Source organism: Coffea eugenioides, chromosome 8 (genome assembly GCF_003713205.1).
Source record: "Coffea eugenioides isolate CCC68of chromosome 8, Ceug_1.0, whole genome shotgun sequence".
NCBI classification, from domain to species: Eukaryota; Viridiplantae; Streptophyta; class Magnoliopsida; order Gentianales; family Rubiaceae; genus Coffea; species Coffea eugenioides.
The window spans coordinates 42,162,096-42,293,092 of record NC_040042.1 but is presented as its reverse complement, the minus strand read 5'-3'; the positions used below and the strand labels follow the sequence as shown (position 1 = coordinate 42,293,092).

The 130,997-nt window shown below is 36.2% G+C and overlaps 22 protein-coding genes, 1 non-coding gene and 1 pseudogene across 30 annotated transcripts; 20 read left to right on the top strand and 4 right to left on the bottom strand.

Moving 5' to 3' along the window:
- Positions 1 to 6,142: 6,142 nt before the first annotated feature.
- Positions 6,143 to 11,984, top strand: LOC113779744 (calcineurin B-like protein 1). 4 transcript variants are annotated; one of them, XM_027325452.1, is made up of 9 exons: positions 6,143 to 6,295; positions 6,983 to 7,135; positions 7,770 to 7,852; positions 8,030 to 8,089; positions 9,066 to 9,174; positions 9,284 to 9,336; positions 9,463 to 9,543; positions 11,455 to 11,567; positions 11,652 to 11,984. In XM_027325452.1, the coding sequence occupies exons 2-9, from the start codon at positions 7,057 to 7,059 to the stop codon at positions 11,713 to 11,715; spliced, it is 642 nt and encodes a 213-aa protein (XP_027181253.1). In that variant the 5' UTR covers positions 6,143 to 6,295; positions 6,983 to 7,056; the 3' UTR covers positions 11,716 to 11,984. The 4 variants fall into 4 exon arrangements, with proteins under 4 accessions (XP_027181253.1, XP_027181252.1, XP_027181250.1 ...); XM_027325451.1 differs by having other exon boundaries at positions 6,978 to 7,135; XM_027325449.1 differs by having other exon boundaries at positions 6,955 to 7,135.
- Positions 11,985 to 13,913: 1,929 nt separating this feature from the next.
- On the top strand, positions 13,914 to 16,559 carry LOC113780818 (pentatricopeptide repeat-containing protein At4g17616). The gene has a single exon (XM_027326597.1). It carries the CDS (start codon positions 13,914 to 13,916, stop codon positions 16,065 to 16,067), a length of 2,154 nt encoding a protein of 717 aa, XP_027182398.1. The 3' UTR covers positions 16,068 to 16,559.
- Positions 16,560 to 18,254: 1,695 nt separating this feature from the next.
- Positions 18,255 to 25,212, top strand: LOC113779698 (decapping nuclease DXO homolog, chloroplastic). Its single transcript, XM_027325383.1, has 13 exons — positions 18,255 to 18,801; positions 20,082 to 20,317; positions 20,624 to 20,689; positions 20,801 to 20,879; positions 21,016 to 21,095; positions 21,188 to 21,211; positions 21,643 to 21,767; positions 22,767 to 22,983; positions 23,076 to 23,129; positions 23,598 to 23,644; positions 23,834 to 23,918; positions 24,557 to 24,620; positions 24,839 to 25,212. The coding sequence occupies exons 1-13, from the start codon at positions 18,339 to 18,341 to the stop codon at positions 24,940 to 24,942; spliced, it is 1,644 nt and encodes a 547-aa protein (XP_027181184.1). The 5' UTR covers positions 18,255 to 18,338; the 3' UTR covers positions 24,943 to 25,212.
- Positions 25,213 to 26,493: 1,281 nt separating this feature from the next.
- On the top strand, positions 26,494 to 29,754 carry LOC113781065 (coiled-coil domain-containing protein 97). The gene is made up of 3 exons (XM_027326906.1): positions 26,494 to 26,788; positions 27,912 to 28,477; positions 29,112 to 29,754. The coding sequence occupies exons 1-3, from the start codon at positions 26,596 to 26,598 to the stop codon at positions 29,367 to 29,369; spliced, it is 1,017 nt and encodes a 338-aa protein (XP_027182707.1). The 5' UTR covers positions 26,494 to 26,595; the 3' UTR covers positions 29,370 to 29,754.
- Positions 29,755 to 30,845: 1,091 nt separating this feature from the next.
- LOC113779745 (putative casein kinase II subunit beta-4) lies at positions 30,846 to 36,874 on the top strand. 3 transcript variants are annotated; one of them, XM_027325455.1, is made up of 6 exons: positions 30,846 to 30,943; positions 31,305 to 31,625; positions 32,514 to 32,735; positions 34,787 to 34,896; positions 34,973 to 35,138; positions 36,303 to 36,874. In XM_027325455.1, exons 2-6 carry the CDS (start codon positions 31,385 to 31,387, stop codon positions 36,431 to 36,433), a joined length of 870 nt encoding a protein of 289 aa, XP_027181256.1. In that variant the 5' UTR covers positions 30,846 to 30,943; positions 31,305 to 31,384; the 3' UTR covers positions 36,434 to 36,874. The 3 variants fall into 3 exon arrangements, with proteins under 3 accessions (XP_027181256.1, XP_027181255.1, XP_027181254.1); XM_027325454.1 differs by lacking the exon at positions 30,846 to 30,943 and adding an exon at positions 30,950 to 31,174 and having other exon boundaries at positions 34,802 to 34,896; XM_027325453.1 differs by lacking the exon at positions 30,846 to 30,943 and adding an exon at positions 30,950 to 31,174.
- Positions 36,875 to 41,049: 4,175 nt separating this feature from the next.
- Positions 41,050 to 42,043, top strand: LOC113779232 (17.1 kDa class II heat shock protein-like). The gene has a single exon (XM_027324761.1). It carries the CDS (start codon positions 41,152 to 41,154, stop codon positions 41,764 to 41,766), a length of 615 nt encoding a protein of 204 aa, XP_027180562.1. The 5' UTR covers positions 41,050 to 41,151; the 3' UTR covers positions 41,767 to 42,043.
- A 142-nt stretch (positions 42,044 to 42,185) lies between these two features.
- LOC113780817 (17.1 kDa class II heat shock protein-like) lies at positions 42,186 to 43,237 on the top strand. Its single transcript, XM_027326596.1, has 2 exons — positions 42,186 to 42,209; positions 42,695 to 43,237. The coding sequence occupies exons 1-2, from the start codon at positions 42,186 to 42,188 to the stop codon at positions 43,235 to 43,237; spliced, it is 567 nt and encodes a 188-aa protein (XP_027182397.1).
- A 5,149-nt stretch (positions 43,238 to 48,386) lies between these two features.
- On the top strand, positions 48,387 to 50,853 carry LOC113780816 (serine/threonine-protein phosphatase 6 regulatory ankyrin repeat subunit A-like). The gene is made up of 2 exons (XM_027326595.1): positions 48,387 to 49,097; positions 50,188 to 50,853. The coding sequence occupies exons 1-2, from the start codon at positions 48,387 to 48,389 to the stop codon at positions 50,851 to 50,853; spliced, it is 1,377 nt and encodes a 458-aa protein (XP_027182396.1).
- Positions 50,854 to 58,946: 8,093 nt separating this feature from the next.
- Positions 58,947 to 60,078, top strand: LOC113780815 (ankyrin repeat-containing protein BDA1-like). The gene is made up of 2 exons (XM_027326593.1): positions 58,947 to 59,537; positions 59,626 to 60,078. The coding sequence occupies exons 1-2, from the start codon at positions 58,947 to 58,949 to the stop codon at positions 60,076 to 60,078; spliced, it is 1,044 nt and encodes a 347-aa protein (XP_027182394.1).
- Positions 60,079 to 60,181: 103 nt separating this feature from the next.
- On the top strand, positions 60,182 to 61,288 carry LOC113780814 (annotated as a pseudogene).
- A 1,300-nt stretch (positions 61,289 to 62,588) lies between these two features.
- Positions 62,589 to 63,086, top strand: LOC113781636 (17.1 kDa class II heat shock protein-like). Its single transcript, XM_027327595.1, has one exon. It carries the CDS (start codon positions 62,589 to 62,591, stop codon positions 63,084 to 63,086), a length of 498 nt encoding a protein of 165 aa, XP_027183396.1.
- Positions 63,087 to 65,496: 2,410 nt separating this feature from the next.
- LOC113780813 (ankyrin repeat-containing protein BDA1-like) lies at positions 65,497 to 68,361 on the top strand. The gene is made up of 2 exons (XM_027326592.1): positions 65,497 to 66,087; positions 67,696 to 68,361. Exons 1-2 carry the CDS (start codon positions 65,497 to 65,499, stop codon positions 68,359 to 68,361), a joined length of 1,257 nt encoding a protein of 418 aa, XP_027182393.1.
- A 694-nt stretch (positions 68,362 to 69,055) lies between these two features.
- Positions 69,056 to 70,722, top strand: LOC113781465 (ankyrin repeat-containing protein BDA1-like). The gene is made up of 2 exons (XM_027327406.1): positions 69,056 to 69,791; positions 69,880 to 70,722. Exons 1-2 carry the CDS (start codon positions 69,201 to 69,203, stop codon positions 70,561 to 70,563), a joined length of 1,275 nt encoding a protein of 424 aa, XP_027183207.1. The 5' UTR covers positions 69,056 to 69,200; the 3' UTR covers positions 70,564 to 70,722.
- Positions 70,723 to 72,871: 2,149 nt separating this feature from the next.
- On the top strand, positions 72,872 to 75,295 carry LOC113781456 (ankyrin repeat-containing protein BDA1-like). The gene is made up of 2 exons (XM_027327393.1): positions 72,872 to 73,581; positions 74,391 to 75,295. Exons 1-2 carry the CDS (start codon positions 73,189 to 73,191, stop codon positions 74,727 to 74,729), a joined length of 732 nt encoding a protein of 243 aa, XP_027183194.1. The 5' UTR covers positions 72,872 to 73,188; the 3' UTR covers positions 74,730 to 75,295.
- A 2,814-nt stretch (positions 75,296 to 78,109) lies between these two features.
- On the top strand, positions 78,110 to 78,978 carry LOC113779561 (17.3 kDa class II heat shock protein-like). The gene has a single exon (XM_027325170.1). The coding sequence runs from the start codon at positions 78,247 to 78,249 to the stop codon at positions 78,715 to 78,717; it is 471 nt and encodes a 156-aa protein (XP_027180971.1). The 5' UTR covers positions 78,110 to 78,246; the 3' UTR covers positions 78,718 to 78,978.
- Positions 78,979 to 79,585: 607 nt separating this feature from the next.
- LOC113780812 (ubiquitin recognition factor in ER-associated degradation protein 1-like) lies at positions 79,586 to 80,933 on the bottom strand. Its single transcript, XM_027326591.1, has 2 exons — positions 80,178 to 80,933; positions 79,586 to 79,864 (listed from the first exon to the last, which is right to left on the bottom strand). Exons 1-2 carry the CDS (start codon positions 80,898 to 80,900, stop codon positions 79,586 to 79,588), a joined length of 1,002 nt encoding a protein of 333 aa, XP_027182392.1. The 5' UTR covers positions 80,901 to 80,933.
- A 1,331-nt stretch (positions 80,934 to 82,264) lies between these two features.
- Positions 82,265 to 83,211, top strand: LOC113779151 (17.3 kDa class II heat shock protein-like). Its single transcript, XM_027324625.1, has one exon. The coding sequence runs from the start codon at positions 82,441 to 82,443 to the stop codon at positions 82,909 to 82,911; it is 471 nt and encodes a 156-aa protein (XP_027180426.1). The 5' UTR covers positions 82,265 to 82,440; the 3' UTR covers positions 82,912 to 83,211.
- A 243-nt stretch (positions 83,212 to 83,454) lies between these two features.
- LOC113779105 (probable 28S rRNA (cytosine-C(5))-methyltransferase) lies at positions 83,455 to 88,778 on the bottom strand. Of its 3 annotated transcripts, none has more exons than XM_027324549.1 (13): positions 88,490 to 88,778; positions 87,351 to 87,409; positions 87,152 to 87,202; positions 86,833 to 86,968; positions 86,398 to 86,483; positions 85,971 to 86,069; positions 85,761 to 85,853; positions 85,526 to 85,670; positions 85,243 to 85,304; positions 84,917 to 85,004; positions 84,404 to 84,484; positions 84,004 to 84,165; positions 83,455 to 83,834 (listed from the first exon to the last, which is right to left on the bottom strand). In XM_027324549.1, exons 1-13 carry the CDS (start codon positions 88,737 to 88,739, stop codon positions 83,605 to 83,607), a joined length of 1,542 nt encoding a protein of 513 aa, XP_027180350.1. In that variant the 5' UTR covers positions 88,740 to 88,778; the 3' UTR covers positions 83,455 to 83,604. The 3 variants fall into 3 exon arrangements, with proteins under 3 accessions (XP_027180350.1, XP_027180351.1, XP_027180353.1); XM_027324550.1 differs by having other exon boundaries at positions 84,404 to 84,478; XM_027324552.1 differs by having other exon boundaries at positions 85,800 to 85,853.
- A 7,937-nt stretch (positions 88,779 to 96,715) lies between these two features.
- On the top strand, positions 96,716 to 99,534 carry LOC113781143 (probable WRKY transcription factor 50). Its single transcript, XM_027327006.1, has 3 exons — positions 96,716 to 97,212; positions 97,396 to 97,534; positions 99,099 to 99,534. Exons 1-3 carry the CDS (start codon positions 96,861 to 96,863, stop codon positions 99,226 to 99,228), a joined length of 621 nt encoding a protein of 206 aa, XP_027182807.1. The 5' UTR covers positions 96,716 to 96,860; the 3' UTR covers positions 99,229 to 99,534.
- A 682-nt stretch (positions 99,535 to 100,216) lies between these two features.
- Positions 100,217 to 105,166, bottom strand: LOC113779053 (protein PLASTID MOVEMENT IMPAIRED 1-RELATED 1-like). Its single transcript, XM_027324468.1, has 3 exons — positions 104,918 to 105,166; positions 101,728 to 103,967; positions 100,217 to 101,628 (listed from the first exon to the last, which is right to left on the bottom strand). Exons 2-3 carry the CDS (start codon positions 103,965 to 103,967, stop codon positions 100,494 to 100,496), a joined length of 3,375 nt encoding a protein of 1,124 aa, XP_027180269.1. The 5' UTR covers positions 104,918 to 105,166; the 3' UTR covers positions 100,217 to 100,493.
- A 3,752-nt stretch (positions 105,167 to 108,918) lies between these two features.
- Positions 108,919 to 112,715, top strand: LOC113781365 ((S)-coclaurine N-methyltransferase). Its single transcript, XM_027327284.1, has 8 exons — positions 108,919 to 109,258; positions 110,141 to 110,249; positions 110,523 to 110,747; positions 111,151 to 111,250; positions 111,358 to 111,468; positions 111,623 to 111,706; positions 112,018 to 112,076; positions 112,278 to 112,715. The coding sequence occupies exons 1-8, from the start codon at positions 109,072 to 109,074 to the stop codon at positions 112,480 to 112,482; spliced, it is 1,080 nt and encodes a 359-aa protein (XP_027183085.1). The 5' UTR covers positions 108,919 to 109,071; the 3' UTR covers positions 112,483 to 112,715.
- A 3,106-nt stretch (positions 112,716 to 115,821) lies between these two features.
- LOC113781142 (uncharacterized protein At4g33100-like) lies at positions 115,822 to 119,247 on the bottom strand. Its single transcript, XM_027327005.1, has 4 exons — positions 118,495 to 119,247; positions 118,224 to 118,308; positions 117,978 to 118,111; positions 115,822 to 116,237 (listed from the first exon to the last, which is right to left on the bottom strand). Exons 1-3 carry the CDS (start codon positions 118,581 to 118,583, stop codon positions 118,007 to 118,009), a joined length of 279 nt encoding a protein of 92 aa, XP_027182806.1. The 5' UTR covers positions 118,584 to 119,247; the 3' UTR covers positions 115,822 to 116,237; positions 117,978 to 118,006.
- Positions 119,145 to 119,247, top strand: LOC113781837. The gene has a single exon (XR_003469739.1). It is a non-coding gene; the product is annotated as a U6 spliceosomal RNA (small nuclear RNA).
- Positions 119,248 to 121,878: 2,631 nt separating this feature from the next.
- On the top strand, positions 121,879 to 129,717 carry LOC113781670 (aminopeptidase M1-like). Its single transcript, XM_027327642.1, has 19 exons — positions 121,879 to 122,172; positions 122,302 to 122,447; positions 123,846 to 123,948; positions 124,497 to 124,683; positions 124,776 to 124,869; positions 125,091 to 125,244; positions 125,347 to 125,451; positions 125,557 to 125,673; positions 125,752 to 125,865; positions 126,940 to 127,122; positions 127,275 to 127,557; positions 127,643 to 127,764; positions 127,858 to 127,955; positions 128,377 to 128,554; positions 128,642 to 128,756; positions 128,843 to 128,910; positions 129,029 to 129,103; positions 129,189 to 129,266; positions 129,367 to 129,717. The coding sequence occupies exons 1-19, from the start codon at positions 121,930 to 121,932 to the stop codon at positions 129,550 to 129,552; spliced, it is 2,649 nt and encodes an 882-aa protein (XP_027183443.1). The 5' UTR covers positions 121,879 to 121,929; the 3' UTR covers positions 129,553 to 129,717.
- The last annotated feature ends 1,280 nt before the right edge of the window (positions 129,718 to 130,997 follow it).

Genomic DNA, 130,997 nt, shown 5'->3' with positions numbered 1-130,997 from the left:
GATTTCTGAAGTGTGTAAATTTTTGAATATTTTGAAATATATAATTTAAAATTTTTGAGAAATTTTTTGAGGTTACTATAACTAAAGTTGTTAAAAAGCTTGTAGCAGACAAACTTGACAAAAAACTTGTTTACCAAACACGCCCGATCAATTGAGACAATAATTATGCCAATTCTGTATAAGAACAATTTTTTATTGGCCAAGTAGACAGAAACTATATATGGAGACAATTATGTAGTAGTTTGTAAGTATTTGTATATTTGCAGCTTCCTCTGTTGATATATATATATAGACAAAATCGACCTAACAATGTGGTTGGCAACTCATAAAATGCACACTTAAAGGAATGCCATTGGTACAAAAGGATGAAAAAAAACAAAACAAATCTCCTAGATATCAAGGGGAAACCTTGTCATGCATATTAGGACCTGATAATGGAATCAATAACTCAGTGATTATCAATACTGGAAAGCTATTCTTTATTTATCTTGTTTTCATAATCACGTCCATTTTCTTTAAAACTTGTTTAAGTACATATCCTGTTGTGGTGCTACGGGGAAATTGGAAGGATAAAGGAATCTTTGTTGATTCATATTTGCTGTTAATACATTTCGAACCTAAACAAGTATAGGGTGGTTCGATCCCTAAGGGTGGGGGACCTATATCTACTCGTCGGTTCTATTCGGAATTTAGTGTACCCTTGAGGGTCCTTCCTTTACTTTTGTACTACTAAAGAAAAGGGAGAAAAAATGATCAACTAAGGGCTTAATTTGGAGATAAAATTGTTTTACCAATGAGCTTGATGCTTGTCTACGTTTTTTTCTTAAAAAAATCGTAGATTTATGCATAAGGTAAGCACATTAGACTAATAGTCAATGAGATTTATGCATCAGATAAGCACATTAGACTAATCTTGAATGACTATTGTCAAACCTTGCAAAATATGTTGCCAACGTTTCAATGCAATGTGAATGAAAAAACAATCTACTCTTGGCTGACTGCACATATACGTGTACGCTTAGGTATATTTGACTATAGGTTTGTCTAATGGGTACCCTAAGATATATTCAAGTGTTATATTTTTAAAAATATAAAATTAATTAGAAAAAATAAATAGATATAAGGAAGGGTAGGCAAGATTAAATAAACAAAGTCTATAAATGCAAGAGAGGATAATAATTATTAATATGTATATATATAGTAGATTAGGTGAATACTAAGTGTGTTAACCAGTGTTTTAAGGGCACTCGTTAGAAAAATCCTTTAACTAATTGCTGTAAAAAAAAGTTAATGTTTACTAAAATTCAGCAACATATCATTCAACTTTTTGACAAGCACCAAACTGATAGTTTATTTTTGGTATGGATTAGTCCTTTATGACCCAAAAGGTGATTTTTTTTTTTTTTGGATCAAACATCATAATTTTATTAAAATTTGCACTAACAGTAAAGTTACATCATCAAATATACACAGATATCAAAGAAGAGATCTAAAGCATGGATATCCAAGATGTGAAATTGCAAAAGAAGAACTAAAGAACTGCCTTTGCTTTTCTGCATCCCAACCAATTAAATACCATCAAACTGCAATAATGGTGCGAAATCGATGAATTGCAGAAGCCGGAGGATTGACGATAGCAAGGAATTTTTGAAGAACTATAAAGTAACTGTCACATGTTTGGTGGCTTAGTTGAATGCATGCATGTCGGACTTTGCAGTTTCCACCCACATTGAGTGAGAAAAACCTTGTTATGTAGGAAGAATCTTAAGCAGAAAAATGGGAACTTGGTAGCGAAATGGAAGGTTTAGATCCACTGATGCAATAAAGTGGAATGAAGGAATCATACCGGACCCTACCGAATGGGAAAAGTTGCACACCATGTGCTGCCCTGTCTATATATATAGTGCTACAGCCTGCCTTTGTATGTTTTTTTTTTTTTTTGTTAGACACGATAGATTCAATATTAGATTTACGCATACTCCATATTACGGAAAGGGGGATCCAAAGGGGTCAAAGAAAAAATTCAGCAGAATTGAACCACTATCAATTTAGACGGGTGCCTACGCACTCGCTGGAGAAACTCCTACTCTATATTAGGAGGAGGGGGAGGGGGATCCAAAGGGATCAAAAGAAAATTCGGGAGGACTGAACCACTACCGGCTCAAACGGGTGCTTACACACCCGCTGGAGGAACATTTCAGAAAATTATGGATATTAGAATATAGGCGGAGAGATCTGATCCCTTGACCTACACCCAAATAGAGTTTTCAGACTTTCTTGGTGGCCAACTACTAAGTTCTATCTTTGTATACTTTATCAAAAATTTTTTGTTAAGTTTGGTGCCGAATCTTGGCAAATTGTGTATTTGAGAAAATAATTTGAAAAATTTTAACTATTAACATCACGTATGGAAGAAATGTAGTTTTGATTCTCAATATTTGATCTATGTATCAAACTAGTCCTCTTTAATATTCCAGACAAAATAATTTTGGTCCCCAAAATTAGTAATTATACACAAATTTAAGACAACTAAAAATCACAATAACTAATATGTACAATCAAATTGGATTTAGTTAAAAGTTTTGACTTCATATTTTTGGTCCCTAAATTTTGATGTTTCGATTGATATGGTTGCTAGGATTCAAATGCATGGTTAGGGTTTTCAAATAAAACAACATGTGAATTGAATTGAATATATGACAGATATGCTTCTAAATCGTACAAAATTGTCTAAAATTACTTCATAATAGCATAACACTATCCTTTAGTCTGAACAGCAATTGTATGTTAAATTAGTTACAATTGAACAACCATGCACAAATAATAAATAAGCATTATTATACCAATACACGAATATATGCAATATTTGTGGACGTGTGCTTCAAATTATTTTAATTACAAATTGTGATTACAATAGCTAATTAGAAATTCTTGTGGATGCGGGCTTCAAACGTTATTTTGATTGTTGCATGAAATTGGGTCGTCTCCACCTTAAATAGACAACCAAACCGATTAATGGTGCAATCTACTATCATCATTGCTATTGTAATTAATGTAAAAATACAGTGATTAGTGATATTTCTAATATTACTATAAGGATATTTAAGAAAAATATAATATTAAATTTATTTTTCAAACAAAGTTAACTAATTTTTTTATACTGTATTAAGAAAAAAGACTATTAAAGTGGGACACGGGAAGTAAAACATAGCATACAAGAAAGTCGCAAAAATTAAATTAAATATTACAAAAAAGAAAACAACACGCACACACATACGTCTTGTGCGTACCTGATCCGTAAGAGGGTCAGAGATTGTTGTTACACAGTACTTCTAAAAAGTCAAAAACACTAAATTATATAATAACAAATCTCTCATCCTTGTGCTCTAGCCAAGTATTAATTCTTGAGTCTATAATATATTAATATCACATCCTGACTTTAAGACCAGAATTATGGTGACTCAGGAATATGAAGGCCTTTTTAATTTAGCAAGTTGTAATGGAATATCTATTTTGATACTACATACCGGAGAATATTCCATGCATCTTTGATTAAAATGGAATAAATTGTCGATGGATAGATTATAATAAGATGCAGTCAACTATTCAATCATTTCAGCGTATCCACACAAATAAATGAGACCACGTTAGCTTCATAAACTGCTGTGTTTCCAGCAGCTTGAAGTCAACGATTGTTGACTATTTCATTTGCTTGAAACACCAAAATTCTTGGCAAAATGTCAAACTTCAACAGATAAACCAAACAAAAAGAATATTATCCGTTCAAGAAAGATATTGATTTGATGGTTCAATTATTTTGGACACCTTTGCCCGTTAATTTTTTTTTTTTGGTCAAAAAAAAGACCTGGTCCCATTTCAGGCCCCAACCCTTATTCGGGTTGTCGGGTTATTCCCCATTTTTATTACAAGGCTCGAATACTGGATTTCGGGTGTACAAACTCTTAGTGAGACCAGTTCGACTGCCTTGGAAGGGCCTTTGCCCGTTAGAGTAGTTGAGAAACTGAAAAAATTGTTTATATAGATACATCGAGAATCTTTCTCACAAAAATAAAGAATTTATCAACTTCAAAAGTTTCATTTGTTGGACCTAATTCATAAGTGATTCCACTTTAATTTCTTGAGCCATAAATATATTGTATCATCTTTTTTTCCTATCACCACAATATTAGAAAAATTATCTGTTTAGTCCTTCATCTTTGGGATATGGTCCAATTTAGTATCTTCCCTGTCATAATTAATCAACTTAATCTTTGTTTTAACAAAACATGGCTAATGTAGAACTTTTTAATGTCAAGTTAGAGGATGCTGATAGAACTAGTCACCTGACATTGTAAAGAAACAAGGGGTGAAAAAAGATCAAAGAAACAAAGCTCTAAATTATCTGAGTCTCGTAGTTTCTCATCCACATTTTTCTAGTTGGAGAACAAATAAATCCCAAGCTGCAATGTTTTCCAAAATCTTAAATCACAAGCCCTAGTCCGCAATCAAATTTCGACAAATTGAAGTCGTTAAACCCTTATCTAGAAGACTGGAGAATTTTCACATGCATGCAAGTGCCAAAGAATCCAAGAGTATAGAAGATAGAAGTCTACAAGTAATAGTCTTTAGAATCTTGATCTAGAATAATAATTTCTACAAGCTCCAAAGGGATAAAAGTATGGAGAAAACAAGAGCATAGCACATGGCAAGCCATTTAGCAAAGACAATTAATTAACTAATCCGTCCTGCCGACATAAGTGTATGATTTATGAATAGTTAAGCCTTTCCATTTCCTTGCTACAACAGACAATTTGGTGGTTTTTAAATGTGTTTTGGGTTTAAGATTCAAAAGAAAAAAAATGTTAGAAAGAAAAGTCTACAAGTCCCATTGGCTATGATATCATTCAATATGTCTGTTGGTACTTAATTGAAAGAAACTGCACTTTAAGCTTGCAAAATAATATAATAGTTTGAAAAATAAAATTGGTTTGTTCATCATTAGATGCACTTCAATAATGCAAGGAGAATAATCTAATATGAACAGTTGAGAGCCAAAAAAAAGTGAATAAACACAATTGATAACAATTAACAACCGAAAAAAGTATAAGCAAAGAGATCTAAATAGACCTCATTAGGGTGTAAAAAAAATAAATTGTTGATAGGAAACCGTATTACATATTTGATAGCTCTAAATAGATCTCATTAGGGCGTAAAAAATAAAATTAAAGATGAGCCGTGAAACAAAACATGCATGCAGCGAAAAAGAAAAGAAAAGGTAGAATTCATAAAAATCATATTTGATGGGATTTTTTTTTCAGATTTAAATATATAGGATAAACCCCATATTTTTTCCTTTGACAATCTTAGGGCGGGGGAGAGAGGAGAGGAGGGAGGAAGGAGGAGAGGGGGAAAGAGAAAGAGAGAGGAAAAAAATGATGGAGGGTGACCTGCGCCGGCATAAAGCTGCCGCGGCGGTAGGCTGAGTTACAATTGGTTAGGGACGATGGCAGTAGAAGAGGAATTAAATGTGTGTCGAATATTTTAAGATGTGTATTTTAAAAAATTAGTATATTTTTTGAGGGTTCGTGTAACAAAAGTGTTGTTAAAAAAACTTGTTTAATAAAACCAGAGGAAAAACAAAGGTGCCAAACAAGCACGATCCTCCAGAAAATTAAAAAAAAAAAATTACTCCACTCAAATGGCCACACGTGAACCAATCTGACAAATCCTAATTAGAATCAAACGTATTGAACTATGCAATTAATATAATGGTCACTAATCTAATCACCATCTTAATTAATTTACCACAAATGAAATACATTCCGTTCACTCCAAATTCCAAAAGGACAGTCCGCTTCATCCCCACTCTCCTAATCCACGCGTGACTTCACACTCCCCGAGTCGCCTCCTCCTTTTTGGCTTTTTATGGTAGACCTTTTACTCCTCTGTACTTCGCGTTTCCTCCTAATCGGCGGCTTTTTCCAAAAATCAAACTTTGCTTTTTCTTGGGCCTCAGGCTCAATCAATCTCAACCGTCCATCAAACCACACAAAATTCAAACGTAGAATCCTACCGACCAGCTCGGCCCGAACTATATATATAGCGGAGTATAACTTTGCCGACCAATTGGGTCGGACTCGGACCTTGGAGGGGCCTCTATAAACCTCTCCATTCAGCCGGCTCTTGTCTCCTTTTTTCAACTAACGAAAGCGCTTCTCTTCTTCCTCTTTCCTCTAAAAGAGAATTATTCATTGTCTTTGAGCCAGGCCTCTGCTTTTGGCCTGCTTTATTTCTGGTAGGTTGCTAATTTTCTTTTTTATTTCCTTTAATTCTGCATTTTTGTTTCAGATTTGGCCTAAAAATTTGTTCTTTTTTCCTTTGGGGTTTTTCTTTTTTTGATCTGGGTTTTGCATTTGGATTTCTGGGTTTTTTTTTTTTTTTTTTTTTTTTTTTTTGTGTGTGATGAAAGTTCAAGAAATGATCTTTTTGGGATATTGGTCAATAGTAGGATGGGAGGGCTGGAAAATGCATTCTTGACAATCCATGGAATTTAGGATTCGAATAGAAGGAATGAGTGATGGGGAAGAAATTTGAAAAAGAAGAAGAATATTCCATTGGAATTTAAAGTTGACTTTCCCAGCTTTGAGCTGTTTCTTCTTTTAATCTTGTACAAGGTTTTGGCCAGCCAAATTTCAAGTTCTGATCTTTCCTGGAATTGACAAAACAAAAGTATTCATAATTTCAGAAAGTTCATCTACATAACTCTTGAGGGGATTTAATGGTAGATGGAAAACTATGATCGCATTTGCATTAGTGATTCTTGTTAGTTTTTTTTATTATCAGGAAGTTGGTAAAGTTAAAATTGTTTTATTTTTGTTTGGGGCATGATTTGTGTACTAATGGTCTGGTGTGTTTGGTGCTTGGAAATGGGTTCTTGTTATTTGCAAGGTTAAGATGGTTTTGATGATATGTTGTAGTGAAGCCTAGGCGCTAGGCGATTGTCTAGTGGTGTGCTTCCTCTGCCTGCCGTGTTGTTCTGCTTCGAGTTTTAAGTAAATGGGCTGTTTTCAATCAACTGCGAGGAAACAGTTTCCTGGATATGAAGATCCGATAACTCTTGCTTCACAAACAGCTTGTAAGTTGATTCATGATTGATTTGTAATTGTAAGGTTAATTGGCTCTTTTTATGTTCTCCCTTTAGTTGATTGTTTCATTTGCTAGTAAGAAACGTTATAATCCTTGCATTGCTTTTCTTTTTTTATTTTTCTGGAGAAGATGAAGAGCAGTAGCCGGAGGATCTCAATTTTTAACTACAGCTCTATATTTGCTTATTTTACCTCTTTCAGAACATATTTAATATGACTGGATTTTGTTTTGCTTAAATATAGCTTCAGCTTCCTTTGAAGTTTTCTTTTTTATCTTTTTTGGGAGGGGGCGGGGGGAAGAGAGAGAGAGAGGTAATTGAGTGTATTACAAAGACTGTGTTGAAGTCAACATTGAAACATAGTTTAGGAGTGTATGCTGAATTAATCTGTAACTTTTTTTTTAATTGGTAAAGTTTGATCTAGCTTAGGAGCTCCTTATTCAGACGTGGATAGAAATGACAGCATTCCCTAAATCTCCTTTCTATGGGTATAATGTTTAACTAGTTATATCTTTGCTTCTTCGTTTACAGTCATTTTCTTTGGGCATGTTGGTGATTTTTTATTTTTTTTTTATTTTCGTTGAGTACAGAGATTAAGACGCAAGTCTTTTCATTGCTTTTTCAGTTACTGTTAGTGAAGTTGAAGCATTGTTTGAGCTATTCAAGAGCATTAGCAGTTCTGTGATTGATGATGGGCTGATAAATAAGGTAATTTTATAAAAATTTGAGAAGCACCTTATTCATACAGTTTAGGGGCTATTGTTAAGGCTATATGTAGTGGCTTCATTCTACCGGTACACTTCTGGTTCTTAAGTGCTTAAGAGTTATAAAGGAGTATGCGAAGGGGTTTCAGTCTAAAATGACATTGAAATTTTGGATATGCAGGAAGAATTTCAATTGGCATTGTTCAAGAACAGGAAGAAAGAAAATCTTTTTGCTAATAGGGTAAGAATTTTCAGAATGTTTTGATCAATTTGAAATCTGGTTCGACCTCTGACGGTTACTTTGGGTGATTTGAATCCATGTCTGTGTTATTGATCTTGTCAAATCATCCTGAAATATGCATGTATACTGAAACTGCTGTAATCCAAATTGGCAAACTAATTTAGCTGGGCTGTTATTCATCATGTTTTATGTTGTTTAACAAATTTATTCTATCATGTTTCTTTCGTTGTGATCTGGAATGTTTGGTGTACCATAGTCGCTTCATTTTCCGTGTGCAGATTGCATATGTGGGGGGTCTACAGGTTAATACACTTTAAATTCTTGGCAGCAAAAGATGCATTTTAATTGATTCTTCCCTCCCAAAGAAATGCTTTTTTCCTAGGCAAGCTTTGTGTACTGTTTTATGACTGGTTAATTCTGTGCAAATTATCTACCTGACTTCCATCAAAGCTGATTGCTCATTAAAATGAGGGAATTGCTTTGCTAACTTGCAACACTGCTCGGACCAGATACCCTTTCATGGAGAAGCTGTTTCTTTCTGTGCCTAGTCTACTTCTATTTCTACATGCAACATAGTTGCAATAAGAAGTAGAGTTCAAATGCCAGATTTGAGGTACTGGTTCATGGGCAGGAGTTAGATGTTTGGGAATTGGACCAAATTTAAACATGCAAAGCTGTATTGAGGAATGTATTTGTAGATTGTTCAAGTTTGAAAATCCTTTTTTATCCTCAAAATGCAGCAGTAATGTCTGCCTTGTTGCATCGGTATTTCCCAGAAGGTTCTTCTTTAGCAAGAAATTCTGGCTTTTGTGTGCAACCCATGTGCATGGATATGGTAAATGTGTGAAAGGACACTTGCAATTTAAATATAGCATGGATGTTGCAAGCTTTTGTGGCTTCCGTTTCCATGTGCCTGTTGTTGCCTACCCATCTCTGCAATTTTGCATGCTAATGGTGTGACAAATTTCAATTGCAGATTTTTGAGCTCTTTGATGTGAAGCATAAAGGTGTTATTGATTTTGGTGACTTTGTCAGATCACTCAATGTTTTCCACCCGAATGCTGCACAGGATGATAAAATTAATTGTAAGTTCAGCAATTCTGAAAACTATTTCATTCATTAGGTATTTATAAGATAAAGAAGAATTGCATTCTGTGAATATTTACCAAGGCATACTTTGTTGTGACATTGCAGTTTCATTTAAGCTTTATGATTTGGATGACACGGGATATATTGAACGACAAGAGGTATGTGTTTCTTAATTTTAAAGTCAAATCTGTCCATGAGATCTGAACAACTTGTGTCCATGTCGTGTATTTATTCTTTCAATGTAGTCTTTATGAAGGCTTCTTTATAGTCTGTGAATTTTGCAGGTTAAGCAAATGCTAATTGCTCTTTTGTGCGAGTCCGAGATGAAGTTGGCTGATGAAACTATTGAGATCATATTGGATAAGGTAAGTTTACAACATTTATGTACAACTTATTTGGTTGTGCTTTGTGTCAAGTGCTTTAGGGTGGGCAAGTGTTCTTGCCTGTGATGCTTGCCTCGGGTGCTTGGATGCGTCATAATGGGTTCTTATGTAAAAAATGTTATTCTTTCCTGTTTAGAGTATTTCTCTTCCTCTCAAAGATGTTCACGCAATTATCTATCCTGTCCCCTTAAATGTTCAGATCTCTGTTTTTGAAAGTCCCAAAATATGTATCCACTTGGAAAAAGTGAAATGCATGATTACTATCTTCTTCTGAGTCTCTTCATCTGTCTCCATCTATTAGTTACAACTTTTGCGACAAACTATTCAAAATTAGAATGTTGGGAAAAGTTAGATTTTTTAGGGCTAATTTGAATGTTCTCATACATTAATACCTTTGGCTGTTTTTACTGAAGTATTCTATATTTTAAACTGATAAATCCTTACTCCCTCCCCCACCAAAAAACCAACCCCAAAAACTCTCTTTTTACTTGTTGGAGTTTGAAGTAGGTAGCGTAGTTGTATATGGTCATTAAATACCATAGAAGCGTGTGGCTATTCATAGTAGCATAAGGTTCAGAGGAATGTGCCGTGTGTAAAAAATATCATCTCATTGTTGGATAAGGTCGAATATATTCTTTTGAATCACAATATTGCCTAACTTGTCCGATATTTATGGAAAGAATGATGGTATATGATTAGGGATGGCAATGGGGGCGGGTGCCCGCGGGTGCCCGCCCCGCGGGGGGCTCACGGGGCGGGGGTTGGGGCGGGGGGTGGGGCGGGGGGGGAATTTTTTCCCCCCGCTTAGAAACGGGGCGGGGGCGGGGGTATACTCCCCCGCCCCATCCCCCGCCCCGCCACCCGCAAAAAAAAATATATATATATATATAAATGACTATATATTATATGTAAGTTAATTAGTTATAAACTTATGATAATGATATTATTAGTTAGATGTATTATATAATGTATATTAGTTTATGTAATATAATTGATATTATCAATTATATGAATAATTATACATGTCTACTAATAGAATTTATTAATTAGTTATACTAAATTTACTAATACATTTATACTAAATTTCTAATTACACTTAATAGAATAACACTTTTTTCTCAAAAAAAAACACAAACACAATGATGAATTAGTGATTGCATTTGTACTAAAAGTGAAAATTTGACTATTTTAGTTATATTTATTTCATCATATTGGATTGTATTCAAATAACTTCTGTTTGATTGTTTTTATGAGTTTCAATTGTAAAATTACAATGAATAATAATTTGGTGATGTGTTGATATTTTAGTACTTGATTATTTATTAAAATTTAATTATAATAAAATTTTATTAACCCCGCGGGTGCCCCCGCGGGGGAAGCGGGGCAAGGCGGGGCGGGGGCGAGCGGGAGGCGGGGGACGGGGGGAACTAATAGGCAACGGGGCGGGGGACGGGGGAGGGGTCCCCCGCCCCAACCCCGCCCCGCGGGTCCCCCGCCCCAACCCCGCCCCGTTGCCATCCCTATATATGATAGAGGGGCTTGCTTTTGACGGCTTAAAAGTAAGTTATAATTAGATTATTTCAAGTTGAAACAGCAGGTAGTACTGAACATGTGTTGAAAAATTTGTGCATTTTTTGTTTATCATGATTTGAAAAGCTAAATTCACAAACAACCCAATGCCTGATTTTCAATATCTGTATTTTCCATTTTCGACAAAGCTGCTGATACTTAGAGAGAGAGAGAGAGAGAGAGAGAGACTTTTATAAGCTGTTGACAATAGGCCTAAATCTTATCTCCCAACTTTTACCTGATCTTTGTTTATGTTCTGGTTTTCCTCTGGTGAGGTTTACTGCAGAAATAATACTCAGCAGTTTGCTGATAATTTTTGAACAGACATTCAATGAAGCTGATCCAGACCGGGATGGTAAGATAGATAAATCTGAATGGCACAACTTCGTGACCAGAAACCCTTCCTTGCTCAAGATAATGACACTCCCTTACTTGAGGTAACTTGTGTTAACCTTCTTGTTTGCACCCAAATGCCTATGATTTCAGATGTTTGACTGTATTATTTATTTGACTAAATGCAGGGATATAACTACTACGTTCCCAAGTTTTGTGTTTCATTCTGAGGTTGACGAGATTGCTACGTAGTTAGGGCGCGATCCTTTTTAGCACTCTAGTGTTCCTTGTTCGCCAGTTATTTTAAGTTGCGACTCACTAGGAGCAGCCATTTGTATGATGGAGGAGGGTTCAGTCGATACCAGTGATGCCTTATTTGACTGAGATGGTTGTGCCATTGTTCAGCTATTCATTGTTCAGCTATTCACTGTATATTGTGTTCTGAATGGAATTTTGTAGCCTGATTTACTGTTAATGGAGTTCACTGATAAAAATATGCTTGTTGATTTTTTTCTTTTAAACAGTGAAGGACACATCTTTCTTTCTTACTTTTTTTTTTGTTTGTTTGTTTTACTTGATGCATTAATCAGCCAATTTCACTTTCAACTCCTTCCCATGCAACAAAATACAAATCCTTCACTAATGGAGAGCAAAATGTTTCCAAACCATGCATCATGGTCTACATAAAAAGTGAGTTTTATTTTTAGTGCATATGCATCTTGATGCATCGTAAGGAGAGTAATATGTTTTGTTTGCTAATGTAATTCTGTTTTACTTCTTCGAAATACAAGGGAGCTAAGATTTAATTCAGTTTTATTTCTTCCCCGAGGTTAGATCAAACGAATCTAATTGTTTGTTAGTTTAGCTCGTTTAGGCCTGTTCATGTTTGATAATAGCTCATTCAAAATTTTATATAAATCGAGTTCCAACAAATATTTTAACTCAATTAAGTAATTGAACGAACATAAACTCGTTTGTGAATTTAAACGATATGGGTCTAATTGTTATTTCACAAAATTTATGATTAATATGTATTCTTGATTTCTAATTTCAAGTTTAATTGTTCACGAACATAGACCTAATTGTTCGCAAACGGCTCATTTATATTAAACGAATTGAACTCGAACTCGAATTCAAAGTAGAATTTTGCTTAATAAGCCAAATATGAACATAGATTTGAAGCTGGAATATTATCTAACGAACACCGAACAACAAAACTCAAACATGAGACGCTCGACTCATTTACAGCTCTACCTATATATATACTCAATCCTATTCCACAAATTAACTTGTTGAATATAACAATATGGTTACACTTTGTCCCTATTTCATAAGTCAACCACTTGAATATATTAATATAGTTAGGGTAGAGAATTCACTTTCACATTTTAACATAGTAATATTAGTTAGGCTACAAAACACTTTTCCCTCCGTGGGCGTGGGTGCATTGCATGGAGACTATTACTATTACACTCTCTAATGGCAGGTTAGGTTTATGAATACACAATATATACCCATTTAACTCCGAAGTCATTCCAGTTGTACCATTGGCAGCACATTACAAACACAAAATACAACATTTGGGAGACAGATGTGCCATTAATTATTTGTTGTCTGTTTTCCGGAGTTCCCTCAACTATTACGGATAGATCATCACTCTGCATCGTGGCTACTCATAGCCCTTTTGACAAATCCACATCAACTGAAGACTCACCGCAGCTGCACAACTAGTTCTGATCGGTAAATGGACTCACTTTTTCTATCATTTACATTATACTGTAATGGGCAAAATAATCTGTCTTTCATGTCTTACTTAATGTCACTTCCCGTTTGTTTAAATGCTTCAGTGAAGAGCGACCCCCTGTTCTTCACTGTGTTTTGGAATTATGACATATTTCGAACTCTTACTTGATCTGGGTTGTTTTTATTCTTCACAATCTGCCAAAATATTGGCTTTCATATTGTATTGTGGTATTACAGTTTTAACCTTGGACCCTGAACTTTGATCAGTATGCAGCTTTGATTATCAAATATTTGGGTAGTGGTGAAACATTAAAAAGAGTTCTTCTCTTTATGGATTTAAAGAATTTTCAGCGCAAGGATTTTCAGTTAGTTTTCACCTTTATAAGGGGCTAACATTTCTGGACGAGATATTCATTTTGCTTTCTTTTAGAAAGCCTTTGAGCTGAAATATAGTTAAAATTTAATATATCCAGTAGAAGTCCTTTTTTTTTGTTTTGGGGGTGGGTGGGGGGGGGGGGACTTACTAATAAAAATCTGGCATCCTGGCTGAATTTTGTGGATAGGCTTTTTTGTTTTCTCGTGGAAAAGCAGGCCAAGTTGCCAGTCTTGCATAGTGGAGGCAGTTAATTATAGTTCATGGGTTTGAATTTGGCAGTTTCATTTCTGCAGGAACGTTCTGTTTTCAGATGATTTTTTTTTTTCTGTAAATGGCACAATGTCGCCAGAAGGCAATTCTGTTACGTCCCTTCTTGATCAAGAGCTATTGGTCCGTCATTGGCATTGCCTCAAACACTAGCTTAAAGTCCGTCTTTCACAGATATTATGCTTCAAGCAATAAAGTGGATGAGGATGGACTGTTAAATGCATGTGATAATCTTACCAAAAGCTTGGCTTTCAAAGATTCTTCTACTTGTATAAAGCCAGCGAAGTTAGGCTGGGAAGGATCTTCTCATGCAATCCTGTTAGAAAAGCTTGAAAATGTATTGAAGGATCATCAGGTGGATGAAGCTTGGGAAACTTACAAGGATTTCAAACGCCTGTATGGCTTTCCTGAAGACTCCATCATGAGGCAATTGATAACTGAATTCTCCTATTCTTTGGATTCCACATGGCTTTGTAGGGCATTTGATATAGTCTTGTCGATGTCAAAAGAGAAATCTGCATTACCTAGGCTGGATGTACTGACTAAGCTCTGCCTTTCGTTAGCAAGGGCTCAAATGCCTTCCCCGACTTCTGTGATTCTTAGACTGATGCTACAGAAAAATTGCTTCCCACCATTGGATATACTAGGGTCGGTGTTTCTCCATATGGTGAAGACAGAAATGGGAGCAATTCTGGCAGCAAATATCTTGACTGAGATTTGTGATCTTTATGAGCAATTAAATGAAAGCAAATCTAACTTTGCAAAGATGATAAAACCAGATACAATGCTATTTAACCTTATTCTGGATGCTTGTATTAGATATCAATCATCTCTCAAGGGTCAGCAGATCATAGAGTTGATGGCTGAAGTTGGAGTGGTGGCTGATGCTCACACTATTGTGATTATTGCTCAGATTTATGAGATGAATTGTATGAGGGATGAGTTGAAAAAATATAAGAGACATATCGATGTTGTTTCAGCTTCTTTGGTTTCCCATTATCGACAGTTCTATGATAGTATGCTGAGCTTGCATTTCATTTTCAATGACATTGATGCTGCTTCTGCACTCATAAAGGATATGTATCAGCACGGAGAATCTAATCCTGCTCGGGAAGCAAGGAAGGAATCTTGTACTATCCCAATTGGCTCTCCCAATCTTAAGATGGGTTTGAAACTACATATTCTACCAGAACTTCTTCAGAAGGATACCGTAATCAAAGTGGAAGGAAAGCCAAAGCTTGTTTTGAGTAAGAATGGAAAACTTGTCCTCAGCAGCAATGCGGTAACAAAACTGATGAGGGAATATAAGAGATGTGAGAGAATAAATGAACTTTCAACGCTTCTTAATTACATTCAAAGTAAACTGGGTTCCTCAGACTCTCATAACTTGTGTCATGATGTCATTGATGCTTGTATTCATTTGGGATGGCTGCAGACAGCTCATGACATTTTGGATGACTTGGAATCAGAAGGCAGTTCCCTGGGCCAAGGTTCATATGTGTCCTTGTTGACTGCATATTACAACAGAAAAATGTTTGAGGAAGGGGACGCACTAGTTAAACAAATTAGGAAAGCTGGTATGTTGACAAATCTATATAATGAGATGGCTATCCCCAGACATGGATTGGAGTGGGAGGATGAAAGCACCTTGAATTTTGAAAAAGTAAGAGTAGCAGGGAAATCAGACTTGGTTGAGGCTATCATCCATGACATTAAAAAAGAGGCCAAATCAATTCCGCCTTCTACTGTGATTCATGAGTTAAATTCATCTATCTATTTCTTTATGAAGGCCAAAATGATTGGGGATGCCATGAAGACATACCGAAGAATGCAAGAGATGAAGATTCAGCCTACTGTATTGACTTTTGCCTATCTAATAGGTGGGTATTCTTCTCTGGGAATGTATCGCGAAATCACCATTTTATGGGGTGATATCAAGAGGAACTTAGAGAAAAGTAATTCAATGGTTCACAGGGATCTATACGAGTCATTGTTGTTGAACTTTATACGTGGAGGTTATTTTGAGAGAGTACTGGAGGTCATTGCTTTTATGACACAGAACCGGATGTACCTGGACAAGTGGGTTTGCAAATGTGAATTCTTGAAGTTTCACAAGGATCTTTACAGGAGCTTAAAAGCATCAAATGCGAGAAATGAGGTTCAGATGAAGAGGCTTGAGCACGTGCGGGCATTCAGAAATTGGATTCGCATCAATTAGATTTATGTGGATGGTGTAAGAACTTGATATCTTTGAAAGCAGGCTTTTATTTCCACTTGTTTAAGCCATGAACTCAACATATAGAGCTTGAACCTAGTTGGTACCGTATAAGTTGGAAGTTCGTGGGGTAGCACAAATATGTCGTAGCAAATGGTAAAACGGGAAGCACAATCAAAACCATCGCTGCCTAAATGCTTGTAAAACTTTGGAAGGTCCTTGAATGATGGGGCAAATGGAGAGGAACATGCCCATGGTGGTTTGGTAGTTCAATATGCAAAGAAGACAGGACAGGAAGTATAGTAGTATTATCGGCTATGTCTCAATTGCTGCAGATTTTGGTGCATTAGACACACTGGAAGTGTAGTTGACTGAACCTTTCATAGTACATCAATGAAACTGATTGGGTCTTTTATGCCGTGCACTGTGACTCTCAAAATTCGTGTTGACATGTATGATCTGTGACTACATCAATGAAATAGATTCTGTCTTTCAATGGCAGAACGAGACTTCCAAATTCTTTCTGGCATATCCATAGATACATTTGCTTATCCACCTATTGGTTAATAAAAAGGCATGGTTATTACCAAAAAAAAAAAAAAAAGGTATAGTCAATGCAATAGCATTTGCTAGTGCATATTTTCACTAGAGACTTCAGAATAAGCTAACGAGGAAAAAGCGTTACTGATTCGAAGGTCTGATGGAAGCTTAGGACGCCATGCTTTAGGCATATTGACGTGCAGAGATGTTAATGAGTCGGGTTTGAATTGAAATTGAAAATTTCGAATTCATATACGTTTTTATTCAGATTTGACCCGTATATCCAATGGGTCTTGACCTTAGAGTCCCAGATCCAGGTTCGACAGATTCGGGTCGGATCCGGATTGTCCGGATCTAAAAGGTTCAAATTTAAATATTTCTAAATTAAATTCAAAACCAATCACAAATCCAATCTCCAAACTTAAACAAATCAAATTATAAAACTAAATCACAATAACTTACAATAGTCAATCCAAAACTAACCACAAATCAATCAACTAAGTCATTATTAAATTGTTAATTTGGTGAAAGAATGTATTTAGAAATATTTATATTTTATAATTATTCATATATATTGTTCAAATTCGGGTCTAATACAGGTCGGAATCCTATATTTCTTTTTTGACCCTTTTTTATTAGAGTAAACGGGTCCAAATCCGGATCCGGGTATCGAAATTATTTTTCAACCCAAATCAGAAAAAATTTATTGGATCCGAATCCAAACCCGACCTTTTAACACCCCTATTGACGTGCATATTCTGATTCATTCTTAGTTAGAGGGTTAATTGTCAGTTTATTCTGTTATTGGTCTAGTGAAGTGAATATTTGCATTTCTTTCTCAACGGTAGTTTTTTGACTGATCTATTCGATCCCTGAATTAAACTCATTTTGGTGATAGCTCCTTCTTTGGATAATTCATTCGAAATAAACATTCATGTTCATTAAGTTTATAAACTCACTTGGAAATCTGATGGATTTATCTACTATTCAAGTTTGGTAAGCTCATGTTAAAAACTATATGGTCTTACTAGGGCAAAAAAAAAAAAAAAAAAAATTAAACTCTTAGAAAAAAAAATTCACCTACATCTCTACCGGTCTATCCAATATACAAAGTCAGTGCTTTATCATTTTTTGAACTTTCGATTATATCCTTATAAAATCTAATTTTTAACTTAATTTTTAATCACATCCATAAAAAACCATCTTAAGTATTGTAACTAGCAAATTACTATATAGCCTTATAAATCAAAGCTCTTTAATTAATTTATATAATTGTATTTATGTGAAAAATAAAATTCATATAATATTAATCGATTTTAATTATTTTCAAATTACACACACATTGAGTGTGTCCTTAATGCTAATATTAGTAACTTAAGACCAACGTTAACAAGTAAACTTTTCAGCCAAAAAAAAAAAAGAAGGAAAAGAAAACCATTAAATTTGGTTCAATAAATGCTCAAGCTCATTTGCTTGAGCTCGAGATTTTAGTAAAATTAAGATTAAAAAAATTTAAAACTCGTCAAAAAATCCATCTAGAAATTGGTAACTCAAGAGCCATATTAACAAATAAAAGTTTTTTTTTAAAAAAAAAAAAACCAAAAAGAAAAGAAAACCATAACTTAAAGAAGAGGGATCTGGCAGCGGAAAAGTTGTTTCTACTGCTCACTGGTTTCATAGAATCTTTTCGGTCTCTCCTTTGCACTCAACTCAACAGTCACAGAACAACCTGTAATGGACTTTGCACAGCAGGCAATGAACTTATTCGGCGAGGAAGACGATGACGACGACCAAAACTGCCGAAACGACGACGTCGAGGAAGACGAAGAACACCAACAAAAACAAGCCCGCCAATCATCGTCTTCCTCCGGGGCCTCATCCTCCGGCGCCTCCTCCTCCGCCTCCTCCTCCGCCGGCGCCTCCTCATCGGCCGCCTCGTCTTCTCGGTCGTCGTCGTCTAATCACAGCAGAAGCAGCAGCGCAAGCGAAGAAGATAACGAGAACGATGGCGGAGAAGTGAGGTCGCGGGATAACAGTAATATTAATCATAATAGGAGTAGTGATACGAATTATAATAATGATGGTAAAGAAAATTATTATGAGAATTTGGATGAGGAGGAAGATGACAAGGATCTTTTTGGGTCGGATAACGAGGATTATGGAAAAACCCCTGTTAATAGTCCCTACCCAGTTCCTGGTAATTTTTCCTTTTTTATGTTAGTATTTTTTTACACCCTTTGCATCAGTAAATTTGTTTGGTTTATTGGTAGCTGATAAGTTGATCTTGGGCATCTTCTGCAAATTTTGTCTGGAGTGTGTGTGTGTGTGTGTGTGTGTGTGTGTGTTTGTGGTTTGATTGGTTTTTGGAAGATTTTGGTAGGGTTTTTGAGTGTTGGACCTTGTGATGGATTAAAGTTGAGATTTTGGACTGTTTCTGCTGTTGGGGTCTTCATTTTTGAGTGTTTACATCAGTTGGGTTGTACATTGAGCTGGGAAAGTGCATGCCTTTCTCTTTTCGCTTGGGTCTTTTTGGGATGCGATGGACGGGTCTGGCAGCATAATCTGGTGTACAAGTGAATGTTCCGCTAGATGAGTTTGGCTGCATATTCTGGTTTATTGGCTGGATAATATGACGTTTGGATAATATGACGTATGCAGCTTCTGCATTCAATACTGTTGGATTTTTTTTTTTCTTTTTTGGGTGGGACAGGGTGGCCAACTGAGAGCGCGATCCTAGTTGCAAGACTTCTTTTGTGAATTTGCTATCTAAAATACTGTATGATTGCGAGCTTTCTCTAGTTGTATGCATGCCAGCTATTATTATCAACTCCCTATTTGGTTATTTGATTGCTGTGATCTTTTTGATGATCGGCTAAAATATATTCAAGTTTGCGAGTTTGTGATCTTATTGGCGGGTTTTTTTTCGCGATGCAAAATACAGATTGCATCTCTTTAAGTTGTATTACTTTTGTTAGCTATCAAAGTTCTGCTGTTTTTATCAACTTCGTGTTTGGTTCTTTGACTGCTGTGGTTGGTTTGATGGTTGGCTAAAATATATCTGAAGTTGTATTGCTCAAGATCAAGTTAAGAGCTTTATCTGTGTTCTGGAAATTGGGGCTTTTAGCAGAACTCTTTATCATTCAATAATTGGATTTACAATGTATGATGAGCGGATTGGTGCATTGGCATCAAAATTGTTGCAATCCTAAGTATTTATAATGTATTCTGCTGATTTTAGGAATGCATTTAATCTGCTATCTTATGTGTGATTAGGAAAATCTGAATTTGTTTTGAGCCAGCATTATGGTTTTGACCTCTCCATCAGTCTCTCTCCTTCCTCTAATCCCCAAGGCCCCTATCATGCTGTCTTGTCAAAGTTGAAAAAGGCAAACATGGACATGCTTGGAAAATTCGAAAAGAAGAATAATAAGTTCAATGATGTTCTAGATGGTTATTACTCAATTTCCTAATGTGCAGTTTTGCCTGCAATACGTACTACTAACAACCATATGAGAGGGGGTTTTGGACGTGGCCGTTGGCAGCACAACAACCGAGGACCTGGTCTGCTTCCTCGACCTGGGCCTTATCCTCAAAGACCCAACTTTGGTGGCCCAAAGTTCTTTAATGCCCCTCGTGATGAACGCTTCGTTTCTGAGTTAAAATTTTCAAAGAGTGAACAAACATTAGCAAGAAAATGCATAGCATTTCAGGAGGTAATTTAACTTTCCTTCTTTAGTGTCTTCAAGTTTTCTTGGTTTGAAGTGCTCTGGTTCTGAGAATAGAAACATATAACTTCGATTTCTGTTAGTTGTTTTGTGGACATTAATATCTGGATTTGGCCATGTTAAGATGCTTGCCCTTCTAATCAATTTGTTTTATCCCTATTTGTCTGCCATTCCCAGCTTGAGATCCAGTGAAATAAATTGGGAGAAGAGTTGTATGCCCTTCTTTCGCGCGTTATATGAAACGAGATTATCTGATTGGTTTTGTTCTTTGTCTTATTTTGTGATTAAATATAGCCTTGCGAGCTGGCTTGCTATAGTCGCATAGAAGGTGGGGATGTCTTCTTTGATGACCGTAGTTTGGTAAACCTCTCTTTTGACAGTTTTAATTTTTTCTTAGCAGTAGGTCTGGTTTTGAATATTTGATGATGATGTTTAGCTGATGTAAATTGCTTCTTTCTTGACAATTTTCAGAGACTATTTAAGCGTGTCATTACTCAAGATATTGGGTTTGACCTGAATGAAGGTTTTGATACTTTCATTCCAAAGAAAGGTTAGCTTACAAGGAAATGTGTATAACATGGAAATTTTTTATCATAAGATTCAAACCGCTGGAGATATCTTTTAGGATTGGTAACATTTATGCGCTGCCAATAATTGATGCTTGATATGTGATGGTATTGTTCCAGATCTAGGCTCTGAGGGCTTTGGTGATCTTCTGGCTTGCATAAGAAGTAAAAACATACCACTTCAAAACATGCACTTTGTGGTGAGAAATCTGCACTTAGTCAAGCATTTTATTGCAAATATACTTCAAAGGCAGAAAACATAATGTGTTCCCTTCTCTTTTTCTTGTGGCAGACGTATCGCAACAACCTTAATAAGGTAAGTAGTTATTTTTAGTAGCTGATTAAAATACTATTCCTACTACTCAAAAAGATCTAAGCAAAATTTGTCATCGATTTGCATTTTAAAATGAAGTAAGGATGAGATGAAAGATGTTCTTCCCATTTTAGATAATATGGAATCAAAATTTGTCATTGATGCGCATTTTAGAATAATGTTACCATGATATGAAACAATTTGTTGTTCCAGTTTTGGATTAGATCTGGTCATTTCATTGTTGATTAATGTATGAAACATTCCTTAGACTATTTTTCATCAGTGTTGCTTTAAGGTTGTGTTAGAATATAGGTTTAATATTCTGATGAGTGTAACTGCATGGCTGTGATGTTGATCAAATGATACAAGTTACAAGCCATTTTATTCCATGGACCACTATTGGCTACTTGACAGATGATTTCATTAATTTGTAGATATTGGCTACTGCTTATATAAGGCATGAACCTTGGGAGATGGGGGTACATAAAAGGAATGGTGTCGTGTATCTTGACGTGCATAAATTGCCAGAAAGGCCACAAAGCGAGCTGGAGCGGCGAAGGTAAATTTTCTTTATCACTTTTAAATCATTCAAGGCTTTAACTTCTCTGTTTCTCATCAGAAAGTCTGGGGATGTCTAGAATTCACTTTTTTCTGGTGTGGGTGTCTATCTAAGATGGATGGGTGCCACCTCAATATTTGGACACTGTTACCTCTTGTTTTTCTTGTGCTGTTGTGATCCTGAATGTCAAAGTCATATTTTGAGTTCAATGCTGGCCAGATTTTTTTTTTTTTGGCTTTCTTTTAGGCAGGGTTTTGTGCAGAATGAAGTAGAACAGGAGTTAAATCACTGAGAATCAGCACACAGACATGGAAGTTAGTCTGCAAATTTAGTTTCTTGGCAAGACGTTGATGTGATGTTTTATTTGCAGATGGAAATACAATCGTGGAACTTGATACAGTGATGTACTGATTCATTATTTCATTTGGATTAATTTGGTTTGTTTGATGTAATTTACCTAAAGACAGAAAAAGAAGTTAATATAAAACTCCCTTAATTGATAAGATTACCATTCTTGTTGTCCTGTCAGAGCTGTCAGACTAAAATCATCAAGACTTCGTTCTCTCTCTGTGGTCTGTACATGAATATGTACAGGTGCCAATATGTGCAAAATCGGTTTTTAAACGTATCTCTAACACCATCACAGTGATCTTCCATGGGCAAAACATAAATAACAATACTAATATTTCTTGTAGTTGTAGATAGTTGCCTTTCATGGCACTCGTAATTGAGCGGCATATGTGGTAAGATAAGGGAGGATTGGCTAGATATAGGCTCTCCTATGCTTCTCGACTTTAGAGGTGACATTTTTGGACTTGTCTCGGACGTAAACCATTCTCTCTTCTTCTTCCTTTTTTTTTGGGGGGGGGAGGGGGGGGGGGTTGAATTTGCCTTACCAGCACTTCTGAATAACTTGATTACTATCAGAGCCTTGCCTTTCACCTCTTCATTCTTCTCCACTGTATATTTCTCAAGTCTTTCTGCCATTGCTTGAATTAGGTGTTACTGGGGCTACTGTTTTGAGAGCCTTGCTACAGAAGATCCAACTAGAGGCGATGGAGAAGGGATTCATCATGTTGATGCAAATGTTGAGTATTGCTCTGTACTTAAAACCAAGTTGGGAGCACATCGCATATTGATGGGCGCTGAAATGGATTGCTGTGATTCCACTGATGATGGAAGGAGGTTCTATGTAGAACTGAAGACAAGTCGTGAGGTGCTAAGTCTGATGGAATTGTGTTTTTGCTTTTCCTCTTTCATTTCCTTAGTATTTTTGATGTAATTTCATATCTCATCTGCTGTCTACAGCTGGATTATCATACTGAGGAAAGATTTGAGAGGGAAAAATTACTTAAGTTCTGGGTATGTATTCATTGGTATCGATTTTGTGTCCTGTTTCTAGTTGTCAGGTGTTGTCTGCTAATGTTTTTACTTTTTGTGGTTAACATGTACATAAGAATGCAAAATCTGCTTGTTTTGTTTATGATGGATTTCTTGTCTGGTGATGTTTATATACTTTGTGGAAGTTGTATGAGCTTACATTTTCTGTTTACAGCTAAGTTGCACTATTGAGACAGAGCGTTTATTGTAGTCATTTCGTAGGAGCGTTATCCTTTTTTTTCAGCATTGTCCTTTCATTTGTAGTTTCTCAATAGCTGATTCTTTTGTGCTTTTTTTTTTTCTTTTGTTTCTTTTGGCTTTTAAAGTAAAAGTGATCTCATTCCTGATAAATTTGTGATTCTTTTGTTTAAGATTTTGGGTATATGTTGTGATTAGTAGTCTTTCAACTTGTTTGACTTTATGTAAGCAATTTTATCTCTTATCTTGCAGATCCAGTCCTTTCTAGCTGGTGTACCTTATATCGTTATTGGATTTAGGTAATTCATGTGATACAATGGTCTTGTCCTTTCTTGTTGGATAACATCTTTTCTCCGTCTCTCTAAGCCTGCAAAAAGAGACAGCTTGCTGCATGCAGTTTCATTAGCTAGTAGTAGGTTCTGAAGGTAAATAAACCATGGTAGAACACAAGTGATATTGATTATTTTCATAATATTTTCTTGATTCAGAGATGATGGTGGCCGACTTGTCCGAACAGAAAGACTAAGAACCAAAGAGGTTACAGGAAGAGTAAAAATGAAGAATTACTGGCAGGTAGGGTATGCCAGTCTTTCATTCTCATCATTTGATTATTATTTTTCTGAGGTTGTAATTTAAGTGCACCCTCGTGGTATTTCATGACTTTTGTATCTCGTCCACTGGAAAATGAATTTAATGCCAAATTGGATAGCTTAGCTTAAGGGTGTTGTAGAAGTTATGAATTTGGCTTTTGCTAGCCATATGTCAAGGTATCACCATATCCTGTGACTTGAGCCAGTTAAGAAAAAGAGAAGAGAATTTGATTTTGCTCATTCACATTTCCTTCAAATTATATCTCCCATTTTCCCTTTCACTCTTTTTTATAGTTTTGGTTGGAGCTTCCCACCTGCTGTTGAGGGGGGGAGGAAATATTCTTTGTGATGAAAATATGATTGGGAGTTTTGTCACCACTCAATCTAGGTAACAGCAATGAGCTGGGAAAATGCTGCATTTCATGTAGAAAATAAAATCACAGTCATCATTAATTTGTGATATCACATCATCTTTACGACCCTTGTCATGAACTGTGTGGGCAGCCCTCCCCCCCTCTTTCCTATTTGGGCCCTTGTATTTTGCAAAGATGGCAATTAAAATGACAATGTTCATGGCTATATGTAATTGTTCATTCCTGACTGTAATAACGGGCTTGGCAGGGTGGAGTGTGCCTGGCATTTGCTGATGAGGTGTTATGCTGGCTTTATGGAACAGTCAAAGAGAGTAAGAACATCTTAATGCTTTTAATTCAATTCGAAGTTTTTATTTGGTTGCTGCGGTAATAGATGGAACTTGGAAGGAGGAAATGTTGAAGAAGCCTTGGAACATCCTTTTCTTTGGTGGTTTTGGTTTCAAGATTGTCTGCCTTTTTGTCTGTGATATCAGCAATAAAAAAATGCTTGTTCCAGACAGTTAATTGGTTTTCAATTATTTGGTTTCAGATGAAGACTACATTTTACAGTTTGCTCCGCCGTTCACACGCCTGGAGCTTTTGCAAGCAGACTCTTGTCCAGATGCAATCACTGACCATGTCGACCAATTATGACCACCCAATAACCTCATAGACTACAAAGTAGACTGCAAGATAATTATACAAATTGTGATGAAAACTTCTCTAGTACTATCATGTTAAAACGGAATGGATTGTAACAAAATTTTCTTTTTTTCTCGTTTTTACCACCTCCAGTTCCCAAACGAAGTGGTATAATGTAGTCTGTTGAATGCTTGAACTTCAACGACTCCAGATACTGCCAGTGTTACAGAGTTGATTGCTGGGAACTGAATGACATAACTGGAGAATTTTATTGTTCTTGCATCATAGTATCAACACACTCCTTTATCTTCCAATAATGATCCCTGCATAAAATGCACAAATGCATTAAAGATTCTTCTACATCACTGCCAAATAGGGGTGCGCTCGAGTCACTACTCGAGTTCGACTCGAAATAAAATAACTAAGCTCGAGATCAAGTTCGAGCTCGTCTCGTCGAGTTTTAGAAGTCAAGCTTGAGCTCGAACTTGATGTCAATTTACGTTACTCGAGCTTGAGTTTAATTAAATCTAATTAATTCAAATCAAGCTTAATCGAGCCTATTCGAGTTCAATCAAGTCTAATCAAGCTTATATAATAAAAATTAATATTTTACATATAATTTTAAATAAATGATATTATTGACATTTCACAATAGTAAAAATTAAAATATTTATTAGAAAAAAGCTCGATTAGGCTCGAGTGTAAAATATTGAAACTCGAACTCGACTCGCTGCTTCTACCAAGCAGTTCGAGCTCGAGATCGAGCTCGGCCAAACCGAGTTGACCGAGCTCAAGCAGAGCTGCTGACTGAGTAGCTTGCGAGCTCGAGTCAAGTTACTTGATACAGCATCAGCCCTACTGGCAAATTACCATTCTCATCCTTTCTGGCTAAAGGCTTGCATCTGGAAATGAGCCCCAAAAAGTAGTAGATTGCACAGAGATAGGAGGAGTACATCTGTTTCTGATCTACAAGCTGTCAAACAACACATTTTAGGAGATTTTCATTTGATAGCTTTTGAGCTTAGATTATTTTTCTTGAACTTTTGAATGGATGTCGTTTTGTTTATGATACTAATGATGTATCTATCATTCCATCATAACAGTTTGGTTAGATATGGGGTTTCACTTTGCTATTAAAATTTGTAGAGGAGGGGACAGTAATCTCATTTTAAGGTTTGTCTATTTCTAGGTATCATCATCTGAAAGAAAACTATTGAATGTTGATAGTGGGATTTATTATTCACAAAGTATATTTCTCAATCCTTTTTTTTTTTTCCTTTTTTAATACTACATACAACATATTAAAAAATTGCTATACTAAACACTACTACAAAAAAATATTTCCAAATAACCTTCAATCCAAACAAATCCACAGTAATTTGTTTCTCAACAAACTATCAGAATCACGTGATGAGCACGTGCCAAAGGAGGAGTTAAATTCCCAATTCCCCACCCCTTTTTTTTTTTTTTTTGAGGGGACCACCCCTTCCACTTCAATGGCGGTTAGCATAAATATATATATATGTATATAATATAAAGTTCGCTTTTTTTCTCCCTGTTTCACTGATATTCAGTTTCTCGTTTTGGCTACTTCAGCTAAAGAGCCTCTGAAGCTAAAGATTAACGAAGAATTAGGATTCTGTAATTTTCCATCTTCAACCAGAGATGGTGCAGCGGGAGGAGACGCCGACCTCGACTGGGCTGCTGAGCAGCGAATCCATGAATAACATGTCCGAGAGACTATCCAAGCTCGATAATTTGTACTTTCCTCGAGCAATCCAACCCTCAGCCACCACCGCCGCCCAACGCCAGTCCCTCCTCCTTGACCTCCTCTCTCGTGACGCCGCAGTTTTCTTAGGTATGCATGTTCACCCTAATCCTATAGTATTATTCGTAAATGGCGATCCAATTTGTCGTTTTTATATATACCTATTTCGTAATATATGAAAAATTCATGCTTTAGAAAGTTATCATGCAATTTGTCAATGGAATGATATCATTTAGTACTTGGTTAAGATGAAGTATGCTAATTTGATGCTCTGATATTATAGTCAAATGACCGATTTTCTTTTAGCTTTAGCAATTTAACAAATAAGGTGAAGTACTGGTGCATCGGATACGAGTGAATGGTAAAAGGTACTACTACTTTTGGTGGAAATACTAAAGTACATTCGATTGTGGTTTAATTAGCTTGTCGCCTATCATTTATTTGTGACTAGTACATTGTATACATTCTTAAGAGAAATTATAGAAGAGGGCATTCCACGAATTGAATCTAATCTAGGACTAAAAAATGTTGTTTAATTCAGACTTTGAACTGTGTTTTGTTTAATGTCTCCATTCTCCTCGCCTGGCTTCCTCTTTGTTGATCCTCTTGTTTCTTGTTTTCTGGTTCCTTCTCCCTAACCCTCTTCGTCCAAGATGAACATTATCATTTAGGAAGGATTTCAAGCTGTCATGCCCAAATAGCCACATCAAAATTTAGTTTGAGCTTACTTTTGCTGTTTTAGAAAGGCAGGGACTCTGATGTTCCTAAAGTCATCAAATTAGTCATAATAAAAGAGATTAAATGCTAAAAAAAGTTACTGCATTTAATAATGAACTTGATAAAATAATTTGTCAGCAATTTAAGGTGCAATGCTTAAAAAGAAGAATCACTAAGAGACACCTACTAATTTACTTGCAAGCCTATGTGAATTATACTCTCATTTAAGTAGTTTGCAGTGGCGGTCAGCTGCACTTAGATCTTTGAGGACCTCATACTTCTTAAGACTGCACTTAGATCTTTAAAGATCTCGTATTTCTTGGGTAAGAACACCCCTTCTCTAACTGCCCCCATTGCTCCTGGTGTTGCTCCACCTGTAACTACACGAGCTCTTGGATTTTAAAATGTCATGTGTGCTGAAAAATTACACTTATTTTTTGTGGCCTGGTGGTAATATTTTGGAGTTGCTCACATGATTCGTTATTTTTTGTTGCAGAGAGATATGGATCAGAATTAACACCAGATGAGCTTAAGGAATTTGATGTTTTAAAAGGTGATTATGAAATCAATTGGCATTTAAATCACTTACGAAGTGTGCTTAGTCCAACAGCGGAGGAGTTGAAGTCTAGGTCTACAAGAATTAAGAATAGAAGGCTGGCATATTTAGATAAATTAATTAGTGACGGGCAGTATTTCTCAGAGGATGAAATGAGGGAAAGAGAGCCTTACCTGCACCATGAGTTTGTAGGGAAGTTTCAGGATCCTAGTGGGAGGAGCATGGCTAGGCCTGGGGAGAGGTGGTCAGAAACTTTGATGAGGCGTTCTGAAGAGGCAATGCTAGTTCAGAAAATTAGGGGGGAGCAGCAGCGGCTAGGTGTTGCCGAGAGAGATTGGGTGGGTAATGAGGAAGCACAAGAAGAGGGAGAATCACAATCAGAATCAGAATCAGAAGAAGAAGAAGAAGAAGAAGAAGAAGAAGAAGAAGAGGAAGAAGATGGCAATAACGATGAGAGAGAATACATGAAGACTCATGTTGCTAATGGGACTTCACAAGTTCAGGAGGTAATTATGCTTCTCTTGAATATTTTTTGTTTTTACCCTTTGTTCTTTACCTTCTTTAAATCGAATATTATCAGAATTCAGATATTTCTAACCAAATTTCTTGATTACTGCTCAAATGGAGAAAGATGAGCACTTGATTAAATTGGTTTTTGTGCTACAACTTTTAATGTATTATGTTTTTAGCATTCTAAATGAAATGTTTTCCCTGTACAAGCTAGTCTTGGTATGTTTGGCTATGCGTCAATGAAATCGGGGCAATGACTTTTATGGTCTGCCAGCAACTTTGAAGCATTTTAAATTTTCCTTTTTTTGAATAATTTTACTTGAGCTTATCAAAAAATTCACCCTTCTTCCTACAGCCTCTGATAATTCGGAGTTTAGTCATCTAGGTCTTGTAGAGGAAGCAGCTATTCTGGTATATATGATGAGTACTTATGGCCATTATGTTGGATCTCATTCTGAAATTTGAGTTAAGAGGGACTATTAATAGATTGGTCACAACAATGGTGTACAACTCCTTATGCGACCCTATTTGTCTAATAAGTCATTAGATGACTGGAACCTTGTTCAATTTAAGTAGCAGATTCTTGATGTGATTCTTATCTAGTGGTTTTGTGTGTGTAAAAATATTCAGGTGCCCATAGATGATATTTCAGCTGGAAATAATGGACAACCCACAGCGAGTAAACCTGCTGAGGAGGAAAGTTTATCCTTGGAAGAGATGCAAGATCGCATGGACCAGTTTATCTACATCATGAAGCAAAAATTTTTATCAGGGGAAGATCATCAGCATATGGATTATTCGAAAATTGACGAGGATGAGAGTTTAGATGATCACTGGATGAAAGAAGCAAATGATGATGCAGAAGAGAAGTATTTCGATGACATTTGAATAAAATGCTATTCAGAGTAGGAAGTTGCCGTACGAGTTACCGCACCCTCAATACGTTCCTCTTCTCTCTCTCTCTCTCTCTCTAATATGTTCCTATTCTGTGACTTTGCTTATGTAATTATGTAATCCTTTGTTTGTTTACTTTTTTGGGTCAAGTCAAGTCAGCGATCCCGTCCATGTTAGTTCTGGTCTATCGCTTTAGTAATTTTAGCAAGTTGGAGAGAGCAATTTTGATCATGAAGTTTAAATACTAATTAACTAAAATGGCTGTGTATTGATTGTTGCAAGTCATGAGTCATGTGTGTTAGAAACTGTGCACACACACTACTATGGGCTTGTAAATGTAGCATAACCTCCTGCCAATATTTGTCAATTCTTGCCAGAACTCCATCAGTTAGAATTCACATGATGCAGGGCGGCACATTCTTGAGTTCTACTTGCCCCTCTGCCTGCAGCTGCTAGTGTTCGTTCAGTCATACTAACTAAGCATTCATGTTTCTAACAAAAGATACTTGCAAGTTCCGAGTCTTTGAAGCAACAAGTTTGAATTAGTCTTGGTTTTGTCCGAATAATCTTCGCTCATATCGTCCTTGATTTAAGCAGAAGAACTTTGCCCTGTACCTATTATTCTTTGGTACGTTACATACCCCAATCTTGAGCCATATGAGTTAGATGACACTACTATTGTTCGTCAAGGGGACAGACGACTTTTTGCCTACACAAAAAGTTCATTTTCTGCATTGGGTGAAAAGCTGAGCAGCAAAATCATCATCTTCCTCTCTCATACTCATACTACTATGTAAGCGTTTAAACATGAGTGCAATAGTGACTAATTAATGGCGTGTGAAATTAGGATGGAAATGTACAAATTTTACCTTTTCTCAAGCTTTTTTCGTTTACATTGTAGGAAATTATATGATACCAGGAATTCTATTCTGTTAGATGGTACTCCTATTTTTTTTTTTTCTCAATAATTGAAATTTGTATTTGGCAACTTTAATTAGTGAAACCACAGGAAGTTTTAAAAACTTGAATTAAATAATGAAATGAAATCTAATACCAGAACTTTTTCTGCCCATTTAATATTTGACCTTTATATATATATGCATATATTATTAAGTTTTTGTAATGTATGTCCAATTAAACACATTCGATTCACACCTATTATGTATATGCACTTCTAACACGCATAACCTTTTTTTATATTTATATATATGCCTTTTCTGATTAATAATTTACTTTTCTAAAAATTTCATACTTCAACTACATACCTTTTTTTTCATTAATTCGAAATTATAAACATTATTGATCTTTTGTGATTGGCAATTGGCAATCAAAACATTATTGATCTTTTTGTGACTGGTAATCAATTTACATCAAATGATTAAGCCTCGGCAGAAAATATTCCATTAGACCAGCCTTGAGCCTTCCCATCGGCCAACCACATTCCCACCACCAGGGGGGCAAAAAAAAAAAAAAAGGAAAAAAAAGACTGAGCAGAACCTAGCTTTGCCTGTTCCCGCCGGTATATTACAGGACATCCAGCTCTCCCACTGTCTTTCCACTCTCCCACGGTCTTTCTCTCTCTGTCTCTCTTCGCTCTGGCTTTCTCTCTCACACAGTCACACACTAGGGCACAATCAGAATATACATACAGTCACACGCATTTGTATATAAAAGGCACAGACAAAAACACGCACTAATACACAGAGTCGCTTTTGTACAATGTTAGATTAGATAAATCTGAAAAATCTGCCCAAAAATGAACGAATTCTAGAGTGAGAAACAAAAATAAAGGGGAATGGGTTAGCTGAGCTCCTTTTCTCTCTCTCTCTCTCTCTCTCATTTCTCTCTCCTCCCCTTTTTCCAAAACCCTAATTCTCTCTCTCTCTCTTCAGATTTTTTTTGTTTAATTCTATTGTTTCTGTTTATTAGTACGAGAAAACGACGGCGTAGAGAAGAAGAAGAGGAAGAGGAACAACGGCGGCGGAGAAGAAGGGGAGCAGGAGAAGAAGATGTATAGGGGAGGTGGAGGGTCGAAAGCAGTGCCGGCTGGATTTGTGTTGGAGGGTGATCGGAAGCGGATTAATGAAGCATTAGATAAACATCTCGAACGATCCTCGCCGTCTACGTCGGTGACCACCACTACCACAGCCACCGGCAGGGCTCTCAACGGGAAAGATCATCATCGCTCGTCGTCCATGTTTAAGACTAACAGTGACAATCACCATTTCAAGGACGCCAAAGCCTCTGACGGTCTGTCTCTCTTGTCTGCCATAATGTGCTTTTGTTACTGGCTAAATTTGTGGTTTTTAGTGTCTATGTGTGTGCATTGTGTACGAAATTTTGGATTTTTCTTCATTCTTTGTGAATTCGAGCTTCTGAAGAGTGAATTGACGATGCTGTGGGATTTTGTAATCCTAATTTATGGTTTCTTGTGGATTTAAGTAGTGTTAAGATGGTTTGCTCCTTCAAGAATAAGGCTTTATGTGCTTTGAACCGCTAATGTTTAGTTTGAAAGGCTTGTGCAGCTTGATAACAGAAATGGCTTAGCAGTGGAGTACTCTTGTTAAATACGAAATTGGTACAAATAGGGAAAATAACTGATAAGTGATTGTTTTTATTTTCTTTGTTTGGGGGCTGTGTTGTTTAGAAGGTGAGAAATGGGAGTTGTTAGGTATCACCAAGGGGACGGGAAAAAGAGATGGTAAGAATCTGACTGTCATTCTGAGTCAACGAAAACAACTAAATGGTTAAGAAAGCTTTTCCTCCCCTCTTCTCTATTTCATTTGCTTCTTTCCATTTTCTGTAGTCGTTTAATTGCATTTCTTTAATTCCATCTTGCATTGCTTAAAAATGTTCATCCGGGTGGCTGCCTCTCTTTTTTTCCTTCCTTAACTTGTTCTTGTTTTTGTAATTGTTAAGTTCATCTCTTGATTCTGAGGTGCTGGACCTCTTTGTCATTAACTGCACGTGTTTTGCTATTTTTGTTGTAATCTATTTATCATCCTATTAAATGCAATTTACTTTTGTTAACAACGAAAATGGGATGATACATAATTGGGTTGTAGTAATGTATTTGTTTGGGATTATATTCAGAGTGTTCATCTAGCTAATTCCAGTTCTGACGGCTTTGATTGACAGCTGAGGAATCAGAAACGGACAGTGAAGAGTCAGATGTTAGTGGTTCAGATGGGGAAGACACATCTTGGATATCATGGTTTTGCAATCTTCGTGGCAACGAGTTTTTCTGTGAAGTTGATGATGATTACATTCAAGATGATTTTAACCTTTGTGGTTTAAGCAGCCAAGTTCCCTATTATGACTATGCTCTTGATTTGATTCTGGATGTCGAGTCTTCTCATGGTAAGTTTGTCATGCCGTTCTGTCATGATTAAATTGATGGTGGTAATCGGCTGATTTCTGAAATATCAGCTACAACAACTGTGTAGACCATTCATTAAAGCAAAGTTTGAAAGAGGTTACTTACTGAAACGATAAGAGAATTGTGCTAGCAAACTGTATGTTCTTTTGATTTCATCAATTGACTGTGAATCTAAGTTTTGAATGTGTAATCATGGTTCGCCGTCACGATCGCGTCGCGGTCACAGTTGTTCCACATCCATCACGGTATATCGGTTGGATATCGGGTGATACGCACATTATGGCACATAAAAAATTCCAAAAAATCTGAAAAAATTACTAAAAATAGAAAACACCATAAAAGGCGCAATCTGAAAAAAATCCGAGTCGACTCCGAGTGGACTCGGATATTTTGGCCGATTCCATGCATCAGGGATTCGAATCGGCCAATATCAGCGGAGACAAAGAGAGTCGTTGTGGATATGGAATTATCCACGATTCCAGGACTGGCATTGTACCGGTCCCCTCCATTCTAGTTATGACTCGGCCGTACATTTTCAAGCTTAGGCAACAGAGAAGAAAGCATTTACATTTTAAAAGTGACATGATATTACTTGCGACCCAAAGATAGAGGAAAAAGAAAGAATTAGCAAGATTTCATCTGGAAACAAGAAACTATTTGGCTAGACTGACTATTGTAGTTGTCTGACAGTTTCACATGATATATTTGGTACATATTTTTTGTAGTCAAAGACCACAATAATCTTACTGCTGACACAAAGGCAGAAAAAGAGTTTACAGATATTGTGTCTGGAACTGTTAACGTGTAGTTTATATAGCAGTTTTCCATATATATTTGGAAGATGATTTTATGTTACTTCTTCCCACATCATTTGGATGCACGATTGTACACTCTCATGTGTATAAATGCATATATTAGCAGGCTTTGCTTTCAGTCCGCTCTGTCTAGTAATAAAATACAGTCTCCTGTCATTGTTTCCAGTTCTGTAATTGCTTTAAACATTCAATTTTTCAACATTTGGAAGTATGCTAATTGAAATTTGTGATTTCCTTGCCTTGCTGCCATTACTGTTTCTGCTTAGTTATGTTCATACTATAAAATTTTCAAACTGGATAATTATTCGGTTATGGGATTTTTCAGATGCTTTTGCTTATTGGGTCTGCCACTATTACTTAAAAGTTAACAGCAGCCAGGTCGTGGTCATAGGTGTTTCAACATTTGTTTACAGAATTTTCATGTTACTTAATTGAATTGTCTCCAATAAATGTTAGGAAAGATTTTCTCGAGTTACTTGTGACACTAGTGGCTAACAGAGATGTTATAGCACATAGGATGTAATTCCTATAATTGTTGACTGATTAAAATATTTTAGCATAAGGTTTGTGAAATATAACACACCCATAAGCACATATGGTATTGACCTGTTCAGCGATTGTTATATTGGTGTTTTATTTTGAAGTTGGATCAGGAATCAACAGGTTCTATATCTTTTCTCTTTGTTTTGTTAATTGATGTAAAAAAGTGTGTTGATACTGTGCGGGAAATAGTGTAGCATTTATTGGATGACATGTCTGTAACCTCCATTGTCGTAAAGGGTGTAATGTAATGAGAGACACAGGTTATAATACCAGCCTTTTTCTTGATCAACTTAATTTGGCTGTGTTTCACATCATATGAAACCAATCCAATTGAAAAAAAATTATGCCAGATAAGCTGAAGCAATTGTTGTGTTCTGGTTATCTGATCATGGTTAATGAAAGTAAAGATACTCACTGGTAGATTGTCTTTTTCTAGTTTTCAACTGCTTGTTTTTCATGATTTAACAGTGACATTTGACTCCTACACTAGACTTTTTTTATTCAAAATTGACACCATACTGAGGTTTTATATATATATATATATATATATGAAAATATATATATACGTGTGTGTATGTATTGTTTTTACTATGAATTGATGATGATGTTATCTTTCTCATGCTTTATAGACTTTTGGCATTCCAATGATAGGGTGGAATTAATCTAATCTGTAGGAGATATGTTTACAGAGGAACAGAATGAATTAGTTGAATCAGCAGCTGAGATGCTTTATGGCCTGATACATGTTCGCTACATACTGACAACAAAAGGATTGGCAGCTATGGTGAGAATTAGTTCCATCATTTAAAAGTTTGTCATTCCACTGCTGTAATAATGGGGCAGCATGTGGTCATTTTCAGCTAGAGAAATACAAGAATGCCGAATTTGGGAGATGCCCCAGAGTGTTTTGCTGTGGACAACCTTGCCTACCAGTTGGTCCATCTGATGTTCCTCGTCAAAGCACAGTGAAAATTTATTGTCCCAAGTGTGAAGATATCTACACACCAAGATCCAGGTTTCAGGAGAGTATCCTTTTTTTTTCTTTTTAATTTTTCTTTTGGTATTGCATTTGATGTGAAACATCTTGTGGTTGCTTCATTTGTGTCAATTAGTGTCTTTATGTTCCGCTTTTGTTTGCTTATTGTGTGAGCATTAGTTAGTTACATAAACTATGACTACCACATCATATTGGCCAAATAGTATCTGTGTGTTTCTGCTTTGGTTACTACTACTTCTACGGAAAATCTTGCTTCTTCAAATGCCTTATCTTCTATTTTTTAAATAAATTGAGTACGTGTTTTTGCAGGCAACTGTAGTTAAAAAATGAAACTGTAACTGTTTAGTGGGGCAATGTGCTGGGTGGAATTTTTACAAATTTCAGGGTTGAAATTTTTTGGAAAGAATTTGTGAGTTTTATAATCAAATTTCTTGAAGTTGGTCGGAGGGGCTATTTCATGCCCTCAACTGTATGGTTGATAAGATCGCATCCATACGGAGCCAATTCCAGTAGACTTGGAGGGTCTCATGGGTGTGCATCCCACCAGGAATTGAACCTAGGGATCTGCTGATCATAAGTTGGGGTCTTTAAGTTAGTCCATTCTTTGCGCATCCTCTACCATTCATTCAGTTGCTAGGTGTAAAGGGACAAAGGAATGGCAGGTGAAATATTAGTTCAACACACAAACCTAAATGAAGCGAACTCAGGATTCAGAAGTTGCTCCAGCTTAATGGTTTTGCACCTCTGGCCCCTCCTTTTCTGCCATTGCATGTTAACAGAAACATGATAAATAAATGGGAGAAGTCAATTTAAACGTTTCTTATTATATGTAAAGTCTTCGTCCCAGTTGCTTCAACTCATCACTCTTGGAAGAACCCTGAAAAGGAATAAAATCATTCTCACATGATTTTGTTCTCTGAGTGTTCTGAATTATTTATCCTCTTAACCAAAAGATTTTCTTTTAATCCCATTTTACCTACATAATTGCTGTTTGCCAGTGTAATATAAGCACTACGCATGGTTGTTGAGTCAGTGTGTTCCTCTTTGTTTTACTTTCCTGATAGTTCTAGAAAATTTGGTTCTGTTCTTGAACTCTCATTGTCGGCACTGATCACCAGTTTAGTGCATTTTATACTTGCATATTCTGCCACTTTGTATGCTCAGATTATTGTCGTTCTTTTGACTTCACCAAGACATCGATGGAGCCTATTTCGGAACAACATTTCCTCATTTGTTCCTGATGACTTACGGAAATCTGAAGCCACAGAAGCCAGGTCAGGGCTATGTACCTAGGGTTTTTGGTTTTAAGGTCCACAAGCCATGAAGCTGGAGCCAAATGCTGGAATTTCTTGTGGATTTTCAAGCTGCCGTATGGAGTTGGGAGTTTGTCGATGCCCTGTATTAGAGTTTAATCTTATCGTTTGATATATGTGCGAACTGATGCTTCAGATACTTATGCTTGAGTTCCAAGGTCCCCAGCATGCCAAAAATAGTTGTCATATGTACGGGCTGTGAAGAATATATCTGAAAAAGTGCTATTGAATCAGCATGTTAAGCTACTTTATAGCTTAGCACCTAGATTTCAAGCTCTGCTGTAAACAATTCATTTTGAATGATTTCCCCTTTTTGGCCTTTCTGTTTTTGTGTGTCTTATTTTCCTTGTAACAGTGTATCCTTTCAGATACCGTGTGTTAGTATAGGACCAGCTTGTATGGCAAACTGAAAAATCATAAGAACGGGAGAAACCATAAATCGTTAGATACAATTTCGGAGATACCAAAGTTCAATCTTGTTCCGATGTTGATGTTAAAGGGGAAACATGAAACAACTCAAATTAATCCACAACGAGGTGGTAAGAGTGTTTCTGGACCGGAAACTGACAACTGCTTTTGACCAAATTATTGGGTTTGGAATATGAAATTCAATTAAAAAAAAAATGAAACTGATAATGTGGTGGCAGATGCATTATCAAGGAGAGTTGAAAACGAAGAAGCTGAGCCTGCAATCATGAATTCTTGCATGGCCCTCTCAACAGTGAAACCATTGTGGATGGAGGAATTGCTAAAGAGTTGAGTCTGATGCTCGATGCCAAGACATTATAGCCAAACTGTCATTGGATTCTGTTGCACAACCTCCATACGAATTAGTGGAAGGAAGATTGAAATATCAAGGGAAGATGTATGTTGGTCCTGGTAATGGTCTTATAGTTACTATTACACCAACGGTTACAGCTCATGCAAACATTATATTCCTCAGCTATTGATTGCCATTTTGAACAAAAAAGGATGGTAGCAGAGAATCAAGTCACTTTTTTAATTAGCCTGGCCTTATACAAGATGTGATCAAATATGTGCAAACTTGTGATGTGTGTCAAAGAAATAAGTTCGAAAACATTCCTTATCCTGTTCTCTTGCAACCACTTCCTCTCCCATGGACTCACATTACTATGGACTTCATAGAGAAGGTATCTAAATCACAAGGTTTTGATACCATTTTAGTGGTAATCGATAGGTTGACTAAATAGGGTCAATTCATTGCTTTAGCTCATTCTTTTTTTTAGCAAGACAGGTGTCACAACTTTTCATTGACAACATATACAGATTACACCGCATTCCCGAGTCCATCATGTCTGACAGAGAGATAGGATATTCACCAGTAACTTTTGCAGGGAATTATTCAAATTAAGTGGAATTGATCCTCTCTACAACTCTGCCTACCAGACTCAAACTGATGGACAGAGTGAGAGATTAAATCAATGTGTTGTAGCCTATTTGAGGTGTATGATTGAAGAGCCGCCTACCAATTGGAGCAAATGGGTCTCTTTTTTTGTCTATACGATAATTTCCTACACTATAGGGAGGAGGAGGGCCTGAAGGGGTTCTGGAATAATTCGGAGGGGACTGAACCACACCCGTCTGGATTTTTTAAGTAAGGTCACATTTAATTGTAGTAAATTGGAGCAAATGGATGTCACTGGCAAAATAGTGGTACAATTCAACGTACCACTCCAACTTAACTCTCACTCCATTTGAGGCTTTATACGGGTATAAGTCAGTGCTACTACCTATGGGACCCCATTTGGACTCTGTGATTCCTGCGGCAGCACAGCTGTTGCAGGAAAGGATAAGAATATCTACAAGCATTAAGGAGCATTTTATGAAAGCTCAGCAAAGGATGGAACATTTTGCAGATTAGCACATTACAGAGAGAAGAACATTTAAACTTGGAGACTGGGTTTTCCTTAAATTGTAACCATATAAACAGCAATCTGTGGCAGTTAGATGAAGTCTTAAGTTGGCAGCCAAATTCTATGGACCTATTGAAATATAAGAGAAGGTTGGGGAGGTTGCATACAAGTTGAAATTACCACGAGGAGCTAAATTTGCATCCGGTGTTCCATGTATCCTTGCTGCAGAAAAGAATGGGAGCATCATTGCAGATTACACCTATACTACCAGAATTCAACTTGCAGGATCAGTGTCCACTTAAGCTAGAATTAATTTTGAAGAGAAGGTGATATTTAGAAATGGCAATCCAATAGTCCACTATCTGATCAAATGGGAGCAACTAGAGTTAGATAAAGCTTCATGAGAGGACACAGACTTCATTCAACACCAATTTATATGAGAGGGTCTTCATCATTTCGGCTGTGTGGCATTTTGAGTGAGCAAAAAGAAAAAAGTTCTACCGGAAAAGGTGGAAAATTGAAAGGAAAATTAAACAGATAATATGTAGAGGGAAAATTTGAGCCTGTTTGGATTACTATTTTTTGGAGTTTTGTAGAAAAATGTATTACAACGATTTGATATATGTGAGACAAAAAAATGATTAGAAAATGAGTTCATAAAAAAACATAAAAATTTTTAAGGAAAAATGGCAATCTAACAAGGCCCTTGCCTTTTGATCTAAAGAGCGACAAATCCAAAACAATCATTTAGTGCTATCATTTTAGGTCAAAAAAAAAAAAACAGTCATTGTGTTTTAGGTCTTGGAGATTGTTCGAATGCTTAAATTGGGCACATGTATAGCTGTCAAGTTCAAATGCTTAGAACTCATTTGGATTGCTATTTTTTGGAATTTTTGTATTTGAGATAAAAATTTACTATAGTGATTTGATATATCTGAGATAAAAAGATGATTAAGAAAATGTTCATGAAAAATGTAAAAATTTCTTGGGAGAAAATGGCAATCCAAACTAGGCATTAGATTGGCCACATGTATAGCTGTTAATGTCAACTCATTTAAGTCGTCCCATCCAAGTCGGTTACTAGTCTATAGATTTTGGTAATGTACTAGAATTTAAATAGGTCTAGATGGGTAATTAAATTATCCATTTAATTAGTAGATTTTCGGTGGATAGACTTGGATCACTTATTAGACTCATTTAAAATTAATTGCATTTTCAAACTCAAATACTATCTGCTAGGTGGGTAAAAATTTCAATTTTCCATCAATCTAATAACTATTTTGTAAAGTTTACCAAACATATTTGCTGTTTCTTTTATTATTATTATTATTATTTCGCTTCCCTTTCTTCATTCCATCTTCCAAAATTCAAGCAGACTCTTGAATTGTTGTGTTAATTAACTTTTTGTGTTAATACATAAGCAATTTCCAAGTTTGTGTAGTGTCATCATTTGACCAACTGGGGTTGGGCCAAGTGGTAAGCAGCTTGGTTCCGCTTAAGCAGGTCTCGGGTTCGAAACCTGGCGTATGCAGCTACCCTTGTTGGGAGACTCACCCACCACAGCCAGGTGTGCGACCCGGGTCGACCAACGGATTAGTCAGGGCAAAGCCCTGGATACCGTGGCAGGCAACCAAAAAAAAGTGTCATCATTTGAAACTCTCCATGTCACCATTGTTTTTTTTATTATTGGTTGTGTACAAATTTCATTGGTTTTTTCTTTTCTTTTTTTATTGCAATAAAAGATTATTTACTAACTTGATATGTCTTTTTTTACATTAAAATAAATTATTATTATTTCTTATTAAAAAACATATGAGAAAAAAAAAAGTAAAAATCTAAGCTGGTTTATTTAAAACTATGCCCATTTATGACTCGTCCTATTTTAAACCAATTATTTAATTGAATCTAATTATATTCATTGCCTAATTATAATCGTCCTATTCATTGCAGAGTGAATTACCTCCAAAATTGTATACCCTTTTGTTTTCCTTTCTTCCACTCTCTTCTTAGAAATTTGTTAATTACTAGCTCAATAACTCTTTCACTACACAAGTACTAACCCCCGCGCGTCGCGCAGGATCTTTCCCTAGTCTTTGTGTAAAAACCTCTCTGCCATGAGTAAGGATTTGAAAGGATTTCAAATTTCTCTAGTTGTTTAAATTATTTAGAAAGTATTTGAATTTATAAATCTCTCACGGGATTTCTTAGTGCAATAAACTTGCCTTTCATAATGAAGGAAATGACTAATTATTATAACATTTAAAATATATTTTAATAATTGATAAATTATAAATTCAAACGTATTTCAAATGATCTAAATAATTAGAACCATTTAGATAGATTTCAATTCCTTTCTCAAAATTTTCAATCCAAACGAAAATCAAAATTATTCAGTGGGGTTAAATCGAAATTTGGAGCAGAAGGATAAGTAAGAAAAGTGGGAAGCTGCCAAAGGCTCCCAGCAAGGACGAGGACTCGTCCATCTTCATCCCTCAACCTACGTGGAGACCAGCCATGAAGGTCCTGGATTACCTGGCAAACAATCCTGAATTTTGACATCTACGTGGCCACTTCACCGCCCAACCTCACCAAGTCCTCTTCAGTCTTTCACAAAATGACACCGTTTCACCGTTGTTTCATTCCACGTCCCACAATACTTGACTAGATCATGCATCAACATAGCTTTGTGGTAATCATCTGTACATATCTACTATCTATATATATCGACATATTTGAAGCTCTAGTCAGAGACGAAGCAGAATTGTTCGTGCTCTTAATTAACGCTTGAAAGTTTTCGAGTTCTTAACTGAATAGTGTGATTGCATAGTACTGGTTTCTTGCTTTTGCAGAAAACAATGGAGATGGCATTGAAGGATATGGGGCTCGACAGTTCAATGGTGGCAGCAATTTATGACATGCTAGACGTGATGGATGATACATCCGAGAGTAAGCCCCAGCACCCATCACGGGCCTATATTCGGGACACCAAAGCCATGAAAGCTACCCCCGCCGACATCATCGAGTATCCTAAAGCCTATCACTTCGTGCTAGATATGCCGGGGCTGAAATCCGACCAAATCAGGGTCCATTTGGAGGACGGCAACTTGCTGGTGGTAAGCGGGGAGCGAAGGAGGGAGAAAGAGAAGGAGAAGGAGAAGGAGAAGGAAGATGGTGTCAAGTATATAAGGATGGAGAGGAGATTTGGGAAGATGCTGAAGAAGTTCATCTTGCCTGAGAATGCCAACAAGGAGAAAATCTGTGCTACTTATCAGGACGGGGTGTTGAGTGTTGTGGTGGAAAAGTCACCCCCGCCGGAGCCCAAGAAGCCGAAGGTGATTGAGGTGAAAATAGGTCAACATGAAGGAGGAGGAGGAGGAGGAGGAGAAGCAAGTCAGGAAGTTAGAACTGAAGGCAGCCAGGGACCAGCAGATACCGAAAAAGACGGTCAGGAGGCAACTAAAACTCAGTGAGCTAGCTGGCTGGGGACCTTGTCCGGGGCTGGGGCGTTCTTCATCAGTATGTTGATGGTTCACTGCACTAGAAATAAAAGTAATTGCGTAGCAAGCCTTTCATTTCCTCGATTGTAATATAATGGTGTAAATACTAGTCATGTTTACTTTTCTTGTTTCTTTCATTGGCTTGTTTTCCCCTTTTGGCAAAACCAAAAATGTTGCAAGTGCACCTGTGGATGTATGATGGAAATTGGAAACTTATGACTCTACTGTTATTTTTATTATTATTTGGCAATATACATGCCTTCTGGTTCTTCTTAATTTGTAAGGTATCCTCCCAACTCCTCCGATGCATTAGCGCTGCTATGATCTTTCGTGTATTAGTGATGGATCCCGTGCATTAGTATTGGTATGGTTTCTCGTGCATTACTAATGGGATGATCTCTCGTGCATTACTGCTGGTACGACATCGTACTGTGTTGAGTATTCTAACCTCCAGGTGATTGTTTGTGTAGTGTACTGTTGCGTGGGGGGTTTAGACATGTAAGACCAGCTCACGATCAGCTGAGTTGACTAAAGAGAAAGGAAGAAAATGAAATTGGGCTGCCATCGCCTGTCGACACTTGTTCTACAGCCCAAAGAGGACAAGGAGACTGGATTGGATTGATATTGCATTTGGACAAACCCTACCAATTGCTCAATCATATTCCGAATTTCGGCTGTGTGGGCTATTAATAGGTAGAGGCTTCGCTAGAGTAGCTTTCTTGATTATTCCAGAAGAAGAAAGATCATGCCACGAGCCTAATTACGACATATAAGATTATGACTTACCATCGCCAACAGACTAGAAATCTCTAGCAGTATTACTTTTCAAAGGTTTCAATGGTTTATATATGTATATATTGGATCCGAGGTAACCTGATATAACGCACAAACAATATATTAGCATTTCACAGAAATTCAGCATCGCATAGAATCTACTGCTCATCCAGGTAGGAATGGATTTCAGAAACTTAGGAATGGATACATGGGCTTTGGAATTGACAATTTGATATTGTCAACCATCCAGGACATGCTAGAGTTGAGCGAGGAGCATGACAAGGGAAACCAAAACAATCCCTCCAGAGCCTATGTCCGAGATGCAAAGGCAATGGCAAGAACACCAGCTGATATCAAAGAATATCCCGACTCCTACGCGTTGGTGGTGGATATGCCAGGCATCAAAGCCAATGAGATCAAGGTGCAGGTTGAGGATGACAATGTGCTGGTGGTGAGCGGAGAAAGGAAGAGAGAGAAAGAGGAGGGAGTTAAGTATTTGAAGATGGAGAGGAGAGCTGGCAAGTCCATGAGGAAGTTTGTGCTGCCTGAAAATGCTAATCTTGATACCATTGCTGCTGTCTCCCAAGATGGGGTGCTGACTGTTACTGTTCAGAAATTTCCCCCTCCCCAGACCAAGAAGCACAAGACAATTCAGGTCAAAGCCGGTTGAGTTTAACTTGCCTGCCTTTGATTCCTTCAGGACCGCAGTTTCAGATGTTTTTCGTTTGTACTATACTGAATTTCCGTTTTCTTGAGTTGGATTTGGACCTCTTCTTCTTCATCTTCTTCTTTGTATGCATGTCTGCATGTGTGTGTTTTTCTTCCCTTGGTGCAAGACATATATCTATGGGAGTTTAACGAGCAATGAATAGAGTAACTTTGTGGCATGGGGGCGTTTGGTACATGGGAATGAGAGGCAGGAATGGGTAACAAAACCCATGCCTTATTGATGGGTATACCAATATAAGAATCAATTAGTGGGAATGAATGCAATAGATTTTGTCTCCTATTATTGCCACTTTTTACTGAGGTTTCAAATTAATTAACTTTTTTTAACAGAATGAACCAGTTCTACCTACTCAATCAATATTATGATTTTCCCACATCAATTTTTCTCTTAACTATTGTCTATTTTTCTTAGCCATAGTTGAAAATTATTGATGATTAAGCTGTCAGATTTGATTGGAGGGTGAAGTGCTCATAATTATGTCGTATTTACCTCCAAAAACCTTTATTAGTAACGACTATCACAAGTGATCGCTGTGAATTAGAGAAGGGCCAGGGGGCAATTGCGCAGCAGTAAATACTTTTCGATAGATGAGCTGAATTGCTTAAAGAAAAGTCCAACAATCCTTTGCAATCAGAGATGCAACAAACGGAAACTACAATTTGAGGCAACATCGATTATTTGAATTAGTATAATGGGCTATTTTTCTCCATTAATAACAGAAAGTATTTACATCTCTAATTCTTGCCAAGTGTGACAACAAAATTTGGTCTAATGCTAGTCCAATTCATTCGCTCACTATGCAACTTTTGGCCTATTAATTCGCAAAGGATCTTCTGTCCCACGTCCTGTGCCATTTTCTGTCCCACTTTTTATTATATTACTATTTCTCCTACATAAATATCATGTTTTAGTTCTTTTTTGTTTCCTTAAGATCCAATAACTATTAATTGGGTTATACACAAAATTTAACATACTAAACCGTACGTGTTTGATTCAAACGGATGTTGAAGGCCAGTTTCTTTACAGTGCCGCAAAAATAGGTTACATTAAACGTAGTCTAGTCACCTGCAATATGGTCCTTTGGATAACCAGAACTTGACCATTTCATGGAGGTTCAGTAATTGGCTACTGTCAACCTAATTACTTGAATTGTTAGTTAGAAATTTGAATTTTATAATTTTCTCCGGGAGTTAATTCATGGTTAGGAATTATTTAATGTCCTGACCTCCTCCCTGCCCTCAAAATCTTCCGCTCCTAAGTTCTCTGAAGCTGACCTTTGAGCAAATGACAACGTCAAACATGGACCTGTTCTCCTTTTGAGCACATGACACGGCAAACGAGGACCTGTTTCTGACGTGCGCGGAGTATACATATACAATTAAGCTCATCCTAATCAAGTTTTACATTTATAAACTCCTAAATACCCCACACGCGATTTATCGCAAGTATACGAATCGTGAGCGAGTATATGGTATTAAGGGTCGATCCCACAAGGAAGATTGCAATTACCGGTACTACTAAAGTTTCTCTATTATTTAGACTATCAATGAATTATAACAAATTAAAACCTACTGAAATTATACAAGAAAATAACAAATGAAAGCTCCTTAGGTTGTGGTATCCCTAACTACTCATGCAAGTGCTATATTTGGATCATTAATTACTACATCTAGGCTAGTTATAGTGTAATTTCCTTATGCATTTGAATCCTACTTTCGTAGTGAATCAATTATACTTATAACTAATCCATACCTATTCTCATGGTTATGAAATTAGCTACAAGTTCATTTCTTCAATGAAATTACATGAAATGAATCACTAAAAACCACATAGATGCACCTCTACTTTCGTGAGTGTACTCCCTATGTTTAGCACTTCTTGAACTAGTGTTAAATCTCAATTTTCATTGCAGAAACAACACCTTAGATAATCACAATTAATGGTACCAGATTAATCATGATTTAAAGAGTCAAAGTGCTAAATAACTTGCTCAAATCATAGCAATCAAATAACCAAATAATAAACACTAACAATCATAGAAAGTTCAACCAAACCCAAGGTATAAACTTTAAAGACACATATTAAACACAAAATCCAGAACTTGTATATTAACTAAACTTGGAATCAAATACAAAAGATAAAGAATTGGAAGGAATACAACCCTTGTCACATGAGCTTTCTTCCTTGCCTTCTTCATCCTTCATCTTCATCCTAATCTAGATAATAAACAAGAATGGAAAAGCTACACTACTCTATACTAAGCTAAACTAACACTAGGGAGATGAAAGAGCTACATTTCTGCAACTTCAAGCTTCTCCCGTATCTCTCTCTATTTTTCTGCTATGGACTCCCATCTCTCCTTTTTTCTCTTCCTTTGCAATGCATTTGGCTATTTAATGATGAAAGGTGGTCAAGAAATGAGGATTACATCTCCCTTTTACAGCTGGGAATGTTTCTCACATGTCTAGCAACGCATGTGAGTTGGTGGGGGTGAAATTGAGTTTTACGCGTACAGAGCAGCCTTTTCTGACCACAATCCGGCCAGGAATCCGGCCACAAATCCGGCCAAATTCAGGCCGGATTGCTACAGTAAATCTGGGCTGCTACAGTGATCCGAGCTGCTACAGTACCTCGGATCCACTAACCCAGAAACAACCGAAGGTTCGGATGAATAGTGGATCCGAGTGTGGATCACTTGCTCTGTTTTTGGCCCAACTTCAACCAATCTTTTCTTGATGTTAGAGGCTGAACCAGCTCATGTCTAAAACACGAAAGTTGTAGCCTTTTGAGTTATCTTTCTAATGCATCAAGAATCACCTCATTTGGATCTGTGTAGGCTGAGATATGACTGAAATACCCTTGCCTGCTCCATGCCTTGTTCCAGTTTCGACCAATAGCAATTGACTCTGTACTTCGGCCTTTTGACCTGGAAAACCTTCAAACTGGATTCAGATGTCTTCACCAAAGTTGTAGATCTATCTCTTATCTTCAAATGGGTTCAAGAATCATCCCAATCCGATCATTGTAGCTCAAGTTATAGCCGAAATACGAAAATGTGTCAAAACTGTCAAAATACACAAAATCCAAGTAAAAAGTGATAAAAAGCTCATTTAATTGAACAAAAGCATTTTATACCAATTATAGCCAAAATGAATCATTTTCTTCCAATAATATAACAAAAGTGACTAAAAATAATATAAAATATTAGACAATTATTACGTAAATTAGTCACTTATCAGTTTCCATTCCTCATGACACGTACAGCCATTCTTATACAGAACCTAGGTTGTGTCAAATCTCACAGGGTAAATTACCTTTTATTTCCAGTAGTGTAGTATTCTCTCATATAATTTAAAAATTTATATATAATTTGTTCATAATTTAAATTAAAGTGTCGTCATTAGTTAATTTAAAAATTTATATATAATTCGTTCATAATTTAAATTAAAGTGTCGTCATTAGTTAATTTAAAAATTTATATATAATTCGTTCATAATTTAAATTAAAGTGTCGTCATTAGATTTTTGGTTAAAACCAGTGAGAACTCAAAGTCAAACAAATAAAGTGACAATTTTACCATTTCATTACTTCCTTTTTTCCCTTCAAACATAAAAATGAAGAAATTAAAATAAAAAATAGGTAAATAAGAACAAGAAAATACCATTAAGGTTCTAATTTAAAAGCCTATAATGATAATTGTAGTAAAAAAAAAGAATTGGTATTTTTTATTTCTTATTATTTGTTTTATATTTTCCTTTCATCTTTTTTGTTTCTTATTTATTTATTTTTTATTTCCCATCCATCTCTTTTGTTTTCGGGAAAAATTAAGATTTTGTAGGTCAAAGTATAGATTTTCAAAATCATTACGTGGTGAAGTATCAAAGCACATGGGTAAAAGTAATTTATCGAATCCCAAATTTAAAAGAAAATCCCGTGGACTTCAAAGTCTTGAGATTATTATTAAGCCAACCAGGAGTCACCTTCTCCCCGAACAAATCCTTGTTGCGTTCTGAAAACCAAAAGTGATATACTTAAAGCCTTAAAACAGGGAAATGGAGAGGAGGCTTTATGATGCTGCAGTGGAAGGTGATGCCACCACTCTTTCTCAGTTGTTTGGAGGAAGCTCAAGAGGAAAAATCCTGTACAGCTTAATCATCTAGGAGAACCTCGGGATTCAGCTGCTGCTGCTGCTGCTCATGTGTAGTGCTTATTAGCTTTCTGGATTTAAGTAATTTTTGGTGCCATTCTTAATCGGGAGCTCCCCAAATGGCCATGGGGTGTGCTGCGTCACCCTTTCACATTTAAACAGTGTAATGCTGCCAATTAAACATTCAGGATATCTGCTAGAATCCATCTTATACTACCACATATTTCAAGTTTGAGCAGCGAATAAATAAAAAATGATGAATCCTATTCTCCATCATATGGTCATACGTCATAAATTGGTGTTGAAGAAATCTCCAGCCTCCTCGGAAAGTCAAAATAAGCAAGCTAGCGTTAGCATTGTACACTTCATCGTTCATGATGCGATGGCTAGACTTTTAATCTTGTCTTTGACACTAAAGTAAACAGGAAACTGTGTAGGCTAGAATAAAATCAATAAATGAGACGGATTCAAAACTCCGGTTGCCCAGTATTGCAGAAGAGCGGAGTCCCCTATTGACTCAGAATTATATGCAGCCGGTCAATTTTTCCTGAAAAGATGTTACTTGAAGTCTAGGCGCACTACTAACTCCGGTTGATTTATTTCATCCGAGACCCACTAGCAGTCAAGCTCCTCTTGTTGTTCTTCGTGGGCTTGATGAATTTATACTAGAGAATAATGTGGCAAACAACAGTTGTTCTGGGCTTACCCTTCCGTCTCATTTCCCATTCTATTTAACTAGTCTTGTAATCCATTTCACATACTGCAGTAACCTTTTCTCGGGTCATGGAATATTGATCGGCTCTTGGAATCTACGGGCTATCATAGTAGAACAAAAATATGTTGCCGGATTAAGTCTTGACGCCACTAGCCATGCACCCAAGTGTAATTCTTTTGCCAATTCTCTTTGCTTCCCAAATTGTGACCTGACCTTCCACTTCCACCATGGACAGAAGGCTTTGTGATGCAGCATTGGAAGGAGATGTTACCGCTCTTTGTCAGTTGCTTCAAGAAGATCCACTTGCTCTTGCTAAAGCTGCTTTGAAGTGCGAGGATAAGAATCCTCTTCACATAGCAGCAATATTGGGCCATGTAGATTTTGTAAAAGCAATCTTACAAGTTGATTTTGCTTATATTATGTGTTTGGCCCGTGATCAAGATGGCAGAAACCCTTTACATCTTGCTGCCGTGTATGGCAGATTGGAAGTCTTGCAAGAGCTACTTTATGCAGGATCTCAAGTTAATTCTGCTCATTCTATGTGTTTGGCCCGTGATCGAGATGGCAGAAACCCTTTGCATCTTGCTGCCATGTATGACAGATTGGAAGTCTTGCAAGCGCTACTTGATGCAGGATCTCAAGCTAATTCTGCTCATCCTATGTGTTTGGCTCGTGATCGAGATGGCAGAAACCCTTTACATCTTGCTGCCATGTATGGAAGAGTGGCAGTCTTGCAAGTGCTAATTCGCGTCGGATTTCAAGCAGCTCTGGAGAAGACAGATGGCGGAGGAACCATTTTGCACCTCTGCATCATATATAATCAGCTGGAAGCATTGAAGATGCTGGTCGACATATTAAAACATCCAGAGTTTGAGAATACAAAAAATGAGGATGGCATGACCATATTGCACCTGGCCATGTACTATAAGCAACATGAGGTAAATTTTTTTCTTTCTTTTTTCATTGATTTTATGGATAAGTTTTTTTTTTTTTTAATTTCTTTACTCTCTTTTTATCTTTTGTAACGCTTTTTATTTTTCTAGTTTTTGTTGAGAAGGATTTTTTTTTTTTGGAAAAAATGAACAATAACAAAGGTATGGCATTATTCTCTTCCCTTTTTCATTTTTTTTTGGGTCAAACATGGATATAGCATTATTGCCCGTCAAGCAAATTTAGAGTGTTTTGTTGTTTCTTTCACGTCATTTTGCCCTTTCCAAGTTTTTGCTCCATGTTTTTACTTATTATTTTCCTCATATTCTTTCTCTTTTGTTCTTTCAATTTTACCTATTTTTTCCGTTTGATCTCCAGCATCCCCTTCTCTAGAAATTGACACCTATAGCCAACAAAAAAAAAAAAAAATTTACATCTTCTTTTGGATTAAGCGTTACTCTGAAAGACAAATTCCAAGAAGCAATTTTCGGGTACTAAGCACCAAAGTTTCCAATCCTTTCAAAACATATTTTGAAACAAAAATCAGCATTAAATTTTTCCAAGAACTGTATAGCTTTGACAAGTAGCAAATCACGTTGGCTTAATTGAAATTGTGATACAGTCTTCTTATTTGGCACAAAAATTTTAACGTAGTGATCCCGCATGAAACTTTAAATCGCTAGCAATCTGTTCTTCCAAATCCAATCACATAAATATACAATTGGACTTCAAGAATTGGAAAAAAAAATGATGTTAACGGATAAAGTGCAAAACAAGCAATGTGTTAAGGGGACTTAATATAGTTAATTTTTAGGAGTATAAATGTCTTTTTGACATTAATATTATCACTACACACCGTTAGAGTTGATTAACTATTTAGGAAATAAAGTGAAAAAAAATAATGTTAGGGGATAAAGTGCAAAAATGACTATACCTTGGGGGGAGTTTCTGTGATTAACCCTATAATTAATTCCACTCTTGTACTCCAGCGAGTTTGCTAGTTCTGACTCTAACGTGATCGGCTTAGTTAGTCTATTTGGTTACGAGGCCTTGATTAGTCAGTCTAACAAACAAGCTGAAAAAAAAAATTGCGTGCAGACTGTGAAGTACATATTGCAGAAGAGCGGAGTTGACAATGTCAAGTCTGAATTGGCACGTCTTGGACATACGACTGGGGCCAAGACAAGCAACTTTTCGACTGGATTACAGCATTTAATAACCGAGAGTCGTAGTTGGATACAGGTGGCATGCTCAATTATTGCAACAATGGCTTTTCAGGCTGCAATGAGCCCTCCGGGAGGCGTTTGGCAAGACGATCTAACAGTAGATTCACATGGTACCCCGGTGCCAAATCCACACAGAGCAGGAGAAGCCATAATGGCATATACTCATCCCCGAAGATATGAACTTTTCGTTTTCACAAGCCAAATATCCTTTTGGGCAGCTCTGTCGACAATCATCATCACCATCTGTGATTTTACAGGAAGTTTAGCTCGGCTTCTGCTGTCGCTTTTGCTCTACATAGCAATTGTCACACTAACGACAACTCATTATATATCCATCATTTCGGTATACCCTAAATGCCTCACACAAAAGAGAAGTCAGCGCACAGCTCTGGCTGGATTGGTGCTGCTGTATGGTAGTGTTTGCCTTCTTGGTGGCATGCTGGTTATCGCAGTTGTTTGGAGGAAGCTCAAGAGGAAAGATCCTGTACAGCTTAATCATCTAGGAGAACCTCGGGATTCAGCTGCTGCTCATGTGTAGTGCTTATTAGCTTTCTGGATTTAAGTAATCTTTGGTGCCATTCTTAATCGGGAACTCCCCAAATGGCCATGGGGTGTGGTGCGTCACCCTTTCACATTTAAACAGTGTAATGCTGCTGATTAAACTTTCAGGATATCTGCTATAATCCATCTTATACTACCACATATTTCAAGTTTGAGCAGCGAATAAATCAAAAATGATGAATCCTATTCTCCATCATATGGCCGTACGTAATAAATTGGTGTTGAAGAAATCTCCAGCCTCTTCGGAAAGTCAAAATAAGCATGCTAGCGTTAGCATTGCATACTTCATCGTTCATGATACGATGGCTAGACTTCTAATCTTGTCTTCTTTGACAATAAGTGCGTGACGTACGTTAAGTCTCAAGACTCAACCAGTAGGGCACGTTCCCCTATTGACCCAATATTATATCCGAAAAAGTCTGAAGTAACGATAGTTATGGTAACGAAACTATTTTTACCTGATATAACAGGTAAAAATACTTTTAGCGACCATTTGATTACCTGTTGTACTGGTCATCTAAATAAAATAGTACCTAAAATTTTGGTTAGTAAGTTTTACATAAAAAATAGTAAGTTAACTCAATATATTAGTAACTTTTATGTCTCAAAAAGTAAACTTGAATAAATATGGAACTAACTTTTTTTTAAAGTAAATTACTATTCTATATCTGAAACTTAGTTTTTGGAGAGTAAGTTTAGTTCAAGTAACAGTAAGTTTTTATAGATTAATAGTAAATATTGTTGATAGAATAGTAAATTTGGTTAATCATCAAAACTTACTAGTTTGTGGCATAAATTTACTATTTTACTTAAAGAAACTTATATGAAACAAGTATTAGGAAGTTTATTTGAAATAATGCTAAGATTTTTTATTAATAATTGAAGCTTAGTATTATAGTTAGTAATTACTCGCAATGTAAATATATGATACACAATTGTACGTATCATTTATAAATGTTATATGTTTGAAGCATTTTAAATATACTATGAAAACTTTTTTTTTTTGCATATGACCTTATAAAATATGTAAGAATAATTTGTCATATTTTAAATTTTTAATTATGGGAAAATAAACAACTAAGTTCCCAAAATATTTCACTTTTAAAGTTTAAAAAATCTCAACTTGTTGGTTAAATTCAAAATAATTCTATTGTCAAAAATATTTTTTCTCAAATTAACTTTCATGATTAGATGTGAGATACAAATATGGTAAAATATCCCTCATACATATGTCATGGATATTTCAGACTTTTAGTAAAAAAAATTTTTGTTGTTAAAATAACATATATCATAGTGTACTAATTATTTTAGGACCATTTTATAGGTGAACTAAATTTAATATAAATTATACAATAGATTATATATGCATGTGATTTTCATTTATAATTATTGGATCCTATTCTTATGAACAATCTCCCAAGGGAAAAAATCCAGATCATACTGATTTTCTTATATTAATTGTTATACTAATTTTGTCATTTTTATTATTATATTATTTTTCATTTTGTTTAGGCTTTTACTCTTATTATTTCTTGTGTCTCAGATGTAAATTTATTAAAACTTTATCATCTTATTATATTCATAGGTGTTAAATTATAAAAATTTTGATATATAAACAAGTAATATTCTATATATAACTAGGAAGATTTGTTGTTATTGTTATTCAAACTTTCAAACTTTTCAAAAATTGAAAATGATTAAAAGCTTATAATACGACAAAATTTTATTACATATTTTACAAGATTATGTGAAAAGTCAAACTATTTTTCATAGTATTTTAAAATATATAAATAAATTTTTTAAATTATACCTATAATCATGTATTATACAGGTATATTATGAGTACTTACTAACTAAGGTACTAAGAATTAATCATTAATAAAACATCTTATCGTTATTTCAAATAAATTTCCTAATACTAGTTTGAAATATGTTTTAAAATAAAATAGTACATGTGTCCCATAAATCAGTAAGTTTTGATTATTAATCAATTTACCATGTTATTAGTAAGAATTACTATTTATGTATAAAAACTTACTATTACTTGAATTAAACTTACTCTCTAAAAAGTAAGTTTGGGATATAAAGTAGTAATTTATTTATTTAAAAAGTAAGTTTAATATTTATTCCAACTTACCTTTTGAAGTATAAAAGTTACTAATTTATTACTGTTAACTTATTATTTTAGATAGAAAACTTACTTTCTTATTTTTAAGTGTTATCCTATTTAGGTGAATAGGCCTATCAAATAATCAAATGGTCGCTAAAAGTAAATAAAAAATGGTCATATAAGTGTTATCCTACTTATGTCTTAAAAAGTAAATTGAAATAAAAATGAAAGTTGCTTTTTAAAAAAAAATAAATTACTACTCCATATTCGAAACTTACTTTTTGGAGAGTAAGTTTAGTTCAAGTAATAGTTAGTTTTTATGGATTAATAGTAAATCTTGTTGATAGAATAGTAAATTTGGTTAATCATCAAAATTTACTAGTTTGTGGCATAAATTTACTATTTTACTTAAAGAAACTTATATGAAACAAGTATTAGGAAGTTTATTTAAAATAATGCTAAGATTTTTTTATTAATGATTGAAACTTAATATTATAGTTAGTAATTATTGGTAACGTAAATGTATAATATATGATTGTATGTATCATTCATAAATGTTATGTGTTTTAAGCATTTTAATAAATGTATGTATCATTTATAAATGTTATGTGTTCTAATAAATTTATTTTCTAGGTCACAAGTATAAAAGTTAAATTTGTACTAATGTAGCATAATCTTTGAAAACTATAGTAAATTTACCCATATATTAAGTTTCGTGAGTTTCAAATATATTTTGTATCATTTACAATATGGATTTATATGCACATTTTTTTATCAAACTTACTTTTAATTGGCAAATAGTATGTAAATTATTATAAAATGTCATTTTATAATAATCATAATTTTTTATAGGTGAACGGTATATAAACTGCTAAAATTGTCAATTTATAAATGATCAAATCTTACTACTTTATGGCATATATTAGTTTGATCAATTAAAAAATTATCGTAATTAAGTGTACGTTGGTTGTTGATTTGAAATTTGCACCCTTGTCACTATTTCGTTATTACTACCACAAGTATTTCTAATCAAAGTAAAACAAAGTCAAATATCTTTTCCTTTTGTATGTAGTATTTATATTTAGTAAAAAATTAATAAACCATGATTACATTTCATAATTTCTAATGAAATTAGTAACATTTTCTAAATAAATTGGAATAATTTGTAAAATATGTTATTTTTTTACCAATATAATTAGGGGTGGCAATCGGGTACAAATCAGATTGGCGGGTTAGGATGAAACCCAAGTATAATAGAAAACTCGCTAATCCGAACCTAACCCACCAACCTGAAATGGGTCAGGATATCTGACCCAAATATGAAAATTTCAGGTTGTCGGGTTGACGGGACGACCCGAATGACCCAAAACTTAATTTTAATTTATTAATTTACCATTGTAATTTCTAATTCGCACAAGACTAATTACATAATCAAGTAATAAAAATTTAAATAAATAATTCCAAACCAAATCTAAAATAAATTAAAAACACCGTAAAAGTGTTTTATTCCAAACCAAGTATAAAATAAATTAAAGTAGTATAAAAGTAAAAAATACTATAATACATTATTTGTCCAAATATAATAATTTTAACTTCAAATAAGTTAAATAAATTCATTTAGGATTAAGTGATTAATGCCTTTGGAAAAAAGGAATAACTTAGTTTAGTTAGATAAAATAATTTTTAATTCATAAACAGGTTATCAGGTCGTATCGGATCACCCACGGTTTGACCCGAATTTGACCCGTTTTCTTTTCGGGTTCGTCGGATTCAACTCGATTCTGATTTGGACCTGCGAAACCTCAATCCGAACCCATTAATTTCGTGTTAGGTTCATATCGTGTTTTCAGGACGTATCGAAAATTACCACCCCTAAATATAATCAAAAGAAATTTGCACTATTAAAAAGCAAGTTGAAAAAAGGATTATGGCATAAGTATAAATGTGAGCAACTATATACATATCATACCATAAGTCTAGGTTTGATTTGTTCAAAACATAGGTAATTTATTCGTTAGTAGATATAAACCATAACTATAGGCACTGTAGCATTGTCCAGTTTACGGATACTTATGCATATTTTAATAGAAAATAATTGCAGTAATTTTTATACATATCGAAAATTAATAGAAAAGAAAAATCAAAGTCTGATTAATGACTTCTATTTTTAAAATTTAAGCACCAGCCAACCAGAGACAATATGATAACTAACAATTAATGTGTTTCATTTTTCAAGTGGGAATAAAAAATGAAAGATCAAAAAATATCCAGAGAAAAAAGACAAAACCGTTTTCCAGGAAATGGATAGTCATTGTCTGCAAGTCATTTCTACTGATTTTCATTTCTTAGTATTGAATTGCACCGGCCAAACCCACCCTTGAGGGGACCTTAACTTCCACGTTTTGCAAAACAGCCACAACAATAAAGGACAAAAAAAATAAAAAACAAAGAAAACGGCAAGGACCTCTGTTTTGTCGGTTGGAGGAAGAATCAGGAGGCAGCAAAATCACAACCTTAGATTCAAGAACTTAAAGCTTAAAATATATATATATATATATATATTGGAACACCAGAAATTAAAAAGGCAAAAAAGGCAGAATCAAGGAAAAAAGGAAGATAGGAAAACATCCCTTTATGCAAAATTGAAGGAGGTATATTAATATCTTATCCCTCTCTGCAAAATTTCAAGTTATATTATAAGAAACTGATGAAGCTGCACTCATCCCATCGCCACAAACAAGACTGGAAAGAGAGTATTAGTGCTTCTCATCTAAATATGTACATCTGATTAACCCCAACAACAACAAAAAAAAAAAAAAAGCTAGAAAAACCCATAAGACAAAATGGGGGAAAAACAGAAGAGGAAGAAGAGGAAGAAAGCAGGTACAAGGAAGATGAAATCACTGTCTCTAATATGATTATTTAGTTTCCAACAGAAATAGGTCTATTTTTAGCCAATCCCAAGGGTGATCTTGAGCACTGCTGTCGACTGACGAGGGTGATTTCTTTAAGAACTGGTCTCATCACTGGCTGCTGAAGAGCACAGAGTAGCAATCATAACACACAGATTTCTCTTTGACATTTCACCAAACATCTTATATGCATTCACAAATTAATCACATTTAACTTAAAGGCCTAGTCTCAAGTCCTTTCCTAGATGTTTCATATGGCTATTAAGCATATTTTACCAGTAGACAATCAAAACTACAACCATTTCCTAGATGTTTCAGTGGACATTTTCAGCCCCAAAATTGCAATAAAATCTTCAAATTCTCAGCCTTGATTTCACAAGAAAATCTTGACAAACAAAACAAATGAAATATAAATAAATTACAGCAATATAATCAAACAATTTCAAGAGGACATGATGGTCGAACCTCGTCACTGCTATTTTTCATATGCTCTTTGGTCGGCTACCACCGTCGCTAACCCTTTTATTGTGTCTGCATATATGGCAGCACCCAAAAACAACCGATGGATGAGAAAGGATAGAGGGAAAGTGGGAACTGAAGATGAAAATTTTGAAGTGAGAAAATTTATTCAATTGTAACCAAGAGAAAGTGTGGACCAAAGTGGAACCTTTGCCTGGGAATTCAATCGTATCGTTGGAACTGAGAACTAAGTAATAAGAAGGCAGATGACTTTAAAGAGATGATACCCGAAAGTGTTTCAGGAACCCAAAACCATTTTCAGAAACTGGTAACTTTTTTACTTAAATATGAACATTTTTACTTTTAGTATTAGTAAGTTTTATTTAAACATAAGTAAATTTTGTCAAATAATAAGTAAATTAAATTACTCAAAGTGTAAATTTCTATTTCTGACTAAAACTTATCTTTTAGGCATAAACTTACTAGTTTTAATTAAAAACTTACTAAAGTTAATATTAATTATTTTAATATAATATTTAAAAAATCGCTAAAAAATTGGATCTGTCACTAAAGGTAATAGAAACCTATAATAGTAAGTTTCCCTAATATCGTTACTATAACTATAGGCACTGTAGCATTGTCCATTATATGCAGCCGGAAAATTTTTCCTGAAAAGATGTTAGGGATAATTTCACAAACCTCCCCTGAGATTTCTGACACTTGCACTGAGATCCCTCCAAGTATTAAAAATTTCACCTAGCTCCCTTGCTTTACAAATTTGGTAACAATTCAGTCCAATTAGGATTAAAATATTACTATCATGATAGAGATGATATTTATATTTCATGAATACCCTCTTCCTCCCTATATTAGTACAAGATTGCTTGTTAATAAAAAGGTAGAGATGATTATGAATATTTTATTCTGAATCATTTAATTTATGTTAAATACATAAATATTTGTAAATAAAATTCAAAAGCCGTTACACAAATATTTTTACGAAAGGAAAACTAGCATGTTTTGTATTTAATATAAATGAAGTATTTGAAAGTAAAAAAAAAAAATTTGTCCATAACATACCAGTTCTTTACGAGTTTCTTCCATTATATGAATAAAGTACTAGTTATTTATAAGTATTTTACTTTGAATCATTTAATTTATATTAATATACATAAATATTTATAAGTGAAATTCAAAAAGTGTTACGCTAATATTGTTACGAAAGGGAAACTAGTAGGTTTTGTATTTAACATAAATTAAATACGTGAAAGTAAAAAAAGAAATTACCCACTTTTTACCTGCTCTTTACGGGTTTCTTTTATTATATGAATAAAGTACTAACTATTTATAGGCATTTTACTCTGAATCATATAATTTGTGTTAAATACATAAATGTTTGTAAGTAAAATTTAAAAAGTGATATACTAATATTTTAATAAAGGAAAACTAGTAGGTTTTGTATTTAACATAAATTAAATACGTAAAAGTAAAAAAAAAAAAAGAAACTACCCATAACATATTAACTCTTTATGGGTTTCTTCTATTACACGAACAAAGTAATAGCTATTTATGAGCAAAAAGAAATATCCCATAAAATACCAACTCTTTATGACCTTTGTCTATTATATGAACCAAGTACCAGATTTTTATGGGTATTTTATTCTGAATCATTTAATTTATGTTAAATACATAAATATTTGCAAATAAAATTCAAAAGCCGTTACACAAATATTTTTACGAAAGGAAAACTAGTATGTTTTGTATTTAATATAAATGAAGTATTTGAAAGTAGAAAAAAAAAATTGTTCATAACATACCAATTATTTACGAGTTTCTTCCATTATATGAATAAAGTACTAGTAATTTATGAGCATTTTACTTTGAATCATTTAATTTATATTAAATACATAAATGTTTATAAGTGAAATTCAAAAAGTGTTACACTAATATTATTACGAAAGGAAAACTAGTAGGTTTTTATTAACAAGCAATCTTGTACTAATATAAGGAGGAAGAGGGTATTCATGGAATATAAATGTTATCTCTATCATGATAGTAATATTTTAATCCTAATTGGACTGAATTGTTACCAAATTTGAAAAGCAAGGGAGCTAGGTGAAATTTTTAAAACCTAGAGGGGTCTCAGTGCAAGTGTCAGAAACCTCAAGGGAGGTTTGTCAAATTATCCCAAGATGTTACTTGAAGTCTAGACGCACTCCTAACTCCGGTTGATTTATTTCATCCGAGACCCACTAGCAGTCAAGCTCCTCTTCTTGTTCTTCGTGGACTTGATGAATTTATACTAGAGAAGGATATGGCAAACAACAGTTGTTCAGGGCTTACCCTTCCGTCTCATTTCCCATTCTATTTTACTAGTCTTGTAATCCATTTCACATACTGCAGCAACCTTTTCTCGGGTCATGGAATACTGATCGGCTCTTGGAATCTGCCGGCTATCATAGTAGAACAAAAATATGTTGCCGGATTAAGTCTTGACGGCACTTGACTCCACTAGCCATGCACCCAAGTGTAATTCTTTTGCCAGTTGTCTTTGCTTCCCAAATTGTGACCTAACCTTCCACTTCCACCATGGACAGAAGGCTTTGTGAAGCAGCATTGGGAGGAGATGTTACCGCTCTCTGTCAGTTGCTTCAAGATGATCCACTTGCTCTTGCTAAAGCTGCTTTGAAGTGCGAGGATAAGAATCCTCTTCACATAGCAGCAATATTGGGCCAGGTAGATTTTGTAAAAGCAATCTTACAAGTTGATTTTGCTTACATTATGTGTTTGGCCCGTGATCAAGATGGCGGAAACCCGTTACATCTTGCTGCCATGTATGGCAGATTGGAAGTCTTGCAAGAGCTACTTTATGCAGGATCTCAAGCCAATTCTGCTCATTCTATGTGTTTGGCCCGTGATCGAGATGGCAGAAACCCTTTGCATCTTGCTGCCATGTGTGGAAGAGTGGCAGTCTTGCAAGTGCTAATTCGTGCCGGATTTCAAGCAGCTCTAGAGAAGACAGACGGCGGGGGAACCATTTTGCACCTCTGCGTCAAACACAATCAGCTGGAAGCATTGAAGACGCTTGTCGACATATTAAAATATCCAGAGTTTGTGAATGCAAAAAATGAGGATGGCATGACCATATTGCACCTGGCCATATACTATGAGCAACATGAGGTAAAATTTTTTTTTTCTTTCTTTTTATAGATAAGTTTTTTATTTCATTTTTTTACCTTTTAACAAATAAAAAAAATTTTGCATGCAGACTGCGAAGTACATATTGCAGAAGAACGGAGTAGATGTGAATGCCAGGGATGCAAATGGAAAATCAGAGTTAGACGTCTTACGCGGAGTTGGCAATATCAAGTCGGATATTGCACGACGTCTCAAAGTTGCTGGCGCCAAGACAAGCGACTTTTCTACAGGATTACAGGATTTAGTACGGGAGCATCGTAGTTGGATACAGGTGGCATGCTCAATTATTGCGACAATGGCTTTTCAGGCTGCAATAAGCCCTCCAGGAGGAGCTTGGCAAGAAGACCAAATAGCAGATTCACGTGGTAACCCGGTGCCAAATCCACACAGAGCAGCAGAAGCTGTAATGGCACACACTCATCCCCAGAGATATGAACTTTTCGTTTTCACAAGCGCAACATCCTTTTGGGCAGCTCTGTCGACAATCATCATCACCATCTGTGATTTTACTGGAAGGCTCTAGTCAGAGACGAAGCAGAATTGTTCGTGCTCTTAATTAACGCTTGAAAGTTTTCGAGTTCTTAAGTGAATAGTGCGATTGCATAGTTCTTAAGTTTTCGAGGGATATGGGGCTCGACAGTTCAATGGTGGCAGCAATTTATGACATGCTAGACGTGATGGATGATACATCCGAGAGAAAGCCCCAGCACCCATCACGGGCCTATATTCGGGACACCAAAGCCATGAAAGCTACCCCCGCCGACATCATCGAGTATCCTAAAGCCTATCACTTCGTGCTAGATATGCCGGGGCTGAAATCCGACCAAATCAGGGTCCATTTGGAGGACGGCAACGTGTTGGTGGTGAGCGGCGAGCGAAGGAGGGAGAAGGAGAAGGAGAAGGAAGATGGCGTCAAGTATATAAGGATGGAGAGGAGATTTGGGAAGATGCTGAAGAAGTTCATCTTGCCTGAGAATGCCAACACGGAGAAATCTGTGCTACTTATCAGGACGGGGTGTTGAGTGTTGTGGTGGAAAAGTTGTTGGTAATAGTTTGTAATGAGTATGTTGAAATCCATTGTCCCACATTGAAAGAGGATAAAGTGCATGTTGCCTATATATGAGTCATTGTCCTATTCCTTTACAAACTTGTTCCAAGATAATAGTTTGGAGGGAAAGTTTGGTGGGAAACTTATTTCAAGATATATAAAATCTTGACAAGGGCACTTGGGGCTTTCTGAAAGGGTGTCAATTAGAGGTAGTTAATGGCGGTTGGCGGTTACATTTTGCAGACATATCTGTTAATTGGCTAACTACCCAAACGCCTATTCAATAAAGATTGCATCCTCTGATAGTGCCTTGAATAGGTGCTTCAATCCTTTTAAATAGTAGGATTTCGACAGAATTAAATCACTTTTACTTTTCATTTGATAGTTCTTAGACTTTGTTGTATCCTAGAGGTAATTTGTCTAATAGAGGCAAATAACACCTTAAGGAAAGTGCTTTCACGCCTCAAAGTCTCTATATTTGTCTAGTATAGTTTTGTTCTTTACTACAGTTTTATAACAAAAGTCACCCCCGCCGGAGCCCAAGAAGCCGAAGGAGATTGAGGTGAAAATAGGTCAACATGAAGGACGAGGAGAAGGAGAAGCAAGTCAGGAAGTTAGAACTGAAGGCAGCCAGGGACCAGCAGATACCGAAAAAGACGGTCAGGAGGCAACTAAAACTCAGTGAGCTAGCTGGCTGGGGACCTTGTCCGGGGCTGGGGCGTTCTTCATCAGTACGTTGATGGTTCACTGCACTAGAAATAAAAGTAATTGCGTAGCAAGCCTTTCATTTCCTCGATTGTAATATAATGGTGTAAATACTAGTCATGTTTACTTTTCTTGTTTCTTTCATTGGCTTGTTTTCCCCTTTTGGCAAAACCAAAAATGTTGCAAGTGCACCTGTGGATGAATGATGGAAATTGGAAATTTATGACTCTACTGTTATTTTTATTATTATTTGGCAATATACATGCCTTCTGGTTCTTCTTAATTTGTAAGATATCCTCCCACATTAGCGCCGATATGATTTCTTGTGTATTAGTGATGGATCCCATGCATTAGTGCCGATATGATTTCTCGTGTATTAGCGATGGATCCGTGCATTAGTATTGGTATGATTTCTCGTGCATTATTGCTGGTACGACGTCGTACTGTGTTGAGTATTTTAACCTGTGATTGTTTGTGTAGTGTAAACCATTGAGCTAAATTCAGTGACCACCACCACAGTTGATGAGGTGGGAGGTCAGGATCAAAATCTTGCCTTCCACCGTTGGCCAGAAAATGTGACAAGCCACTTCAAGTGTTTTTCAGACGAGTGCGTTTGAACCGGTAGGTGATTCAGTCTCCTCCGATTTCTCCTTGACCTCTTCAGATCCTTTTCTTTTTGTAGTATAGAATAATTGTAGATCTATCGTATCGAAAAAAAAAAAAGAGATTGTTTGTGTAGTGTACTGTTGCATGGGGGTTTAAATATGTAAGATCAGTTCACTATCAGCTCAGTTGACTAACGAGAAAGAAAATGAAATTGGGCTGCCATTGCCTGTAGACATTTGTTCTACAGCCCAAAGAGCCCAAATGGGACAAGGAGATTGGATTGATACTGAATTTGGACAATTCTCAACCAATTGCTCAATCGTATTCGGAATTTGGGCCGTGTGGGCTATTAATAGGTAGAGGCCTCGCTAGAGTAGCTTTCTTGATTATTCCAGAAAAAGAAAGATCATGCCACGAACCTAATTACTACATAGAAGATTGTGACTTACCATCATCAGCAGACTAGAAATCTCTAGCTAGTCTCATGATCATGCCCGGGGCCAAGAGAAGTGAAAATCTCTAGCAGTATTACCTTTTCAAAGGTTTCAATGGTTATTTATATATATTGGACCCGAGGTAACCTGATGTAACTCACAAACAATCTATTGGCATTTCTATTGGCATTTCACACAAATTTAGCATCGCGTAAAATCTACTGCTCAATCCAGCTAGGGATGGATTTGAGAAACTTGGGAATGGATATTGGAGGCATGGGCTTTGGAATTGACAATTCGATATTGTCAACCATCCAAGACATGCTAGAGTTGAGCGAGGAGCATGACAAGGGAAACCAAAACAATCCCTCCAGAGCCTATGTCCGAGATGCAAAGGCAATGGCAAGAACACCAGCTGATATCAAAGAATATCCCGACTCCTACGCGTTGGTGGTGGATATGCCAGGCATCAAAGCCAATGAGATCAAGGTGCAGGTTGAGGATGACAATGTGCTGGTGGTGAGCGGAGAAAGAAAGAGAGAGAAAGAGGAGGGAGTCAAGTATTTGAAGATGGAGAGGAGGGGTGGCAAGTCCATGAGGAAGTTCGTGCTGCCTGAAAATGCTAATCTTGATGCCATTTCTGCTGTCTCCCGAGATGGGGTGCTGACTGTTACTGTTCAGAAATTTCCCCCACCCCAGGCCAAGAAGCACAAGACAATTGAGGTCAAAGCCGGTTGAGTTTAACTTGCCTGCCTTTGATTCCTTCAGGACCGCAGTTTCAGATGTTTTTCGTTTGTACTATACTGAATTTCCGTTTTCTTGAGTTGGATTTGGACCTCTTCTTCTCTGTATACGTCTGCATGTGTGTGTTTTTCTTCCCTTGGTGTAAGACATACATCTATGTTTAACGAGCAATGAATAGAGTAACTTTGTGACCTGGGGGCGTTTGGTACATGGGAATGAGAGGCAGGAATGGGTAACAAAACCCATGCCTTATTGATGGGTATACCAATATAAGAATCAATTAGTGGGAATGAATGCAATAGATTTTGTCTCCTATTATTGCCATTTTTTACTGAGGTTTCAAATTAATTAACTTTTTTTAACAGAATGAACCAGTTCTACCTACTCAATCAATATTATGATTTTCCCACATCAATTTTTCTCTTAACTATTGTCTATTTTTCTTAGCCATGGTTGAAAATTATTGATGATTAAGCTGTCAGATTTGATTGGAGGGTGAAGTGCTCATAATTATGTCGTATTTACCTCCAAAAACCTTTATTATTAGTAACGAATATCATAAGTGATCGCTGTAAATTAGAGAGGGGCCAGGGGCAATTGCGCAGCAGTAAATACTTTTCGATAGATGAGCTGAATTGCTTAAAGAAAAGTACAACAATTCTTTGCAATCAGAGATGCAACAAATGGAAACTACAATTTGAGGCAACATGGATTAGCTGAATTAGTATAATGGGCTATTTTTCTCCATTAATAACAGAAAGTATTTACATCTCTAATTCTTGCCAACTGTGACAACAAAATTTGGTCTGATGCTAGTCCAATTCATTCGCTCACTATGCAACTTTTGGCCTATTAATCATTTGGAAAATTACCACCTGTTCTAAATATAAATATGGGTTTTTTTTAGGGCGCTAGTTAACAAATCTAGTATTCATCTAACCTATTATATATGCACACATACTAACAATTATTATTCTCTGTTGAGATGCCTTGAATTAGATTTTCGACCTTTCGATGAACTGTTCGGTATATATTAGTTACCGTGTCTGTTTTATTTCGGGTCTTGTTTTGGGCCTATTTTTGGGTCCAGTCTGTTTGGTTGTATATATATATACCTTATTTTAGTCTGTAAACTATTCCGATTACAACCCTAATAAAATTTGATTTCCCCCAAGTTGTTCTTGTTTGTTCTTCTGTTCCGCTGCATCTGTTATAACATTCTCTCTTGTATTTATATATTTTTCTATTTAATCATGTCTAATTTCACTTTTATTTATTTATTTTTTAATTAATCTTATATATTTAAAAATATAATACTTGAAATATATCTTAACAATGTCTTATGGACACCCAGAACTAAACCGTACAAATATAAGTGTTTGATTCAAACGGATGTTGAAGGCCAGTTTCTTTACAGTGCCGCAAAAATAGGTTACATTAAACGTGTAGTCTAGTCACCTGCAATATGGTCCTTTGGATATCCAGAACTTGACCATTTCATGGAGGTTCAGTAATTGGCTACTGTCAACCTAATTACTTGAATTGTTAGTTAGAAATTTGAATTTTATAATTTTCTCCGGGAGTTAATTCATGGTTAGGAATTATTTAATGTCCTGACCTCCTCCCTGCCCTCAAAATCTTCCGCTCCTAAGTTCTCTGAAGCTGACCTTTGAGTACATGACAACGTCAAACATGGACCTGTTTCCATTCCTCCTGACACGTACAGCCATTCTTATTACTGAATAGTGAATACAGAACCCAGGTTGTGTCAAATCTTACAGGGTAAATTACCTTTTATTTCCAGTAGTTTAGTACTCTCTCTTATAATTTATAAATTTATATATAATTCGTTCATAATTTAAATTAAAGTGTCGTCATTAGTTTTTTGGTTAAAACCAGTGAGAACTCAAAATCAAACTAATAAATTGACAATTTTACCATTTCATTACTTCCTTTTTTCCGTTTCCAACATAAAAATGAAGAAATTAAAATAAAAAATAGGTAAATAAGAACAAGAAAATACCATTAAGGTTCTAATTTAAAAGCCTATAATGATAATTGTAGTAAAAAAAAAAGAATTGGTATTTTTTATTTCTTATTATTTGTTTTATATTTTCCTTTCATCTTTTTTGTTTATTTTTTATTTCCCATCCATCTCTTTTGTATTTGGAGAAAATTAAGATTTTGTAGGTCACAGTATAGATTTTCAAAATCATTACGTGGTAAAGCATCAAAGCACATGGGTAAAAGTAATTTATCGAATCCCAAATTTAAAAGAAAATCCGGTGGACTTCAAAGTCTTGAGATTATTATTAAGCCAACCAGGAGTCACCCTCTCCCCGAACAAATCCTTGTTGCGTTCTGAAAACCAAAAGTGAGATACTTAAAGCCTTAAAACAGGGAAATGGAGAGGAGGCTTTATGATGCTGCAGTGGAAGGTGATGCCACCACTCTTTCCCAGTTACTTCAAGGAGATCCACTGGCTCTTGCTAAAGCCGCTTTGAAGTGCGACGACAAGAATCCTCTTCACATAGCAGCAATATTGGGCCATGTAGATTTTGTAAAAGCAATCTTACAAGTTGATCTTGCTTCTATTATGTGTTTGGCCCGTGATCAAGATGGCAGAAACCCTTTACATCTTGCTGCCATGTATGACAGATTGGAAGTCTTGCAAGAGCTACTTGATGCAGGATCTCAAGCCAATTTTGCTCATTCTATGTGTTTGGCCCGTGATGGAGATGGCAGAAACCCTTTGCATCTTGCTGCCATGTATGGAAGAGTGGCAGTCTTGCAGGTGCTAATTCGTGCCGGATTTCAAGCAGCTCTCGAGAAGACAGACGGCGGGGGAACCATTTTGCACCTCTGCGTCAAATACAATCAGCTGGAAGCATTGAAGATGCTGGTCGACATATTAAAACATCCAGAGTTTGAGAATACAAAAAATGAGGATGGCATGACCATATTGCACCTGGCCATGTACTATAAGCAACATGAGGTAAATTTTTTTCTTTCTTTTTTCATTGATTTTATGGATAAGTTTTTTTTTTATTTCTTTACTCTCTTTTTGTCTTTTGTAATGCTTTTTATTTTTCTAGTTTTTATTGAGAAGGATTTTATTTTATTTTTTGGAAAAAATGAACAATAACAAAGGTATGGCATTATCCTCTTCCCTTTTTCATTTTTTTTGGGGTCAAACATGGATATAGCATTATTGCCCGTCAAGCAAATTTAGAGTGTTTTGTTGTTTCTTTCACATCATTTTGCCCTTTCCATGTTTTTACTTATTATTTTCTTCATATTCTTTTTCTTTTGTTCTTTCAATTTTACCTATTTTTTCCGTTTGATCTCCTGCATCTCCTTCTCTAGAAATTGACATCTATAGCCCAAAAAAATTTTTTTTTTTTACAGCTTCTTTTGGATTAAGAGTTACTCTGAAAGACAAATTCCAAGAAGCAATTTTCGGGTACTAAGTACCAAAGTTTCCAATCCTATCGAAAACATATTTTGAAACAAAAATCAGCATTAAATTTTTCCAAACCCTTTTCCAAGAACTGTATAGCTTTGACAAGCAGCAAATCACGTTGGCTTAATTGAAATTGTGATACAGTCTTGTTTGGCACAAAAATTGTAACGTAGTGATCCCGAATGAAACTTTAAATTGCTAGCAATCTGTTCTTCCAAATCCAATCACATAAATATACAATTGGACTTCAAGAACGTCTGTGTAACTTATCAAATCCAATAAACAACTATACGTTTGAATCTTTGCTCTAATTCACCAGTTTCAAAATTGGTAAATGAAGACCATCAAATACGTGCTAGTTGACACTAGAGTGGAATCGAACAACAAAGAATGCAAATGGGGAAAATCGCGTTAGACCTTTTGAACTTAAATATCCTTTTTCTTATTTTATCATTTAGGCTTATAATTAAGGGTAAATTACAAAAATTGCCCCTAAGGTTTAACTAGTTTTGCTCCTAACTTTTTTTTTTTTTAACTTTATCCCGTAAACCATTAGTTAACTCTAACGTTGCATAGTAGAAATGTCAAAAGGACCATATCTATAAAAATATTATTTTTTATTATTATGTAAGGAATATTAATTTTTTAGATATTATTTGTCTTGGGTGTTATCAAATATTGGAGCTCACTAACAAATTTAGTAATAAACAAATGAATTGAAAAAAAAAATGATATTAAGGGATAAAGTGCAAAATAAGCAATATGTTAAGGGGACTCAATGTAGTTAACTTTTAGGAGTATAAATGTCTTTTTGACATTATCACTACAAATCGTTAGAGTTGATTAACTATTTAGGAAACAAAGTGAGAAAAAATAATAATGTTAGGGAAAACGTGATTGGCTTAGTTAGTCTAACAAACAAGTTTGCTACTTTTGACTCTAACGTGATTGTCCCAAACCTTTTGGGGTCATCCCATGAAATTGGGACTCTAACGTGATTGGCTTAGTTAGTCTAAGTCTAGCAAACAAGTCTGCTACTTCTGACTCTAAAGTGATTGGCTTAGTTAGTGTATTTGGTTACGAGGCCTTGATTTGTCAGTCTAACAAACAAGCTGAAAAAAACAAAAAAATTGCGTGCAGACTGTGAAGTACATATTGCAGAAGAGCGGAGTTGACAATGTCAAGTTTGAAATGGCACGTCTTGGACATACGACTGGGGCCAAGACAAGCAACTTTTCGACGGGATTACAGAATTTAATAACCGAGAGTCGTAGTTGGATACAGGTGGCATCCTCAATTATTGCAACAATGGCTTTTCAGGCTGCAATGAGCCCTCCGGGAGGCGTTTGGCAAGACGATCTAATAGTAGACTCACAGGGTACCCCGGTGCCAAATCCACACAGAGCAGGAGAAGCCATATTGGCATATGCTCATCCCCGAAGATATCAACTTTTCGTTTTTACAAGCCAAATGTCCTTTTGGGCAGCTCTGTTGACAATCATCATCACCATCTGTGATTTTACAGGAAGTTTGGCTCGGCTTCTGCTGTCGCTGTTGCTCTACATAGCAATTGTCACACTAACGACAACTCAATATATATCCATCATTTCGGTATACCCTAAAGGCCTCACACAAAAGCGAAGTCAGCGCACAGCTCTGGCTGGATTGCTGCTGCTGTATGGTAGTGTTTGCCTTCTTGGTGGGATGCTGGTGATCGCAGTTGTTTGGAGGAAGCTCAAGAGGAAAAATCCTGCACAGCTTAATCATCTAGGAGAACCTCGGGATTCAGCTGCTGCTCATGTGTAGTGCTTATTAGCTTTCTGGATTAAGTAATCTTTGATGCCATTCTTAATCGGGAACTCCCCAAATGGCCATGGGGTGTGGTGCGTCACCCTTTCACATTTAAACAGTGTAATGCTGCTAATTAAACTTTCAGGATATCTGCTATAATCCATCTTATACTACCACATATTTCAAGTTTGAGCAGCGAATAAATCAAAAATGATGAATCCTATTCTCCATCATATGGCCGTACGTAATAATTGGTGTTGAAGAAATCTCCAGCCTCTTCGGAAAGTCAAAATAAGCATGCTAGCGTTAGCATTGCATACTTCATCGTTCATGATACGATGGCTAGACTTTTAATCTTGTCTTCTTTGACAATAAGTGCGTGACGTACGTTGAGTCTCAAGACTCAACCAGTAGGGCACGTTCCCCTATTGACCCAGTATTATATGCAGCCGGAAAATTTTTCCTGAAAAGATGTTACTAGAAGTCTAGACGCACTACTAACTCCGGTTTATTTATTTCATCCGAGACCCACTAGCAGTCAAGCTCCTCTTGTTGTTCTTCGTGGACTTGCTGAATTTATACTAGAGAAGAATATGGCAAACAACAGTTGTTTAGGGCTTACCCTTCCGTCTCATTTCCCATTCTATTTAACTAGTCTTGTAATCCATTTCACATACTGCAGTAACCTTTTCTCTTCATGGAATACTGATCGGCTCTTGGAATCTACCGGCTATCATAGTAGAACAAAAATATGTTGCCGGATTAAGTCATGACAGCACTTGACGCCACTAGCCATGCACCCAAGTGTAATTGTCTTTGCTTCCCAAATTGTGACCTGACCTTCCACTTCCAGCATGGACAGAAGGCTTTGTGATGCAGCAGTGGAAGGAGATGTTACCGCTTTTTGTCAGTTGCTTCAAGAAGATCCACTTGCTCTTGCTAAAGCTGCTTTGAAGTGCGAGGATAAGAATCCTCTTCACATAGCAGCAATATTGGGCCATGTAGATTTTGTAAAAGCAATCTTACAAGTTGATTTTGCTTATATTATGTGTTTGGCCCGTGATCAAGATGGCAGAAGCCCTTTACATCTTGCTGCCATGTATGGCAGATTGGAAGTCTTGCAAGAGCTACTTTATGCAGGATCTCAAGCCAATTCTGCTCATTCTATGTGTTTGGCCCGTGATCGAGATGGCAGAAACCCTTTGCATCTTGCTGCCATGTATGGAAGAGTGGCAGTCTTGCAGGTGCTAATTCGTGCCGGATTTCAAGCAGCTCTAGAGAAGACAGACGGCGGGGGAACCATTTTGCACCTCTGCATCAAATATAATCAGCTGGAAGCATTGAAGACGCTTGTCGACATATTAAAATATCCAGAGTTTGTGAATGCAAAAAATGAGGATGGCATGACCATATTGCACCTGGCCATATACTATGAGCAACATGAGGTAAATTTTTTTTTTCTTTTTTTTATAGATAAGTTTTTTATTTCATTTTTTTCCCTTTTAACAAATTAAAAAAAAAATTTGCATGCAGACTGCGAAGTACATATTGCAGAAGAACGGAGTAGATGTGAATGCCAGGGATGCAAATGGAAAATCAGCGTTAGACGTCTTACGCGGAGTTGGCAATATCAAGTCGGAAATTGCACGACGTCTCAAAGTTGCTGGCGCCAAGACAAGCGACTTTTCTACAGGCTTACAGGATTTAGTTCGGGAGCATCGTAGTTGGATACAGGTGGCATGCTCAATTATTGCGACAATGGCTTTTCAGGCTGCAATAAGCCCTCCAGGAGGAGCTTGGCAAGAAGACCTAATAGCAGATTCGCGTGGTAACCCGGTGCCAAATCCACATAGAGCAGGAGAAGCTGTAATGGCACACACTCATCCCCAGAGATATGAACTTTTCGTTTTCACAAGCATAACATCCTTTTGGGCAGCTCTGTCGACAATCATCATCACCATCTGTGATTTTACTGGAAGGCTGGCTCTGTTTCTGCTGTCGATTCTCCTCCACTTAGCAATTGTCACACTAGCGGCTGCTCATTTCACATCAATCCGCATGCTATACCCTGATGGCCGCAAAAATATAAAACGAAGCACGGATTGGACGGAAATCATACTTCTCTATGGTGTTTGGGCTGTTAGTGGGATGCTGATTATCGCAATTGTTCACAAGAGGCTCAAGAAGAAAACCTCGGGATTCAGGCTCAGCTGCTGATGCCCACAGCAATCCTTAGATAGATATAGATATTACTAGTTGTTGTTGTTGACTTGATGATACTGCTGCTGCTCATGTGTAGTGCTTATTAGCTTTCCCAATAAATCTTCGCATTCAAAGAGTTGTTTGTTGAAGCCGAAAATTCTTCTCACAATATCTAATTGGACAAAAAGGTTCAAGCATTGGGTGCATGGTCGTATAACCACCAGAACTGGTTGAACCCATGCTTGATGGACCAATAATTGGCTGTATACTGGTCATGTATCTCTGAGTCTTTGACTGGAACCAAAAAAGGTCGGAGGAGGGTTTGATTAATTAGTTCTCCTGCTAGAGTTAAAAGAGTTAGACTAGCCAGAAACATCTATGACTAATGTGTTTAGGGGTCGAGTTCACCTATTAAGGTCAGTTAATATGGAGTAGGAGAATGAGTGAAATTGATGGCCTCATAAGCTGCCAAACTCTTTTTACCGGCGTGCGTAGTTAAGTTAGCTCAATATTGCAGCTGACTTTCAAGATTTCTTGTTACTCTTCTGGGCTGCTAGTGGTATACTGGTATGGTATGGTCTTTGGGCTGCATTTGTCTTGGAGGCAGTAAACCAAGACTTTTCCACCAAAAGTGTTGTCCGAAGCATGGTATCAAAGGATTCAATTGCCATATTTCTTTCTTGTTTCATCCCATATGGTAATACATTTTGCACTCTTCAATCTTCTTGCTTTCGGTTTGGTTCATCTTTCGATCAAATTTTTATTCCATAACAAAAAAAATTAAAATCCATAACAAAAAAAATTAAAATTTTCATTTGTAAAGCTTGAAATTTTACTTGTACAAAAAAGAAAATAAAAATAAATTAAAAAAGGTGAAACTGAACTGCATGCAATTAGTCAGCTTGAGGCAATTTTGACTAAGCATCCATCAATAAACACTTGCGTCCTGTACTTAAGGGGAAAAAAATGCTAATAATAAGGATAAAATGAAAAATAGGCAAGAAAAGAAGTAATCAGCATGAAAAATGATAACTAAATAATTCTAAGAAGTAGATAATAAATTCTACCTCCCGCAATAAAATCATAACTAATAATTACTAATCTAACGAAAGACATCCTTATGCAAATTATTGACATTTTACAAAAAAAATAAAAAAGTACTTGTGAATTTTCAGTGGTGCGATAAAGTATTCCATTGTTGTCAATAACCTGTGCTACTGCTGCTGTCCTTTCGAATGAGAAGTCCTTGACAATTGAGACCATAATTCTTCTTGACATTTGATCTTAATTTTTGCTGTCTCAGAGAAAATTTGGGAAACCCAATAATTCTATTATAGGTTGTGAACTTGTGATTTTGTTAGTAGCCAAGAAATTGACTACCCCCAATGCTTTTACATCATCCACTTGACTCCCCAGCAATTTCGTCAAGGGACTGAAGGAGAGAGCAAGATCACTGCACCATGTCCAAGAAACATCGAAGAATTGGATATGTAGTGATATCTGCGCATTTAGTAATCCAGAAATATGTTTACAATTTTTTTTTTTTTTTGAAGGCCATCATTGATCATAATAAATCTATGACAAATTAATCTACGGGTGTTCTGACACATTAATTAATATCAACAGTTATGAGTTGACCGATTGCATCTTGTAATTTCTGATTTCATTACGATGAATATAAAGAACAGACATTAAATTGTTTTCTGGGCGGCCATGAAAGCATGTCATATCCAATTAACTGCCTTCGTTTCGATTAGGGAAGCAACATTTTAGGCGCTGCTCCATCAAGGCATAATTTTCACATGAACTAGTAGGCATTTGATCTGGTGGCCAGTTCATTCCGCGTCCACCAAGAAGGTGAACATGAAGATGCTCATCCCCTGGTCCATCATTAATCACAGGACAGAACTCTGGAGCCCGCCTGTCATGGAGTATGGAAGCAATACAGGAGGCGTGTTCCAGATTACAGGGAAGGCGTGTTCCAGCTTGAAGAAGGAAGAAGGCGTGATCCAGTTTGCATGGATGGCGCAACTGCTCAACTTGAAGGAGAAAAGGCGTGACTTGAAAAGCACGCCTTCTACCTGACATAACAGAATTATGCTTCTGTTTGGCGCAAGTGGAGCTGATAATTCTAGAGTTTCCACGTGGCCTCACCTGATTAGTCCGTTTAGAAATTAGTTAGCCGGCAGTAGCCATAAAAGGCTGAAGAATCCGGAAGTTAGCTCAGATTTTGTCATATTATTTCCATTGTTTGTAAAGAGGAATTGGCTCTGCCAACTCCCTCCTCTCTTCTCTCTTAATTCCTTCAATCTTCCCTTTTCGATCCTAAATCCGTTGATTCTGTCTCTGTATTTGACCTACCTATTGTTAATGAGAAGTTGAAGCTCCAATAATCATCTCCATTTCCTGTTCCATTCAAATTCGTCAGGAGTTAATTCACTTCTGCTGCAACTAATCTGTCACCATTGCTGCTAATTGGTTCAATACCATAACAGTGGTATCAGAGCAGCTACAATCCGTCTGGGTTTGGCTGCTTGATTAGAAATCTTTCCTCCTAATTTTTTCCTTCACTTCTGATTCACCTTCTTCACTATCCATCTTCATCTCTTTTCTGACCAACCAAAATATATATATATATATATGGAGACCCTTGAAGAAATCTCTAAAATGCTGAATTACTTCCTGGTGTATGGCAGATTGGAAATCTTGCAAGGGCTACTTGATGCAGGATCTCAAGTTAATTCTGCTCATTCTATGTGTTTGGCCCGTGATCGAGATGGCAGAAACCCTTTGCATCTTGCTGCCATGTATGGAAGAGTGGCAGTCTTGCAGGTGCTAATTCGTGCCGGATTTCAAGCAGCTCTAGAGAAGACAGACGGCGGGGGAACCATTTTGCACCTCTGCATCAAATATAATCAGCTGGAAGCATTGAAGACGCTGGTCGACATATTAAAACATCCAGAGTTTGTGAATGCAAAAAATGAGGATGGCATGACCATATTGCACCTGGCCATATACTATGAGCAACATGAGGTAAAAAAAATTTTTCTTTCTTTTTTCATTTTTTTTATAGATAAGTTTTTTATTTCATTTTTTTCCCTTTTATCTTTTGCAATGTTTTTTGTTTTTCTAATTTTTGTTGAGGAGGATTTTGTGGTAAAAATGAACAATAACAAAGGTATGGCAATTATTCTCTTCCCTTTTTTTTTTTGGGTCAAACAAGGATATAGTCTTATTCCCCGTCAAGCAAATTTATAGAGTATTATTTGCCCTTTCCAAGTTTTTCTTCCATGCTTTCTCTTACTATTTTTCTCATATTCTTTTTCTTTTGTTCTTTCAATTTTACCTACTTTTTCCGTTTGTTCTCCTTCTCTGGAAATTGATCACACCTAACCATCCAAGCACACCGAGACAAGACAGGCTAAGTTGTGTGCACAAATTGCACTAGTCCAGAAAAAAGAAAAATGTTTCATCATAGCAATTTTCAGGTACTAAGTACCAAAGTTTCCAATCTTTTCAAAATATATTTTGAAACAGAAATTAGCATTAAATTTTTCTAAAACCTTTTCCAAGAACTGCACAGGTTCTAACAGGTTTCAAATCACGTTGGCTCAATTGCAATTGTGATCCAGTTTTATTTGGCGCAAAATTTTAATGCAGTGATCCCGAATGAAACTTTAAATTGCTAGCAATCTATTTTATCAAATCCAATCACATAAATATACAATTGGAAATTTGGCTACTTCTGACCTTAACGTGGTTAATTGGCCTAGTTTGTGTACTTGGTTATGAGTCCTTAATTAGCCAGTCTAACAAACAAGCTGAGAAAAATTTGCATGCAGACTGTGAAGTACATATTGCAGAAGATCGGATTAGTAGTGAATGCCAGGGACGCAAATGGAAAATCAGCGGTAGACGTCTTACGCGGACTTTGCAATATCAATTCGGAAATTGCACGATGTCTCAAAGTTGCTGGCGCCAAGACAAGCGACTTTTCTACAGGATTACAGGATTTAGTACGCGAGCATCGTAGTTGGATACAGGTGGCATGCTCAATTATTGCGACAATGGCTTTTCAGGCTGCAATAAGCCCTCCGGGAGGAGTTTGGCAAGACGACCTAATAGCAGATTCTCACATGGTAATCCAGTGCCAAATCCACGCAGAGCAGGAGAAGCTGTAATGGCATACACCCATCCCCAGAGATATGACCTTTTCGTTTTCTCAAGCCAAGCATCCTTTATGGCAGCTCTGTCGACAATCATCATCACCTTCTGTGATTTTACTGGATGGCTGGCTCTGCTTCTGCTGTCGATTTTCCTCCACTCAGCAATTCTCGCACTGGCGGCTGCTTATTTCACATCAATCCTTATGCTAAACCCTAAAGGCCTCAAAACAAAACGAAGCACGCAATGGACGGAAATCATACTTTTCTATGGTGTTTGGGCTGTTAGTGGGATACTGGTTATCGCAATTGTTCGGAAGAGGCTCAAGAAGGAAACCGCAGTACAGCTTAATTATGTAGGAGAACCTCAACCTCAACCTCGGGATTCAGGCTCAGCTGCTGATGCCCACGGCAATCCTTAGTAGTAGTTGACTTGATACTGCTGCTGCTGCTCATGTGTAGTGCTTGTTAGCTTTCCCGATGCCAAGTGGACAATTAATAGTCACGCCAAGCAAGCAATTTGGTGTGGATAGCCCAGAAGTTGTCATTTTGCATTTAAACAGTGTAATGTAACGCCATTAATTAAAGTTTCAGGGTATCTGCTATAATCCATTTTACTACCCCATATTAATTTCAAGTTTGAGCAATGAATAAATCAAACTCTGAATCCTATTCTCCATATACGGCCGTAATAAATTATCCTTTGTTTGAATTGTAATTTTTCTCCAAAAAAATTTTAAGTTTTTCATGAATACATTTATCAATTTTTTTTTAATTTCACATATATTAAATCACTACAATATATTTTTTCTTTCTGCACAAGATATAATAAATCTTCGCAGTCAAAAAGTTGTTTGTCGAATCAGTTAATACGGAGGAGAATGAATGAAATTGATGGCCTCATTAGCTGCCAAACTCTTTTTGCCAGCGTGCGTAGTTAAGTTAGCTCAATATTGCAGCTGACTTTCAAGATTTCTTGTTACTCTTTTGGGCTGCTAGTTGTGTGGTATGGTCTTTGGGCTGCATTGTCCTGGAGGCAGTAAACCAAGACTTTTCCACCAAAAGTGTTGTCCGAAGCATGGTATCAAAGGATTCAATTGCCATATTTCTTTTCTTTGTTTCATCCCGTACAGTAATAAATTTTGTACTCTTTAATCTCTTGCTTTCGGTTTGGTTCATCTTTCGATCAAATTTTTATTCCATAACAAAAAAAAAATTAAAATTTTCATTTGCAAAGTTTGAAATTTTACTTGTACAAAAAAGAAACTAAACTGCATGCAGTCAATCAACTTTTGGCAATTTTGACTAAGCATCCATCAATAAAAACTTGTGTCCCGTACTTAAGGGGGAAAAAGCTAAAAATAAGGAGAAAATGAAAAATAGGCAAGAAAAGAAATAATCAGCGTGCAAAATGAAAAGGCAAACATCCCTTGAGATTTTTAATAGTTACAAAAAGCTCTCTTCAAAATTTAAAAATTACATATAATTTGCATACTTTTACTATTTATATAAGAGCAAATTATTTGAGTAGCCACTGAACTATTTGAATAGTCAAAATTTGGCCATTCAATTATTCATGGTATATTTTTACCCATTGAACTATTAAAAGTATAAACTTTGAGCCATTCCATTTGATTCCATCATTAATTCTGTCAAATATAAGGGCTCGCACGTTTCAAGAGAAATACTATTAATAGTTGCACATGACAAAATTAACGGTAAAATTAGACGAAGTGATCCAAAATTTACACTTCTGATAGTTTAGTGGATACAAACATATTATTAATAGTTGAGTGGACAAAACTCAACTATTCAAAAAGTATAGTGACTACTCGGATAATTTACTCTTTATATAATAATATAGGTTCAACAAGTTAGTTTTTTCTCAAAAAATTTAAATTGTCATTTTATACAAAATTAAAAGAGAAAAATACAATATACTCTATCACCTTCTTCCACACTATGTACAAATCCATTATTCTAACCCCCAATAATCACTAAAGCATAAACTCCACTTACAAATCCAAATAGCCGTCCAAAAGATTTCAAATTGCATATACATTATCAACAGTTGTCACGAAAAAAAATTACACATGCACACACACCCCTTCACCCCATTGACAACCAATTTTATACCTTAAAATTAAATCTCATTGCCCCTAACACCTCTCCAATACAAGTTAGACCCTATTTGATAACCCAATTTAATACTTAAATTTAATGGATTTAGAAGTTAATATGATTAGATTTGTTTGATAATAAAAAATTAAACATCTAAATTTATTAAGTGGCATTGAATTTCCTATTTAAAACTTGCTCAAAAAAATAAGTGATAAGTTATTTACTTATCACTGAATGTGACATACACTCAAATGTATCTAATTTAATATTTATCAATTCAATAACTTAATAAATTCAAATTTCATATTTTATATTTCAGTTTTCATATTTCAATTTTATCAAACGCATCCTTAATCTAATCAAGAACTACCATTACAGCACTCCTATATCCTTAAAAATATTAATATATAAGAAATAGATAATAAATTCTACCTCCACAATAAAATCATAACTATTAATTACAAATATAATAAAAGACATCCTTATGCAAATTATTGACATTTTATAAAAAATTTCTTGATAATAGACAAAATATTATAAATTCCACATCTTTGGAGCTTCTTCTTATTTCAATCATCAATTTCATTATTTATTTCTCTATCATCGCAGATCTTTTCATTTTCTTCTATTTTGAAAAATAATTTGCTCCCTCTATTAATTTTGTAATTTCAATTTGATAATATCCATAAAACTAAAGATAATAAAAAAAACATATTTTGCTATGTTTGGATAGCAAATTTTTCGCTTGCATTATAAACACATTTTTCAATTCATCTTTTTATATTTCCAATCACCTTTTTATTTCACATATTTCACATCACAAAAAGTGTTATAATAATTATTTCAAATAATTATTTGAAATAATACTCTATCCAAACAATGTGTATAATATCTTAGAAAGAGAGGAACAAAAATAAACGCAAGATAGAAATTAGGATTTTTTTTTTGAATTTTATAAATTTATTGCCTTAAAATGTGAATTGTTTACCAGTGAAGAGAATCAAGAGGTACTTTACTATGTTAAGGGTGGTAAGTATAATTACATAAACCTAAGGAGAACCGGGTGAAATTGTTAGAAAAATCAAGAGGTTTCCGGAATTATCCCAAATGAAAAATGATTCCGCCACGTTCTGGGACCTGGTAGAACTTCAAACCCATTCAAAGCAGATCTTTCTAGAAGCCTTCCATTTCCATGGTTCCTTCTTCTTCTTTTCCCTTCTAGAAACTTCCAAATTCCAGTTTTCTACCTTCCGCCACCTATATATATCTGCCAGAAATATCGCTTCTACCATCACGACTGAGCAAAAAAGGTCCCAGAAAAAACCACCCAGTACACAATCATTGTCAATCCCTTTCGGAATCAAAATTCGGAAAAAGATATCCCCATCTCAAATCATCAAGCACGGAGAGAAAAATGGACGTCAGACTGCTGGGCTTAGACGCTCCACTGGTTAACGCCCTCCACCACCTAATTGACGCCGCGGATGATGGAGACAAGATTGCCAATGCACCCACAAGGACCTACGTCCGAGACGCCAAGGCCATGGCCGCCACCCCTGCCGACGTGAAGGAGTATCCCAATTCCTACGTGTTCATTGTGGATATGCCCGGGTTGAAATCGGGGGACATCAAGGTTCAGGTGGAGGATGACAATGTGCTGGTTGTCAGCGGAGAGAGGAAGAGGGAAGAGGAGAAAGAAGGTGCCAGGTACGTGAGGATGGAGAGGAGGGTCGGCAAGTTCATGAGGAAATTCGTGCTGCCGGAGAACGCCAATACCGATGCAATTTCTGCTGTTTGCCGAGATGGGGTATTGACTGTCACCGTCCACAAATTGCCCCCTCCTGAGCCTAAGAAGCCCAAGACTATTGAGGTCAAGATTGCTTGAAGTTGGAAGGTCCAGCTTTACTGTTGAAAGATTTATCTTCTGTTTTGGATATATAATTATGTCTGGCTTCTAAGATCAGATTTGGAATTGTGCTGTACCACTTAGTATATGACTTCATATGGATCATCATGTTTAGGCCTCTTGTTAACGTTCCTTGTTTTTATGGGCTAAATTTTCAGTGGTGCAATAAAGTATTCTGTTGTTTTCAATAACCTGTGCTGCTGCTGTTGTCCTCTCGAATGAGAAGTCCTTGACAATTGAGACTATAATTCTTCTGGACAATTGATCTTAATTTGCTGTTTCAGAGAAAATCTGTGTTTTTGTCAAACCACTAATTCTATTCTAGTTTGTGGTTTTTGTTAGTAGCCAAGAAACTGACTACCCCCAATGCTTTTTTATCATCCACCTGACTCCCCCGCAATTTTGTTAAGGGGACTGGTTGGGAGAGCAATATCACTGCACCAAACATCAAAGAAGTCGACAAGTAGCGATATCTGCGCATTTAGTAATCCAGAAATATATACGAATTTTTTGAAGGCCATCGCTGATAATAAATCTATGAGAAATCTATGCGTATTGTGACAAATTAACATCAACAGTTATGAGTGAATCGATTGCATTTTGTAATTTCTAATTTCATGAAGATGAATATAAAGAACAGATTGTTTGATATTATATCCAGGGACGTGAAAATATGTCATTCCCATTAACTGTCTTCGTTTGTGCCACATTTTAGGCACTACACCATGAATTCAAAGGCATATATTTCGCATGAACTAGTATTTGACCTGGTGGCCAGTTCATTCCACGTCCACCAAGATGGTGAATGCGAAGATGCTTAAACAAATTGACATCCGCTGGTCCATCATTAATCACAAGTCAGACTGAAACCAGCCATATCTTCCGAACATTCTTGGTTGCAAAACTGGCTTTGCTGTATTATAGAAGGTGGTTCGAGAATATGACCATGCCACTCCTCGGCCTGTTTAGGGCGGAGCCTTGTCATCCTCATAGACCCAACATTGGCAGGAATTTCCTTGTTGCAGATCAAACCAATGCCAATCATTACCATTACCATTTCCAATGCCAATCTTGTCAAATAATCAGCCAGGACAGCGGCTGCAGCGATGGCGGTTTCTTCCGCGGTCTGCATACGTTAATTTAAAAAGAAGAAAAGATGGAGGAAGGTAATTGAAAGCATGCATGGTATAATTACAATACCACTTCAAAATTTTGCTCCTCTTGGAGGAAAATTAATAGGCCTAGCTGCTTAGCATATTGCGCAACCTTGGAATTGCAACTGTATCTGGACTCTGGAGGCGTTATACACTTATACTAGCCTTTCTTGAATCTGGACTGCCCAGTATTCATGAAAAGGTTAATTTATTCACTTCTTAAGGGGTCCGAAATTAAGACCCTGTAACATTTTTCCTTCCCGTGAACGGTTCAAATTTATTCACTTCTTCCTTCTTGACGTCATATTTGTTTGGGGGTTCCTTATTGATCGTGTTCGAATCAAACACCATCTTCTTTCCTGGTCCTTCACAATCACAGGTTTTCGTTGAATTCTTTTTACTGATCACATTCTTCTCCAGTTTTTCTGCTACGATATCGGACAGATGTGCCAGCGGCGCCCCATCTATTCGCCTTGCTAAGCCTGAAAACGCTACAAACTTAGGCTTCTCCTCTTCAACCTTCTGCGAGGCTTTCTTCTCAGGTTCCTTGTAATCCAAAGGAGCCGCAAAATCTACCTCACAATCCGTGTCAATGATACTAATTGCAGGGCTTGGTTCGGCCTCAAGTACGTCAATCTGAAACTTCTTCTTATCGTGAGAGATTGTGATGGTGTCTCCGGTTGTCAAACAAGCATATCTTTGGAGGGTTTTCTCCAAAACAGCTTTAGGATTGGAAAGATTGATGAAATCAGTTGTATGCGGCTGCAACTTCACGAAAGTACCCTTAGGAAGATAGACGCTCTTGAGGAGTACGAGGTCTCCTTCGAGGATCTTCAAGCTGTCCATCATCCACTGCGGAGCGAAGATTGAGCCCCCTTCGGCTGTGAACTCCAAGACTCCACAATGAGAAGTGCGGCCACCAGAATCGTCATAAATATTTTGTATAGAAAACATCATGGGGTAATGAATCCTGAGAGCAGAAAGGCAATCTAAAGCCGAAGCAGGCATTAGAATTTTGTTTCCCTTGTCGAGTTCATGTTTCTGGATTGTAGCGAAAGAATGGCAAAAGTAGTGCTGCACAAATTGATTGTATTCTCCCAAATTTTTTAGACGAGTTGTTAGGGAGTCCATTGTCAAGCACAAGACAGCATAAACGCAAGAAATCATGAACATTAACCTGCATGTACATATATATAGTATTTACCTCTGGAAATTCGATTCCCAAACTAAGAAGGAAAAGAGAATTTGTTTCCTATACAAAGTAGGTTAATAGTAAAATTACTTCGCTTAAAAAATGATTCTAACTTAGTTTTAGAAGTTTATCATTAAGATTTAGTAGATTCATAATTTATCGATTAGGCATTGTATGTGGGGGTTTTTTATTTAGTTGTTTCTTGATTATCAAGTCTAGGAAGCTTCGAGTTGGTGTTTATTAACGTACAATTTAGATATACAAAGAGTAGAGTCAAGTTCTGAAGATTCTGTATTTATATTTTTGAAATCTGAAATTATGAATTGCATTGCCAATTTATTCTCTATTTAGTGTATGATTATTGATTGTTAAAAATTTTATGTTAAATTTGTCTCAAAGTTTAATATAGAACTGAATGCAAAAAAAAAAAAGTGGATTAAGTGGTGAAGTCACTCTCAAATTTTTGTATCTATTTTGTGTAGAATGTCAGAACCTTAGCACCAGAGGCACTGAGAATTCCTTCATTTGATCCACAGTTAAAAAACCAAAAAATTAAAAAAGAAAAAGTTAAAATTTCTTCAGCAATATCTTCAATATAGAGATATTAGATGACTGAAAATTATTGAAGAATTTTGGTGTGCAAAATTCGGTCGCCAAAATAGTGAAAATTCGTCTCCTATTTTTGTACAAACTTTTGCATAATGTACAATTTTTCTTTTGTTTTTTCCTTATACATATTGCAATATATGTTGTACAAATTTATAATTTTTCTTTCAATATATCCTCGTACTATTTCGTTTGGATTAAAGAATCTAATGAAGTATTTGAAATCCACCCAAATTGTTCCAATTGCTTGAATTATTTAAGAGACATTTTGGATATATAATTCACCAATTATTTAAATATATTTATAAAATTAAAATAAATTAATACTTTATAAATTTAAATACCTCTTAAATAATTTAAATAATTAGAGAAATTTGACAGTATTTTAACAAATTGCGGCCCAAAAAGGATTCCAAATAAGACAACAAGAGGACAAAAATTCAAAGAAAAGAAAAAGTCAACCAGAGTTTTACTTCTAGTAGTTTCCGCAGTGTTCTGGATCAGCGTAGAAGTAGAACTTAGAAACTAGTAGAAAGAACCAGCGAATAAAAGAACTTACTAGAAACTTTCCACCTCTTCCTTCCTTTCCCATCTCCACAAAACTTCCAAACTTCATTCTTCTCCCACCTCTATATATACTCACTTCCTCTCCATTCCCTTCTCATCGAGATTACAGCAATTTTCAGATCATAGAAAAAGTGAAAAGAGGCAAATATCTCATCGAAAATATCCCAAATCAAGAAGAGAAAAATGGACGTGAGGCTAATGGGATGGGATACCCCACTCTTCCAAACCATCCAGCACATGATGGACACCGCGGATGATGCAGAGAAGACCGTCAACGCTCCGTCGAGGACCTACGTTCGAGATGCCAAGGCTATGGCTTCCACTCCGGCTGACGTCAAGGAATATCCCAATTCCTACGCGTTCATTGTGGATATGCCGGGGTTGAAGTCGGGGGACATCAAGGTTCAGGTGGAGGAAGACAATGTGCTGATTATCAGCGGAGAGAGGAAGAGGGAAGAGGAGAAAGAAGGGGCCAAGTACGTGAGGATGGAGAGGAGGGTCGGCAAGTTCATGAGGAAGTTTGTGCTGCCGGAGAATGCCAATACCGATGCAATTTCTGCGGTGTGTCAAGATGGTGTGCTGACTGTTACCATTCAGAAATTGCCCCCTCCTGAACCCAAGAAGGCCAAGACAATTCAGGTCCAGATTGCTTGAAAAAATTTGTGTGCATTTTGGTTGGTTGTATTGCTTTTCTTTAGTACTAGTATATATGCTCTGTTTTGGGTCTTGACGGAAAATAAATGCGGGTAGGAGGCGTTTTAAGGATTTATGCTGATGCTCTAATGATTTTCTGGGAATTTTCCTGAGTTTGGCTTTGTGCAGAAGGCGATGGCCTTCTTTTCTGTGTAGTACTATGATATATGGAAGTGTGATTTTGCTTATCTACTACTTTACTATGAAAGTATGAATGAGAAGAGTTTTTGAGTTTCCAAATATTTTGGGGGCCGCATTGAATTTGATCTTTGGATGTTATTGATTACTTTCAGTATTATTACTTTGGGCTAGATAAATATATTCTTCAAATTTTGCTTCAAAAAACAAATATATTCTTCAATCTACTGCAACATATCATGGAAAGGAATCAAAAGAAGAAAGCCTTGCGTCCGCGGTGGTTACCGAAATTAAAATTTTGCAAATTTTAAAACAATAATAATAATAATGGAAAGTCTTGTGGCGTTTTGAAATTCTCCCCAAAAAAAAAAAAAGGGCAAGGAAAGATGCAATTCTTGGAGCAGTCTATTTACTGCTGAAGGAGGATTGAAGACAATGAAAAAAATAATAATTAGAAGAGAAAGGCAAAGAGAGATGTATACAATTATGAGTGTAGCATGTCATAAGTCTAATGCATTATCTCTGTTTCTTCAAGCGAAATGGAGGATATAACAACATTCTGAACCTGTTGTTAAAGAAATAATTTACAAATTCCGTCTTCTTCCTCAAAAATCTCTTGCTCCTGTATCCTTCGCAAGTTTCACTTTCTGCATATTCTTGAGGTCTTTTATCTGCTTTTCGTACAAACAGTGCAATGAAGAACCCCTCTCCGTCTTCCACCAAGTCGGTCCGCAGCAAATGTTGAGCTGCCAGATGAACAGATTAGAAGATAGGAATTAGCAGATGATAGTTTATATTAATATGACAATCATATGCTCAACTTCAAGGTTTCCATTCATTTATCAGAAAAGTTGCCACCCACAAAGCTCAACCAGTGTGTATCTTATGGAGAAAAATTCGACTTCAAGCACTTACATCCATCAAGAACTGGGAGGCCACGCCGAGGCCATTGGGGATGAACTGGTGCAAGTTGAAAACCATGAGATGCTGCAAGGGGTAAAACAGATTTGACAACGTCTTCATTTTCAATCTGGTGGATGGAACATGTGCTGTAAACAATTCTCTCGGCTGCTGGAACTGGAAAAATGTAAAACGATGCCATCATCATCCAGCAGAATGGCATGGAATACATAACTAAAAGTGGCTGAATGCCAATTGTAGATGCATTGCAAAATGCACTTAATAGCATCTGCCAAGAATGTTGGCCCAAAATTTTTAGGACTCTCTTGGAAGTTTTGATGGGAATAGCCGACCTTGAAGAGTACGAGTATGCAAGGTGAATTGGAGTGCAGGATGTAGCTGAACAAGAACTTACATGAAAATGCATGTTCCAAAGCCTTCTTCTGAAAAGCAGCAAGCTTCATCAGCCTATCACTGTTGCCAGTATCATCTAATACTTGTAAAGGAAGAGGTAAGCGTGAGGTATAATATAGCATGAATGCACTTGTAGAAAAGCCAGAGTAATTCTCTGCCCAGAATAAGCACAAAGATCTAAAGAAAACTGACATGTAAACTAGAGCTAAGAGACAGAGATATTATCTGCTAACCAAACATACCCGCATCCTTTGGACTAACAACCAAAATACTCTGGGTAAAGGGTAGCATAAATTTGAGGCAACAAGAATAAAATAGTAGTTGCGGACAATCCTATATTCCTTGAAATTTGATAATAAACTCAAGATCCTGGGAAACAAAATGCCAACGGGGGAGAAGCACGCAATGGGGGTTTAATTGTTTTTCCTTTCAAATATAGCTTAATACACAAGAAAGAGAGGAATGCAGAAAGAAAATAGCCAGTAGCTTAGTATGAGCTCAGCCGCTTGCTTACCTGCAGCATATGATGGAAGCAGATGATCTAGCCTGTCAATGGCAGTACCAGATCCTGAACATGATGGATCTAAAAGTATGGCTCGAATCTGCAATATAGTCAACAATCAAACGACAAACCCATTTTGAAGCAATACAGCAGATGTAGAGATAAGAAACAAAAACATACAAACTACAAATATTTGGTGGAGAAAACAGAATTGAATTTCGGCATATCATAGAACAAATAGAAGACTAGATGTCCAGTTAATTCAATAAGAATGTCCATTCCTTCTGTATCAGGTACGTATATTTGTGCAAAAGTACAAAGAAAAGAATAACAATTACCTTTGAGCAACAAGGCTCTTCAGGATTCAATTTCAAGAAGTCTTCATGTTTAACTTTGACATCTGGGCCAAGTTAAGTTTTGTAAATGTGAATATTAAGTTATGAAAAAAAATGAGTCACTCGCAATGAACATCAGTTCCAATTCCATTTTAAAATGTGGAAGTTTTGGAGAGAAGCAATTTAAGGAGAATACAACACAAAAACAAGCACAACTGCCAAGCTGGCTTTCCATTTGCTAAATGCCAGGCCAGATGGAGAATATGAAAAACCATTTAAAGGATACTAGTAGCACCAGCAAGTCTGACGGTGGCTTCTAATCGTTTTACTCTCTGCTTATCAAGTTCACAAGCTATTATTTTCCCCTTTCCCTTCATAATAGCAGCTAGATGAACAGTTTTGTTTCCAGGTGCAGAGCATGCATCAAGAACCTTCACCATTATCAAGCAAAATTCATAATGCAAAAAAGAGAAATGAGAATCAAGGCTTCGAAAAAAATCAAAGCAATTGCACATGCATACATCTGAAGGAATTAACTCTTCAGTGCTGAGTAAACTCACCCACCATCCTGGTTTAGGCTCGAGTGCTGCTGCAACCATGGAACTTGCTCTGCCCTAGTATCCATAGAAAAGGAGAATACCAGCTTGACTCAGTGAAAGAGCAGTTAAGATATATGTCTCCTAGAAAATTTTTATATTTAATGAGGTAAGACCGATGAAGCTAAGCCTTACCTGCATAAAAATACTTCCATTTATTACCAATGGATGTTTATGCAAATCAGTACTTGGTGGTAGCTTTAGCAAACCAGGTACCATGTCATCCTTGTCAACCTATACATTTTAGTCAATAGATCAAAAGACTAGCAGAAAATATATTTTGTAAGGACTGTAAAGAAAATGATTCTCTCTCTAAAATTCTGATACGATACTTCCGCGATCCGTTTTTGGATCTTTCCACATTTTTATTTCAATACCAGAGACGTGAAGTTCAAATATAAATTCATTTCTAGCATTAGCATGCATGCCATTGAACCCAAGTTGTAATGCAAATAGCACGCTCAATATGACACCTATAAACTTGCACCAAACCCCAGATCAGAAGCTAAAAAAGAAAAGTAACATGGAAAAATCATTAACTCGGTTAAGTTGAAGATTTTACCGCATACTGTTTAGTCAACTCAAGTATAGCAGACTCCACATCCATTTTCAGAGTATTTACACGAACATAACGTGGTTTTGGCATATCTGCAGCCAACATTTCCAAAAAAATTCAGACAGGCGTCAAACAGGAAGAAATTAATGTCATAGCATAGCTCAAGAAAATGTATCCGTCATTTCTAATTTTGACATAATAAAACAACATCATTTAACCACAAGTAAGATGTTCATATTTAGATGGTAATTGTTTGCAGAAAAGATCAGCCATAAACCCCTTTTTTCCTTTCTTTATAAGTATAAATCAACAAAAATAATTTTGCAGTAGAAGCATATTCATTGCTTGTTAATAACTGACTTTTACATCTGTTGTTTCACCTAAAACATGTGGAAAGTAGCATGCATCTCAATAAAACAGAGAGTTAGCACAGGAACACACCAGATATTTTGCATTGAGGCATCAATTCTTTTATGTGCTTCACTCTCTTTTTCTCTAAAAGATGAACCAAAGCTGACCGTAATTTATCTTTCCTGGACAAGAGAAGCTTTTCTGCATCCCCAGTTGCTAAAGACTCCTATGGAGAGAAAAATGATCTACAAATTAGGGAAGCAGAAAAATGTAATTTAGGAGCAGAATGTAGGAAGCAGAGAGATTCTATGTAGATGTGAAAAATGCATAGACGTGGAAAAAGGGCAACAGCAGACATGTCTATTCTCCATTGGAAACAAGAAAAAGAATAATCTTACTCAATACCTACCTTACCAAAGAGGATATCATATGCAATTATGCACAGCAACTCTTCTTGTCTCTGCAAAACCAATTTTTAGCTTTAGTTACATTTGCCATTGTGCTACAAACTATTTTTAGAAATGGTGCCAGATGGAAGAGGACGCTTAATGAACTGCAACCCTATTATTATAAATATTAAGTATGACTAGTAGAAAAGCTTCACATACCTTCCACTTGCTATTCAATACATTAGTGGCTCGCAAAACATCTTTGATAACTGGGAGATCTATTCAAGAACAAATCCAGTCAGAAATAAATTTATCTCACACAATTAGGCACAATAAAGTTTCCTTTCAAAAATAATGGATTTATATCTGTAAGGAACCTTTTTCCCTAGTTCCCAACATTCGAAATCAGAGTTTACCACCCTATGAAATCTAGTTCACAAAACGGATTCAATTGCCACATCCATCAGATGCGTGTTGCCTCTTACAAACTTAAACCTTGATCCCTTAGAGAAGTTGACCGCAAACCAATACACAATCCAATATATCTACTTAATGAAAATCTACAAATTAAGCAGTCATTAAACTTAACCAAGATGAAGGACACTAATGCTATATGTCAACACCATAAATACAGCTACAGCGTATTACTCAGATTCTAAATTCTCAGGATAGTGAAGGGCTCAGTCTACAACATTTGCCCTCTCAGGTTAATAGTATTGTGGCCACTTCAAGTGAAAATATAGGTTGATCGCTATTTTATCATGCACCTGAAAACAGTGAAGATAAAAATTCCAGATCCATAAACAGTGTATTTCTGATAAAAGTTTCATCCAATTATCCAATAACTAAAATCCAACTTTTCTTTTTTGCTTTTGAACTTTTCTCCTAGGCAATATCCGAAACCATTTAGTCTCACTTTTAAACAAGAAGTGATTTTAGCTACACTAGCACTAACATATGATATAACCAACCCATTACATGAAAAGTAACAAGTGCATCCATTTATGCGGGTAGATAATACGCACTTGTAACTTATCATACGAGAGGCAGTAGCACGTGAAAATGTCTATACAAATCTTAAACCACAAGGAATCATTGTTAGACTAACTATAGTCAAAAACAGGTATGCCAACTCATTTATCACTTAAAGAAGATAAGATCAAGCTAATGTCTTTCTAAAATCTACAGGGAAAAAAATTCAAGCTTTCAGCATAATTAGACTAATCCCATAAATACCCATTTCTGCTGCAGAAATTTAATAGGACGAAGACAAATCCCATATTCAAATTTCATCAGTAGGATTAGAAAAATGAAAACTGAGAGGGCATAATGAAAAGTAGTGCTGGTTGCTGACTTACGCTTGAGGGTTTCACAAACCAAAGCAAAGGTGGCTCTTTTGTTCCTGATGGAAGGGCTATAAACCAATGACTTAATGGACCCCACAGCTCGCCGGCGGGCGTCCCCTTCAAGTACGGTGCGCAAGACCTTAGCCGCCTCCCTCCTGGCGAAGTAAGCTGACCTCTCGGCTCCTCTCAACGGTTTCTCTCCTCCGTTCAGCTTCCTACATGCAGGTGTTTGTTTCTTCGCCGGCGGATTCTTCCTTGCCATCGGCTCTAGCTTCCCGGCTTCTGTGACTGCAGAGTCGAGCTTCGGAGGACGAAGGAAAGTCTGGGGGAATTTGGATTTCGTGAGAAATTGGAGGAAAAGCCCAAGAAGACTCAGGCCCAGCTGTGTCTGCTGCTATCCAACGGGCCTGCTCCAAAACAAAAGGTGCATCTAACGGGCCTTGTTTTGGTTTGTCTATTGTCTCATGGGCACATGAATTTTAAAAAATAAAATAAAATAAAATAAAAGTCCCTCCCCCCCCCCCCACCCCCAGCCCCACCCCCACCCTCTCCCCGTCTCTCCCCGGGTAGGTAGCAAATCTTTTTTTTTTTTACAGCTCTATTTTCCCTCATACAAAACTAAGAAGCAAAATGTAATTTTTTTCCCTATAAGGCAACTGTTATTCGTATCCCACATTTTTTTATGACACTTGCACTATCATTTGTATTATATGGGCTTCATTTATTATACAATACAATTTAAAAAAAAAGATAATAAAAGTGTTATTATAAAAAAGTGAAGTGCAAATTATAACATTTTCCCATTTACAAAACCAACTATCTTCAGGGTGATGGAATATATTTGAAATTGCGGTGACGAGTGACTATTTTTAGATTGTAAAGTTTTTCTCAATCCCGATTAATAGCTTTTAATTAACACAATAAAGATTTCTGAAATATTTCATTTACGAATTCCTTTTTAGGTTTAAGCGAGCGTTGTAAAGTTTCTTGTAAAATAAATAAAGTTTTATCAAAGGCTAAAACTCGAGCTCTTAAGTGCGATTAATCAAAGGTCATGTGAGCTGAACTTGATAAATCGCCAATTAGTAAGCAAAGCTTGATTACATTTGAGCAGCTTAAAAGGCAATAATCTACTTTCTCTTTTGTAAGTAATCATATGCCAGCTAAATATGCGATTAGGCTAGTAAAAAGGCTGAAATTCAGTAACCTCTTGTTTGGATTGCATTTTTTTTTGTAGAAAAATTACTGTAACGAGTTGATATTTGTGAGATAAAAAGATGATTGAAAAATGTGTTTACAGAAAATATAATAATTTTTTTAAAAAAAAAATTACAATCCAAACACACTTGACAACTCGAGGACATTAATATATTTGTTATGACTTTCATAGCTCCTCCATTCAATCAGAAACGTTGGAGTGCATTTGAAGAAATTCTAAGATGCCCGCCCCAAGCTTTTTCTGTTCAAGTCCTTCTTCCTCGATTTCATTTTGTTGTTTTAACTTTTTAAGTAGATAAACTAAACAAACCAGTAAAGTATCATTTGTTTGCTGTTGCCGGTACGGGAAGAGAAGCCTTTTTTGTACCATAGTGGGAGCCAAGGGCGCTTTTAAAAGCAGCTCCATGCGTCCTTTTCTTTTCTTTATATAGTATTTAGCTAACAAAAAAAAAAAAAAGGTTTGAATTTAGGAAGGTAACTCGAAAGATCTTCATGACCCAGCTGACTCGTTCTTATTGGGCAACCTCTCGTTTGTTGCTCCAAACCTAATTGCAGTAGACAGATTCTTAGTGCTGCTTCCTTTCAAAAGCTATTAAACTGAAATGTTAAGTCATTAGTCAGTCAAACATTGACATTGGATAGTTACTTATCTGTGGGAAAATTTTTTTTATTTATTTGCATTATCGATTATTTCAGTCATATTTTTATCTCACGTATATCATAAAAAAATACTATTAAAGTTTTTTTTTCAGAAAATTATTTCAAATAATCTAGTATCCAAACACACTGCTCATGTTTCAGTATTATTGTTTAAATTATTTTGAAACGAGTAAACCAATCATGTATTGAGATACAAAGCATATCACTTTGAAACTTCGTCTTACACACACACACGCACTCTCTCTCTCTCTCTCTCTCACACACACACACATACATATATATATATATATAGTGAGGCAATATCTTTTAAGTGCCAAAAAAATGAACAAGAACTTAGGAGCAAATGTCTGAAAGGTTGAAATTGGCATTCTAGTAATGTGAATTAATGCTTATAAGCCGCTCTTGCTAATTCTCCATATGGTAGGAGTCTTGAAACAAATAATTACCAATTGGCATTGCTCCTCGGGCATAAATATTATCTGCGGTCTCAACGCACAAATATTAATTAGCAAGTTTACTAACCGACGATTTCCACTTTGAAGACCGGGCAACACAATTGACTCATAAAGTGATTCGAGAACATTGTACAGGTCACCAATCCAGCTAGGGTCACCAAGACCTTGTACAAGACCTAGGAGTCCACTGTTGCAAGCAATCGATGATAAAGACCACAAAAAGAGCCGAAATTAAGACCGAAGAATAAGGGGTCAGAAACCATTGAGGCGTTTGATTGGCCCAGAAATGGCCCAATTAAGACAGATTAATCGTCCAAAACGTCCCTCACATTTTCAAAAATAAAGTCGATTTTTTTTATCCCTCACTTTTAAATGTATAATTTTACATATTTTATAAATTCACATTGATCAAATTTAGTTTTTACTTAGATTTCTGACTAGTTTTTGATCGAAATCCAATACGTCCCTCGCACGTGATTATTTTTTAAGGGTAAAATTATCAAATCAAATTTTACATAATCCGATTCATTGTCTCTCACATTTCGCAAAATGAATTTTTTCTTCCCTAACATTTTACAAAATGAATTATTTAGTCCCTCACATTTCATAAAATGAATTTTTCCATCCCTCACATTTTTCAAAATAGATTTTTTTCATTTCTCATTAATCATGTGTACGAATAATTTTTTTTTTCGTTAAACCCATGTATATATCTATTTAATTTTACCTGAATAGTACAAATACCATAAAATATATCTCTATTTAATTTTACTTAAACAACTAATCGTTGTTGTACACATGCTATTCAATAGATATATACAGGGGTTTAAAATTAACAAATTTGTTTTAAACCCATGTATATATCTATATGATTTCACCATGTGAACCTATTCAATATTTGTGACTTTTTTCTTTTGATAATAATTTATTTATTGACTTGTATAATAAGGCCATCTACTTAATAGGTCCTAATTCAAATTTTATAGTCATGCTAACACATTGTAGTTTAAATCTGAAATTTCTACTAGCTACTTTTAAAATCAACAGTTGAATTACTTGCTTTGTGGTTTTTTTAAAAAATTTAAAAGTGACAATCCCTTATTTCTTTTTTGCCATATTTTTCCTTTTTTTATCCAAATTTAATTTGATATAAACATTCAATAATGGTTATAATTAAATATCTTTTTTGTTTTCAATTTTCAAGTAAAAGGAAATAAATATGAGTGAAAAACTAATAATTTTTTAAAATTCATGTAAATATCTATTTGATTTTACCTGAATAGTACGAAAATAGAGATATTTACATATTATTTATATTGTTCAAGCGAAATCAAATAGAAATATATTACAAATTATTCATACTGTTCAAATAAAATTAAATAGATATATACATGAATTTAAAGAAAATTATTCGCACATATAACCAATGAAGGATGAAAAAAATTCATTTTGTGAATTGTGATTGACGAAACAATTCATTTTATAAAATGTTAGGGACGAAAAAATTCATTTTATGAAATGCGAGGGACTATAAATCGAATTATGTAAAATTTGATTTGACAATTTTATCACTAAAAAATGATCACGTGTAAGGCACGTGGTGAATTCCGATAAAAAATTAGTCGAAAACCTAAGTAGGGACAAAATTGAATCAACGTGAATTTGTAAGGAACCCAAAATTATATATTTAAAAGTGATGGATGAAAAAAGTAATTTTGCAAAATGTGAAGAACAAAAAAATTAAGGAACCTGCAAATATTGGCAAAATTACAATTATTGTTAACCAAGAAAAATAATTCGTAGTAAAGACAAGATAGACGTGGACCAGAAAAAAACCCGTGCTCAAAATATTTTGAGCACGGGTTTTGTCAGTAAAAAAAATAAAATGGATTCAAGTAAAATTTTTTCGAACGTATCAATAAGCTAGACCCATACTGCGGGTTGTTTCATGCCATAAATAAACTCGACCACTCAAGAAATCCGTTGGACAGGCGGATTCACATCTTTTACAACCAACGCAGTCTTCGGTTCTTGGAGCAGAAGCAATTTGTTTAGCTTTACATCCGTCCCAAGGTATCATTTCTAATACATCGGTCGGGCAAGCTCGGACACATTGAGTACATCCTATACACGTATCATAAATCTTTACTGAATGTGACATTGAATCTATACATTTTTGAAAGTCATAAATTTTCGACTTAGTAAACTTAATTAACAAATCCTATATTTAGATACCAGATGAATCAACAAGTTATCAGAATTTTTCGATTAAATCTACTTCTGGATTGGTTTATGAGAAAGGTCCAAAATACTTTGATTTCTTAGGTTTTTGAAAACAAGGTCATGAACGATTTTTCCATTAAAACAAATTGAAACATAAGTGGCAATAATTAGCTTCTAGGCTCATTATTTAATTCTTTCTGGGTCTCGCCAAGTACTTCTGAATATGGAAAGGGTGTTTATGGGAGTGTGTATAATAGTAAATCTTTTTTTCTTTTAAAGAAAAGTTTGGATGAGGACATATTTTCGAGATCATAGATCGCTCACGAAAATTCTTACAAATCATTTAACAATATAGCTCTCACATTGACGAGAGCATCTCAACGATACATTTGTATAACCTACTCTATCCTAATTTAAGGAGGAGGGGGAGTCTAAAGAGGCTGTAGTAGGGGGTTAGTGGATATACAGACCCAACTAAATTAAGAAAGTGCTCTGACATAGCCCAAGAAGGGACTTAAGACCCTCTCTGGTGATCACTGAGCCATTGGCCCAATGGTTCACAAAGTGTTCCATGATTCTCCCGCTTTATCGTGCTGCATATGAACACAGAACAAGTCTTGGTTGACTTATAAGAGAAAGAATTAGTTAACTTTTACTGATCCTTCGCCTTTTGTGTGACCTCATATGTAATGACGTCAAGAAAAAGAGTGACCCAACCAAGTGAAAACCACTTGTTCCTTTTTTTCCCCCTTTTTTTGGGGCCATACAAGGGGGCTTGGAAATCCCTTACGATGAAACGTACCTGGGAGTAGTAGCACCCATTACATCAAAAGCTAACAAATTCCTCAGAGATTCTGGTGGACTTGCTAAAAAACCACGGTTCCATTTGAGGCTAGAATCAATGCACATATTCGACTAGAGTGAAAACATTTCCCATAATTAAAACACAGCATTGATTGATGAGATAATGGCAAAATGCAAAAAAGTGAAAAATTGCCGGCTTGGATTGTTATCTTCTGGAGTTAAAAAAGATAATTTCGTATATGTAAGATAAAAAAATAATTAAAAAATGTGTTCCTGAAAAAAATAAAAAATATTTTGAACAAAAATGACGATTCAAACAAGATAACTAGCATGACTTGCAATCCTAAAGTTTCCCGACTCTTACATTACATTCTCACATTTTTATTTGTTCTCTCTCTGTCCTAAAAAGATAGGCTACTTGACTTTTATATTTGTCTCAAATTATAGGCACATATTTTTTTTTAATGGCAAGTTAACTTAGAACTTTACTAATATGCCCATATTTAAGTAAATTTTTTGACAACAAACACGAGCCATCTACTAATAAAGAGCGGTAAGTTCCTAGAATAATTGAGAACCATCAACCGCTAGTTTAAATAGAATAACAATAAAATGAGTCATATTATATTAATAGAAGTGTATAAGAGAGTTGATAAGGTCTTACTTTAACAGCGAAGATTCTCAGATTCTAAAAGTTACAAAATTTTTTGTTCAAATTTCCCTTTTTATTCTTCATGTTTAAATCCTAGCCCTTAAAATAAAATAAAAAAAAGGAGGAGGAGTAGAAGAAGAAGTGTATTGAACCTCTCTTAATGTAAGACAGGAGCCGCATTTTCTTACGCCTTAAGTCATCAACATGTCTTAAAATATCTCAACCATGGAAAAGTAAATGAAAGTTGACTGAACACGTCAGTCTTCCTACTCAGTTTTCACGCTACCCAAAAATGACTATGCAAGTAATAATATGTTCGTAGCCACTGGCCATTTGGTCCAGTGGTCATCACCATTAAAGGTGATGCTGGAGGTCAGGGGTTCAATCCCTGCCTCCCACATATTTGCCACAATTTATGGCGGTCTTAATTGATCTTCATCGATGGAGTCTGTACTCACATCGAACCCCCTCCCCTTCCCCTTAGACTAGGCTAGATTAGGTTATAGGACATCTATCGTTTCGAAAAAAAAAAAAAAAGTAATAATATGTTCGTCCCACCATCAAGGTCTGTGTACCTGCTAGCTAGTCCCAATACAAGTTTTTTTGGGCTTTTCCTGCCTCTAGTGTAAGATAGAATAGGTTATACAACAGTTATCGTCTCAATAAAAACAAAAAATGTTCGTTCCATCAATTTTTTTTTGTTTTTATCATTAGCCATTACGTTATTTTGGAGTTTGTGTTAACAACTTAACGCTATGGTCTAAAACAGCCAAAAAGTAGCTTGGATTGGAAATTATAATTTGTGGGCATTAGTCCAATTTTTAGTTTAAAAAAGGTTATGGATCATGTGCTTTAAGGTTACAAATAAGAGGATTACTTCTATAAGTAAATGAAGTGAGATAACACAAGCTGCGAATATTATAATATACGTCGTGATCAGCATGTTAATCTCAATACTTTGCATATACCAAAGGGTCGACCTTCTAGTGTTCTTGCCGGTTGCCACTATCAGGCTGCTAGGATGTTTGACAAGGACTAGCTCCAAACTCACAAAACCCTTCATTCTTCGTGGTTCTTTCTTCTTGTTCCTTTAATTATTCATGCTTATATCAGTCTACTACTACGTTGATTCATCATTTCACTTAGCTTTATCCTGGTTACGTTTACATTGTCAACTAGCACTGCAATTAATTAATCACGCCTGACTTGGCAAAACTTATTCAGCCATAAAAGCCCAGAATTGATCATCATTCTTGGACCGTCTTAAATATGTTACAGAGATATGTTTGTATCCTTCACGTATGAAAAAGTCATGAGGCAATGGCTGTCATAATAAAAGTAAAGAAAAGGGACAGGAGGCAATGAGCAAGTGCAATGATCCCAGAAAGGCCAGCAGGTACCATAAGGCTGTGTTGTTACGTGTAGAGCTGAACAATGCCACATTGATAGAGGAAGGGTGGTTAATTAGCTTATGAGATAGGATAGGAGCTCACCTTCAAAAGATAGAGGCATCCTAAAAGAGTAAAACAATAGAAATGAAGAAAAATACACATAGATTCAAAAGAAAAAAAAAATACATAGGGATATATATATAGAGAGAGAGAGATTCAAACGGTTTATAATAACTTCACCATAAGTAAATAGACTAAAATCTTTCGTGAGGGTATCTATCTATTATCAGATTCATCATGTCCAACTCTACAAAAGAAAAAAGGTGGAAAAAAAAGGGACATAGACCATTAATTTCTTGGCCTGGCTAGGGAATTGTGACAATTAAAGGAGGAACGTGAGGAAGAATCCAATTCTAGGGTAGGATTGACTCCCAAACCTGAGTTTATCCCTCATGACCGACCGAAAAGACTAAATCAAGGGCAGTAAATGGCCATTTTGGCTATGAGCTGGGAGGTCCTTTGCACATAGTGCATGAACTGGTGCCCTTATATATGATCACTATTCATATTGTAAATAAGACTTTTTTAAGGTACCATGATCATAATTCACATTGTTGACTTTTGAGCTGTATTCATCCCCCTCAATTGTAGATAAATTTGGTCTAAGCACGAGACTGTGAGCAAGAGAAAAAAAAAATCACAAATTCACATCTGCTCCAAATCCGAACCCAAAGCCAAGGCAACAAAAGTCTACGCACAAGTCGTCGATCTTTAGCCATACCCCACCACCTATATATTTGTCCTCTCATTCATCCTTAGCTAATTAGCTTAGACAACAGAAAACTGAGATGTCAACATTAATCCTGCCCTGGGCCCAACAATCTCTGTAGCATTTCTTAGCCACCACTCCCAAGTCGTAAGCATCAGCCCATGAAGCTTCTTTCGACGTTGTAGGAAGCTTACTACGAAAGAACTTGGCGATGAACATATATCAACACCTCACCACCACTGCACTGCACTTCACTTCACTTCACTTATCATCATCCATCATGGATGGGAACTATGATCCCAACAGGTTCACAAACATGTCTGGTTACAATTACAATTCTAGCAGTGCTTTTGGATCATCATATTCATCTGGGATGGTCAGTACTGGCTATGGTGACACCAACCAGTCGAATTTCCAGGTTTCGGAGTTCTTCGAGCTTGATGATTGGATGGAGGAAGATCAAACATTCATGCCCTCTGGCTACAGTACTGCCCAAAGCCCTCAACAAGAGCTGACTGAAGTCCTTGGTCATCCTGGTGGAAGTAGCAGTCAGCAAACCAACAGTAAGCAAAGCAAAGTTCCTGTACTTTTTTAAGTTCTAAATTAAACTAGCAGCTATTACGAGAATATGTGTTTATCTGAAAACATATTTTAGTGTAGTACAAAAAAAAAAAAAAGACTGTGCCATGCCATTTGATTTCCGTGTAAATATGGGAGAGGCATAAATCTGTGATATGTTTTTGCAGGAGATATTGGTGGGAAGGAGAGGAAGGAGAACAGAGAAAAGGTTGCATTCAAGACTAAGTCGGAGGTTGAGATACTTGATGATGGCTTCAAGTGGAGGAAGTATGGGAAGAAGATGGTGAAGAACAGCCCAAACCCAAGGTAAACAATTTTCATTATGCATGGCTTTCATTTCATGAGATAATAAAATGATTTTTACGAATAAACTACTTGGGTTTTATTCATTCCCTTTAAAATTGATCCCTCAAAGAGTTCAAGATTATCAAAACTTAGCCACATGGAGAAATCAATTCTGCCTCAAGACGTTGATGCCATGGATGGATGGGATCGACTGTAACTCCTTTAAAACCCGTTCCCATTTATAATAATGCTTTTGAAGCCTTCAATGGAAACGTATAAGAAGAAAAGTTTGCAACAAATTACCAATTCTTCACTGCTCTTTTGCCGACATATAAAATAAAAGTCGAGAGAAGTGATGTACAATCTGAAGTGACTAAATTCTGCAGAGGGAATCGAAATCATTTTTTCTACAGTATAAAAAATATATATATATGTTTTGTACGATTTGTGTTAACAGCAGTTCGTGTACGAAATGGGAGTTGGATTCATAAAAGTCAGTCAACTAATGAAGCACAATATGCGGTATCAGTGCTGGTAACGTTTTGATGCCAAAATTTGGTCCCCTCACCTCTCTATTGGATCGTACACATCAAGATAAAATTCCTGCAACATTTTAAAGTTTGAACTGGACACCTATTATGCACTAACTAAGCATACAATTTTTCGAAGACAACTTTACTTTGGGTAAAAGAGATCATCTTCTCTCTTGATTCTTCTCCAATAACGTATAGTTTTTTGTATGCAATCTGCTTTTAAATTTTGTGGGAAAGATCCACCTTCAATTAATTTTGTGGTGAAATTAATTGTCTTTAACACACACGATTTCTTGCAACCCCAGCAAACCTTTTTCCCTATTTTTTTGACAGCCTGAATTTAGTAGGAAATGATGATTAGCAACGTAATGCGTTGGCCCAACATGTCTTTTTCGACGAAATCCTAGGTTTTAGGTCTCAATCTCATAAGGGAGCATCCACACAGCCGCCAAATTAGTAAAACGGGTTTTGAGAATTTATACAAAGACACCCACTCACTAGATTCAACTCATTTCTGTTCAATGATCCAGTAGAAGTGCATGATTTGATATATACGAATTGCCCAGTAATTCATTTCCCCCGTAATTTGGTTTTGCTATGTCATAATAGTTGAAGACAACTGCAACTTATAGTGTGGAATTTGGATTTCTCTCTCAAAAAGACACAGAAAAAGAAGCAGAAAACGGTATTTTGGATTTAACAATAATAGTTGGTCTAGTTGTTCAATACTGTCTGTTTCCGTCTTGCAGTATATGGTTAAATTTTAGCATGATGACAAGTGCACGAGATTGCATAAAGATTATAGACTTGTTTGCTAGAATAAAATTTTCGTTTCTCCTGCTGAAATTTCTCAAGTAGACTCCATCTTGCTTTTAGCTTCTGCAGCTAATCACAAAAATTGAACCTCTTGCTTTCTCCATCGAGTTATAAACACAGAACATAAGCAGATTGGACGGCCTCAAATTTACAAAACCATACAATGAAAGAACAAAATTATGAAGGCTAACTGCTGATTGAGAGTATGGAATTGACAATGTTCATGTAATGTACAGGAATTACTATAGGTGCTCAATTGAAGGATGCCCAGTGAAGAAGAGAGTTGAAAGAGACAAAGAAGACCCCAGATATGTAATAACAACTTATGAGGGTATCCACAACCACCAAGGCCCTTCTCAGTTCTGACTTCCCAGAGGGGAATGTTGAATTCCTCAGTAGTTTCATCAATTATGGCTAGACTCTGTTCAAGGACGCGATAGAGCGCGGACAGGGTCCGTTCTACCACAGCTTTACCTAAACCCCCCCTTTTTTTTCAGATGTTTCAATCTGTTTTCGGCAGTTTCAATAGACCAAGCAGATAGCAGGATGGTCTAGTCATGCACCGATCGACAAGATATGTACTAGTAAATTGCAGTGAGGATAGACCCAACAGGGCTTCTTTGTACACTCTCCTCATCAATGCACTTTACACCAGCATTTAACATGCAACAATAGATATATTAATGACATTTAACGAACTAAACCAAATGCAGCACTTGCATGGAGTGCAAATTAGACTTCCTGAACTGGGGAAAGGGGAGCAAGGGGGCGCACGGCTGAGCAAAAAATGATTTAAAAAAACATTGAAGAAAACTAAATGAGATGACCACAGTCGAGTCGATATATCTCTATTTTCACCCGGAAGGCCAAAACAATGTTCAGAAATATGAAAATGCATGATCCCCATGCTATTGCCCATTATGCATGTTCTAAACCACAAACTATAATGTTTGCTACATGTCCTGTTTGTATACAAACATCTCAAGAACAAAAGGATCATAGAACTTTTGGAACTGTCAGTTAGTAAAAAGACATGTGAAGAGGGAAAAAAAATCAGCAACAATGCATGAGAAGCATAATAAGATGCCATTAAATTCTCATTAGCTACCCTTAACTATAATAAGAGCATTAATTTGGCACATATCACATATGAAGCTAGTAGCAGAATCAGAAAAGAAACTTCCATAAATTTTCAGTAAAAGCCAAAAACATGCCGTCAAAAGGAAATGTTTGCAAGCAGCGCTACAAGGGGATACCAGGTATAATAGTCACACCATATATAACAAGTACATTTCAAGAAAACATGAAGTAACTTCTTCAAGCCATATAAAAGACATTAAAAAACAGCACCAGGTGAAGGGCATAATACTTCTCCAAGTCATTGTGATTTTGCTGGCTAATAATCCAAAGGACCTTCAATATCCTTGATGAATACCCACAGGTCATAGGCAAATTATACATGTTGACTGACAGTACAGTGATTCAGTGAAGCAATTAGAAGGAATATCTAAAGTACAAGTAGGTTATTAGCCTTGTTTGCTGAAATATGCTAACACGAATTTGATACTTCGCCGACTTAAATATCTAGCAACTTGAAGCATGAACTTCTATGCTTTAGCAAACCAAACGGGTTAACTTGGAAAAGCAATATCAGGGTTGCGTACATGAATATTTAGTCCAGCAAAATGCTTCCATCTAGCTGCTGCAGATTGCACCTCAGAGGAAATGCTCCACAAAGTATCACAAGTTCGTTTTTTGAGAAGTTGTGATGATGGTTTTGTTATTGCATTGGACTTGGAAAAAGGACACTTGCTTGTCCTATTCATACCACTAGAAAGTAACCATCGAGACCCAGATTGTAGCTGTCTAGGATTAATTAACATCCCCCTACCATTTGGCTCAACATTAAAACCTGCGACATGGACTCCAGAGATTTTAAACCGAGAGATGAACGGTGCTGCGTTGATGCACTTATGATTTTCTTCAGCACTGGTTCCCTCCATAACAAACTCTTCATTCAGATCATCCTTTTTGTTGCTCAAATCTGTTTCTATATTTGTGTTATGCATTTCATCATGCACAGGAATACAAATTCGTTCAACTTGAGCCAGAGCAAGCATTGATGATCCAACCATTTCAAAGTCACGAAACGGATCTCTGAGCTGCAACCTAAGAGCTAATGTGAAGTTGTTACCGAACAAATGACTGTTACTACCTGATAATTTAACTCGTTGACCATTTCTTGTCATCTGTAAACCACCTAAATCGAAAAGATCAGCATCATGAGCTGCTAAGATTTTCAACATCTCTCCATCAACTTCATTCTCATAATCAATATCTACTGCATCTAACCTAATCCATTCATTCAAGGAGACAGAGAATTTGATTAACTCAGCAATACCATCTTCCCTTTTGACATCCAAAAGTTGCAATGGAGTGGGTCCCAAAGATCCCATAACTCCACCTAGTTTAACATTCTGGCCTACAGAGGTCCAGTTCTCAGTAAACTGGGGCCTAATGCATGAAGGTGCTTCTGCATCTGACCAGCCACATTGAATCCTCAACCCTTCAATGGAGAGAGCTTCAAAATTAGCCACTGCTAATGGAACAAGATCTTCCAAAGACACATAATCTGAATATACTTTTTCTGTTTTTGAGCCTAAGTTTGGAGCATTCTGACCAAACAGTGATCCTTCATCATTCTTTTCCAAGACAAATGAATGATCTTTGACCCTGAAGTCATTAAGCGGAGCAGATTGGTCAAACCTACCACCAAAGAAAATTGAGCATCAATCAGCATTAGAAGAAGATAAGCTATAGGGAGCAAAACCTCATACAAGCATACAGAAAAAGGAATTTGCAGACCTCTTAATAACTTCCGAACTGTGCTCAGTTTCCTGGATGACTTGTTCCATCGTCCTTCCAGTAATGTCCTCCAAAGGCATCAATTCATTTGCCTTAGCAAACATATCTTCGGCTCCCCCTGATGCCCAGCACTGTAGTATCTCCACAACATTGGAACCCATAACTGCTGGTAGTACAACTGCATTAGAAACTTGCATTATCAGCTTTGCACTGTTTTTTGCCCTCCTGAAAAGAGAAGAACTCATTGAACGCAATAAGCCTCCACTCTTTGTCTGAATAGTTGGACCTAAGCCTTCTGCAAGAGCAGGTAATTTTGAAGGTTCTTCGGGAGGAAAATAGACTGGGCTTCCAAATCCATCAGAGGTAATTCGTGGAGAATTTTGGAATACCTTATCATTTAGGCCCCATCTTTGCATTAAAGTTTCAGTTTCCAAGTTTTCAAGCATTTTTGCATTCCGTCTGCTTCTCAGTGATTGTGTAACCCTGTTATACTCTTTTTCAGCTTCCTGAATGACCTGTGACAAATCAAAATCATCAGAACATGCCACCCTCCCAGAGCCAGTTCGAGCAACACCAGAGACTTCTATTCGCTCTGAAGCTACATCCAAATCAAGTATAGGATTTCCAAACGCACAGAATTCCATTTCAAACTGTTTCAGAAGATGCCCTCTTGGAGACTCCGGCTCACCATCAGAAGTCATGTCTCTGGGGTTGTGCCCAAAGCCCAACATATCAAGAAACTCGTTAGCAACAGATTCAGTGACATCGTCCAGACTAAGTGACCGTACCAACTTACTTGCTCCACAACTAGATTCGGCGTCCATGTAGGTCTCCTCCTCAATACACTTGCTTATATTTGATGACATGTCAAATTCTGCTGATTCAGAGGCTATGAATTTACATGAAACCATTGGAGATTCTTCCACGGTTGATTCTTTACCATATACATTATTCTCCTCACACTTGCTCTGTATTGCACTTTCACAGCTGTTACTACAATCAAGTAGATGATTTGAATTTGGTTCCCCTTTAGCACTAAAATCTGTCATATCTTCCTGAAAAATCTCAGCAACATCTATAGTTTCAATGACAGGCTTGTTAAAACATTCAGTAGAATTATGGTCAAGTTTCAAATCATCCTTCACAGACAATTCCACGCCCTGATCAATTACAATAAAGTCAGAATCATCAAAGCCATTTCCAGAAGAGGCAGACTTAGAATTAAAGGGCACAAGATTTTCATGAAAGCCATCCACCTCCTTAAGATTACCAAACTTTCCCTCATCAAGCTTTTGGTACAAAAAATTTATTGACCTAGCGAGCTCCGAGTTTTGGTTAGGAAACACTTCACTAAGATATTTCATATCTAATGATTGTGATGAAACATGCTGATGCCCATTATATGATTTTCTTGGAACACTACCGCTCCTCCTAAGAGCAATGTTGCTGCTACTTTGATCACAATCTGAGGATATAGCAATTGGTGTCTGCCCACTATCCTTAGGCATATCAGAGACCGTCAGAAAATGTCTTGGGTCAAATGGATTATCCCCCAGAATTGAAAATCCAAAACTAACATTCAGGATAGCACCTTTGGCCTTGCCTTTCAGCTTAAAGCTTGTTGTCCACTTCCCCGAGGTCCTCTTCTCCTCTTCTAACTCCTCTACAGTCAAAGGAAGCAGCCTTGCGAGGTCCACCCAATGCTTACCAATATCTAGAGTTGGAGCTCCAATAATGGAAGCCTGAAGAAGAAAAAGTTTAGGCTCATACTTTGCTGAATTTTGTGGACCATTTCTACTAACATAAACAGAACACTGATGCATCAAAGTTTCCTCAAACTTGGCTATCCCTTCGAAAACACGAACAGGATGAGTTTTGAAAACCTCATTCTTCCTTTTCCAATTTACACAAAGAATAAGATCATTAAAGTTGGAAGGTAGACCCTCAACAGAATGTACATGAAGAAAGAAGAAACAATTGAATCGATGACTACGAATATGTGTCAGAGCCTTTAAGGGCTTCCAACCCCAAATTGATGACTTCTTCTCCTTTTGGAACACATCTCTTACACTAGCCTTAGTACCAAAAATTGATTGATGCTTGGATTGCAAATGTACAGACTTGGATGGGTCTTTGTGCAGGTAAAGGGCTTGGCTTATTTCCCCAATATCGCGCAATAACTGTCCACTGCTCAATCCTTCATCATTACTCATCACAGTATCATCTTTGGAAATCACCATCTACCCATTCAAAGAAAATGTTTCAAGCACATATACTAAGAAAAAGTTAAGAATTTCCAGACATACAGCACAAGAACTGAACAGTAGAATAAAAACTAGACAGAAATTAGGTACTTGTTGGGCTCTGTATTCCTCCAATTCAGGAAACTAAACAACCAACTCAACATCCTAAAGAAGGAATCAAGGTCAGGCATTTGGTTTCCCTTTTCTCCTTTGCTTCGGATTGTTTATTTCCGTGGTTCTTATTTCAAATTGTACAAGGACTCTGCTCTGATCGATTACTTTTTGTGAATCATTAAAGGGAGATTACTATTATGTCAGAAGAAATTAACAATGCAAGAAAATCTCTATCACTTGCAGTGAGGTTCCAAAATAATTGAACAGGCAACTGTAATATCAGAGCTTCTTTATCTTTTCAATATCTACCAACATTTTCATTCTTTCTAACAAACCAGAATTTTCTTCTTTTTCCCTTCTTTTTTTTCCGTTTTCCATCTTTCTTAGTGTTGCATGCTTGATGCAGAGTTACAGAAAATCCCAGCAAATCTAATGCAACAATAAATGCCAAAAACAAATAGAAATCTGTAATAACAATCCTGCTCAATTATTCACTATCCTTTCCTTTTTTGAGTTTTATTGGTCCAAAATTGCCAGTAATAACTTATACAGTACCATCAGAGCTTCATCAAGCTCTGTACAATCTCCAAGAAACCAACACAAGCAAACCCAACGAAGAAAATAACAAAAATAGAGCAAAAATTAGCTTAATGGGATACAATAGTCATCAAAGCAAGAAACTTTTTCTGCAGTTCCTCAAGAGACAAAACAGGTTCACAAAAAAAGCAACAATAAGGCCTACCAGGCATAAATCAAGAAACTGCCCCACTCAAAACTAAAAATTCCAGTAAAAATACTACTAACGAACAAAGCAAGCAGTAAGTTTGACTTACCAGGACAATGAATTGCTATATGATCCAACCTTTCAAGGAAGTAGGAAAATAGAAAATGAAGAAGAACTTCAGCCCAAGACCTGTAAGAAGATGATCTCCTCCTCCTCCTCCTCCTCCTTGGCCTAGCAATCAATTGGCTGCCGCAGCTATATACTTGGGAACCGTGTTATGCGTTAGCAGCCATCTTGGAGTTATAAATCCAGGTTCTTTGCTTTTGTCTTCTTGAAGTCTTCGTTCCATACTTCCATGGTTACTCTAGGTGTCATAAAATATTAACCTGAAATTACACAGTAATTATTTTGTCCTTATGAAGGACAAAAGTTGGTTTTAGCTGTCTCTAAGTCTGTAGTAGTTGTGTGGTTGCTTGTGATTAAAGGGGAATATTAGCTGATATTACAGCCAAAGACCTTGTATTCATGCTAAATTGGTCTTGGGTACTCTTTTATGGTGAGATAGTACATCAATACCAATATGAAACCATTAATGGTTGATAATAATAGACTTGTTAGTTGTATAGGCTTAGAAATTTATAGACAATGTTGATTTTCTTTTTCTTATATTTGGGCATTAGGTACTCGATTGCACCTAACTTATTTAATCACTTCATTTTCTGTTCTGATGTATGTTTCTAATAACTAAACGATCTTTTTTAAAAAAAAAAAAAAAAAAAAGGTCTCCAAATAATCATAAGATTGCTTAATTCAATTCCCAACAATTTGCTGCTGAGATTTTCACATTTTCATATGTCATGCTCCCATCAATTTGGTTGGTATAGCATGCTTTAAAATGTTCTATGATGACTAAAGTTACAACTCACATATTTGATTATTATGTATCTTATGTATAAAATGTCACATTTATTGTGTCCAGGTATAGATGTGTAAAATGAGTTAGGTAATCATAAAGGTCCAACAACTTATTTTATCCAATGATGTTATGTGAAAATTGAATCGAGAGATTTGTTCAAAAGAAGTAAAAAGGGGCAACAAATGATATTTTGTGCATATAAATGATATTATCAGAGGAGGAGGATGGATTGGGTGATACCGAACAATGGAGTGTAAGTGAAAAATTTTGGATTCGAGACATCTCATTTACACTAAAAACAAAAATGATATAATTAGCTAATGTCTTGTTATTCGTTGACTGGATAGTAATCTCCTGATCTCCGCAGCCTCAGAAATTAGTGAAGCAGACTTCTACGCAGGCTAATTTTGTGTGTGTGTGTGTGTGTGTGTTTGACAAGATACATGTTGATGTTTTCCTTCACCCTTCAAAATTAGTTAAGCAGATATATCTAACAAACTTCCGGATATATATCTATAGCCCGGCTGCAATCTTTTTAAATAATTGGAGTTTGATTCTCTTTTTCTTTTATCATTATTAAAACTTTTATTCTCTGCTTCAGTACATAAACAAGTATTATTGCCTGCCAAAAGCAAGCAATACTAGAATGATTGGAGTTCCTTTTTTTTCAGTAGATTGGTACAGGAAATACTAATGGTACTGGTCTGAAAGCAGATTAGAACTTTTCTTTCTGCATATAAACCCTCTGGCTATCATGCTAAGCCATTGCTTGGAGTGGTTCTCGTTTCTGGTTTGCCATTTCAATGTGTGAAGAATAACATGAATCAGGGCTTACGATGATGCGTGATTAGGACAATACTCAAATATAGCAGTCGGCTAGAATAATGGATTACACTTGATAATTTCAGAAGGTCTGAAAACTGTTAGTTGAGGTTCTGCGATTGATAGACAAATATGAGCTGATTTCATTAATTAAATCTTCAGCTGTTGTCTGTTGATCATTTTAGGTTGCAAATACCAACCCATTGGCGTTGTCATCAAAATGCTGCTCTTGACACAGTCCAATCGTACACCAGATCATTTCTTTCTTGTGGTAAGAGTTTCCAAAACGATGGCTGAAGCTCTACTTGGTATTGTTCCAGCAATCTCTGCTAAGATGCTTGCACTTGCTGCAGAGGAGATTAGCCGAGCATGGGGTGTAAACTGTAAAGAAAGACCTTCAAAAAAGCTTTCTGAGAAAGTAGAGATGATGGAAGCTTTGATATCTGATGCTCAAAAATCTTTGGCTGAAAAAGCACCAGTGCATAGCACGAGATGGTGAGATGGTGTTGGATGACTTTGGATACATGGAAGTTCTTGGCCAAAAGGTTGAGAATCGAAAGCGTGACAAGGTGTGCAGCTTCTTTTTCTTCCTCAAATCCCCTTTAGTTTCGCCTACAGATGGGTAACAAGATCAAGAATGTTAGCTCATCTCTTGAGGAAGCTTACAAAGAAGCAAATCAAGTTGGGCTTTTTCCAGTTCAGCTGACCACGAAATCTGCTGATCACAAAACGGATTGGTTAACTGATCCTTTTGTGAGACGAGTCAGAAATGTTAAGAAAGAAGTTTGGATTCAAATTTTCTTAACAGAAAAAAAGGAAAAAAGAAGCATTGGTGAGGAAGCATTACCAAAACAACGCTATTTTGTTTTGACTTACGATTGGATAGATCTAATTTCAAAAATTCAATAGTTCAGATTGTGTCGTGCCATCACTTAGTCTACCTAAGGTTTGGCCTTTGTCTTTGTTTCTAAGAGTTGATGACGAGCTTTGAGAAGGAAAGCTACTGATTTTGGAAAAGTGGTCCTTGATGGGGATGCGAGTCTACCTAAGGTTTGGTGGCCTTTGTTTTTGTTTTTAAGAGTTGATGACGAGTTTTGAGAAGGAAAGCTACTGATTTTGGAAAAGTGGTCCTTGATAGGGATGCGAGTCTGATTTCTAGAGGTATCCGAGTTTTCTTTGGCTTCCGAAATTGATTTATAAACGTAATCGAATTGCTGGAACCTAACAAAAGTAGTATTAAAGGTATGGACAAGGTACTCAGTAGAGCTGCAAACGAATCGAACCGCTCGCTCGCAACTCGAGTCGAGTCGAGCTCGAACTAATCAAATTGAACTTGAGCTCGAACTCGATCTAAAAAATATTAAGTTCGTTAATTCGTGAGTCGACTCGCGAGCTCAAGTATATATATATATATATATATATATAATTTTAATATTAAAATTATATGTATCCCTAATATTTTATTATTTATTAAGAAAAATATTATTTTATTTATTTTTTATTTTTTCGAGCTCGAACTCGAGCTTTCTTTTTGACAACTTGTCGAGTTCGAACTTGATAAAACTAAATCAAAACTCGATTCGATTAGATCAAAATTCGACTTGACTCAACTCGCTTGCAGCTCTAGTCCTCAGGGCTCAATGTGGCTTCGGAATGCTCAATTGGACCGTAGAGTAATGCTTTATATTTGATTTATGAATTATTAGACTTTTAATTAGGTTTCGTTTGGACTGAGAAATTTTGATGAAAAATTTAAAATTTACCCATATTGTTCTAATTGTTTAAATTATTTAAGATATCTTTGAATTTATAATTCACCAATTATCATAATACATTTTAAATACTATAATAATTTGTTATTTACAAATTCAAACACTTCCTAAATAATCTAAACAATTAAAAGAATTTCAAAGGATTTCAAAGAATTTGGAGAGTGAATAAGAGAAATGATTGTTCGAAGAATTGATATAGGATAATAACCTATATTTTTCTAAAATGAATTGATGATTTAGAACAAGGATAACCCACACGATATCACTTGGTGCAAACTAAATACATTAACTAATGTGGATTAAACACTCATAACAAAATTCATTCGCTATTCCACTATTGCACCTTAATACGAGATTGATTGAATCATTTAGATATAAACTTATAAGTATTCTAGTCAAATCATAACTTATTCATAAATTTCCCAAAACTTAATCAAATATTGAATTTTCCTATCATCATTTTCTGAATAATTCCCGTACAGAAGAAAAAAAAAGAAAAAGAAAAACAATAAAAGTTATTGGGTAGAGTGAGAATTAACGTATACTTAGAGCATTAATTGCAATTAACCCAAAATTCTATTGCAACAGATAATGCAGAGGATGGCCTGAAGCAACTCCCTCGACTCTTTTGCCACTCTCATCTTCTTCTTCTTCTTCCTCCTCCTTCGAGTTAAAGTTAACACAAGACACTCCATTTCTGAAAGCAGAGGCATCCGTTCCCTTAAGTCCTGAACTGTTAGCCCGAAAAAGAAAATGGATGCAATAATTCAGGCACCCTATGATGCTACTGTGCGGTTTATGTTGGCCTCGTTGGAACGCAATTTATTGCCGGATGCTGTCATAAGAAGACTCACTCGCCTACTTTTGGCCGGCCGCCTTCGGTCTGGTTACAAGCCCACTTCTGAACAACAACTCTCTGACCTCCTTGCCTTCGCGCATTGTAATTCAGTACACTAATGCTTGTCACTTTTCTTGATACACATGTACCTTTCATGAATTACTACAACTTATATGGGATTCTAAAATTGTCAAAAAAAGGGATTTTTGATTGTTGATTGATTGTTAAAAAGATTGAATTTTTCCTTAAAATGGGGTTCAGTATGGACATTTCCTTCTTAAAGCTGAATTTTCTGGAAAACCGAAAGGGCTCGTGCAGGATTGAGGTTCTTTTATTCTATCTTTTTAGTAGTCATCTTGTTTGGCTCCAGAAGTGTTGGTTCCGCTGAAGGGTCATTTAAGTAATGTGCATTTACCTTATAATTTACTTGAAAAATGTGGTGTCAATTGTTATGTGGTTCTACTATGAGTAAGATTTGTGATTAGAGCATATCATTATAATATGGCTTTACAATTCATCAAATGTTTAGCTACTCTATGCTAATTTATGTAAATATTTTGCTGATCACTATTGTCTGGACTCTGGATGGTGAAGACGGAATAATGCAACGTCTACTTGACGCCTTATGCTTGAAATTTATTGCTGTTTACCAGGTTATATACCTCAATTGGTTAAGATGAAGAATTGGTATTGCCTTTATATAGGCACTTCTTTGCCACAGACACCCAAATGTATTATCCATCATCAGAGATTTAGGTGAATTTTGTTGTGCATTTATCCCATATTTACTTGGGTTTTAGCATTTTGTACTAGCGATTGAGGTTGAACAAGTTAGAGTGCTAGTCCATCAGAACTAGTTATCATTGGAAATGTATTTTGTTAGCCACTCTTTAATTTGAGATTTTCTATTCAACTTGATCTTGATTAGGATATTTAGGCTTTCATGTTTGTAAAGCATGCAAATTGGTTGCTTCTTTATTTCAGCTTTGAGAGAAATGCCAACAGCCATCCAGACTGAGGTGCCAAAATCTCAACATTATGAGCTTCCTACTTCTTTCTTCAAGCTTGTTCTTGGAGAGCATCTGAAATACAGGTTTGCAGTTCTGCACCCAATTTATGCAGGTCTTTTTTGTCTTATTTTGTCTCATGGTCATGTCTTTAAAAGCAGTTGAGGTACAAACAGTTATCCCAGGTGAGATAAGGTTTGATATCCCTTAATCTCATGTTATAATTTTAACACTTTTTAGAGGACTATAACATGTGACTAGATTTGGAAAAAGCAGTCAATCACCTATATGCTATTAAAGTTATAAGTTTCTGATATTTGAATTGGGGTGATGATATGATCATGTATCATTTGTTTCAGCTGTTGTCTTTTCTCGGACAAGTCAAAGACTCTCGAGGATGCAGAGAAAGCAATGCTGGAGCTATACTGTGAAAGGTCACAAATAAAAGATGGCCATACTGTTCTTGATGTTGGTTGTGGTTGGGGATCTCTTGCTCTGTACATAGCACAAAAGTATAGCAGTTGCAAGGTTACAGGGATTTGCAATTCAGTAACCCAGAAAGCACACATTGAGGAGCAGTGCCGGTACTTTTCTTAATTTTGACTTGTTATAGGTGAAATACTCGACCATAATATCAATGCAGACAATGTGGTAACTTCAAAATTGAGGACTCATTAGAAGTCGCCTCATCGACATCTTTCATCTCTAATCAGAAAAAAGATTCCGTGGCATGTTTGTTGGTGTAACACTAAATCAGCTGGAAGCCTGTTGTAAGAACCATTTCTTGGTCTCTTAGTGACTCTATTTATGGCACAATTGTGAGACTTGGTCTTAACCAGCATTTTTTCTTCTTTCTAGATGGCTGACTTTGGGATTTTTGGTATTTTTATTCGTGAATTTTTAGAGCGTCATATTTGAAAATTTTGTTTACCTTATCTGTGTTTTTGTGGAGAGAGATTTTAATCAGACCAACTTTTTGAACCATAGAGATCATCAGCTACAGAACGTGGAGATTATTGTTGCAGATATTAGCACTTTTGAAATGGAAGCATCCTATGACCGGATATTTTCGATTGAAATGTTTGAGGTAAATGCTGATTGTATTCCTGGTGCAGGATTTGACCTTTGTATGTGAGGTCATAACTAGTCAAATTTTTTCTTTCCTTATATTATTGTTTTCCTGGTTGGGGATAGCATATGAAAAACTACAGGGATCTTCTTAAGAAGATATCAGCGTGGTTGAAACCAGATGGTCTTCTTTTTGTTCATCACTTTTGCCATAAAGCATTTGCTTACCATTTTGAGGTAATATTATGATCTCTGTCTTTTCCTTGGTTAAATGCTGTAATATCTCAAGAGTTCAGTACAAGAATGTTTCTCTAATTTCTTGTTTTCTTTTACCTTTCTTTTTTGATTTTGAGTATCGGTTTTTATGCATCTTGTAATTTGTAATTTGTAGGATGTGAGTGATGATGATTGGATTACCAGGTATTTCTTTACGGGAGGCACAATGCCTGCAGCAAACCTACTCCTTTACTTTCAGGTGAGCTTTTCCCATGATTGCTTCTGGTGTTATGGGACTTGAACGCTCGACCTCTGTTATCTGATTGCTTCTGGCTTCTGTTTTAGAAAATCTTGCATGATGAGGTTATTCTAGCTACTGTTCAAATAGTCTTGCCCTTTGTTCCTTCATCTTTCACTGTTTTGCGTGCATAATGCAATAAGACCTTCTCATCCACTTTATGCATAGTTGCCAGCGTTCTGTATGTTATTCAGTTTGGCGATTCGGATGGTGACTTTACTTGACGAATTTCATTGCTCAGATGTTTTTATATGATGCTTTTCTTCATGCAGGATGATGTTTCTATAGTCAATCATTGGCTAGTGAATGGGAAACACTATGCACAGACAAGGTATGCATTAGCCATTCGTGTGTTAAGTTGGCAAATGGAATACATGATGGAATCATTTTCCTAACCAAATCTATTCTGTTCAAGAAAATCTGCAAATATTCAGCATTAATCTTTTCTAGCACATATTTATCTGGATATGCTCTGGCACATGTGACCGGTATCCTAAGACTATATGAACTCATTGGGCATATCCTCTTGCAGTGAGGAATGGCTTAAAAGAATGGACCAGAACTTGAGTTCTATAACCCCAATAATGCAGTCAACATATGGTAAGGATTCAGCCGTCAAATGGACCGTCTATTGGAGAACTTTCTTTATTGCAGTAGCAGAATTGTTTGGGTACAACGATGGAGAAGAATGGATGGTTGTACATTTCCTGTTCAAGAAGAAACTCTCAAGTCCATAGCTCAAGGGAAAAAAATCTTGCTGATTCATACGCGTACCATGGGAATTTGTAATAAGTGATTCTAGATTTGTGCCAATGGGGTGCAAGATGACCACCTTTTCCCATCAATGAACAAGTAATGAGGAATTTCTTTGGACATTAAATTTCCAACAGTTGCAAACAAAGTCTTATGTTATCTGTTGGTTTTGGGAGCATCAAAACTTATTGCATTTGGACACCCCTGATTCACGATTTGTTGCTTGGTTCACTTTTTAACTCTAGTTAATGCATTATATGGTCAATGTTATCAAAGATTAAGACACAGAGATCCCATTTCTAGAAACAATTGTACATCTCACTGTATATGGGCACACATGGAATGACTGCACAAAGCGGAAATGATCTCGAAGATAAGTTGCTGAAATGAAAGATTTACCATCTGTTGTCAGCATGGTTTGAAGACTCGGCCGAGTCGTGACTCGGCGTCTCGGCCTCTCCCGATACGATACCGTGACGAAACGATACCGAGATACTTGACTCGCCGAAAAATCGGTCGAGACGTCACCGCAACGGATTGAAATGGTCGAGTCACTCCGAATTATCCCGAGTCAAGTTGAATTCAATAAAACCTTTAGAAAAAAAGGATTAAAAAAGGGAAATCCGGATACCTCTATACCGTCTGTGTCAATCTCCTGTCAAGTATGCTAGTACTGACGCTCCTTCATATAAGGAAAGAGATGCGAGTGATGGGCACGTCATAAAAGATTTCGTGGGGCCTTCTTTAGATTAATCATAGTGTTTCCCTATTCTATTACAAGACATAATTGGGACAAGTTCATCCGAAACACCAGACATAATTGACTTGATACTGATGATTTCTACACCAATACCGAAACACCGATACGGATGATTTCTACAACTCAATTGACTTGAATCACATTTTTCACCAAGATGATATATTGGATGATTGGACAAGAGAAAATGAACAACCCACATTGCCTGAAGATAATCTGGATTGGTTGGATAAGGGCATTCATCAAACTGAATTAGAAAGTAGTGAATATCAAAAACATGACAATAATGGTTTTGGTGATACACTGTCCCAATATATTACCAAAAAAAATAAGAAAGGTCTTGCAAAATCATCAAGTAGGAAATAAAAAAGTAAGACTAAACAAACCAGTAAGCATACTGTTTCATCATCTTCGAATAAAAGTGACAGCGGTAATAATGATGATGACAACGGTGACAATGGAGATGGATGGAACAATTCTTTCAAGCATGGTGGTGGTTACAATCAAGATAGCCAACAAATAGAAGGTATGTCATAGGCTCAAGGACAAGATAATTATTATGCCACTCAAGATACTGATCATGGCTATCGTCCTGACATAGAAGCACAACGTCAATTTCTCAATAATTTAACTCAATTTTCAAGTGAGGATGCTTTCTCTCACCATTCAGGGTCACAAAGATATAGAGGAATCGATGATCAAATGTAAAATTTGGGTATACACCCAACTTATGAGCATGAATCTAGCCAAAACTGCAGTACTAGTCAATTGGGATATGGCTATGACCAATCATATGGAATCACTCCTGACTATTACAGTAGATATCGGCCATTTAATGGATCTGGACAGGTCGAAAGGTCTACTAGCATTCATGGTAGTGGATGCTATGAAAAAGAAATAGATAAATCTCTTGATGGTTTTTCTTTTGATTACAATAACATTGGGTTTTATGGTCATGATTCTACTGTATCATATGGTACTAGCGATAGTGTTAACTATCGAGGGTTTGGATACTACCATCATACTCAGCAATTCATCTCCAATCTAGAAGTTCTTCCATCTAGTGATTATGGAACATCTAGTCAATCCTCACATCCAGTAAATACACCAGATAACTCTTATACACTATCTACCCAAGGTTCTATGCCACTTCCACATCTGTTTTACCATTTATCGAGAAATGAGGGTGATTTTGAATCACATCGTCATTCTACTTGGTATTAAGAGCATCCACAATGGGGGTGTAATACACCCCCATTACACCACTCCATGACACGGCTCCCCATTGGAGCCGTGTCATGGAGATTACACGCATCACATGTATGATGCGTGTAATTCTCAGAATGTGGGCCTAGGCAACGGTACAATTTCAGCATTTCCAACGGCACCCAATATTCATTTTGTTATTATTTGTATTCACTCAATGTGGGCCTAGTATTCATTTTGTTATTATTTGTATTTTATTTGATTTAACTTATGTAATATTATGTTATGGAGTTCAACTAATTACATTCCGAATTATTAATTAAGTATGGATTATTATGATATCTTCGCATTTGAAGTATCAAATATTTGTTTAATTTCCTACATAATTATTTTTAAAAAAATAACAATATATTATTTTTGAAACATAGAAAAAGATATATTATTCAAACTTAAAAATTAATAATATCATTTTTAGAAAATAAAAAAATTCAAAATGTACAAAATTTAACGAAAGTTAGTACTTTATTTTTTAAAAATAACAAAATTAGTTTTAAAATTACTTTATTTATTTATGGGATATGAGTTATGCATTATTAAAATAAATATTTGATTAATTGTGGACCCATGCTATTACACCTTGTGGAGTGTAATCCATTGTGAGTGAAAGTGTAATAAAAGAGGAGAAAGTGGAATGCTGACGTGGCATGTGGATTACACTCCACAAAGTGTAATAGCATTGTGGATGCTCTAACAGGTACAAAAATAAAAAGTACTAGTATATCTTTTTATATATTTGCCTTTTATTTAATATGATTTCTTTTTATTTTTGGCAGGAGATTGATCAAATCTTCCAACTTTATGCTATAAATAAATCATTAGTTTGTATTGTTAATGGTTGATATTACTTTTGCACTTATTAGTTTTAAAATTGTGGTCTATGTTATTTTGATTTTATTTGTGATGTCATTGTCTTAAATAATTTAAAGTACTTATTGTGTTTAATATGTATAAAAATAGTACATTTTACAAATTTTCTTTTGCTATTTTTTTTATTATTTTTGTTTAACATACTTTTTTTATATTATTAACAATTTTTAGAATATTAAATGCTTTAAAATTTGTGTCTCACCGAGACCGCAACCGATATGTCGAAACCGATGTGGAACGTTCCGGACCGCGACCGCGACTTTGAACCATGGTTGTCAGATTTGTTCGTAAAATTGGAGGGTGAGTGGCTTGGCATTGGTGCCTTGGCAATAACAGCATTTCAATATGCCGCTCATTCTTTTGCTTTTTGGCTTGACTGGAAATGAGCAGAACATTGAAACGAATGTAAAGAAACAAAGTTCATATAGGCTCAGTATCTCGTTGTTCCTCTCCCCAAGGATTAACCAAAAAGGTTTGAAGAAACACAAGTTTAAACCCAATAACATAATTTTCCTGGTATTGTCCACAAAAAAGAGAGATCGCCTAGACAACAGGATGAATGCGATATGTAATTAGACTAAACAACAAGCATTAACATCATTACAACATGAAGGCCAGCTCGGTCGATGAATGCCTGCCTCAAAACTATGAAGTGAATATTGGTCCAACTCTCAGACCAAGAACTTGGGTTTCTGCTTATGTAAGTTTGCTGGAAACTTCCTTACCACTAGCTGCATCCTTACTGATGAATTAAGAACCCTTACCACAAGTTCACGATGCTACAGACAACTGGAATACCATATGAGAGGCAGATAAGACTCATTCCTAGTTAGCCGTTAATAAAACAATCTGAAAGGAAGAAAATTGAGTCAAGTCAATACTGCAACAATTTGATGAACAAATTACTGTTTCACAATAAGACTAGAACGAATTACTGTTTTAAAATAGTAAAGCCAGAAAGCAAAAAGAAGAAAGAAGAAGGGGGAGGGGGAGAGGGAGAGAGAGAGATTGAGCACGTAATACTCTTCCAAGAAACGTTGAGAAAAATGAAAAACCAAATGCTGCTGAAATCAACTTCAGAAAACCTTCTTCAAAGAGCTTAGTACTGTGGTAATTGATAAATGAAAATTAAGCTCTACGAGAGTGGCCCTCAAGTCCAAAATGCATGACCTAAAGCATTTTCCTGGTGAGGGATGGAATTTTGAAAACCCAAAAAAAGTAATTTTGTACGTAAGTCATAAGAGACCGCCAGACTGGCCCTCGTAAAACTGCAGCATCCAAAAAAAAAAAAAAATTGGTTTCACATTGCAACTTTCAAGCTGAAGATTGTGCAATGTAACAAAAAATTTGGCATCTCACTGTTCGTAATCTCTCAGAGGTTTGGAATGCCCCAAATATATCATCACAAAGAAAAATTATCTACAAACTGAGCTCAAGCTCAAAACCAAGACCAGACAGGATCATGCTAGCTTAGATAGTAAAGGACAAGACTTGATAAGAGCATAGCTGTTAATGTTTTGCCTTACGTGCAAATGCAATACCAAGCAGTGAATTTCCTTTCATAGTTTCCTTTCTCGATTTGGGTGCCAATTATTCACACTAATTTATAGACCTAATAGCTTGACCATATTCTGGCAGATAATAAGAAAGGCAGCAGTATCCGTGTCTATGCCCATGTGAGTAAGTTTGAAAGAAAGCTCTGCTACAAAGATCTTATCTCAAAAGTGTGAAAAAGCTTATATAACCTTCAATTTTTATGCTCAAATTGGGAGCGTAGTAACCTACAATACCCCACTGCAGAGCTAGTAAAGGATAATATAAACAAGGCAGTACTACAGGGTGATGTATATCCCTAGGATGGCAAAAAGTCCAGCTAATTGATAGGAAAACAATAGGACTTCAACAAATTATTGATCATAAAAAACAGCAACTGAAATGTTTACAGGAAATCAAAATAAAAAAAATGCAAAAAGAAAAAAGAACCTCTGTAGGAAAGCCAGTGTCAGATAAGATATTGAATGACAAAACATCAAACACCTCAACATCCTATTTTGGGTTCCCATTGTACTTCAGTAAAATGTATTCTAACTGAAACTTTCCAAAATGAAGGTCTAAAAACTGAAGCTATACTTGAAGGAACAGGAAAGTAAGTTCAACAATTAAATCAGAAGAAGAAGGTTGATCCTTGTCAGATTCCCATTCCTATGTGTAAATGATGTTTTTTCAGTTTTTATTTCCCTAATCAACCTGGCAGAAAATTTATCACTAGTTAACGATTCCAGTAACGCTTAAATAGTTAAAGCCACTCTAGATGGCTAGCACATCAGATTTTGACACTCGCGCGATAAACAGATGTACCATTGTGCCAGCAGCTTGACAATCCCAAATACAGTGAGTCATTTAATCGAAAAGTTTGTACTATAACATACAACTTTTTATCATCAAGATGATCTCACTCAATTACATTAAATCCAACAACTTTCCCATATCAGTCATGCATGGTACTAGTCACATAAAGGATATAACTCTTCAACCATAAACAATTTTAAGGAAACTAAAAGAATGTAAAACAGCAATTTCAGCAACAACCTCAATCACAATCTTGTAAAAACAAGAAGTCATTTGGGAGCACCATCGTGCCTTTTAGAATCGGCTTGATTTGTCAAATCTACAATGCCATCCGCTTCCAAGAATCGACTCAAATGCTTATCATCTAAATGTTGCTGGAAAATAAGATGCAAAAAACTCTTACAACAAAACAAAATCTACCAGATGACTAATCTCAATCATCTGCCATCCAGACCAAAATTGAAAATAAATGAATAAGAAGCTTACAGATAAACACTCCCTGTATTTCTGCCACTCAGAAACACACTCCTCTTTGTCCCATTGACCCTTCAAAAACTTCTCAGAATACCATCTGCACTTTCATAAACAAAAACAAGAATGAGGCTACGGGACAGAGTGAAACAAACCCTCTTTGGACAAATCGATAAACAATACACTAAAGAACCCTGTTTTCTTGCTTAAGAAAGCAAATAGAAAAATGAGAATAATAACAACATAAATTTCAAGGGCAGAAGTGAAAAAGTAAGAATCTTTATACCTGTTGAAGCAGTTGTGATAAGCAACTCTAAGATGGGCACAAGGTGAAGTTGCTAAAGATGTTTTCTTTTTCTCCCTCAGTATTGCCATATAAGTTCTTTTGAGGCTTTTCTACAAACACATGTTAAACAACAACAAATTCTGGCTTAATTAGCAGCACTTATTTTATCCGCCTTCCTGCTGCAATTCTTTCCTGTCTTATACTTTCTAGCTGCCGCTTCTTTCTCCCACTCTCAAGAAACTGCAGAGGAGACCTCAGCGTCAGAACTTTGGGCTGAAGCTTATAGGGTCCCGCAATCTTTTACTGCTTCTTTTCTACTAATTCATCTCTTCTTTCACATATTACACTTTCCTGTTCTTTTTTTTTTCGGTGAAATTACTTTCATATAGTGCTCGTAAATATAAAATGAGTAGAAGGAAGTTGATAGCCTCAGCAAACCAGGGGAATAACAGTTAAAAGTAAATGACTCAATTCAACAAGAAACATGGGCATGAAAAGAGTTAAAGTCCATTAGCCATTAATCGATAATGACATAGGCCCATTAGATTAGACAACCCTGTGCTCAAAAATTCCAACAATCTTTTGCCCCACATCGAAAGGAGAGAGGCAAACAAACCCCTTTATTTATTTGCGCCTTCATCATCATGGACGTCCCTTCGGGGACATCCGATAAAATTGGAACGATACAGAGAAGATTAGCATGGCCCCTGCGCAAGGATGACACGCACAAATCGAGAAATGGTCCAAATTTTTTTTTTCTGTCTTCCATTCCTTCCACGCTAATTGGACTGAGAATCCACTTCTAAGTGTTATTTCTCTCCCTCATTAAGGTTCTCAATTTACTTACTTCATCTTTAATCTAGCTCTTTTTTAATTTTTTAATGTAAGTTGGCCGTATAGGACACTACATCTTGATTAACGAAGCAACAAAAGAAGAGCATGAATCCTGACGTGAAAGTTAGTCGCAAACCATTTTACAAAATGTTAATAGACCACTTGTCCATCTTGTTGACAAGTCACTCCTTCCAAAAATGACAATAATGTCTTGTATTTGTATGTCTTGGTTATACAGTGCATATAATTACTGATCAGCTATAAAAATGAAATACCAATTGGAAAGAAAAACTTTTCTTGACATCAACCAAAACATGTTGCACGGTTATATCCTCTTAAACTCTTTTGTTTCATCTTTTTTCGTTGCATCATTGCAGGTTTTAGGCTTATATCTTACAGCTGGTGTGAAGTTTGAACTCAATTTTTCAATCACGAAATTGGATGTCCTGAGGCTCTTGACACCCAATAAGTATTTTGGTAATTACATTTAATTACAAAATTAATCATTGACGAGTTACAATTTTCACTGAAGACTCAAAAGATAACTAGCCACGTAGTTGTAAGAAATGGTACATAACCTATGTGATTCACCGATGTGATTCACCGTTAAGTCTCCCTCCCCTTAGTGAAGAGTAGGAGTAGTTGTAATATAGAACCCGTCTGGATCAAAGATGATTCACCGAATTCTCCTTAACCTCTTTAAGTCCCCCACCGCTTAGTGTAGAGTAGGAGTAGTTGTAATATAGAACCCGTCTGGATCGGAGGTGATTCACCGAATTCTCCTTACCTCTTTAAGTCCCTCTCACCTTAGTGTAGAGTAGGAGTAGTTGAAATATAAAACCCGTCTCGATCGAAGGTGATTCACGAAATTCTCCTTCACCTCTTTAGATCCCCCTCCCTTAGTGTAGAGAGTAGGAGTAATTGTAGTATAAAATCTATTATATCGACAAAAAAAAAAAAGGTAATGGTACATAACCTATGTGATGCTGTTCCCCCAGTAAGGGTTTTAATTCACTGCCTTGGTTGGTTAGCATTTTCCCTTGCTTTGAATGGAGTTTAAGCCATGACAACTTCATCTTTTATTGTCCCTCTTCTTGGTTTATTGGGTTAGCATCCACTTGATTTTACCTTGGCCTGCTTTCCTAGTCTTTCTGCTCCTTAGCCCTGATTTGTGGGGTGCTTCCATTTAAATCTATGTCTGTCCTTTAACCCTACAGCAGGAATCAGAATTTAGACAAAAAGCATCTATATTTTTTTTTTAACGAATACATATTAAAGTGCAGATACCAATTGTCAAGAATCATCGAGGAGAATAAAGATCAATATAAAAAAATCAAGTCGCTTAATGGAATTAAAACTATGAAAAATGCGTATTAGACCAAAGAGGTGCGCTGACACATTTTTTATGTTTTTTTTTTTTTTGAAGTTTTAGCTTATGGAATTTGAACTCCTACCGTATAAATGGATGACTAACTTGCAAAATTGAATTGTTAGTTGACCCCTACTCATAATTATTGATAATTATTGAAACTCAAGTCCCTGTAAATGCAATTTATTAAAGAAAAAATTCAGCTTAAAAAAATAGGGAAGGTTTTTAATAATTGCAGTCACCTCCCCTGAGGTTTAAAAAATTATGAAAACCTCCCCTACAGAGTATGTTTTGGTAACAATTGGTGATGTGAGCAAAAAAAAAAAAATTCCAATGAATATCTAATACTACTCCTCTATGATGTGTAAAACAAATTAAATGATGAAAAAGCCAACTATCACTACTGTTATTCATTAGGTGAAAATTTCAATTAAGTTTTTTGTTGTTGGAAAATTTCTAATCCCCGTTTGGATTACATTTTTCTGAATTTTTTGTAAAAAAATTACTGTAGCGATTTGATATATGTGAGGTAAAAAGGTGATAGGAAAATGTGTTCACGGAAAACGTAGTAATTTTTCTGAGGAAAATGGCAATCCAAACAATGAAAACATTCTTTTTTCGTGCTTTGGATATTTTTCTTGATTAAGTAAATTTTGAAGATACTTATTTTAACAAATGCCTCTTTAATTGGCTGATCGACTTTTTTGTAAATTGATTAATAAATCTAGTCAGAAAAATTGGAAATGAAATATAATGTACTAGATTAGATGACATTAGAGTTTTAAGATAAAGAAGTATTGCCAAAAAGGAATTTCTATTTTTCTCTTTCAAACTCATTTCCACTTGAAATTTGTAAATCTGTGAAGGTTATCCATAGTTCCTTCATATCATTAAGGGCAGTAAGTACTTATTTTTCAAAGTTTAGGGAAGGTGACCGTAATCGTCAGAAAAGTCAGAGGAGATTTCTGAAATTATCCTAAAAGAGTAACTCAAAATCGTAACCACTGGGCCATTCAATGGCCACCACCTAGTTGGTGGGGTCTTTCACCTTTGTTATTAGAGTAGAGTGAGTATTTTAAGAAGGAAAGGGCGGAGTGTCACTTTCACACATTCCCTTTCCCTAAACAGTACGCAACTGCCCCTATATATATCCATGCATTATCCATCCTTCCATCCGTCTCCAGTGTAAATCGAATTCTACACAGCTTTCTGAGCTCACACTCTCATTTGCCATGGCAGAAAAGGAAACAACCAACAGCAAATACCAGCAATTCAAACGTCAACCTCGCTTACCCAAATTCGCCCTGCCCAAACGCTACGATCTCAAGCTCAAACCCGACCTCACCGCTTGCAAATTCTCCGGCACCGTCGACATCTCCGTCGACGTCGTTTCCGATACTAAGTTCCTCGTTCTCAATGCCGCCGACCTCTCCGTCCGCGCCAACTCCGTTCATTTCACATCCTCTTCCAACAAGGTACCTAGTATTTATGATTTTCTTAAAGTTGCTTTCCTTTGCATTGCTTTGTTTAAATTCCTCATGCGCTCTGTTTTTGCCTTTTTGGATGCAATCGATCATGATTGGCCGGTGTTTCTGTGAGTTAAGGCTTTCGACGCGGTGGCCGTGGACCTGTGCGAAGAGGATGAGATATTGGTGCTGGAGTTCGCTGAGAGTTTGCCGATCGGAGTTGGGAATTTGAGTATTGCCTTTGATGGAACCCTAAATGACAGGATGAAAGGCTTTTACAGAAGGTATTTCTGAACTTACTTTTCTCTCTTCCGTATTCAGGTTAATAAATAAACCAATATAACACATTGATAACTCAATTTTTTATCTGTGTGCGTAAGTAAACACACTACGTATTATTAGGTTATGCATCCATGTGTGAGTTTAGTAGATTTCTGTTTATGCTTGCATATCTCAGGTCTTAGTAGTGCATTTTTTTTCACCTTTTTTTTTTTTTTTGGAGGGGGGGAGGGGGAGGTTCCTCGTTAATCATATGCTGGTCAATACGGTGAGATTGGGTGTATCTTTTTCAAATGCTTTGTTGTGTTGACCAATGCAATTGCTATCTGTTATTTCAAATTTTTTCCAGGCTCGTTTCTCACCTTTATGTGCCCATAGTTAAGTGATGGAGGTTGTATAAGACAGTTTTTTCAACTGACTTTTCAAAGTTTGTGTTTTCCATTGAGAGTTTCTACCCTTTGTAGAGTTGTGGTATATTCAGAGTAAAGTTTTGTTTCCCCTTGTGGAAATGTTCTAAACGGGTGTAAAAAATGATTCTCTTTCCTGTTACTGTGTTTCTTTTAGTACTCATCATTATATATTTGGTAACAAAAGAAAGCAAAATTCCATAAAAGTCCTTTTACCTGAATTTTCTGGGTTCTCTTGAAGATCAAATTACGGTCATATAAAGGAATGGATTGTAGAATCGGAATGTAATTGTAAAAATGCATGTGAGATCTTGTTTATGGCAGAAAATCTGAAGGATTTACATTCCTTTTTGCTTAAAAAACATATAATACGAATGTATGTCCTAAGAATCCATAGTCTGTTTACATTCATTTAGAAAACTCGTTAACAAAAAGCTTAACTTTTTTCACCTACGAAGAGGAAAGAAGCAGTGTAGGAACAAAATTCCAAATAAATTGCACTCATTCTATACAATTTCTTAGCACAGCAATTGTCAAGCGGATTGTAAAGCTATTAAAACCAATGAATCCAAGTAAAATGATGATTGGCATTGCCACTGCTTCTGCTGCTGCATTTGAAAAGTATTCACATGGCTGTGTGTACTTGTCCACCTAATATTCTTTACCTATACTATTTTTGTCTGTCTATATAATGTTTCGTAATTGAGTCTCCAAATCTTCAGCCTGTTAGGTATCTATTTAGATAGTCATTTTCCTATAAATAAATTTCAAGAAGGTGATCAGAAGTCGAAGGTGCATATACTTAGTTTGTGCATTTGTGTTTCTGAAAGTGTTTATGTACTTTGCTTTCTCAGTTAACAAGTAAAAGCTTTGCATTTTCTTATCTTAACTTATCCACACATTTTCATTAACAATAAATTATGGTCTGATACTTTGTACTTATGTATCTTTAAGTAATTTTCTGATTAAGTAATGGGTTTAATTTCCTTTGTTCAGTGTCTACGAGCATAATGGAGAGAAAAAGAACATGGCTGTGACGCAGTTTGAACCAGCGGATGCTAGGCGATGCTTTCCATGCTGGGATGAACCAGCTTGTAAGGTGCTTGCTCTCTCTCTGCGATTTCTGTATGTTTGCATATCTGTGTGCGCTGTGATGTCTGCAGTTATTGTATGTCTGTGGAGCTGGCTAATTTAATATGGTCAATAAGGATGAAAGGTACATAGGAGGTATCAATTGTGGGAAGTGGGAGTAGAGGAGAAATGGATGAAACATACAGAATCAATCTCAAGTATAGTCTTAATTGCTAAGATTCCACCAAATCTTTTGGCGGTCTACTGCTTGTTACAAGTTCCATCTTTAACTTTATGTCATCTCACCTGTTGACAGAGCACACTTTTTCATGTCATATCATGTATTAGCAATCATAATTTTAGCCATTACCAAGGTTAAAATCATAGGTTGCGCAAGAGTACATCAGTTGTGTATCTTTTGCTTTTAGGTGTTGTATTTAAAAGTGTTTTTCTGTTTTTTGAATAAAGTATCAGGGTTTGTTGAAATTGACTGCCTGAATGATATTTCCAGATTTAATTGAATATGGAATTCTGAAATAGCCTGATTTTCCTTATTATAATTCTCTTCATGTTCAGGCTACATTCAAGATAACGCTGGAAGTACCATCGGAACTCGTTGCACTCTCAAACATGCCAGTTCTTGAAGAGAAGGTGAATGGAAATCTTAAGACAGTTTCCTATCAGGAGTCACCTATCATGTCTACATACTTGGTGGCGGTTGTTGTTGGTTTATTTGACTATGTCGAAGATCAAACTCCTGATGGTATAGATTTAAATTTTTTCTCTTTTTTGGCTTTATTAATTATGTCATCAATGTTCTTTTGTTTCACGATAAGAAAATACCACATCTTGCAGGAGTTGTTGTACGAGTATACTGCAAGGTTGGCAAGGTAGATCAGGGGAAATTTGCTTTAGATGTTGCAGTCAAAACGCTTGGTATATATAAAGAGTATGTTGCATCTCTCTCTCTCTCTCTCTCTCCCTCTCTCTCTCTCTCTCTCTCTAAGATGTATTTTGTTATAATTCAGCATTATGCAATTCATTTGTGCTTATTGGGAACTTATATATTCTTATTCACTTCTGTTTAATTTCAGCATGTCTTAAAATTATCTATTTAGGTTCTTGGACTACATTTTTCCAATGCATTTTGGTTTTGCTTCACACTTCCAGGTACTTTGCTCTGCCATATTCCCTTCCCAAATTAGACATGATTGCAATCCCTGATTTTGCTGCTGGGGCGATGGAGAATTATGGTCTAGTTACATATCGAGAAACGGCTTTGCTATATGATGATAAACACTCTGCAGCTGCAAACAAGCAGAGGGTATCGTGATTTATGAATGTGCTGAAAATCGTGGTTTCATTGCTGGAGTTTTGCTTGTTTGTCAATTAATTGTCTGAATGAATAAATTATTGATTCCTTTAGGTTGCAACTGTTGTTGCCCATGAACTTGCACACCAGTGGTTTGGCAATCTTGTGACAATGGAGTGGTGGACGCATCTATGGCTAAATGAGGGCTTTGCAACATGGGTACATCTGTTTGGAAAATATTGGCTTTTGAAATATACAGTCATTCCTGTATGATTATTGACATATGCATTTTCTTTTTTATTTTTATTATCCTTTTGGGTTCAGGTTAGCTATTTAGCAGCTGATGCTTTATTCCCAGAATGGCAAATTTGGACTCAATTTACTGACGAAAGTACCGAGGGACTTCGGTTGGACGGGCTTTCAGAATCGCATCCAATTGAGGTGAATGAGCCTGGCTTACTGTTTTTACCCTTGAAACGTTTGATGTTTCTCATGTCGTGAAATCTTCCTTCTTTGCAGGTAGACATAAATCATGCTGCTGAGATTGATGAGATTTTTGATTCAATAAGTTACAGAAAGGGTGCATCTGTGATTCGGATGTTACAGAGCTATCTTGGTGCTGAATGTTTTCAGGTTCATCTTTTTCCTTCCTCCCCTCTTTGGATCATCCATAATTCAATTGTTAGAAAGCTACATGGAAAATGTTTGTAATCAGAAGTGAGAAGTCTAGCGTGTGGTGAGTCATTGCGCGCACCAACTTTTCAAGTGAGAACTTGAGATAAAAACAAAAAAGTCATATCCATGCTTCACATATAGAATAACACAACCATGTAGTTGGGGCATTCCATTGGCCCAATGGGAGGTTGCTGTTTAGCATGTCAATCTAGAAAAATATAGCAATCAGCTATGTATTGAGCAAATATGTCTAGCAAAAGATTTGTTGAATGCCGCTATTTTAAATTCCCTGGGTCTTAAGATATATGCCTTAATTCTTGATACAGAAGATACAACTAAACCATATAGGGGCTTCATCCTGGCTTCTTTCCTTGAGCAGAATCTTTTCATTTAAAATATGACTTAGTTCATGGTTCTTTACCCCAGGAAACAGTATCCTTCATGACCTGATGATAAAGCCAGTCATCGAACACTCCACTGAAATCTCGTATCTTAAAAGAATGCTCCTATTGATGAAACTTTCTTCCGCAAGAGTGACTCCTTCACCATGCTGTGTGATTCATGTATCTTTTAAAAGTCACCGCATAGCATGGACATAATTAATACAACGGGCAGTGACACTAAGTTGCATTATGGGCTGGTCATGAGGAAACTCTTGTACAAGTGAGAGCAGTCAATATCTTGATGCTCTTCTCCGACACTAAAACACAAGATAAAGCAATCTCTGACCTTCACTTGTAAATGAAGCCAAAAAAGAACAAAAAAAAACACAAGAGACCGTGCTGGTCAATTCTTTTGATTCTTCAAGAAAATTTCTACTCAGAAGCAAAGCTACGACAGGATTCCATCTGTTTGACATTCGCTTTGTCAAATCTCCGTTATCCGACTAGGGAAGGGGCTCTGGCATCATTTGTTGTTCATAGCTGATTCTTTTCACATTGGTTCTTAATCTTGATTTACTTGTCCAACGACAACTATCCACTTAATTGTAAATTGACAATTTTTTCCCCTTCCTTTATTAACTTTATTCAGAGGGCACTGGCTTCATACATTAAAAAATATGCTTGCTCAAATGCAAAAACAGAAGATTTGTGGTCTGTCCTCGAGGAGTCATCTGGAGAGCCTGTGAACAAGCTAATGAATTCGTGGACTAAGCAGAAAGGATATCCAGTTGTCTCTGCCAAGTTGAAAGACCAGATTTTGGAATTGGAGCAGGTTTTCCGGACTGACCTAACTATATGACTGCTTTTGCTGCCAAATTGGAGCTTGATATACATTGCTTAACCACGATGTTTCATATAGTGCAGCATGTTAGGTGCTTTGAAATTTCTGGATGTTCAGTATTAATATGTTCCAATTAATGGCAGTCACACTTTTTACTTAGCGGTTCTCCTGGAGATGGTCAATGGGTTGTTCCAGTAACTCTGTGCTGTGGATCCTATGATTCTCATAAAAGCTTTTTACTGCAAGCAAAATCTGAAGCTCATGATATCAAAGAATTGTTAGGTGCCTCAGTGTCTAAAAGCAGTTCTTGGGTGAAAATCAATTTGGACCAGGCGGGTTTCTACCGTGTAAAATATGATGACGATCTATCAGCAAGACTAAGACATGCAATCGAGAAAAAGTACTTGTCAACCATGGATCGATATGGTACTTTGATTTAAAATACTTTCCAGTTTGCCAAATTTCCATAAAATGAAAAGGGTTACTCAACAGCAATAACTCATTTAAACAGGAATTTTGGATGACTCATATGCCTTGTCGATGGCATGTCAGCAGTCCTTAGCCTCTCTGCTTGCCTTGATGGGTGCTTACAAGGAGGAGATTGATTACACTGTTTTGTCTAACTTGATTAGTGTACGTCCTATACCTTAGTGTAAGTGGTTTTTTGCTTCAAGCGTGCTTCTACCTCTGATTACCTTTTCCCTTGTCTGTTTCAAATTCTTGCAGATAAGTGCTAAGGTTGCAAGAGTTGCTGCCGATGCTGTTCCTCAGCTACTGGATAACATTAAACTTTTTTTCATCAATCTTTTCCAGTATTCTGCAGGGTATGCTCCTTAACAGATGTAGTGCTGTTACTTCCACATCTGCCAGCATTTTCGACAGTGTTTACAACCATATTGCTGTGTTCTGTAGTACATGACTTTCAACATGTGTGGACATGCTTATTAGCGAATGCTACAAGAAAATATGTTAGACAATAGTACTGTTTTTGGTGATCCGGTGCCATTTGGCCAAGAGATTTATAGTTATTTGCATCCATAACGAGACAAGTATGATATTTTCTATCGTTGGTTTATGCAATACGGTAGCTGCAATAAATGAATACATCCTTGAGACCAGAAGGTGACTTCTGTAAGTTTTCATCTGGAGCATACCAAGATCATAAATTGGCCTACTTAAGATGCAATCTGAATGATGACACTGTAAGTTTTATTTTTATATTTATTTTTTATTCTTTTGCTGCAGGAGACTAGGTTGGGATCCCAAGCCTGGGGAGAGCCATCTAGATGCCATGTTGCGGGGTGAACTCTTGACTGCACTGGCTCTATTTGGACATGAAGAGACTCAAAAAGAAGCAAGTAGGCGCTTCAGCATATTCCTGGATGATAGAGATACACCTGTTCTTCCACCAGATTTGCGAAGGGTAACAAAATTAAGCATTTATCTGGATATTAAGTTTATGCTATATTTTGAGTCCTGGAAGTCATAGGCCAAAATTGTTTTGTTACAGGCTGTGTTTGTGGCCGTAATGCAGAAAGTTAGTAAATCAAACAGGTCATGCTACGATTCTCTTTTGAGAGTTTACAGAGAGTCTGACCTCAGCCAGGAGAAAACACGAATACTAGGTGACTTTTTTTCACCGACTTATGCTGATGATAATATGTGGTAGTTAATTATTTTTCTGAAACTACATTAATTCTTGTTCTTTTAGGCTCACTGGGATCATGTCAGGATCCTGAAGTCATTCTTGAAATTCTCAACTTCTTATTGTCTTCTGAGGTATTATGGATTTGTTTGGCTATTGTGTAAGAGTGGCAGTTTCATATTATTGTCCTTAAAGTTCCTTGGTATCTAAATTGTCTTAGAATTCTTTTTCTAAGCTGTGTACTGGATGCAGGTGCGAAGTCAAGATGTTGTTCACGGGCTTGGTGTTAGTAGAGAGGGACGTGAAATTGCTTGGAAATGGCTGAAAGTAAGTGGTATCCAACTATAACAGACTCGTAATTTGGTGTAAATTATCATGTTAATGGTTCTATATTCTTTCCATGCAAATGTAGGATAATTGGGACCAGATAGTTAAAACTTACGGTGCTGGATTTTTGGTTACTCGTTTCATCAGTGCAGTTGTGTCGCCGGTGAGTCTTCCATGTGTACTTTGATTTCCTTGCATTATCTCATGGTAACGCAGTTGAATTAGTTTTCCTGCTAATGCCTTTTGTATTCTGCTCTCTGTAGTTTTCCTCCTATGAGAAGGCAGCAGAAGTAGAGGAGTTTTTCGCAAGCCGCATAAAGCCGTTTATTGCCAGGACCTTGAAGCAGAGCATAGAGAGAGTTCATATCAATGCAAAGTGGGTCCAAAGCATTCAAAATGAGAAAAATCTTGAAGATGTAGTGACGGGGCTGGCATATAGGAAATCATAGTGTGGTTTTCCCCTTGGCCTGGGAAGCGTCTCAACATTGTTCTTTTACCGGTTTTTTTTTTCGTGAATAATTTATCGTAAAGTTCATTTTTCAAGTGTACTACCAGAAATATGAGTGTGACAATATAAATAAATGGCCAATCTTCCTTTCTAGCTGTTGCTTCTACCGCTAGAATTCCAATTGGATAGCTCCTAGAGAAGTAATATGAAACCAATTACTATATTTACTGGTTTCTCTTATGGTAATTTCACGGGTGGCGGAAAAACAGAAGCATGTGTGCAACCAGCAATGCTAGACTTGGCGTATCCGATTACATGGCATGGTATCGTGGCTGATGTGGAGGAGTGGAAATGAGTTAGTATATCATATCTAGTCCTTAAAATATCCTCTAATCTACTATTTATTGAGTCCACTTACAAAAGTGATTTTAAATTAGGACACTCTTAAACAATAGACAAAAACATGGAAATTCCTAATATTAAAGAAGTGGGTTATTCATTAGTTTGTTTTTGTAACTTAAGTCTCTCTTTTTTTTTTCTTTTTTTGATTGTCATTCACCACAATTCAATGATAAAGAATGAGGTATGCAAGAAAATTCATATGTCATGTAAAAATAATTATGCACAAGAATGCACACTTAACCATTTGTGCTTAAATTCTACAAAAAAGGCCATGAAGGCGAGTAATTTGGAAAAAATGAGTTTCCTAAGAATGTATTCGCAAAAGAATGTTTTACAAAAATGACACAGTTTTGGCCAACGGATGTCTCTGGGTATCCTTGTTCTGGAATTCAATATTGGCAGGGGTATGACAAAAATGAGGAGAAACCCAAATGGACTAAACCACCAGTTGTTCTTCCTTGTGCTTGCTCATTGCAGAAATCCTACCTTGGCGCCCTTTCGGGTTTTCACCAAGGTTGCCCCCACCCTTTTTCTTTTGTTTTGTTTTTGCTTTTGTTTTTCTCTTTTCTTTTCTTTTTCCCCTTTTCTTTTGAGGTGCTCTTTCGGGTTTTCACCTAAGGAACAATGGAAAAACTCAACCATAATCGACTCAGGAATGTAAGTTGAAGATTGCTGGCATCAGTAAAAATGCGCTTCCCTTATAGATTAGGCGAAGGCATTATGGACATCACTTGCCAGTTGATTAGCAAATTTCCCAACAGAAAATACGGCAAATAACGAAAGCCAGGACTTTGGGCTTTTGAAATGAAGTCAGGTGGGGTGTTTTTCCAGAAAAGTTGAGGCTTGAAAGCAAATTCTGATGAGAGGGGTGTGAAATAGCCTGAGATTGCATCATTTTGTAATTATTTCCAATTTTGAACGAAACTGAGGAAATTTTTTGCCCCAGTTTGATTGGATTTTATTTCTTTGCATTTTCTTCATTGCATTCTTCTTACTTTTGCATTTTTCTTCAAAACCTAGACTTGCCCCAGTGTGGGGTTCTTT

Coding starts and splice junctions, on each gene's coding strand:
- LOC113779053 (XM_027324468.1), bottom strand. CDS start 103,967: ATGGTGATTTCCAAAGATGATACTGTGATGAGTAATGATGAAGGATTG. Junction 101,629..101,727: donor AGTTCGGAAGTTATTAAGAG/GTCTGCAAATTC, acceptor CTTTGGTGGTAG/GTTTGACCAATCTGCTCCGC.
- LOC113781143 (XM_027327006.1), top strand. CDS start 96,861: ATGAACATATATCAACACCTCACCACCACTGCACTGCACTTCACTTCA. Junction 97,213..97,395: donor TAGCAGTCAGCAAACCAACA/GTAAGCAAAGCA, acceptor ATGTTTTTGCAG/GAGATATTGGTGGGAAGGAG. Junction 97,535..99,098: donor AAGAACAGCCCAAACCCAAG/GTAAACAATTTT, acceptor TGTAATGTACAG/GAATTACTATAGGTGCTCAA.
- LOC113780812 (XM_027326591.1), bottom strand. CDS start 80,900: ATGCCTGCTTCGGCTTTAGATTGCCTTTCTGCTCTCAGGATTCATTAC. Junction 79,865..80,177: donor ATGACGTCAAGAAGGAAGAA/GTGAATAAATTT, acceptor TAACGTATGCAG/ACCGCGGAAGAAACCGCCAT.
- LOC113779232 (XM_027324761.1), top strand. CDS start 41,152: ATGGAGATGGCATTGAAGGATATGGGGCTCGACAGTTCAATGGTGGCA.
- LOC113779151 (XM_027324625.1), top strand. CDS start 82,441: ATGGACGTGAGGCTAATGGGATGGGATACCCCACTCTTCCAAACCATC.
- LOC113780818 (XM_027326597.1), top strand. CDS start 13,914: ATGGCACAATGTCGCCAGAAGGCAATTCTGTTACGTCCCTTCTTGATC.
- LOC113780816 (XM_027326595.1), top strand. CDS start 48,387: ATGGACAGAAGGCTTTGTGATGCAGCATTGGAAGGAGATGTTACCGCT. Junction 49,098..50,187: donor TGTACTATAAGCAACATGAG/GTAAATTTTTTT, acceptor AATTGCGTGCAG/ACTGTGAAGTACATATTGCA.
- LOC113781456 (XM_027327393.1), top strand. CDS start 73,189: ATGGAGACCCTTGAAGAAATCTCTAAAATGCTGAATTACTTCCTGGTG. Junction 73,582..74,390: donor TATACTATGAGCAACATGAG/GTAAAAAAAATT, acceptor ATTTGCATGCAG/ACTGTGAAGTACATATTGCA.
- LOC113781465 (XM_027327406.1), top strand. CDS start 69,201: ATGGACAGAAGGCTTTGTGATGCAGCAGTGGAAGGAGATGTTACCGCT. Junction 69,792..69,879: donor TATACTATGAGCAACATGAG/GTAAATTTTTTT, acceptor ATTTGCATGCAG/ACTGCGAAGTACATATTGCA.
- LOC113781670 (XM_027327642.1), top strand. CDS start 121,930: ATGGCAGAAAAGGAAACAACCAACAGCAAATACCAGCAATTCAAACGT. Junction 123,949..124,496: donor GGGATGAACCAGCTTGTAAG/GTGCTTGCTCTC, acceptor CTTCATGTTCAG/GCTACATTCAAGATAACGCT. Junction 125,452..125,556: donor ATGAGGGCTTTGCAACATGG/GTACATCTGTTT, acceptor TTTTGGGTTCAG/GTTAGCTATTTAGCAGCTGA.
- LOC113779561 (XM_027325170.1), top strand. CDS start 78,247: ATGGACGTCAGACTGCTGGGCTTAGACGCTCCACTGGTTAACGCCCTC.
- LOC113780813 (XM_027326592.1), top strand. CDS start 65,497: ATGGAGAGGAGGCTTTATGATGCTGCAGTGGAAGGTGATGCCACCACT. Junction 66,088..67,695: donor TGTACTATAAGCAACATGAG/GTAAATTTTTTT, acceptor AATTGCGTGCAG/ACTGTGAAGTACATATTGCA.
- LOC113780815 (XM_027326593.1), top strand. CDS start 58,947: ATGGACAGAAGGCTTTGTGAAGCAGCATTGGGAGGAGATGTTACCGCT. Junction 59,538..59,625: donor TATACTATGAGCAACATGAG/GTAAAATTTTTT, acceptor TTTTGCATGCAG/ACTGCGAAGTACATATTGCA.
- LOC113779744 (XM_027325452.1), top strand. CDS start 7,057: ATGGGCTGTTTTCAATCAACTGCGAGGAAACAGTTTCCTGGATATGAA. Junction 7,136..7,769: donor TCTTGCTTCACAAACAGCTT/GTAAGTTGATTC, acceptor TTGCTTTTTCAG/TTACTGTTAGTGAAGTTGAA. Junction 11,568..11,651: donor ATGACACTCCCTTACTTGAG/GTAACTTGTGTT, acceptor GACTAAATGCAG/GGATATAACTACTACGTTCC.
- LOC113781365 (XM_027327284.1), top strand. CDS start 109,072: ATGGATGCAATAATTCAGGCACCCTATGATGCTACTGTGCGGTTTATG. Junction 109,259..110,140: donor CCTCCTTGCCTTCGCGCATT/GTAATTCAGTAC, acceptor TCTTTATTTCAG/CTTTGAGAGAAATGCCAACA. Junction 111,469..111,622: donor CATTTGCTTACCATTTTGAG/GTAATATTATGA, acceptor TGTAATTTGTAG/GATGTGAGTGATGATGATTG.
- LOC113780817 (XM_027326596.1), top strand. CDS start 42,186: ATGATCTCTCGTGCATTACTGCTG. Junction 42,210..42,694: donor TCTCTCGTGCATTACTGCTG/GTACGACATCGT, acceptor ACAATATATTAG/CATTTCACAGAAATTCAGCA.
- LOC113781065 (XM_027326906.1), top strand. CDS start 26,596: ATGGTGCAGCGGGAGGAGACGCCGACCTCGACTGGGCTGCTGAGCAGC. Junction 26,789..27,911: donor TGACGCCGCAGTTTTCTTAG/GTATGCATGTTC, acceptor TTTTTGTTGCAG/AGAGATATGGATCAGAATTA. Junction 28,478..29,111: donor GGACTTCACAAGTTCAGGAG/GTAATTATGCTT, acceptor AAAAATATTCAG/GTGCCCATAGATGATATTTC.
- LOC113781636 (XM_027327595.1), top strand. CDS start 62,589: ATGGATTTGAGAAACTTGGGAATGGATATTGGAGGCATGGGCTTTGGA.
- LOC113781142 (XM_027327005.1), bottom strand. CDS start 118,583: ATGGCAATACTGAGGGAGAAAAAGAAAACATCTTTAGCAACTTCACCT. Junction 118,309..118,494: donor TATCACAACTGCTTCAACAG/GTATAAAGATTC, acceptor ATGAAAGTGCAG/ATGGTATTCTGAGAAGTTTT. Junction 118,112..118,223: donor AATACAGGGAGTGTTTATCT/GTAAGCTTCTTA, acceptor CTTATTTTCCAG/CAACATTTAGATGATAAGCA.
- LOC113779698 (XM_027325383.1), top strand. CDS start 18,339: ATGGACTTTGCACAGCAGGCAATGAACTTATTCGGCGAGGAAGACGAT. Junction 20,318..20,623: donor AATGCATAGCATTTCAGGAG/GTAATTTAACTT, acceptor GATTAAATATAG/CCTTGCGAGCTGGCTTGCTA. Junction 21,768..22,766: donor AGCGAGCTGGAGCGGCGAAG/GTAAATTTTCTT, acceptor TGCTTGAATTAG/GTGTTACTGGGGCTACTGTT.
- LOC113779105 (XM_027324549.1), bottom strand. CDS start 88,739: ATGGCAAGGAAGAATCCGCCGGCGAAGAAACAAACACCTGCATGTAGG. Junction 84,485..84,916: donor GCTTCCATCATATGCTGCAG/GTAAGCAAGCGG, acceptor TTCCTTTACAAG/TATTAGATGATACTGGCAAC. Junction 84,166..84,403: donor TTTGGAACATGCATTTTCAT/GTAAGTTCTTGT, acceptor ACATTTTTCCAG/TTCCAGCAGCCGAGAGAATT.
- LOC113779745 (XM_027325453.1), top strand. Junction 34,897..34,972: donor CAAAAGGATTGGCAGCTATG/GTGAGAATTAGT, acceptor GGTCATTTTCAG/CTAGAGAAATACAAGAATGC. Junction 35,139..36,302: donor AAGATCCAGGTTTCAGGAGA/GTATCCTTTTTT, acceptor GACTTCACCAAG/ACATCGATGGAGCCTATTTC.